General features: G+C 41.8%; 3 protein-coding genes across 9 annotated transcripts in view; 2 read left to right on the forward strand and 1 right to left on the reverse strand.

Moving 5' to 3' along the window:
• LOC134519335 (organic solute transporter subunit alpha-like) overlaps window positions 1–9,316 on the forward strand; it is an 18,561-nt gene extending 9,245 nt beyond the window's left edge. For 2 of the 3 annotated variants that reach the window (XR_010072190.1, XR_010072192.1), the window contains exons 7-10: window positions 1–30; window positions 549–3,570; window positions 8,480–8,598; window positions 9,156–9,316. The exon at window positions 1–30 is cut by the window's left edge. Coding sequence is in view for 1 of the 3 variants with exons in the window: in XM_063343367.1 (XP_063199437.1) it covers window positions 1–30; window positions 549–736 (218 nt within the window). In the remaining 2 variants the exon portion in view is untranslated. Of the gene's footprint in view, window positions 31–548; window positions 5,092–8,479; window positions 8,599–9,155 lie in introns of those variants that run through there. The other variant, XM_063343367.1, reaches the window with a different exon arrangement.
• Window positions 9,317–30,279: 20,963 nt separating this feature from the next.
• PDK3 (pyruvate dehydrogenase kinase 3) lies at window positions 30,280–93,974 on the forward strand. Its single transcript, XM_063343434.1, has 11 exons — window positions 30,280–30,613; window positions 53,243–53,384; window positions 63,744–63,815; window positions 69,917–70,101; window positions 72,227–72,316; window positions 75,961–76,038; window positions 78,646–78,722; window positions 79,921–80,022; window positions 80,647–80,757; window positions 87,326–87,439; window positions 88,509–93,974. Exons 1-11 carry the CDS (start codon window positions 30,508–30,510, stop codon window positions 88,650–88,652), a joined length of 1,221 nt encoding a protein of 406 aa, XP_063199504.1. The 5' UTR covers window positions 30,280–30,507; the 3' UTR covers window positions 88,653–93,974.
• Window positions 93,975–102,381: 8,407 nt separating this feature from the next.
• PCYT1B (phosphate cytidylyltransferase 1B, choline) overlaps window positions 102,382–144,179 on the reverse strand; it is a 47,568-nt gene continuing 5,770 nt past the window's right edge. The window contains exons 1-8 of one of the 5 annotated variants that reach the window (XM_063343394.1): window positions 137,231–137,474; window positions 124,802–124,901; window positions 123,228–123,344; window positions 119,785–119,936; window positions 118,765–118,843; window positions 115,523–115,731; window positions 112,847–113,035; window positions 102,383–107,419 (exon numbers count right to left, since the gene is read on the reverse strand). In XM_063343394.1, coding sequence (XP_063199464.1) covers window positions 107,213–107,419; window positions 112,847–113,035; window positions 115,523–115,731; window positions 118,765–118,843; window positions 119,785–119,936; window positions 123,228–123,344; window positions 124,802–124,901; window positions 137,231–137,347 — 1,170 coding nt within the window. In that variant the 5' untranslated portion in view covers window positions 137,348–137,474 and the 3' untranslated portion in view covers window positions 102,383–107,212. Of the gene's footprint in view, window positions 107,420–107,738; window positions 108,364–112,846; window positions 113,036–115,522; window positions 115,732–118,764; window positions 118,844–119,784; window positions 119,937–123,227; window positions 123,345–124,801; window positions 124,902–137,230; window positions 137,478–144,179 lie in introns of those variants that run through there. The other 4 variants (XM_063343412.1, XM_063343423.1, XM_063343385.1 and 1 more) reach the window with 4 other exon arrangements.

Here is a 144,179-nt window from a genome sequence, read left to right on the forward strand (position 1 = left end):
CACCACTCTCCTCTTCAGCAAGAGGAGCATGTAAGTTCTTCTGGGAAGGATATCGTTCATTTACTTATAAAGGTGACAGTTTGGCGTTGATAACTGCAGTATCTGATGTTTTCCCAAAACAGTAATTTCCTGGGACCAAGTAGCTTTTGGAGAATCTTAGCTTTTACTTAAAAAAAAAAAAAAAAAACAAAAACAAAAAAAAACCCCACAAACAAATAACAAAAGTTTTATAGCTGTCATAATCTCAGAGAAAAACTTGATAATGAGAAGAGCTGGAATCAGAAATGAGAGGACAAGAAATCAACATGCATAATTATTGTTAAATCTCTTGCATTTTGGATGCATAACTTATTGCATGCTTATTGATGGGCAATACTGTAATTCTGTAACTGATTTTATTGCTGAGTGTGAGACACTCTGTTATGGGGATAGGGTGGTAAAGTTTGTTCCTTTTTGCTCAGATGAAAATTAAGACAGGCATTTTGTGTGTCGTAGTCATTTCCCCCTTTTGGGGGCTTTTCTTTGCCTCCCTTTTATTTTTTTGGCAGATATGATCAATCAGCTTCTCATCATGGAAATGTTTCTGATAACCCTAATCTCAAGGGTGGTTTATCGGAGAAGATACGATGACCTAGAGCCTCCAGAGTGTACAGCTGAAGAAGATGGGGACAACAAGCAGAATCCTAAGATTATCCTGAACGGCACAGTTAGTGAAGGTGGACTGCCGAGGGTTTAGAAGCCCTGGGTCTAGAGAAGCTCTGCAGGAGCTGGAAGCTCAGCTTCGGGAGCTTGTATATTCTTGCACCACAAATAGCCCCTGTCCATGTCGGGACAACTTCTGACATAAATGCCTGTGAGCTGTAGTACTGAAAGGACTGCTAGTGGCAAGATAACCCCATTTATTCTCCAGTGATATACACATGGTGTGAGTGTTTTCATACCATGTAATTTAGTAAGATTTCCTACCGTGTACTTTTATCCTGTTATTGAGCACTTGATGGTAGCCAAACTGTCTCACAACGTGATTTTATTTTATTTTTATTTTTTAGCTATTAGAATGGCTATGATTTAGAGTTAATCCAGGGTCATTCTTGTTCATCTCTTTTTACTTTTTTAAATCTTATTTCACCCTGGATTGCTATCATATGTCCAACACAGCATTTTCCCATCTTTCCTCCATAAAAATTTATCAGCTCTCACTCTATACCACAAACTCACCATAGCTAATTCTGATCAGTAAATACATTTGCATATGTTTGTTCTGAAATCCCCAAACCTGTCTGGGCTCTCCACCTACATAAATGATGATCTCTTTAGGGCAAGACTTTTTACATTCCTTGGCAATCTACCTCCTAACTCGGTAACTACATAGTTGCTGTTTCTAAGTGTCACTGACAGATGTTCTTCCTAGGGATGGCAGATTCTCTGTTAGCGGCCTGGAAAAAGAAAGTTAGGAGTTGGAGTCTGAGATGTCATCTGCCGTTGCTCTGTGATGTTATTTGGTGCTTTGGTTCTCTGCTTGGAAAATGGGAATGATGATACTCGGGATCCTTGTGCTGCAGGTGTCTGTGGGGATAAGAGCTCTTGAAAGGAATCTCTTTCAAAAAATTCTTCCCTCCCCAGCTTCTTCACCCCAAATAAGACCTGCCCAGGTGTCCAGTAGGACTTCAAGTATTGCAGGATCTTTTCAATTCACACCTGCTGCTCTGTTTTGCATAAACCATTTTTTACTTTTTGCAAATGATCATGATGTTCTTGGATGAACCTAATTGCTTTGGTTTAGCTCACTGCAATTTATAAAAAGATACTGTGTTTAGTAAGCGTTTGGATATTCTCTTTGCTGGGACAGGAGGTGCAGAGCCATGTACTAGCACTTGCCTAGCCTCGTCTCGACTGATCCCTAGAAGGAAACACCCAATCCATGCAGCAAGAATGCTTATTCCATATGTAAGCAAGGAAAATGTTTCATGATGGAAAAGATGTCATTAACATCTTTTACCTATATTGTATCAAATAGAACTTATCATCAGAGCAAAGCTAGGCAGATAGTGGGGTTTTATTTTTAGTTTACAAGGAATTAAAATACTTTCAGTTGGGGAGTTTGTGGAAAATGAAATATTCTGAAAACAGCTAGTGAACCATCTGGAAGTAGAAAAGGGGGTTTTAAACAATGTTTTCTTCTCTCTGATTGAGGTCAGAAATAATATTTTCTTTAACAATTGAAAGATTCCATTATAGTAGAAAAACTGAATTATTTTTGTTCTGAAGCAGTTGAAACAATTTTTGTATTTCATTTTTTTTCTAAGCAGGCAGTCTGGGAAATCAGTACAGGTTCTTGAACTCATTAATGTGAGAGAATCTGCACTTTTCCCTTGAAAAATAATTTAGGCGAAAATTTTCACTCTGCATTAGAGTGTGTCAGTAGAATTAACTGTGATCAGATAACATATTCTTAACATGGAAAATCATCTTTTCACATTATGGCTGTTAGCATATTCCTAATGTTGCTTTATATCAGTGTAGTGTAGGCCACAATTACACTTGTAGAGTTGCCGAGCAGTACTTAATTTCATAATGGCACTGGCTGTGAGTTCAAGCAGCTTCAAAACTGGAAAATAAAATATTTTGAGTTGGTAGGGCATCTTTGCAAATTGCTGTGGAGAAGACTTGAAATACTAGAGCAAATGAGACAAATGAGCATTACTGGAAAATGATTTCTGTAGCAATTCTGTGAGGGGCGTGCCTTGGTGGGTGGGATCTGTGGCATGGAAGAGCGGATCCATGCGCCATAGCCTGGACAGTGCAGTTGAAAACAGATGGAGTGTGTGAACAAGTGATGGTCTCTGTAGGTCCAGCGAAGGAGCTGCTGGGGTGCAGCATTGTCTTCACCCATCACTGTTGGTCGGGTATCTGGCATGTCTCTGAAGTGCCTCTTAAACTGATCTTGTAATGATCTTGCATGGGTCTGATTCAGCCATAGGTATCACAAGCTGTGATGCTTTTGGGTAGGTATTTAATTTTTGTTGTGATCTTCATCTGACATATTTCAGTAATAAAATGTACCACGGTGATGTTCAAGTGGACTTCAGATTTGGCAGCAAAGGCGTTTCTTTTTACTATGTACAGTCATGGAGGTCTTATTCCAAAAAGCACTTGCTTACACAGAACACTTTTCAGAGCATAATTGTACATACTTTATCTTAAATATGTGCCTAGGAGCTTTCCTGAGTTACATCTTATGTGAATGCAGAGGAATGTAGGGGTCTTATTGTTACAAATTTCTTTTTTTCTTTTGTTTTGGGACTTCTTAAATTAACAATTTATTCCCCAGTTCTGGCTTAGACCAATAGCTGTAGCCTGCCTAATCTAGGTGTGGCGTTGAGGGTAGGCGCCTGGGAGCTAGCAGCCGGGGGCAGCAGGTGGCCCTCATTGCAGTGCATTCATTCAGGTGCTCTTGAAATTACAACACTGCCAATCACAACCGCAAGGTTGGACCTTAGGCAATCTGAGAAAGGAAATAACAAAGCCGGAAATTCCTCCAGTCTCAGTTCTGATAAGGATTCCTTTCAGGTCAGTGGAAAAAAATTTACTTTCAATTATGTGTTTGTGATTAAAGCATTTGAAAACAGTTATCTAAAGCTAGCAGATAATTTTCACAACATATTTTATACAGCTGCTGTAAAGTAATGAGGGTTAAGGTGAGCACATAGCCTTTATGTTATGTTTGCATGGGGTTATCCTGTGAGGAAGGGTAAAGGTAATTTTATCGGTGTCTTTTGTGACGATAAAAGGCACCAACACCATTAAATAGAATGATAAGAATACAGAGATGTGTGGTTGAAGGTTAGGAGAGTTTAGGCATTTGGAAGCAATTAATGAGAACACCGAGGAGAAGATGAGTTACGTGTTTTGGGCGGCCGTGTGCTGAAGATGCAGGTATGAAGGTGAACACTGACCGTGAAGCCCCCAGGAGCGTCACACAGGGATGCGGCGTGAACATCACATGCACAAGGAGGGAGAACGGACCCTGTAGGGAACCTTATAATGTTGCAGGAGTGGGTTGGCAAACAAAAGTGCTCTTCTTTTCCATCTGTCATTCAAGCTATTATTTTTAAAACAACACTAATGGAATCTCTCCTGTTCCAGAAGACCGTGGTGTGGACTGCTGTTGCCTGCAGCGCAGGCAGCACTGGGGTCTTGAGGAGGTCCCCCCGACAACGGCAAGCTGTCATTCCCTAGGCAGGGCTAGCTATGGGGCCAGTGAAGACTGTATTTAAGTGCATGCCTGCGTGGTTCATGTGTGTCAGCAGCAAAGGGCCTTGTGACTTGATACCCAAAGGATCTGTTTCAGGTGTTAAGAGGGTGCTCAGCTGATTATAGACCTTTCTATCCCTACCTCCCCCCTCCAATTGTCCTGTCCGTTCCTGCACCCTCACACTTGCTCCTGCCTCATTCTCCCTGCTCAAGAGAAAAACAAATGCGGAGTGCTCCTCGGGGAGGAGGTGCAAGGGTGTTGGTTCCTGCCTGCAGGCCCAGGGCAGCCAGATGACGGAGCCCTCCTTTCTATGCTGAGTTGTGATCCCATGGGTCCCAGAGCTGGAGTAGGGGAAGAAATTAGGTAACACAGTAAGGACACAAACGATGGTAAATTGAACAAGTTAGGGAATAGGTAGAATTAGTGTATGTAGTAGAGAAGCACAGAAGAATTCTGACTCCTGGATAACTGAGAGAAGAAGATAGCAGCCATTTGCTATGCAGCTAATGGAAATGCTAGAGTAGGTCTGTTGCAACACCACCGATTCAGTACATTACCACTTGGCTTCCTTACCCTTTTAAAGAAGGTCTGACCCCTGCTGACAGTTTAAAAGCTAAAATTAAAGCTAATGCTTTACTGACAGGTATTCACGTAGGGTGTTCCTTCAGGACAGTTCATGAATCTGCTTGCACCTCCCTTGCTCCCAGGTGAAATGGATCACAATTTTTAAGACACAAGTTGTGGGGGAAGAGGGCTAGATAACATACGTCCCTTTTTACTGCTTTAGATGCCTTTGAAAGTGTTAACTAGGTAATTCTAACAGTTGTCTGAACTCAGTGGGCATGATCTTTGTTTTAACAAGGGGGAACTGAGGCAGAGAAATCTAGTGAACTTGCCCAAAGCTACACAGGGGAATTTTCTATCAGCTAGGACCAGGCTGCAGAAGTTACCCAGCCTCACCTCGCTGCTCTGAAAAATACTGCCTCTTAAATGGGGCAAGATCACAAATTAAGCTAAGAGTGTCTGAGTTAAGTAATGGTTAGGTGACTTAGATCGTGCTTAGATAAGGTGTCCACCAGAACGGTAAAATGAGTTGCTCCCAGCTCTTGTAACCTCATTCGAGTTAAGAGCTACAGGTCAGAGCATCTCTTTGTCAGTTGTGGAACGGGTGTGAAGAACAGACCTTTGTATCGCTGACTTGTGAGAGAAAGTAGGCAGAGTATCTTAGGCTATTTTTCTCTTCTAAGTCACACCTTAGTGTAAGTCCCCACAGATCATTGCGCAGCCTTATTAGTAGATATTCACAAACCCTTCATTCTTTATTTCTGAAAATCCCAGTTCCTATTAAAATGTCCTACATAAAGACAAAGAAAGCAGCGCATTTAAACTCAGAACTCTTATTTTTGCAGAATATTATATTTTGCCATTTCTCAATCCATTACCCTTTCTTCACATTCAAAAAAAGCTCGTTACGCCTATACTGATGCCACTTACTGCCAAATAATGAAGCAGTTGGTGTGCCAGCGTAGCACTCAAAGGCACAGGTGCTTCGCGACATACTTAAGGCAGCTTGAAGTCTCAGAATATTCTTAGTTGTTTTTCAAACAAGGGAAAAGAAATCCCTACCACAGAAAGCACATTGAAGCAAAGGAAGAACACTTTATTGAATAATTTTTACATTTCTGTGGGAGAAATCAGACTGGCAATATTTTGGATGGTTTTGGTTGGCTCTAGGGAGAGAAAAATTGTCCGAAGGCAATTTCCCTTTCATTTGTGGACGCCTCTTCCCTTCACAACTACAAATAGGCCACCTTCTTTAAGACCTGAGTGCCCAGCATCCATTACGCAGACAGGGTCACTGCGTATGTAGAAAACTAGCGGTAGGATAAAATTACTTTTGTTTCCTTTAATGCATTTTAGCAGCTAAAAAGTGCCCGTTTCCCCTCTAGAGATTTAGGCATCGTATCAGATGCCTTCTGGGATCTAAGGCATAGTTTTGAGAGAGGCTGAAATCAGTTCAGATGCCCTCAAGAACTGCTAAGCCGGGAGAAAGCGCTGCAAGACAATTCTGCGGAGCAGAGCCATGAGAAGAAAGGCAAGGTTGCTGGCAAGGGGTAAGAGTGTTGCCACAGGGATTAGCAGCTCAAGGGTTCTTGAAGAGAAAAACCAACATGAAAAACATACAAAATCCTACAGAAACAAAACCAAGTAGCCTAAGGATGGCAGTTCAGCAGTGTCAACGATCAGCCTGTTCCAAGCAGCAGCAGAAGCCAGCCCTTCCCCTGTGACTCCTTGGGTGCCTTATCAGGGTGGTGAGCACATTAGCTTGTTAGCTCTACCTACACATTGTGTATATTGGCCAATAAATCATATTTTTTCCTTTCTTAAGCTGTGAAATCCTTTTTGCAGATGTTTGGTATGTAGCAAGAGGCACCCAGATCAACTGACCCAGAGGGGGACAGTTGCAAAACAAGGGAGAACCATTCAGTATGGGCAGCACGTCCTCCTGTGTCACCCTTGGAGAATCACTGCCCTGCAAACCGAAGGGGGAGTTAGAAATAGCATGAAAATGACTTCTGAATTTATATTCATCTTTTATTGCAAACTACTGGAAAAGGTGAGTTTCTGTGTCTCCTTGTAGCCTTGCCATACCCAGCCAGCAAAGGGTGTGAGCTAATTGTTAAATTCAGTTCAACAAGTTCCTCATTAGGGGGAAATTACCTGAGTTTGAAATCTGCTAATTTTCCAATCAGGGTGAGTGTTTGCACTTGTGATTTGGAAATAATTAACACATGGTATAACATCAAAACCTATGTAAAGGCTAATGGTAGAAGACTAATTTCCTTGGCATGAAAATGGTGTGTTTGGTTTCCCCAGAGCTCTGTTAGTATCCTTCCAGTGTCGGTATTTGCTGTGTAGGGTGTTCTAGTATTTATTTAGATTGATTCTCTGTTGATTCTCTGTAACTTTTTTCATGTGAATTTTGAAAAATTGGACCATTATTTTCCAGGGTTATGAATATTATTTTTTTTTATTTTGAAAGGTGCTGTATGTATTTCTTCTTCATCCTGTCAATACAGACTTTCTCAGAATTACTCACTTCCATTATCTCTAAAAGGAGATCATAAACTGTCACTTTAGACTAGGGTTTTAGTTCTGCAAACTTTAAAATCCATGTTGCTAGGAGAGTCATGTTCTGATCCTTAAGGGCATTCCTAGGAATGTGAATGCCCTGTAGTATTTAGAAAGAAAGGATGTCCAGGTAGGACAATCGATTAAGAAAGCAGATGTGTACATGGGAGAAACAAATGTAGCTGGAAAACACAAACTAATTTTCTACCTTAAAGTTTCAGTTACTGGTATAACCCTGATCATCACCATTTTCATGTATTATCAGATAATACTAGCTGGTGTAAACCAGATATTTTTTCTGGTAAATGATGCTACCCTCATAGCTTAGTACAACTCCGTGCGTTAGTGAGCTCTCGCCGCGAAGCTTTCAAGGGAGAGGAGTGATTTAATCTCTGGCAGCCGAGTCAACTCCACCCATGAGTGTTGTTTGTCCCACTGGTGTGTGTATGCTGCAGTTTATTGACGAGAAGGGTGTAACTTCACAGCTACAGACAAGAAGAGCCCGTTCCACGTGAGCAGGCAGCGTGCAGCAGAGCACAGGTATATTACACGGTTTAATATTTAGTCTAGAAGCAGTCCCATTTTGGCCACAGGCACAGTGACGCAGAGCGTGGTACATGAGCTCTCCTTGCCACGATTAGCGTCTGGGGCTCTTCATTGCCTTTTGTCACCTCATTGCTTTTAAACCCCTAAGCCCTCCAAGCAGGGCCTCCCACAGAAAAGCAAGCCAGCAAGGGCAGGGTAGCTTTAAATGGCATCTGATCTACCAAGGCTTCAGCAGCAGCATCCTTTAAGCGGACGGGCTGCCCCACAAATCCCTGGGAGGGAAACGTGGCTCTTTCCCCACAGCCCTGTATTCTCATGTGTCTACGGATATCTATGGCAACTGTTTGCACTGAGATAGGAGTTGTGTTTCAGGTACATGTGAGTCAGCACGGGGGAATTCTCTTACTGGATTAATATAGATAATATAGATAGATAATAAAGACTTAGGTAACCTGGTTTGAACGCTTCCAGTATCTTAATTGTTTTTTTCCTTATCAATGCATTTTTGGATGAATGTAAATAGAGTTTGCATTTCTTTCTTCACAGAAGCAGCATTTGTGATTTGTGTGCATGCCCATCAAGTCACATTTACGCCACCAGAAATGCTACGCACAGGTGGTAGGGATCTGCATTGTCGTGCAAGCTGACAACAACCCCCTTTCTCGGTCAGTTTTGCTTTTTATAGCTCGTTGCCTATGATTACTGTTGCCTCTGGAATTCTGGACTGTGGTTCTCATATCCATATTTCTGTTGCTCTATTTCTGTTCACCTGCCTACTTTTGTTCATGACATCAGCTGCTGCTACTTCTGTGCATCAGGAAAAATTGTTCACATCTGAATTGGTTGCTTTGGTTATAGGCAATATTTCCTATGTCAAATCCCCAGAGATGTGAGAGCATCTTCTTTTCTCTCTCTTATATGGAGTATCCCCCCCTTGCTGCTCATATGTAACGTGAAAAAGAGAGTGTGAGCAAGTGAGCCTGAGGGGCTAATACGTTAAAATTCATGGTTTTGATTGGAGATGATTGTTTATTTTTCTGAAGCTATTTATTTTCCCTGTGTGCCTTATCTTTTACTTCCATAAAGGATCAGATTTCAAGCTCTGGTCAAGTAACTCTTATTTCACAAGAAATACATTGGCCATTTCACTCTGGTTCTTACTGAGCAGCTATTGTGTTACAAAAGATACATCTGTCAACTTGGGGCTATTTTTTTTCTGCAGTGCCAGCTGCCTTGGGAGTTGCTGAGGAACCTACACCGCAAAAGCAAGGAAGATCGAAGTCGTTAGGTTCATCTGCCAGACCGAGTCCTCCCTGTTGTCTTCCTGTAGATAAGGTTAAAGAGATAAAGCTCGACCAACTGTTTCTTTCTTCCTTTCTTATCCTTTTGGTGACGTCATGCTTTCTACTAAGAAACCTCTTCTTTCATGCTCTCTCCTCCTTTTGAAATTCTCTTCTTGGAGGCCTAAAGATTTGCAGCCTCCCACCCGCAGACCGCCTGGGAGGCTGGGTAGAACGACCTCTACCACCAAAATGGGAGATGTCTGACCAAGTCCCCTGGTGAGGCACTACCTTGCTTGGCTGCCTGCTGAGGACCCGAGGCAGTTCTGAGCCCTCAGGTAAGTGGCTGTGAGATTGCGATGGTCTCTGCTATCAGTATAATTATGTGTCATAACATCAGCCGGCTCCTGGAAGCTAGTATTAGTCTCTTAACAATAGCAATGAGTTACATGTTAGTTAGTCTCTTACCAGCAAATTGTGGATGTCAAATGTAAATTACTTTGTTACCCAGCAGTACTGGGGAAAAAAAAAAACCCAACATGAAAGAATTATTAACTCTTGGTGATTCTCCCAATCTGTGTGCACGCACACACAAATCCCTACTGTAATTTATTTTTAACCACTTGCACAGATTTAACTGAGTGACATGCAAAACTGGTATCAAAGCCATATGAAGTAACACGTGTACACTAGGCTGAGCGTGTCAAATGCAGTTTCTGGGGAGTTATCTATGTCCAACCCAACATAAAAACTATTTGACTATAATTTTTACACTGATATTTCCAAATCACCATCGGGGCTATTGGGCCATCCTGTTTTTCAAGCAAATTGACCTGTTGTTAAGCGTTTGCCCAGCAGACAGCATCCCTTCGAAGGCAATAGGCCAGGCATGTGCTTTGTTCAGTTCCTCCAACACCTGAGCACCCAACACAGCTCATCACGTTACAAGGCAGCAGCCAGCAGCAGCCGGGTGGCATAAAAAACCGTCTCTCAGGCTGGCCTTGCTTCTGCCATGTGGTGCCCTCGGCTACAGCTTCTTCAGTAAAAATTAAATTAAATTTTTTCTTGTAATGATTGTAATGGGATTTTGAATTGCTTTTGTAACATTAAAGAAGAGACAATGCTAGTATCGTGCCAACACCCCCGTCATCATTGTTAGCCTGTCTCTCCCTCAAGGAAAAGAATGCTGATAAATGGAGAGAGATTAAAAGGATTTAATTTGGATTTATTAGTCTTAATTTTCTAGACTTAAGCCCACCCTTTGAGGTGGCTCTTTTTGAGGAAGCGATCTGAATCCTTTGTTAGTTTAATAGGATTTGGCTTATATTACTGACCGTATCCCATCCTCAAGCTGGATTTCCACCGGTAGTCTAAACAAATTTGCCTGACACTAAGGCAAATCCTCTCTGTAAGCAGTTGTAGCTGTCTGAGACAAGACTTGCTACCGCTGCTTTCCCTCCATGCGAGTAAGCAACCTCTGTTGAAACCCTCTCCTAAGGAGAGGTGAGACAAGTGTGACTAAGTGCCAGCTGGCTGTTTGGTTTTGCTTTAAAATCATGTGATTAATTACTTCCAAATTTTCTTGTCTTCTGTCTGTATCATTCTGCCCCCCCGAAGCTGGGTGAAGAACCCCCGTAATTGTGTCGCACTAAAACATTTGCGGTGAGAGATGATTAGTAAAGTTTGACTGACCGTCTTCCCCCTTCTGAACTCCTGTATTCCTGGAAAGCTACGGGCTGACTGGCGGGCAATGTGCAACAGCTCTCCCCACCCCTGAGCCTCCTGAGGCTTTTTCTCTCTTTTCCAATTATTGATAATCATTGAAAATGGCAAGCATGTGCAATGTAGTGTTCCCCCTGCCTCTTGCATCTCTTTCTGTTTGTCCTGCGCTGCAGGTAGAAGAACAGCTGTGTTTGTAGTCTATACTGTCCCGTCTTCCAAATATTTTTTTTTAGCAGAGAACTGATACCCGATTTGCTTTTCTATGACATATCAAAGGACTTATTGTGACAGATGTGAATTTTTTCAATTGTGAAAATAATTATCAGAAAAGTAAAATATTTCTCATGGAAAAAAATGTTAAGCATCCCCCAATAAGCAAAATGCCTCATTTTTTTTTTCCTGATGTGTAACATCTGCACTGTTCTCACTGTGTGTGTCCTCTGGGCAAAGCCTGTTTGGTCTAGACTTTGCTGGTTCTATACATCAGTAAGAGCTAAATCAAGTTAACTTGATATTTATTTTTTTTTTTGCAGCTGTTTAGCTTTTTAAATTTGCATGTGCGTAAGTGGCTAACAGAGCAAGGGAAGGGGAGCTACCAGAGCAGCATCAATGAAGTGGGGGCAGTCGCCAAGGATAATGGCAGTAATTCCCCAGCAGCCTCAGTCTCTGAGGTTCCAGCGCACCGTCACTGGGACAGCAAAAGAGGCTGGAGGTCTTATTTGTGCCACGATGGGAAATATAGTTCACCCCCATTTCATTTATTTTTATTCTACAGTCTTTCCAGGGGCTTTAGTGAAGGAATTCCATTTGAGAAGGAATGTCATCTGCTCATGAAGTCAAAATTCCTGTATTTGAGATAATCCCCTAACTCTGGCTAGAAAGGAAGGGAAAAAAAAAAAGAATATGATAAAATAATTGCGTGGCACTCCCCGGTTTCCACATTTCTTCACAGCTGAGGAATTGAATTTGGCACCCACAGGGTAAGGCAGTTTATTTCACAGGGTACAGAGCGGCGGTAACAGCCAAATGCTCAGTGACTCCACCTAAGAATCGGTAGCCTCTAAAGGCTGAACCCACTCCCTCTTACCTTCTCCAGTAACCAGATCACCAGCAGCTGGCGATACCAGCAGCCTTGAAGCATCCAGCGTAACACCTGGGACGTACAGATGTTCTGAAAAACAGAAACGCGAGGAATTCCTACGTGTAGGCTTTGCAAGTCGTGACTTACCCCTAGGCAGTACTCAGTCGAGGAGTGGCAGTCACTAGATGGCACCCTTAAACAACTCACTGCGCTTCCTTACCCTGCCCTACAGGTGCTGGGGTGTAGAGGAGTGCTTTTCCCACCGGAGACAAGGGATTCTTGGATGCCCGGTCTCGTTCTGTGCAGATTGTATTTTTATTTTAGTTTCCTGCCTCCATTGGTGAGCTTAGGATTTATTATTAGCAGGCAAAGCTCAATTTCCTTGCCTTCAGTTACAGTTAAACTAGTCTTTCATTTTGGAGGATGGCTCGTTTCGGCTGCTTTGAGGGATGTCTGTGTAAGGTGATGTGAACCTGGCTTGTCACTCCAGCAGTGGTCACGCAGCTGCAAGGTTAGGGGGATCTGGGATTTATTTTAGGAGAAATAATGCATGGTGCAGCCCCTCCTGGATACTGTTTTGAATGAACAATATATCCCTTCCATCATTTTACTTACACTCCCCAAAATATTTAGTAGGCGTCACTGCTGTTATCACTGCTACCAGTAACTTAAGCAGTAAGAAGTGAAACCGGTTTACCCTCTAACCATCCCTGTAGAGGCAAAATGTAAATCAAACCGGGTGATGGGTGGCAGTTTCAGTTGTTCTTGCTCAGATCCTACTGTATCAGTGCTGCCAGGTGGGCACTCCTTTACCGCACAGTACCCCTTTCTGTTGCAAAAGTCACAAATGCAATGAAGTTACTCCTCTCGCACCTTTAGCTCTGACTTTCAGCCTTGCCAGCACAAGACCTTTTATGCTCCGTGAAGCCATACACGCATACAGCTCTTGAACCCGGCCCTCCAACTGGAGGCACTGGTGTGGGGACCTTGGTTCTCCAGCTTGTGTTGAAGTCCACCCCCTGCCTGGCACAAAGCAAACAACTCCTCGGGGGATGCATCTTTACTGCTCGTCAGGCCGGATGTGTCTACGCTAATGTTTCAAATTGGATTAGCATTTGTGAAACAAATCTCCTAATCGTGTTTCTAATGATGCCTTGGGCTGCCCAGGGGGCTGATCCCTGAGCACTCCCCGGGGATGCCTTTTCGGTGAAGCTCAAGGGAGAGATGTGCTCCAGGAGTGCTCTGAGCTGCTCTTTCAGCCCACAGGACCAGCCTAGATCTAGGCCAAAATGTGAATAATGGAGATACCAAGTCCTCAAAACAAACTATTGCACTGTACGGATTTACCCCTATGGTGCTGCACTACCTGCCAAATGTACATGGAGACAATGTTCCTGACATTTAATGTGCAGTTTCCCCCACTCTTCATTTGGGAGCAGTCCTTTAATTTGTCGTTCTTGCTGTATGTTGTTTCCTTCAAATTAAAGCTTTTAGAGAATTTTGCCATCAATTAGTGAGAACGTGCCTACTGTGCAATATTTTTCTTTCCTCCTTTCTCCTTGCCCCCGTATGAAGTACCAGTCATGACTGTCCCAGGGATTTGTTCTTCTGCCATGTTGATGGACGTGGTACCGGACACCGGAAAAATTCTGTTTCCTACAGAGAAGTGCCATAACCCACTGCCCTACCCCATAGTGAGTTGTGCCTAGGGGTTGAGGCATTTTAAAGGTATGCTGCAATTTACCATCTAGGAGGATTCAGTCATACGGGATAGCTGTTTTCAACCTTGCTGTTTTTCACTTTATCATTCTGGTTTGGAATAGGATGTTTAAAATCCAAGCTCAATGTGCCCTCTAGTGAGAGACTATTCCTTCCTCCTTCCGGTTAAAGAGGCACTGTCAGAATGTAATGTCCTGGTCTATTCTCCCTTTAAATATGTCTAGAGAGAGCCTGCTGAGGCCGCTTACTAGTGGAAAAAAATTCTTCACCCCTTCACGGCCACCCCTTCTGTTAGACAGCAATACCATCTAGCGTTGTGTGTTATCCATTTCCATTTTAGTTGGCGGCACGTGGTATCTTCAGGCCTTGAAGTCTTACTGCGTGGCAAGAAGAAATGAAGCAGAGGCAGAGGGAGAGGAGGAAGAGAGCCAGCCCTAGAGCTCACACCTGCAACTTTTTCTCAATGTGGTATTTTTCCTTGGGCACCTTCTACTATGCCAGAAGACTGCAAGGTTTAAAACCATGTGCAACTATTTGTATCAGCTACTGCATACGGTACATAGGTACAACTAATAGTTGTACCTAACTCGGCTAAGTATTGCTTGAGTATTAACTATTACATACGTACTTAAGTACAGGCTACTCAGTGAAGTATTACAAGTATTACCGGGCAGGCAGGAAGCTGTTGGTCAGGAGGGGAAGCTTCTGTTTCCATTTCCACGGCTCTTTGGAGACAATCATGATCTCTCATCTGGCCAAGTTGCTGTCTGCTGAGTCTCTGCCTTCTTTCTTAGGGTGTTGCATCTCCATCCTCTGCCCCCCCCCCAAGTGTTTTCCAGCTAACTATTACTGATGCTACAATTTCAGTTCTGCCTGCGTACTTACTGTCATGTGGCTTTAGCTTACACTCTTCCTTCGAGCTGGACACCAACTATCTAAGCAAAGAATGGGGCTCCCAACATGAGAAGGACGTGGACCTATTGGAGCAAGTCCAGAGGAGGGCCACAAAAAGGATCAGAGGGCTGGAGTACCTCTCCTGTGAGGACAGGCTGAGAGAGCTGGGGTTGTTCAGCCTGGAGAAGAGAAGGCTCCAGGGAGACCTTATAGCGGCCTTCCAGTACCTGAAGGGGGCCTACAGGAAAGATGGGGAAGGACTCCTTACCAGGGAGTGTAGTGGTGGGACAAGGGGTAACAGTTTTAAACTGAAAGAGGGTAGATTTAGATTAGATATCAGGAAGAAATTCTTTCCTGTGAGGGTGGTGAGGCACTGGCACAGGTTGCCCAGGGAAGTTGTGGATGCCCCATCCCTGGAAGTGTTCAAGGCCAGGCTGGATGGGGCTTTGAGCAGCCTGGTCTAGTGGGAGGTGTCCCTGCCCATGGCAGCGGGGTTGGGACTAGATGGTCTTTAAGGTCCCTTCGAACTTGAACCATTCTAGGATTCTAAAACTGAGCCAAGGCCTCACAGCTGTGCCACTGCAAAAGCAAGCCTTGATTGACAGGCAGCTGAGCATCTGGGTTGCTGTTTAACATTTGAAAGTTAGCTGCACAGTCCCATCAGAACAAAGGTAAAGGCATAATATTGCTCTCTGTTGTGACAACTAGACTTGTGTCATACTGATTGTTAACATTGGGATTTTTTAACTATGATTAGGGCAGGTTAGACTATTAGCTCTTCGGATATTTTGGCACCGTCATGAAGATGTTCAGGCTACGCAGCTCATAATAACACCAGTAACAGAGTCCTTGAACTAGCCATTGATTATAGGACAGAAACTCTTTCAGATAAACACACTAGTTTTGATTTCTGCAAAAATCTTTTAGTGACAGAAAACGTCCCACAGGCTCAGATAGATTGTCCCGGTGGGTGCTTTAACACCTTAAGAAGAACCAAGCGCACCAGAACGCTTTCAGCAAGACATGCTGGTTTTGAAATAGGCTGTAAAAGATGCGAACGACAAATTTTGTGGTGGAGTCTTTTGTAGAGAACAAAGGGAATATTAGAATCCACCTTTTGAAAGTTCAGACATACAGGAGGAAGACCAAGCTTTTTGGAGAGCAGAGCAGAAAAGCCCCCGGGTATCTGATAATGAAAAGAAGCACTTACTTATCAGAAGCCACACATACGGAGAATGAAGAATGTGATCTTGGTGGGGCAGCTGGAAAAAAACCTCTTTGATTTGCCAGTTAATCAGAATGTACTGCAGAGAAATCAATATAAGGATAATCTCATTTGCTATTTATTTCTGGCTCATATTTTCACAGGCTTTGAAATGTGCATTTCATCAGTCATCTACTCTGGAGAGGAACGGCATGAATTTCAACAGTTCTGCTATTTTTGCCTGCAAAATATTCAAAATTGTTTCTGCAGAAGCTATGGGCAGCAGTGGGGGACATTTATTTAAAGAAATTTGGAACAATGGATCGCTAGTGATTAAAATAAAAATGGAAATTACATCTGGATGCAGGAGGCAAATGAGTATTGCATTTACAATACTTTGGCATTTTGCATGTATGAACTGTTCTGAGTAGTTGCATTTTGGAAATTTTGAAGCCTGGTTGCCTTTTGAAGCCTATGAAAAATGCAGATTCAAGCTCCTCATTTTATGCTAATGTAGAGAGGTGAAGGAGAATACCAGTTTGTTGAAACAAGGGAATTAGCATGTGAATGGGGAGTATTGGACTTCTCCCTCTTGAAAAGGCAGCTTTCAAAGTAGAAACTAGGACTTAAATCTCACGCTGTGATTTTTCTCTTTTTATATCCCAAAATCATGTTACTTGTAGTGCATTAACAGCCTTTGAGCCTGTACCCCATCGGGCTACAGGTGCTGTCATTTTACCTAATAGCCGTAATCTACAAATCTAACCAACTTGTTTGTTCTCCCCGCCTCCTAATTGTTCTTTGGGATCTCAGTTTGCAGGACTGACGGTTATACAAATACTTCCAAAGTAAGAATGTGACTGGGAGACCAGCCTGGACTCCCTCTGTGCTCCTCAAACCCTTTTTTTCAGAGGACTGCATTGTCAGCCTTGCCAGAGTGGTTTGCCTTCCGTGCTGATGTATTCCTTGCGAACAAAACAAGCTTGCAGCAGTATGTTGCTGAGTAAGCCAGATTGCAGTGACACAGGAGAATTAGTGCCTACTGAAGGGAAAAGACTGGTGGAAATACTTTCAGGAATGTTTCCAGCACAAGCGGCCATCCACATGTCTAAAACCACGCAGCTCAAACAACCTAGTCATGTTCTGTAACGTGTCTAGCCACCTTCAGCAGAGACTACGACGTTCTTCGTTCACATGAGGTAAAAACTCAGGAATCTCTGCTGTGAATGCACCTCCCCAGTGAAAGCAAATTTTTGCCTTCCGAGCTCCTCTCTCTTTCCCGCCTCCATTCTCCCGAATTAACCATGGTAACCTGCCCTGTGTTTCAAACATCTGCTTGCATTTGTGCGATGGCGTGCATGTTTGCTCTCCTTCATTGCATTTTATTTGCCTTTGATTAATGATTAAAGCAAACCAAAACCATTGTAGCTGGGTTTAAGTGCCACCTTTAGCAGAGAACGGAGCTTGCAGTAAGTCTGCTCTGGTGGCATGACTACTCCTGCCTCTGCCAGCACCAGGGCTGGGCCACTGGGAGGTACAGAGCACAGCACCACTCTCCAGCCCCATCCTGCAAATATGGCTTGAGATGATGCTCTCCGCCCCACCCAGCCTGCTTTTATCTGCAAATACGTTCCCGCGATTTGGAAAGCAACGTTTTATTTGACTGTAACATGGAGATTTTTCAGTTTTAGTCTGCATATTTGTTTGGGGTGATCACGGTAGTCTTCTTGTGAAGGAACACTAGTCGGAGCTTCGTAGCAGCTGGATGTTTCCACTGCAATACCCGAGAGGGGTGGCTAAAATCCACTTCTGCTGCACTGCCAGTGGGAAAGGTGACAGGAAGTGAAGTTATATTATGCAGCTTTAAAGGTTATAAAGCTCTTCTTTCCCCTGGCAATGACAACATTTGCCTTCCTGACGAAATTACTAATTTTTTTTTTATGCAATAGCCGCTTTGCTCTATAGGGGGAAATGTAAGTCACTCAATAAAACAAGTGTTTACAGTAGTGAGATTACAAAGGTTGTTTGGTTTTGTTTGTTTGTAAAATGGATGTGTACTTGTCTTGATTGCCCTACTGGGCAATAAAAGTTTTCTAATCAGTTCAGTGAAAATCTTGATTGGTATAGGACCGGTGTTGTTGCTGACTTGGAATGAGATGTAGTGTCTCCCAAAAGGATTTATCATAAGACACTTGTGACCTTCTCAAGAGAAGGCAGTTTAGGTGGCAGCTGGTGGGAGAACACACGCCACTTTTCAGTTCAAGTTGCCCGAGCATCCTTTGAAACCAGTAACTGGTGTCACGTTCCTAAATCTACTTTGCATTGTGCCAATTTAAATTGAGTCCCCCCTGGTGTCTGAATCAGAAAGCTACTGCTGTAGTTACAGTCAGGACGTGCTTAAAGACGAGATAATTCAATATGGCTAAACAAATCTCATGCTGAAAGGAGCGGCTTTATTATTACTCTGGTTCCTTCACAGCTCTGGAGAGGATCTGTAACCTCTTTGCCGTTTTGGTGGGGAGCGGGGAAGAAGGAGCACTTCTCTGCTGCTGCAGATTTACCTTCTAAGATGGCAGAGCCTAACATTGGGTTTGTGTCCTCAGCAGGGCAGAGGGTTATCGCCCGGAAAGGGAGGAGGGGCAGTAGGACAGCCACTCGCTGGGGCTGAGATGCTCGTGGCCACGTGTGAGGCTGGAACAGCCATAGGTGCCAGCTCTGCTTTTCACTTGTCAGACCAAAAGGCTCAAAGTTAGGTCGAATTGCAAAGTCCAGCCGTTTGCAGAGAGCGCTCCATGACAACCCAGAACTGGCTTATCTAGAGCCATTAACTGCTGGGCGCCCTTTGATTCTTAAGCCTGAGCATTGGCAAGGCAGCTGAGTGACTTTCAGCTGGGGCCAGGATGCAGATTCTTCCTCAGAGCTGTCTCACCTTCATACCTTCATTGAAATTGTTGAACCTACATCACCAAAAGAAGCTTCTGTGGTATTAGTATATATGTCCAGGAGACTTTTTGGCAAAACATTTTAATAAAAAGTGTTTGTCAAAAATTGAGATGCTGAAAGAAATAAATTAATTTTAAGCAAATTCCTTGGTGGGGGGAACAGGCTGAGACAATAAATCAGTATAGGAACATTTACAAAAAAGTTTCTCAATGTTAACGCTGAGTAACAATACATATGAAAATCAACTTCATAATTCCTCTTCTATAATCACAGGATCGCAGACTGGTTGAGGTTGGAAGGGACCTCTGGAGGTCATCTGATTCAACTCCCTTGCTCAGGTGGGGCCACATAGAGCTGGTTGCCCGAGACTATGTCCAGGCATCTTTGAATATCTCCAAGGAGGGAGGCTCCACAACCTCTCTGGGCAACCCGTGCCAGGGCTCCATCACCCTCACAGTGAATAACTGTTTCCTGATGTTCAGAGGGAACCTCCTGTGTTTCCGTTTGTGCCCACTGCCTCTGGTCCTGTCACTGGGCACTGCTGAAAGGAGCCTGGCTCCGTCCCCTTTGCACCCTCCCTTCAGGTGTTTATGTACATTGATGAGATCCCCCTGAGCCTTCTCCTCTCCAGGGTGAACAGTCCCAGCTCTCTCAGCCTTTCCTCATAGGAGAGATGCTCCAGTTCCTTTATCATCTTTGTGGCCCTTTGTTGGAGCCCCTCCAGTATGTCCATGCCTCTCTTGTACGGGGGAGCCCAGAACAGGACACAATACTTCAGGTGTGGCCTCGCCAATGCTGAGTAGAGGGGAAGGATCACCTCCCTCGACTTGCTGGCAATGCTGGCAGTAATCATAACAATTTAAAAATTAAATTTCTTTTCACAAATAAGATTGTTTAGAAGGATGATGCTAAATGGTTTTGTGGAAGAAAAACATTTTACATTTAGGTTTTCTGATAACTTAGTGAACTCAAACCTCTAATATCGGAATTGCAACTATGATACTCACGAATGCGTGAGGTGATTTGGAAGGGAGATGTAGTTTGGATGAAAAGGGCAGGAAAATAGCTTAGAAATGGTGTGCATTGCCTAATGCTTCTACAGTCAGAATCTCTATCACTGCAGCACATCTAAAACATTTCACACTCGTAGTCACATAGTCACTTTCGTCACTTAAAATGTGTCTGTGAGAAGGAAAGGGGCTCAGTTTCACTTGTACAGTTATTTGGGAGGAACAATATTTAATATTCTTATGGCATTGATTTTTCAGCTGTTACTGAATAGCAATGAAAACATTTTTCATGTAAAAAATACAAACTACAATAATATAATCAAAGTCTGATGTTAACGGGTGAAAAATTATACAATAGGTTTAAGTGTGACAAAGAACCTGGTAAATACCATACCATTATAACCAGCGAGTCAGGAGACAAAAGAAAAAACACCTGAAAAATGCAGCCTTCCCCCTAGTATTGTTATCCTTCCCTTCACTGTGCCTGGCTCAGAAAGATTATTTTTCATGTTAGCTGAACTGGACTCCAGCTTTCACTTAGATACATTAAAAAAGGATAGTGAGGAGTGACACTAGTCCCCTTATGCCCCCCTCAGAGTGATGTGAAAGTATCAAGCAAAGGACAATTTCTTAGAGCAGCTCCCTCCAGCGCTGCTTTATCTCAGGTGATTGCTCGTCCCCAGGCTGCCTGGATGCTTTCTGTAGAGAAGTCCAGCTCGTATTTGACACTGGTATCTCATCTGGAAACGTGAGATTCAACAGTTGTGCTCCTCACAGGGTAACAGCTGCAGCACAAACAAGACACAGTCCCTTGGAGCTACAGGTTACAGATATCTAGACCTACTTATGCTGTAGCTTCAGTCATAAGTGCACCTGATGAACCTGTTTTTTCCCTTTCCCCTGACTTAGAAAAGTCGTCTTATATTTGTATCTTATTCATTACGCGTGTGTAACATCAAATTGCCAGAAGTCAATATTGGTCAAGCGGTTAAGGGTTGGTGAATGTCTGCTGAACACAACTGAAAACGGCTCCTAAAGGCAAGCATTCAGCACCCTTAATAATAAAAATGGCCTGTGCTCTCCATTCTGCTTTTTGCTGTGTCCATCACACATCACTCCTGGCTTCAGCGGAGAAGAAAAGCATTAAAACTACACGGATGTGGAAATGTGACTAATCACCTGAGAGTGACACTCTCATGTTTAGTATTCACTTGGTTAATGAAGTGTATAGATGACCTTGGACCATGAGTAATTCCATTCTTATCCACGTCCACATCCATATCCATATCTAATCTTTCAAAGCTAATCCATGCTACAACAAAGGTGTAGACCTGAGAGATGATGCAACATAGAGAAAGTTAAGACTTCTGGGTAGTCAGGTCTTTGCACAGTAATGATTTTTCACCCGAAAAACAGCCTTTTATTACTCCTGTTATCTCAAAGCACACATCTAGTAGCAAATACTGAAGCAAAAATTTTCTCCTCATCCATGAAGCTCTCAAGCTGTGCTTTCCCACTGATCATCGGAATAATTTGCAAAATAGGCTGCATGTTATGCTCAGTAGGTAGAACGGTTAAAAAAAATATTGTTTCTCTTGTTAAGTTATGGCACTTTTCAGTCATCTTTGAGGAAGCTCTGTACAGAGACCCAGGCTATTTTGCCAAATGGTACTCCTGGAAAAGCCACCAGCTGTTGACTGCAAGTATTCAAGCCTGAAGTGATGCCTACGACATTTACCAAGAGCAGATGCATGGATGTGCCAAATGAACGTGATTCATTTACTTGTCCCTTCGCCTATGTATATAAAGACAAATTAAAATGTTTTGGATTCTTATTTGGCATTGGTCTTGAGCCCCACTATTGGCACAGATCTAAGCAACCACACTTGGATCCTGATGTGACTCTCCACTGTCAAGAGGAACTGGAAACCAGGATCCTGATGCAAGAACAGCTGTACAATATGTACCAGAAAAGCTTATCTCTAACTAAAAACTAGTGCTATTATAACCCCGAAAGAAGTTTGTGTTTGCCTATTTTCTCATCCAGACCAGTCTATGAGCTACAGTTTGCAAACTATTACAGAAAATCAAACTAATTACATCTTACTGTTTACTTTACAGTGAAGAGGAACTCTAGAATCTGGCCAAAAGCAGTATCAGAAAAAGGTGCAAAAGTATATTTGAAGTCCAGGATGTCACAAAAAGGTTAAAGATGATGTTTAACTTGTGCTGTGTAAACCACTTCAGTTTCTTTACTGAGCACTTCCAAATCAATAATAAATAAACTGCATAAATACAGGGAAATGGGAACATAAAAGTTTATTGGTTGAATAAATGCAAAAAAGTGTTTTAACAGAGATATTGGAGAAACTGCAATCACTAGTTTAAACTTTCTGTGGGCTCAAGTTAAGACTAAAAAACCCACCAACTCATGTGTAAATCTGTAGAGAGAAAAAGCCCAATGAACAGTAAAAACCGCAGGTTAATAAAACATATCAGGTCAGGTGAACCTGATACCCAAACCCACTGTAATTGCATGTGTGTTATATAAAGGCATTCTAGTGCATGTAATGCTTATTGATTTCAGAAAAGCACTTGCTATGATACTGAGTTATAAAACTTTTAGCATCTGGTGCCTGAGATACAGCGGAATATCATAATGGGTTGAAAAGGAGACTGATCGATGCAGAGGAACAAAGTGATGTATTGCTGCATCCCCTTTGGGCAGAACTGCTATTGGAACGGAGGCTCTTCTCCTCAATAGAAAGTGGGATGACACTTTCTGTCGCCAAGATCTGGGAGAGGAGGCAATCAGAAAGTGCATTTGTATTTCCCTAAAATGTCTTCTTTCTGTTTTTGAGAGGAAAATGGCTGATAATTCATTTCAAAGGGTGTATTTGGACTCAGATTTTTTTACTAATTTGTTTGTCTCTTGGCACACAGATACCTCTGGAAAGTGCAGCTCAGCAGCAAGAATTATTCTCTGAAAGATTTTTAACATTCAGAAAGCTCCACAATGACAAGCATGACAGCTCTTCTTCCCAGTCATCTCTGGAGCTGAACGGCTATACTATTTTGTTTAAAGAATCCCACGAAATGGGTGGATTATCAAAGAACAATGTTTTGATGTTTCTATAAAAACTAGGATGTTTCCCAGAATCTTTAGTTCCCACCTCGTGGGCTGCAGTGAAACCAAAAAGCCCCAGATGCAGGACAGTCCATAAGGCAGAATTGTGGAAGCTGGGGCATGAAAGCCTTGGGAAATGTGCTTCTCCAGTCCTCCAGTCTGCTCGATAGGGTGTCAAGTACCAGTATAGATGGGAACAACTTCCCATGAGATTATGGTGATTTTCAGACAAAACTGGCAGTTTCTTCTTGAAGATTTGAGTGGATGGAAAGCAAACGTTCTATGCAAAATAAACAAAAAGTGCATTTCTCTCCAGCTGAGAATTTTCAGAGCCAAGGTGACTCAAATCTACTTGCCTAAATAGCAGATTTTATTCCATTTATCTGAGGATACAAGAACTTCTCCTGCAGCATGGTAAATTCCATGGAGCAAGATCTAACTAATTTTCAGGTGTTTCCTCGCAATGCCCCTGTAGACTTCAATTTCTGGAAACAAAAAGGTCCTGAGATGATTTTCCCCAAAGATAAAGGTATGCCAGGTTTTGGTTACAGCAACTCAAACTGAAAAAAAAAGTTTTGCATTTTCCCCTAGGATACTCCCTAGCAAGTAGGGAGTATCCTAGGGGATGGAAGAAGAAAAGAAAAGAAAAGAAAAGAAAAGAAAAGAAAAGAAAAGAAAAGAAAAGAAAAGAAAAGAAAAGAAAAGAAAAGAAAAGAAAAGAAAAGAAAAGAAAAGAAAAGAAAAGAAAAGAAAAGAAAAGAAAAGAAAAGAAAAGAAAAGAAAAGAAAAGAAAAGAAAAGAAAAGAAAAGAAAAGAAAAGAAAAGAAAAGAAAAGAAAGAAAAGGAAATCAAGAGGTGGAATTTCTTTCAGAGACCTTCCCTTCCTACTAATGCCAAACTAGTGCTGTCCTCCTCCTTGAAGTATGTTGACAATCCCATTTGAAAGGATCTAGTACAAAACCCAAATATGTATTTCTTATCTATATCTAGTGACTCTTCCTCAGCTGGTGTTCTTGCAAGCTGTTTCTGGAACAGAAGATTAAATGTAAATCCTGGGCATGAGTGTACTGACTGCTGGTTAGATTCAGTTTTGCCCGTTTTAGATGCGAGTTGGGACCTGGCTGTGGTTTATTTGTATATTTGAACAGTAAAAGGAGCACCAAAACATAGTCTTATGGGGAAGGGGTTGTTCTGATAATGGTTTTGTGACTCCCAATCATAGCTCTAACTCACACTTACGGCACAGGTAGGACAAAATACCATGGCAATAAGGATACTCCTCCTAGACAGTTTTCTTGTTCCTTTCTGACACCTTTTACTTTGCTTTATCCTGTCTGCTAGGTTAAAATGGGACTTTCCACCTCACTGACATTTTTACCTGCCTGCTGGAAGAAGAGCCTCCTGCCACTGGAGTGCTGAGAACTCTGCTCATGCCTTTGGGGAGCTGGCAGGGCACTTGGACAACCACAAAGACTGGCTCCTGCCCAGAGCCCACAAAGATTTGTCCTCCTTTCCCTAAAACGCCTTTGAGAAAGGGGCAGAGGTGAAACTCTGTTGGGGAAAGAAAGAGAGGAAAACCCATGAAACAAAAGGGAAAAGCACGGCTAATGGTGTATTGTTAAATAAGAGTGGGTAAACTCTTAAACTCATAAAGTGAGCTTTCCTCACTGATGAGAGGAGTGGGTAAACTCTTTCTCTGCATTTACTCTCAGTTATCTCAGTGGCAAGGATTTTCTCTCCTGCATGCCTTAGCAATTTCAAAAGAAAATCACCTATTCTTTTTTTCTTAGAGATGAAATTTTTATGGGCTGTTAAAGAATAATGCATCTCTGTCCATTAATATTGGACACACAGATGGTGTCACCTGAAAGAAAGCCAACATCACCACCACGGTGGCACCAGCTCTACTTACTCTATGGCAAATTACTGAGGATAGCTGCATAATGGAAGGAGTTGTGGAGTGCGTACTCTAAAAAACCCTAACACATCTGAGCCAGCTAATTATAAACACTTTGGCAAGCCATGGTATTTCAATTTACAAAGAGAGTCAATAATTTATTTAACTTTCTACCTCTTAGATTTGCTGAACATATTTTTTGATGGTCCCTGATAGTTCCTTTAAAAAGACTGCTGAACTTTGCAGGTCTACTAACTAGGATGAGGAACACTAAATACAAAGACTACCAGTTTTTCTGGCAAACGAACTTTGATTTCTTGGGTAATAGACAAGAATGGCTGAAAATGCAAACTATGATAGTAACAGAGTCTAATACTACATGTGCATTCCCAAATGTAATGACCATATTTACTTTAAACTCATGCCTTTGAGTGCTATCAGTCTTCTGACCATTATGGGTAACAGTCCATCCAAACATACCCATCTGAGTGCATAAATACTAGGAAGAGATAAAGTATTAAAAATAAAAACAGACCTTTTTTAAAGTTTAGGAAAGCTTAATTAAGAAATCTTATCTCTTTCTAACTCCATGTGTTCCCAATGTGGCTTTGCACGATCCACTACTTGAATCTACCCTTGAAAGCATATAACGGCAGGTGGGAAAATACAGCGTGTTGTTGAGAAAAATTAGTACTAGGAACAGAAGGAATTTGTAGGAAACATCGCACTACCCTATACTAGTTTTTCCTGTTCTGTGCTGTTTTTTTCTGTCATCTTGTAAAATGTATTTCCGGACTATAATTCTCTGTGTGAATTTCCCACAAATAACTGTTATTGGTTACTGTTATTGTTAGTGTTTCAATTGTATTATACCCATTCTCAACGACTGCTTCTGAACTTTAAGATGTAGGGGTTACAATAACTTCAATATAGAGGGTTTTTTTGGTTAAAAAAATTACTATGAATTCCACAAAGTCAATGTGTCTAGAAAACACTAATAACCGTGTTTTCTTGGTTTAGAGTTGAACATTCCTTTCACCCTCCTCTGACATACATACAAAGAAGTTCATTATGCTGAATCCCCTGCAGCTAGTTTATAGACCTACTGAGTATTCTGCAGTGAAGGAAAACAAGCTTTGCTAAGGAGATTATGCCTCTGGTGTTTTAACGATCTGAAATGTTTGCTGCGCATAAATCTTAATTGGACGAAACATTAAATGCACAAGCTTTGTTCCCTGAAAACAGAAGTGCATGTAATACAAAGGCTCTGAAAGAACAAGGTCTGAAAACGTAACAAAAATGTGACTGCCAAATTGTCCAGATGAAGTGTTGCTACAGATTTCTATAGGAGTCGGAGTGAATCTCTAATTGTAATGAAGCACTAAGAAAACTCAAACTTAGGGAGACCTTTCTTTTCCAGTAACTTAATTTTCTGACTACTAGTCATACAAATGTCTCTTATCCATCCCTGCGGCTCCACTGAATTAATGTATAAAGACTATTTACATGCATAGAGATTAAGCAGCAAAGGCTCTGCCATTAGGGGACACCCCCTCCCCATCATATCCAAAGCACAAAACTAGGGGAGGCTGGTTTTTAAAAACGGGCACTGAAGTCAGTGGGAAGCAGTCAGCGCTTAAAACTTCTGAAGGCAGGAAACACCAAAAAGCTTTCAGTTACGTTAATATCACTCTGCAGCAAAACCTGATATTGCCTCTCAAAGTTTCTGTGTTTGTGAGTCAGAAGCATAGATTTTACACCAAATCCAATGCAGGCAACCAACAAAAATAATTAAGGCAGGATTGGCTACTCAAATTCAGTTACCCATCTCCTTTGTCACAGTGATGACCCAACAAAACCTGATCCGATGTGTCAGGGTACCACGAAGGCTGCGGCTCCCTGGGGAAGTTGGGCAGGGGCAGTGGGGCTGGGTGGTGTCCTCGGGGCCAGGACACCCTGGCCATCTCATCCTCAATGTAGGCTTCTGGCAAGTGTCCATACCAAGATCCTAATTCACTTACAGGTGCAGAGGTTTCCCATTGCCTGCATACCCAGCATTTTTTAACTGAACAGGGACCAAGCTGTTCTGGCTACTAAAGGGCCATGTAAAACTGGGGCATCTTTGACCCCTAGCCTACTTCTAGATTTTCCGGCTTTCAATTTAACTGGAAAATATGAAAATCCTACCCTTGATAAAAGGGAGATACTAAGCACCCAAGAAATTCAGCAGTGTTAACTGTGTTATCAGTGTTAAAATTAACTTTTCCTAAGAGGTGAATCCTTTCTTCCCTGCATATCTGTAGAGGCTTTTTATCATATCAACCAAAATTCAGGGAGACACTTGGAGAATGAGCTGCAGGAAGCATTTCTGCACCAGATGTGTGCTGAAATACTTAAAGGAGGTAGGTATGAGGTACAAGAAATCCAAACGGTCCGAAAAACCTGCTCTTAGCAAAACTAAGCTTATACTTTAAGTCTATTGATCCCGGTGACATTTTCTATTTAGCGCTGTTTACACTGCTGACTTCTCTTTATTTAGGCAGATTAAGAACTATGTTTACATGTATGCTTGTTGCTGTCTTGCATTGGTAAAACAACCATAGACTTACCTACCGGCATATGACCTTCTCTCAAGCAAGTCTTGCAGTCTTCTTATGCACGCGGTTAGGCAGAGTTGTTGGATGAGTCTGGGTTTCACTTCTGTCCGAAGCATGTGCATTAACAGTTTTCAGAGAATTTGATCTATTGGTTACGTCATCAGTTCCTCCAGTGTCGAGAGAAGCTATCAGGAGTCCATTTGATGAGAAGAGCACACCTCTGTTTTACAGTGACTTTGCCCACGTCTTCCTTATGGTTTTAGTCCATATCAGTGTAGACAAAAACAATTTCAATTTTCACATGGGTTGGTTAATACAGGTTTAAAAAACGCCCAACAAAGCGATGCTATGATGTTGTTTATATTGCAAAAGAAGGGTTTGTGTTTAGTAAGACAACTCAGTAGTTAACTGTTGTCTTGCCATTTTTTGAGGCTGAAGTGAAATCACACTAGGATTACTTAAAAAGTAATATATGCCTTAAAAGGTATATAAAATCAAGTGGCTTAAATTTTGACAATGTATCATCCTTTGAAGTTGCTAATTTCATCTTAATTTGGGGAAACATTGTTCTGTCTTTCACACAAAATGATATTATTTTCTGCCAGGTAATTCTGCAACTCATTTCAGAGTTATGCTATAGATAAATCAAAATCAAATCCTGAAGAGTATGTAACAAAAGTTTTAAAACACTTTTCCTCATCTGCCAAAAAAGCTTCAGAATTACAGGAGATGTTTCATTTTGTCAGCCTTGATTACATGACATGCCTCTTCAAGGCGGTCATTTCTGTAACCTGCAATTGAAGTGATTTTAAAACGTTTTCCAGCTATTAGAAGTTATTTTCTGCATTAGGTCAGGATTTCTCAATCTCAAATTCTACAAGGACAATCACGATAGGAAGGATGGAGAGAGACTTTCAGTAACTGAAGAGTACCTGTTTCTTTTCTAAGTCAGTTATAAAATTAGAGTAATATTATCTTGTACATGCTGGGGTTTATATTGAATTCATTGGGAAAAAAAAAAAGGAATTTGTGACCATTTATTTGTCGTCAGATGCATTGGTTATCAATGTACCTAAACCACATCACAGCAAAGCAGGAAAAAACAGACAGTGATTTCATTCAGCGGTATATTTTAGCTCTCAAATACCTGGCTTCACTTTTGATTTTAGCAATCAAAATTAATTCTAATTGTATTCAGGTGCTTTCTCAGATAAAAATGGACTTTTTCAGGAAACTTTAAGTATTATCAAGAGTTGAAACTTGACGGAGGCTGGCGATGGACTGTCTTCATAGGGAGCACAGGGCTCTAAGAGACTCAGCAGGGCCCTGCCTACAGCCATGGTAGGTCTTCCGTTACGATATGGTGGAGTCTTCCGCCTCTAAACCTCGTTCTCTCCGTCACTTAAAACTTGCTTTGTTACTGAAAATGAAGGCGGCCTTTCTTCTGCCAGTCTCACACAACTTTTGAATACCGATACCATTAAGGCTGAATTGAAGCCAAACAAGCATACGGCATTCTGTGGTCTGGCTGAGACAGATTTAAGCAATTTAAGGAAGGTAATATGGCCGTTTCTAATGAAAGACAGAGGTGTGCATGCACATCAGTTCACCGTATTCAGAATGGTAAAGGAAAGGAATGCAAGTTTACAGATCTACCTCACCAAAAGCATTTGGGGAGCGTTTCAGGGAGCTGGACTTGATGATCCTTAGGTGTCCCTTCCAGCTTGAGATATGAGAGTGACCTTGACAGGCTTGAGAGGTGGGCCCATGATAACCTCATGAAGTTCAACCAGGCCAAGTTGAATCAGGCCAAGTGCAAGGTCCTGCGCCTGGGTCGGGGCAATCCCAGGCACAAATACAGGCTGGGCAGAGAATGGATTGAGAACAGCCCTTAGGAGAAGGACTTGGGGGTGCTGGTGGACGAGAAGCTCAACATGAGCCAGCAATGTGCACTCGCAGCCCAGAAAGCCAACCACATCCTGGGCCGCATCCGAAGAAGTGTGGCCAGCAGGTCAAGGGAGGTGATTCTCCCCTTCTGCTCTGCTCTGGTGAGACCCCACCTGGAGTACCGCGTCCAGCTCTGCAACCTGTGGCATAAGAAAGACATGGACCTGTTGGAATGGGCCCAGAGGATGGCCATGATGATGATGCGAGGGCTCGAGCACCTATGCTATGAGGACAAGCTGAGAGAGTTGGGGTTGTTCAGCCTGGAGAAGAGAAGGCTCCAGGGAGACCATATTGTGGCCCTCCAGTACCTGAAGGGGGCCTACAGGAAAGATGGGGAGGGACTTTTTACAAGGATAGGGCTATGGGTAATGGCTTCAAACTGGAAGAGAGGAGATTTAGATTGGATATGAGGACGAAATTCTTTACTCTGAGAGTAATGAGACACAGGAACAGGGTGCCCAGGGAAGCTGTGGATGCCCCATCCCTGGAAGTGTTCAAGGCCAGGCTGGATGGGGCTTTGAGCAGCCTGGTCTGGTGGGAGGTGTCCCTGCCCATGGCAGGGGGGGTGGGACTAGAAGATCTTTAAGGTCCCTTCCAACCCGAACCATTCTGCGATCCCATGGGCGTCGCAGGCCGGACGCGGGCTGTGCCGAGCAGACGCGGGGCCCGCTCCGCCGTGCGGGGACAAGGCTCCGTCCGTCCCCTTCAGCCCCGCTTCCCCCTCAGCCGCCCGCCGCCCTCCTCCCGCCGAGCCCGCCGCCCTCCCCACGCCCCACCTCGCGCCGATACGCCTGCGCGTGGGGGCGCCGCGGACTTTGGGAAAAGAGAACGGACGGCCGGCACGCGCCAGTCACGGGCGTCCGCCCCGCCCCTCCCTTCCGCGGGCAGGAGCGCGCGCACGCGCCGGGCCGGGCGGGAGCGCGCGGGCGGGGCGGCTCTCTCCGCTCGCCCCTCCTTCCCCCCCTCCCTCCCGCTGGGCCGGGCCGGGCCGGGCCGGGCCGCAGAGGCCGAGGGGCGCCGCCGCCGGGCTGGGCGCTCCCCTGTCAGGAGCGCGGGTGGCTGTGCCGCCGCCCCAGCGCCCTAGTGCCGCCGCCGGGGAGCGGAGAGGAGAGGAGGAAGCGGCGAAGAGGAGCTTGTCGGGCCGCGCCGCGCCATGCGGCTGTGCGGGGCGCTGCTGAAGAGCCCCATCCCCAAGCAGATCGAGTACTACTCCCGCTTCTCCCCCTCGCCCCTCTCCATCAAGCAGTTCCTCGACTTCGGTGAGTGGCGGAGCTGTCCGCCGTTTCCCTCCACCCCGGGGTGAGGGCCCCCCACCCCCCGGCTCTCCCGGGGCGGGGGGAGCGGCGGCAGAGGCCAGCGCCTAGGCCTCGTCTCCTCGCCCGACAGCATTTGGGCCTGCGGCCTGGGCAGGGCCGGGGGGCGGCTGGGCGGGGGGCCCGGGCTGGCCTGGCCTGGCGGCGGCTGCCCCCGGCCCGGAAGGCACCGCAGGCCGGTGGGGGCCGGGGTGCGTGTGAGAGGCGGGCGGCTGCGGTGACAGCCAGCCGTGTGTGGCCCTCGGCAGCCGGTGGTGAGCATCGCCCCTGCTCCACCCGGCCACCTCGGCCTGCGGAGGTGAGCAGGCTGGAGGGGCGGGCTCGCCTCTTCTCTTGCCTTGCGTGGTTCCCAGGCAGCAGGGGTCAAAATAAGGGTTTCTGACCTGAGATCTTGTGAGCTTAGCGACTGGAGGAGGGAGTAAGTTACTCATCACGAATGTCAGATTTCTCATCTGCTATGCAGAGATTGGCTTAATTAAGCCTCAGGTGTGAACTTTGGTGGTACTTGGTGTAGGAGACGTGTTCGAGGAAAATTCACGCGCTTTAGGAAGTGTTGCTGATGAATAAGTAGCATTTTCTTCAGAAGCACAGGACTGAAGCACAGGAATGACTTGTGTTGCTGTTAGTAAACTGACATTTTGATCTAGATAACAACAAACTTCTCATATCTGTATCGGAGGTTATTTGATTCCTGCTGTCTGACACAAGAGTTGTTTAGATTTTGTTATCCTGTGAATGTTGCTGGTAGAGTAAATATAAAGGCCGTGCGTAACACCCTGGAGCTTAATAGAGCATTTCTTCATTCCAGTATTACACTAAAGGTACAAGAAGACAAAAATTAGCCAGTGGTGTTAAGCCAGAAAGCGATTAAAAGTGGAAACAACTGCACATTTATGGCAATGGTATTAGTGAAAGAATGCTGCAAGTATAAAGAGCCAGTGCTGGGCTTGCTACCACGTCCCAGTGAGACAGGGTTTTCTGCCATTTTAAAAAAACAACATCACACCTTGTCCTGTGATACGTTAAAAGGCAAACCTGACTAGAACTCATGCTTTCCTTCTCTTGTCTCTGCTCATGTGAGTCTGTCCTCACTTCCTCACCCCTTTCTCTGCCGCTGTGCTTCCCCTACTCTGGCATTTGTGCTCCTTGTGTCATGCCTTTCTGTAAGGGCAAGAGCAATGGCCTAAAACTTAGAATATCTTTATTTTAGCCCTGGCACTAAACAATCATTTCACCATTGTCTATTTGAAAGTTGGGTTTGTAAGTTGTTGCTGGGGAAGTATTAACGTTCATGAAGCTTTTCAGTTGGGACTAGAGAGGTGTTAAAGATTTCAGTCTTTGCTTTAATGACTTGGGTGTTCTGGCAAGACTTTGCTTTTTGGTAAAGATTTCTGCCATTCTGAGTTGATACTGCTTGCTTTTGGACATCTCTTGCGTGGCAGCCTTTTAGTAATGTTGCTTTTTTTTTTTTTAACCTTGTCTGTATTACTTTATGGTTTGAAAAATGTTGCATGATTCTCCAGGAAAAATTAGTCTCATTTTATGATTTTAAGCTTGGTTTATATTAGTGGAAATGAACAGGGTAAGAATGGTATGTTACAGCCTGGCCAGCCCTGTTCTTTGGATGTGCTCCAGTCTGTTGTCACTGGATGTGTCTGTGGAATCTTGTGTGTGCCTAGGCTATGTATTTAAGTGTGTTTGTGTCTGAAGACTAACAAGAAACTATATAGGCTTTGACATTTAACACATCTGAAGAAAAAAAATGCCTACAGCTTTGGCTTCTAAGGTCACCATGAGGTTCTAAGATTAGTAGTCTTATGTCGCATCAGCCTTGCTAAAACTATCAGCTTGATCTTAATAAGCCTTATGGGCCATTTAACATCTCCACTTACTTTCTCTTTAGGGCCTGTGTTTACTTAGGAAACCTCGGGTAGGAACATGACAGCAGTTCAATCAATTAGGTTAAAAAGAATGTAGTTACTTAAATTGTGTGATCCTAGGCATTGATGGCTTTGGGTAATTTCAAGTTCTGTTGGAGACTTCAGAGGCCTAGAGGAGAAATTGGCAACAAAGCGTAAGATGTTGGTGCAAGAATTTTACCACTGGAGGCATGGAAGGCCTGGACAATATGCACTGTGTTGGGGAGCTATGTTACTTCTACCTAAATTACCTAAAAAAGAATTTGCTGGTGGCATCGGATACAAGTATTCAAGAGAACAAATATACCAAGAATAAGGAGCGTGATATTGAAGGTGGAGTTCTGTTGTGTTTGCCTAGCCTGACTGTTTGATGGGAAGGAGGCACACTCTGTTTTGTAGTCAGCTTATAGAGGCTACCTAATGTCTCACTTAAAAAGGAATGGCATTTTTGTTGAGCTACATAAATGCAGTGCTTGTGTTACAAAAAGATGACTAATTTTTCAACAAATATTAAAGAAGAATAAGCCCAAAGGAAATGTATGAATAACCCTCTCATGGCGGTCTGTGAGTACGTGTGTTTCTTGTATTAAAAAAGGAGGAATTTGCACTTACTGCAATTAGATTTTTATTTTTTTTTAGAAGGATTTTTTACTTCATTGCTGACAATAATGAAACTACAATATGGTCTTTTGGTCATCCTTTTTTTTCTATTGGTTCTTGGTTTAGACTAAACTGGCTTCTAAACTTGTCTCTGCAAAATCCTGGTGAGTAGGGGGAGCCAAACTATATTTCTTATGGCCTGAAGAGTCTCTTCAAACACAGTTGGTGGCAATGTATACTGACATACAGCTTAGACCTCTTTTTACTACTGATTAACAGTGTGGGTTGTATGGAATACAGTTGTGTGCATTGTGGGGCTGTAGAGTCTCTATTCCTTTTCAATGATAGAAATTAATGATGATAAACATGAAACTTTCACATGTAGCTTAATTCAGTTAATTAAGCTATTATAAAGGACAGTTTTTGTGTTTAAGGTAACTCACTAGTACCAAAAACCTGTGAAACAAACCAGAAAGCAGTGATTCTCTGTTGGGTTTTATATCTCACTCCTGTTTGTTTCTGCATACCATGTTCTGCCATATGTGATTTACTTTCTGTTGAGCTTGCAGCTATCTTTGTAGCTGCTGCCAACTATGTAAGAGGTTACTGTGTCATGGGCTTGGGACCTCTTATGTCGCAAAATATGAGTCCTCAGATTCTGTGCTTCTTTTTTTTTTTCCTGTGTGTGTTCATTTTCTGCTTGCGCACTCTTCTTGAATACCGTTCATTCAGTTTCTTTCTTACAAAGTGCATTTCACAAGATTGTTGTGCAATCTCATGCCTTTGCAAAAGAGTGACCTTCCATAAATGTGTTTTAATATAAACAAGTTTTGACCTTGTTTAATTTTAGCAAGTCATTCTAGGTTTATCCAGGCCTCCATAATTATTCTGGTCTGGAAAAAACAAAACTAAAACCAAACCCACTGGATTCAGCTCTGGAAGTTATTTTAGTAGATTTCCAAGTGTAGGCATTCCTGAATGACCCAGTCTGCTATAATTACTAAAATATCTTTTCTGAAATTAACTTGTAAGTAGAGATGTAGTTTAACATTCATGTACGTGCATCGTTGTACACTTTTGGGGCTAGACTGTTTGAGGAAAAAAATGCCCGTACTGGAGTTCCATATTTTGTGTCAGCTTTGATACAGCATCCCAATTTAGATTTGCTTCAGCTGGGTAAGGTGGGCCTTAGATGATGACAGGTCAATCCAAAATACCCAATAATCTTCATCAGCAACTACATACACGGGTAACCAATCAGTCATGTATGCCTAGGGAAAGTAAATAGCCCATCAGACAGGTCTACTTGAGGAAAGTAGAATTTCTATGTCTCGGAGTGTCTTGGCACTTAAAAAAAAGACACAAAAAGATTTGACCTCATTCTGCGCACGCTACAGCCTGGCTTGATAAAGGGCTAGGCGTGAGCTAAAACCCTTACAGCCGTACTAATGCTGAACCGTGCCCGCGGTAACAAGCTTCATGCAACTGCGTGGTTTGGGTCATGTTGGGGTACCTAAGTTGACAGTAAAGATGTTAACGAACGTTTAATGAAATGAATGGTTGTACCGAAAAGGCTGCATATAAAATAATTAAGCACAAATAAAGACAGGGGTGAAGTATAAAGTGTGTAATGCTGTGATCGTGCATGAAGGAGTTATTTGAAGTTGTGGTAGTGCTATATTGTGAATGTATGCCAGTACACTATAGTCATGTAATACTCATTGCTACTACTCAGTTAATGAATGCTTGAGACTTTTGTGAGTCTGAGGTTTATTTCGTCAAAAACATGTAAATAAGCTCCAAAAGCACATGGTGCTACTGAAGTTATCTTGGCCAATTGCACTTAGCTATTGCACTTAGCTATATTCTAGCCTCTTCTAAGTCTCAAGCCAGATGTTTTGGATGAATTTTGTACCTATGAGGTTAAACACAGCTTTTGATTAGCTCTTTGTACGTGTAGGTAAAACTTAACAAAATGGCAGTTACCCCTCCTTATTTGTCATATTTTTAGTGTTCGTGTACCACATAGTTACTAATGAGTTTGAACAAAAAAGTCATGTGTGTACTTAAGATAGAATATAGTGAACCAGTGAATTCTTGTTGTGGAACGTGGCTTAGGAGATCCTGATTTCGTAGGTTATAATCAAAATATCTGTGGCAACTGCTACAGCTACTGGCATTGAAAAATATCACAAAGGTTGTAATTTAGCAATTTTACTGTGCTGTGAACAGCTGAGCATGCAGCAGATAATCACAGTGAGTGCATGCAGTTTGGCAACTGCTGTGCCTTGGTGCATATCTGGAGGAAAAGACATGCAATGGATCCTCCCCATTTTTAAATATAATTTTTGGTCTGAAATCGTTTAGTTTATGTGGTACCTATTAAACTTAGCTGTCTTGAGGACTCTTGTTAGGCCTCTTCCAAAAGCGATATAAAGAGCAAGCCAGGTACTGGCACTGCTGTTGATTGCTGTCAGTTGTACGTGCAGTATTAGATCAGGTTTCTCCAAGAGTGTGTACACCGTGTGTTGTGTTGTTGGCAGCAGTCGTATGTCAGCACAGGAACTGAAAATGTGCCATTGGAAAGGCAGCTAGCAGATACAATTTGAACAACAAGGTGTGGGGGTAGGAAAGTAGAGGTTGACAGCAGTCTTAAGTCTCCAAACATAATTATTAATCTTCTGATGGAAGATGACTATTAGAAGATATTTTTTTTTTACACGAAAATATATTAGAAGTTTCATGGTTTTTTTAACACAACTTTAATGGAGAGATTGTGCATCAAACACACCAAGTTTAGGGCTCAAAGGTATTATTAAATAATTACCTGCTATTTATTGCATGCAGCTGTGTTTTTTCTACTGCTGTCTGTGCATTGACCTTAAAACTGTACAGCTGATTTACGTGCATCTTCAAAAAAAAATTCCCCTTAACATGAATGCTAACCAGTGAATCGGATCAGAAAGATGAATACTAGTCAGACATTGCTGTGTTTTATTTTCATCTGACTGGTTTCAGCTTCCAACCAGCAATTTTGCTACAGCTTTCCTTGGTAGGTTTGGTATCCCTTGATGCCTTGTATTTTTTCACTATGAGGTATTTTACATTGTGATGGAATATTTTGTCTTGATTTTGTAAAGCTAAATACATTCTTTAAATGAGTTATTTCAAGCCTTATGAAAATACTATGGAATTAACCTTTTTGGCTTCTCCAGGTTTTTCAATATCATTCTTCAAATGTGTCTGTTAGAGCTGTAAACAGAATCCCGACAGGAGTTTTGCCTAACATTGGAATAGAATCATTTTACTGCTATTTCATTTTTACCTTGAAAGGCTAGCCTTTTATGACAGCGAAAGATGGCTTGTCTGTCTGCTCTTGTTCTTGAATTATTTTGGGGTTATTGCTTTTCTGTATTCAGTCCTTCATTCTCCACATCTGAGCATGGATAAAATTTGCGTTTAATAATATAAAAAAGGCTTTTATTTGAATAGGCTGTAGCACAGCAAGTTATCTGGAAACCTTTGTTTGATGCAACTGTTGTTATTTATAACCTGTTACTATTTACAACTCTGCCAGTCTCTGGCAGACAATGACATTCCAATACTGTATATAATATTGAAGGTTTTTATAAGGCCTAATATTGATTGTTGTGAAGGTCTGGAAGAGTCATTGTGGTTAGATAACTTTGTTCAGCAGTCACTATTGAACTGTGATGTGGTAGAGATATTTTTGCATGTGTGTGGGAGTATTATGTAGTATTACATCGTGGGGCGTTTCATTTACAGAATTATCTGTGTCAGTCACTTTCGGAGGCTGTTTCAGGGATTAAGTGTGCTTGCTTGAGAGCCACTTTTCTTTTTCAGGAAAGGTTTGTTTTCGAATTTTGTGCTGCTAGCTACATCTTCATTAGTGCAATTCTGCAAAGTTCTCATGAAAAAATTTAGCTTTGATTTAAATTTTTAACTATTCTGATTATGCAATAAAGGAACACTTCATTTCTATAAGTAATTGAGTCTTCATATATTCTGAACTCGGTATTTTTGTATAGTTATAGTGCAAATTCTGTAAGTTGCTGTGAGTGATTGAATTGGATCACCAAGGCAATAGATTTTTTTTTTTTTCTTTGGGTGTTACAAAGGGTAAGCATGGGAAATTCTGCTTTCCATAGGTGATTTGACTGGCCACTTGTTGCCTGCAAGCATAGGCTAGTAGTCTACAAGTGAGCATTCTCCAGCTGATGGGGTTGATTGTGTTTTGTTTGCCTAAGCGGCAGAAAATTTCTTAGTCTGTGTTCTGTTTGCCTTTGGGCTTTCCAAAGCTGCTGCTGCAGCCCTCTGCCTTCAGATGCTCAGGAAAGGAGATGATGTTAGGCTGCCTATGTACATGTGTGCATTCTCATGTATTTTTTTGCTGAAGCTGATGTGGTGTTGAAGCACACAGTGGAATGTCTTTCAGTGAAAGAAAGAAGACAAGAACTCCTAATCTGCACGAAGCAGTAAATGTTTTGTTTTTTTGTTTTTGTGGTTTTTGTTTGTTTGGTTTTGGTTTTGTTTTGTTTTGGTTTGGTGTTTTTTTTTTTAGCAAGTAACGGAAGTGATAGAGAATACAACTTAGCAGAAATTGGGAACTTGACAAAACTACTTGCTAGAAGGACAAAAAGATAGGATTTGCAGTTCTTGAAGACCTAAGAATGTTTGGGACACCTTTTTCTTCCAGAGACTGGTGGAAATTGTTGAAGTGCCTGCTTTAGACTAGATTTGGACTAATATGTAGGTCCTTCAAAATCTGAAACTTTATTAAATTTTGATGAAAGTGATCATGAATTGATAGCATTCCTTCCCCTTGGGAATGGAAGAAATGACAGCCAGTGATTTTTTTTAAGTAGTGTAACCTTCACAAGCTAAGGAAATAGGTAGATAGGGTCTCTCCTAAGAAATAAGGACTGTAAGATCACAGAATGGTTCGGGTTGGAAGGCACCTTCAAGATCATCTAGTCCCAACCCCCCTGCCATGGGCAGGGACACCTCCCACTAGACCAGGCTGCTCAAAGCCCCATCCAGCCTGGCCTTGAACACCTTCAGGGATGGGGCATCCACAGCTTCCCTGGGCAACCTGTTCCAGTGCCTCACCACTCTCACAGTAAAGAATTTCTTCCTGATATCTAATCTAAATCTACCCTCTTTCAGTTTAAAACTGTTACCCCGTGTCTTATCACTACACTCCCTGATAAAGAGTCCCTCCCCATCCTTCCTGAAGGCCCTGTTCAAGTACTGGAAGGCTGTCATAAAGTCTCCTCGGAGCCTTCTCTTCTCCAGGCTGAACAACCCCAGCTGTCTCAGCCTGTCCTCACAGGAGAGGTGCTCCAGCCCTCTGATTGTCTTCCTGGCCCTCCTCTGGACCTGTTTCAAGAGGTCCTTGTCTTTCCTGTGCTGAGGGCTCCAGAGCTGGACACAGTACTCCAGGTGGGGTCTCACGAGAGCAGAGTAGAGAGGGAGAATCACCTCTCAACCTGCTGGCCGCACTTCTTTGGATGCAGCCCAGGATGTGGTTGTCTTTCTGGGCTGCCAGTGCGCATTGCTGGCTCATGTTGAGCTTCTCATCCACCAGCACCCCCAAGTCCGTCTCCTTAGGGCTGCTCTCAAGCCATTCTCCACCCAACCTGTATTTGTGCCTGGGATTGCCATGACCCAGGTGCAGGACCTTGCACTTGGCCTGGTTGAACTTCATGAGGTTTGCACAGGCCCACCTCTCAAGCCTGTCCAGGTCCCTCAGGCTGGCATCCCTTCCCTCCAATGTGTCAACTGTGCCACACAGCTTGGTGTCGTCAGCACCAAGCCAAGATGATCCGTTAATTTCTGAAAGAGAAATTCCAATGCAGGCAGAAGATAAGAGAACAGTAGAGCAGTGCTAGGAATTCCAGAAATACTGTTCATTAAAAAAAAAATTGTATGGAAACTGGAAGCAAGGATGTGTATCTCGGGTTGCACTACAAATAACAGCTAAGGTGAAAAGTCAGGGGATATAAAAGCAGAGAAAAAGATGCTGAGATAATATATAGTAATTGGGGAGAACACTGAAGTATAGCATTTATGTGATTAAAACAAGTACATAATGATAAAGACTACTGAATTTATCTTAGCTTTGATCTTCAGAAAAAGACAAATTGTACTTAAAGGAAATCACAACTTCCTCCGGGTCCCTGATACAAATTTTGGATAAGTTGAAGTATGTTGAGATCCTCTTGGCTTAGTGGGTGCCAGCAGAAGTAAACCAATGCTGTGTTTTGTGGGTAGCTGACCACTTTCTTCTGCAAATAGGAGCGCCTGGGGCAGCACAGCTGTTGCTTACAGGCTTCGTGGAAATAACCGAGGGTGATGGCCCGAGGGTTGTGGAAGTGGGAAAGTACACTACTTGTCTTTAAAGAAAAGGAAGGAGAGGACATTAGAATAAGTCTGGTTGACTAAAGTAGCTGAAAAAAAGATAGAGCTAATAATGAAGTAGTACGTAGATAAGCACCAAGAGATAATAAGGTGGTAAAGAGACGATAAATTGTGTTGAGGCAGTCTGATTTCCAGGTTAATTTGATGTTTACTAAGGTACAGTAGATGCTGTACCTGACTTTTTATAAAGTTTTGGCAGAGTCCCATGTGAAATTCTTAATTAAAAAAAAAAACCAACAAAACCACAACACAAAAAAAACCTATGGAATAACTTTAAGATTAGATTACTGTATAGTAGATGTGCAGTGTTCTGGTGGGCTGACCCCATCCAACAGCTGAGCGCGGATGGAGGTGCGTGTTCCCTTCCTCACACCTCCCATTGGTGCAGGGGAGAGAATAGGAAGAGCAAAAGTGAGAAAGCTTGTGGGCTGAGATAAAGACAGTTTAATAAGGAAGGAAAGAGGAAGAGAAACAAGTGATGCAAAGTCAGTCACTTGTCACCTCCCACAAGCAGGCTGACGCCCAGCCAATCTCGATGTAATGGCTGTCTTGGGAAATAGAGCCACCTTGTTTTTTACTGCTGGGCATGACATCATGTCATATGGAACATCTCTTTGTGAGTTTATGTCAGCTGTCCCGTTTCTGTCCCCTTCCAGCCTCTTACCCACCCCCAAATCTACTTGCTGGGGTGGGGGCCAAGTGCAGGAGAAAGGGGGAAGGCCTTCACGCTGTGCAAGCACTGTTCAGCAATAGCCAAAGCACAGGTGCATCATCAACACTTTTAGTCACAAATCTGAAGCCCAGCACGTTATGGGTTGCTGTGAGGAAAGATGACTCCATCCCAGCCAGGCTTGGTACATGTTTATGAAGAACACTCCATATATACTGTATGTTTCACTAGCAGTCATTTATCTTCACAGTACTGTTCTGTGGAAAGTGAGTAGTATTTCTCCAGTTCACCATGGCTGGAAACGATATAATCCATAAAGGAATTAGGCATATATTTAGGAATTGTTTTATCTAATTCCATAGTTACTATCTTAAAGCAGTTTTTCTTGATGCCAGTTATCCTTAATATATTAGTGTTTTTTAATGGCTACCTTTTTCCCCAAATTACTAAAGTATTTTACAGGCTGCCACTTATCCTTTTTAAAATATGCTTATGATTTTTTGTGTGTTCCTGGAGTCAGTTAAATGTAATTTTTCTTCTTGGAATAGTAGGCTGAAAGGACAGATTAGAGCACTGAACTGTGTATCTGAGATACACTTTTTTTTCCTCCTTCTGATGCTTCGTGTGTTGTAAGAGACTATTATATTGACCCTTTTTTCATCTGAACCTTTCTATGTAAATGTGACAGTCTCTTACATGTTTCTTTGCCCCCGTTTGTTTAAATTATTTTATTTGCCCAGGAAGAAGCTACTCTTAATCTCTGTGTATGTGTGTACATATATATATATATATATATAAACTCACACATTAGTTTGTAGTCAATGTAAAATAACTAACACAGTATTATAAATACTTTCACTGACTTAATTCCTTAAAATAATACACTTGTGCAAATTTTAGTAGATATTTTTCACAATTAGGTTGAGGATCATAAATAAAGAAGCAAAGTTAAAAAGTTAAATTACTTTTTCTGAAATAAAATTTACATTTTACCTGTTACTTCTTTGTTTTAGTCCTTGTTTATGCTTTTCTTAGAGATTTAATAGACTGGATAAGTATGTTCAAACTCTGGTAACTAGCAGTGGCATAGAGGAATCCTCTAATCTTCTCTTTTGCAATGTGGTTTGTTAATTATCAAAAGCATTTTGTAACGAGATGGTAAACAGTCTAATACATTTAACCTCACTGAGACTGAAGGGAAACTGGACCATATGATATTGGCAGTATTTTTTTGTAATTGGTATTAACTTGTGTGAGTCTTTGCTCATAAATGTTAATTTTATTTATATTGGAGATTTGGAGTACCTTTCCCTTAGGCTTGTTGACAGGGGCTAAAGGATAAAGCAGAGGTTTGTATTTTTCTGGAACAGTTATTAGGAATTGTGGATGTTTTCCATAAAGGTTGGGGAGGAAGTTGTCGAAGCTGTGAGAGCTTAGGGAGAGTGTTAAAAATTTTGAGTATCTACTTGTAACCTTCAAAGTGAAATAGGTATTCACCTTGTATGGGAGGAAAAGGTTATTATAAGCTCAAAGGAGCAAAACTGAATCTTTTCTGGTTAGTTTATTGTAACAGAATCTGATCAGAGAGCAACAGGGAATAAAGTTTCTTTGGCATGGTCTTTTAAGTCTCATCTACATTTAAAAAAAAAGTTTTAAATTTGTTTTAAAATTTTGAGTCTCACCAGAACAAAACACTAAATGTGTTTTGTCCAGAACCTCCTGTATGAAAGCCACAGAGCCCCTTTGCAGTGTAGGCCGGCATCGATGTCCAGTACAGCGTGCACACCTGTCTTCTGCTCTCAGACTATTCCCTGCTTACGTCTTATGAGTGTTAGTGGTGGAGGAGCTGATGTAGACTGAAGAGCCTCTTTTTTTTTTTTTTTTTTTTTTTTTTAGGGACTTCTTGCGCTTGGTTAGGGAGGGAGTCTTTGGGTTGTGTGGATAGGTTGATCAGGAACCCGATCTGGGCCATGGCTTCTCCAAAGAACATTTTGGCTCTTTCCCTGTCATGTACTGTGGGGAGTACCTGTGATAAGGGTAAGACAAAGCCTAGCTGCTAAAACAGTTCATCTGACTTCCAGCCTACTCCTAAATATCCCTAAGGAAAGACAACTTTAGATCTATGTGTCTAAAAGAACAATACAGCCTGTGGGTAATTGCTTTAGTGCTTCTGTAGTAAACTGTATAGACCCTTTTGATTGCTGTGCTTTCTCTTGGCAAATACTTTAAAATACTCAAAAAGTTACTTCATTAGAACTGAGTGGTACATAGTTAAATTATTTTTAGGTCAGGGAAGCTTATTTTAAAAAATCATGCTTTTATTTTAATTTGGATTGTTCTATATAATAGCACATGTGTTGCGGGCGGATTGAATAACTTCACTTGTAAGACAGTAGTGAAATGTTTATTAACATAGAACAGTGATTTAACAAAGTTAGTAGTGAATGCGACAGTGTTTTATGAGATTCGATGCCAGGGTGCACTTGATTATTTACTGCATAGAGGCCAGGGTCAGACAAGCTCTCAGGGAGACCCTCCCATTGAGTCACGAGGTTCAGAAAGGACGCCCTTGCTTTCTAAACTCCTTCTCAGAGGGGAGTCTAGGTGCGGCTGGATCCAGTCCTAGTCCCAGACTTGGTCAATGGTTTATGTCTAAAGGATTATCTATGCGCAATCAATCCTTATATCACTTAGCTAAGATTTCAAAGTTTAGCATGCTATTAGTCACTTACCAAGAATCTGTTGCGGCAAGGAATCTCTCAGCCTCGAGGAGAAGAACATTAAGCGAGTGTCCCCACTCAAGGGGACGTCCTGTCGTGCAGCCCGCTGCCATGCAGGAGAGCTCAAAGGGCTCTTGGGCTGTCCGCTATTTATGGAGTAAGATAATTGACCTATAGTCATATTCTCATGGGAACAAGATACCTAGGTTCCCACTCCAGACAGTGTTTTGGTTATGTTGCCAGCCATCTCCCACAGTTCAAGTGCAACTCATAACAACTCCTGCTGATGGCCATGGCTTGAGCAGGAGCCAGGGGGGGAAAAAGAGGAGAGCACACCGTCACAACATGGTACTGGTTTACAGCTTTTAGAAGTGGTGCCTATTAATCCATTCCTCTTGAGAGAGGGACATACATCTTCCCTTTAGTTTTTTTGGTGAAAGGAAGCCTGTGGATTTAAGAGTTAAAATTAATGATTGCAGTTTCACTAAGAACTTGTTAGATCTACAGTGTATTGTGCATCTGTTAATTCCTTCTGTTTATCTGTTCCAGTGCAGTAGTAAGTTAAGCTGCTTTCCAGCACAATCAGTTTAATCCAGAGGACCATTTACTTGAAATAGGCTTACTGGAGTTCACAAGTTATATATCATAACTTACATTATTATTATTACCACATTATTTATTATTTCGTTAGTGTGTAGCTAATCTAATAATAAATGTAGTGATTTCATCCATGTTGAGCTGTCCAGTTGTGCTAATGACAGCTGTCTGACATTTTGTCCTTAACCTGCGTTTACATGAAAATGTGAACTGACTTTCTCTTGGCACCAGTGATATTAATCTGTAATTAATACACGTAAGATATAAACAAGCTGACTCTTTCAGAGATTTTGGAAATAAGTGGAGATAAGTGTATTTTTTTATGTGTACAAATTGAAGAGTAGTTATACTTATTTAATTTTGAACTTTTTAAGTGGAAGTCTAGACCTTTGGCTTCGCAATGGGATTTGGACTGGTTGTTTAGGCAGCAGAATATAGGCTAATGCATTCTCATTAGTGAATGGTGTCCTGAAGCTTTCCTTTGGAATAAAAAGTAAATGCTGCAGTTGGCCTGGCAGTCAAAGAGTGCTTGAATCTGTTGTTAGTTGAATTGCATAAATCAGAAATGGTTTGTTAAGCTCGACTGTTTCTGTACTTCAGCTCCGGTAATTTATCCGAATGATGTGTCATGTGACTGTTGGAAAGTTTAACTGGAAAGCTAACTAGCATGTGAGCTGGCTGGTTTGGCTGCATTGAACACACTCAGCACTGAAATGCCACAGAGTGGAAATCAATGGTTGTACCATGTTAACAACTAAATTCTCATGTATGAACAGAAAAAAATTTAGATTGAGAAGACTCAGTGTACCCATGTCAGAGCAGGCTTTCCCTTAAACTGCAAAGGTGTGACTAATAATGGGAATTGGACTGAAGAACAGAAACAAGCTCTGTGGGAAAGCTTACTTGCAGACTTTAATTCCTCTGTCTTTAACTGGTTTTCTGTCAGTAGTTAACAAAACTTAATTGTTCAGACTTTATAAAACTGAAACTTTTATTATAGTTCGATAAGTTCCAAAAATATTTTTATATTCTTAATTCTTCAAGTTTCATTTTTTAAAACTTCAGAGGTTCTCCCATTTCCTCACTAACATAGAATCAGTCTCTTAATATGCAGATCATAAGTGTCAGTGAAAGTATGTCCTTAAAACAGGGCACTTGAATGAAAAAAATGTGGGGTTTGGTGGAAGTAGCCTTAGAGGGCAGTGATGAAACTTAGGCTGAAGCTTAGGTCTAGGATGTCTAAAAAGAGGCTGAATACCTAAGGTTAGTGTGGGCCATATCCTTAAATTCGGCCATCTTCTGGCTGCCTGTGTTGGAACAGCTGTGTAGGTTGTGGTTGCTATCCTGTAGCACAACATGGTAGGCTGGAAAAGGTAATCCACTTTCAACATACAGCTTCATTAGAGGCAGCCTGTGGTAGAGGGTAAGGATCAGCAAGAGTCAGCATCTCCAGTTACGTTGTGTGTGTTCTTTTTCCCTTTGCTTCATCATCTTCATTGGGTTTTACAAAACCCTGTCTTTTACCAGACAAACAAACCCTGTATGCTTTTTGTGGGATTGGCATTTGTAGTGGTTGGTGAGATAAATACCTGGAGAGTATGCTGAAAATGTCATTATTTCTATTGGGGAATAGGAATGTTTTTGGAGTTGGGGTTGTTTTGGTTTTATGGATTTTTTTGGTTTGTGTGTTGTTTGTGGGTTGTTGTAGCCACATTCATTGAGGCTGTGCAAGCATAGCTTGTTTGCCTTTTAATATATAGCCCATACTCCTGAAATGGTGCATAATCAGTAGAATTCATTGGTCCTTTCTTTAGTCCTGCTTTCCTAGCTTCAGCAGCAGATTATTAGTTTTAGCCTTTGCTTAGTCTGCTCTGATGCCTTGATCTTTTTGCATATTCTTTTGAAGATTTCTCCATCCCTTTGCTTCACTTTTTAGTGTGGGGTGGGTTTTTTTTGTTTGTTTGTTTTTTGGGGATTTTTTGCCTGTGTAGGAGCCAAAAAGTACTCTGGAAGCTCAAGAGAAGAGGGTAGATATGGTCGATCACTCCTGCCTTCCTGTCTTTCTTCCTTTATTTTGCCCTAGATAAAAGCAATAGTAGTAGTTTCACGGGTATAGGAGGTGAAAGGCTTTTGATCTTGTTTTTATGGATTCTGAATGGAGTCCCTCCTCTCAGACATACAACAGGTGGGACTTGGCTGCTTTTGAGTCTTAAAGTAGTGTGGTATCGAATGTCTTGTCTGGGTGTTAGATGCATGGTCCACGGAGAGAACTAGACCTCTGTGTGCAGTGAAAAGACTAAAAAGAGCACTTAGTTTCTTCTTGTCTTATCGGAGATAAGCGTTAATACTCAGAAACTACAGATGCTTTTATGATGTGACCCTGGCAGTCCAGTACCTGCTAGGGATGTGATAGCCATATTAGGTTTTTGAAGCAGGTGACTTTGATCATCATCTATGAAGGACTACTACTGTAGTCTGTTCTCAAATGAATATTTCATGAATGCGGGAATCTGGCAGCTGAACTGAGGGCATTTGATAATGTTCTAGAAGAACCAGAGTTCATGGTCTCATGCTGAGTTTCTCCCTCTTCTGCAGCAAAATCAAGGTTTGTGTACAGCCTTCTGTATGGAACTAATCCTTTTGTAATCTGAATCTTGGGCAGCATAGTATAGCTCTAGCAATTTGTAAAATTTTTGCCAGAATTGAATCAGGGTCTGCTGCATGTGTGTGAATAGTCTCTACATTGTTTGTGCCTCATGTTGCAGAACGCAGAACAAAAGTTTTTTCTAGGTCCGGCTTTGCAACAGTTATCTAATTCTATCAGTGCGATGGAAGGAACTGAAAAAATAGCTGTTCAGAGACGGCACTGTGATGAATGTTCGTTCCTTCCAATTGAAAAATACCTCTTCCCCTATGTGCTAAAGGCATATGATCCCTAGAGCCTGAGTGGGCCTTGTTATCAATGTTACATTTCTTTTACGTTTCTTAGTGCTATGGGGTAAAAGGTGAAAGAGAAAAACAGAAAAGAGATGAGCATATGTTCAGAGAAGAGTTGAATCCCAGAGAGAGGAAAATATATTAGTAGAGAAAACTGTCTGGAAGTAGAACTCTGCTCCTGAATTTCCTTTGGATTGAAGGTCCACCAGTGACAATACTGATGTATAACCCCAAAGCATTCCACTTTAATCTTTTCCCATCTGATGGTATTGCATTTAGAAGACTTAATGCATTCAGCTTTTGTGACCTGTGTTACCTCGAAGGGTCTGGATCATGTTTTATTTATGCATTTTCTTATCCATTTTTTTTCCCCTCTGATACTTGTGTAGTGGAATAAATGGCATGGTTTATTCTTGGTGTAAATGTCTAGCACCTTTTTACATCTAAGAAAATTGATTTTAATATTAAGTGCTACCTTCTGGGTGAACTTTTTATGAAATCTTAATGCCTTAGTGTTTTATTTAAATAAGTTTACTTATATTCTCTACTTAAACTTGAGCAAGGACAGTCAAATCAGTTCTTCAGGCATGTCATACTTCACTGCATAAGCAAATCCACCATCATTTAGAGACACACTCTCTCTCATGAATGGTGACCATTCCAAATGCAGCAATTTTTGTGGAAGTACCATTCCCACTGTATTGTTACAAACCCTGGCTTGTTTCTGTCATGTAAAGCTGTTTATATGGAAGGTTGTCCATAGAATATTCTTCACTGACCTTAGTTTGATGTAAAACCCAGGAGTCGCTCCTTAGATCCTTTTTGACTAGTGGTGTCGTCTCATTTTCACTGTGTCTATTGTCAGTCTGTTACATTGACTTGTACTTAAACAAAAGAATCTCAAGGTTGGCATCACAGTCTGTCTTCACCACTGGGTTTGAAGTGCAGATTTGAAGGTGGCAGAGGGGAGGCCCTGAATGTGCTTTTCTATGTAACTTTTGTATAGCAAAAGTTACTGTTACTGGCTAGCCCAGACAGGTGAGATTGTTCAGAATATTGAAGAAGGTAGAGCATTTGTTGAACCTCTTTTTTTTTTTTTTTTTTAAAAAACCTTTTTAAAGACCTGCTGTGGTGACACTTGACATTTCTTTTAGGTTTTGCGCTAGGTATGCATGTAGTAGTAATCATTTGAAATAATTTCAAGATTACTTCCTTCACAGCTATCTTGCTTCTTATCACTGTTTTCTGTCAAAGTCACTTCTATTGTGTAACTTAATTTACACCATCTGTGCTGTGCTTTTACTAACTCTGACTTGCTTCAGAGTTCTCTCTTTTTGCTTGTTTCTCTCCCTGTGCGAAACTGTACTGCTTTCTTTTTAGAAGCTGTGGTGACTACCTTCTTCCTTTTGGCTCACGAGAGAATTAAGGCCACAAAGAATGTCAGGCAGTGTTCAGTCTAGTCTCCAGTTCACAGGCTGAATCAACTAGCTTAATGTAATTTCGGGTAGATGTCTTAACTTCACTAAGTAAAAGAGATGGCAAAAAAGCAGCATGTTGCTGTCTTACAGTGTTTACTGTCTGTGAAATTATGACTTGAATTTTCTGCAGTTTGAGCCTAATACTTGTTTGATCCTTGATGGACTGGGTTACTGCTGTCTCTGCTGTAGTGAACTGTAAGGCTTTAAAGAGTGTTGCTGTATTCTTTATTTATTTCTCCTCAGGTAAATCTACTCAGATTCGTTCATTCTTTTGTCACAGACTGTTTTACTGTTCTGGTCACCCGAATTTCTCCTTGGTCCATATAGCCTTTCTGAAGATGCTCAGACATTGATGTAATACTCCAGTTGAGTCTTACCAGTGTTGAGTAGAGCGGGTTATTTTCCATGTGCTTTTCCTTCATTCTCTTTGGCCAAATTCTGTGTTAAGCTGTAAGCATCATAGGTGTGATCTGGGAGTTTCTTAAACAGCTTGAAAATATAACTTTCATTAAGAAAAGTGAAAATCTAAAGCTAATCTAGCCTCTTGACCCTGAATTAAAATCTAGGCCCTTAGAAACCAGAATTACTTTACAGGGTTATTTTATACCATAAAGAGCAGTGCGCGGCTGCTTTGTCCTCTTCAGCAGAGTAGACCTATAGCAAAGAGGTAGTATGCTGTATGGTTTGTTCTTTATGTTGCTTTAATGTGATACTCCTCATTGAAGGAAACCTTTTTCAGCGCCTGATTTAAGAGTTTGGTCTGCACAATTTTTCCATTTAAAGCAACAAAACTGAATTATTGTTCAATTGAAATCAAGTATTGCTGTATTAAAACACTGGGAAATAAATGCTGATGGTGTGTGTGAAATTGAACCCCATATATCATCTGATGTCTTTCCTTTCTTCTTGGCTCTGTGGATAAGTGTTTCACTTTGAGTAGAGGCTTCTAATGTTTTCAGATTCAGTTTTTTAAAAGCACGCTTTTAAAGAATTTCAGTTTTTTGTGTGTAATCTGCATTATCCATGAGGTAGAGATCTGTTTGCTCGGTATGTTTCTGGGTATATGAATGTGTATGTATAAAATAAACCTGATTCTGTCCAGTAGAATTTCCTTTTAAGGCTGTTCTGCCTGCATTAAACATTGATTATCAAGTTGGGCAGAAACTTACAATGAAGTATAAGTAATTCTAGAGATTACTCACATACTTAATGAAAGGGCAGAGTTTGCAATGTCTGTAATATAGCTGTTCTTCATTCTTCACAAGGGTATTAACAAAGCATAATATTGCTTAATTAGTCTGTTGAACTCTGACAGAGTTTTATCATCACAAAAGTCAGCACAGAACTTGTGAAAACCGAAGAAATTGCATTTCTGATGCACTTAGGTATCTAACAGGTTATGTATCTCCAAAGTTAAAATCTTTAACAGCTCAACAGTTTGACATGAGAACAATTATTTCTGATGGATTTGTATACCTCATTTGTTGCGCTCATTTGTTGTTACTAGTACTTGAAATCTAAATTTAAGTATTTGACAACTAAGCGGACGTACATCATATATCATTACTGAGCCTGTAAAAAGGGCTCTGCTACCTCAGTGGATCAGTCTTCATTTAAAGAACATTTATATATATTTGTATTGAAACACTCTTTAGGATGAAATGTTAACTTAGCCTTTATTCAAATAAACTCAGCATGAATAGAAAAGTTACACAGAAACCCTTAGTTATTAAAGGTGTAATATTTTTAACAGAAGCACATCCAGCATTCAGAGAAAATTGAATCTAAAACTTTAAAAAAGTATTTGGTGCTGTTTTTAATGTCAAGGTACTCATTTTACTTGGAAAAACATAGATAGAAAGAAAGCAAGACAAAAAAGAACCCTAATTAATCGCTAACAGTTAAACAAGAGTAGTGGACTATAAAAGAGAAGGCAAAAGCCTTACCGTAGGTTTAATATCAAGGTAAGAATGTTGTATGGATAATCTCATTAGAAACTTTTCTCTCTCTAGCAGTGTAGATTCTGTTTTGTCACTAGTTGAACAGTGAGGTCTTGCTTCCCCACCTTGGAACTCAGAGTCTGTTGCTGGCCATTGACAGCAGGATGGCTGTCTGAGGGGGACCCTGCATTTTTTGTTTCTCATAAGTCTTGAATGCTTTTCCTATTTATATCCTGTCTCTGGGAGAAAATATGCAGCGTTTAACCAGTAGTTGCACTGATGCCTGTAGAACTACTAAAGACAGTAAATTTACAAATAAAATATGTAGGTGAAGCTTTTTCTTTATGCCAGTGATCTTTACATTGCATCATCTGACCAGCCTCTTCCACAGTATTCCTATAGTTCGGTGATTCAGTGATTTATAGGCAAAAAAATCATGACTTCTCAGAGTTAAAAATGAATGTTAATTTCATATAATTTAACAAGATAGCATAAGGCTGTATTTGCAATGTATTGCTCAGGTTATAAAAGCAGTGGGCCTTCTGTTAGTAATTTATAACAAAAGCTGTACTGCTAGTATATTATAATGACATGTTAGTGTTATACTTCCATGTCATTACATTCTGCCTTGAAGTCTGCTGCTACCGTAGGTCTTCGGTTCACCATAGTTAAACAGCTCTCTGACACAGCACCCCTTGTTTCTGGAAATAACATTAAACACGGTCCCTGTTGCCTAGTGCAGTGTAGTTCGGACTAGGGCATAGGATTACTGTATTATTTCTTCCATTTGAATTTGAATAAAGGTAAGCAGGTCATACTTGTATTATTGAATAACTTCTTGGGGGGGCTGTGGTATAAATCAAAGAGAGATTATGCAGAAGTTTCACTTTCACTTTAACACTGAGAGAATGACTTCCCATTCCCTTGAACTGAAACTGATGGATTTAAACTGGCTTTAGACTATGGTGTTTAGGACAAAAGCCTGGTTCTGGCCATGTGTGTTGACTCAGCCGGAATGATAATGAAATCACGAAAGAATGCTGTATATTTTGAAAAAAGATGTAATAAATAAAGCTAACCAATGAAAAAAGTTATATCTGACTGTAGGTTTATGTGGATGATAGGCTTGTGTATGATAAATTTATATTAAGAAAATACCTAACTTAACTCAGATTTTATTTTTTGTACTTAGTAGGATGTCCCTCATTTTGATGAATGTGGTTGTACGGGTGTTGCTGTGAGGAACCGCAGCCAAGGAGTGTCTGTTAGAGGATGATACACTTCTTGCTTTAAAAGCTGAAGGATATCTAATTATTGCAGATCCTAGCGAGCAGTCATTTTCTCTTCCCGTGCACGTGCTGTTTGGCAAGCAGATAACTGACCTTATTCTAGAAGCTGAAGCAACTCTGTGGAGCGCATACTCTGACTGCATGCCCCAAACCAAAAAGAAGTACTGAAGTTATGGTGAAGCAAGCCTTCAAGCTAGGCAAGCTTGAAACACAACTTCCTTTCCTTTTCCTGTACTGAGCATGCAAAGGGACCCCAAAGGGCCCTGTACCTAAAACATGGCTGTACATTAGAGCAAGGCAACTGCTTAAAAAGAGACATTTTCAGAACTGCTGGGGTGAGACAGATTGAATAGAGATGTGTCCTCGCTCGTGGGAGGAGAGGAAGCGTGTCTCTTCTGCCAGTCCCGCTTTCCAGTCTAGCAGCTTTTATTGTCTGCCTTGCACAAACCTGGGGACTGTGTCTGCGAAGGGCCCCCATGCCCTTTCACAGCCTGTGGGTTCTTGTTCACCATTTCCTCATTCTCTCTCTGGGCTGTGTTTCATTCCTTTTGCTTTTTATTGCCTAGAAAATAGCTGAACTTGCTCTCAGTTACTCTTGGGAAGAAGCAGTCGTCATCCTTGTTCCTGAGGGTTTTTCCAGCCCAGAAATTGTAGGGTGAGCTAGTCAGAGAGTCTTTCCTGCGTCCAGTCACAGTTTTCCTGAAGACCTGCTGTATACAATGACCTGTGAATAAAAAAGTGTCTGTCCTCTATTGTAGATGAATTGATATCTAATTTAATTGAAGAATTGAACTGTGAAATCATTACTGTGCTTCACAGAAGATAACAATGTAATGTCTTGTTTCCTTTGTCTAATTTGGACAGGGTGTGTGTATTTGTAATTGAAGATGTGAAAATGCAAATAAGTAAAATAGGTGCAAATGTTTGCTGGAGGAACAATAATAGCATTGCTGACACTAACATAATTTAATGATCCACTGATTGATGATGCCTAAATGAGCGGGGGCGGGGGGAAGAAGGGAAATCCTAATCCTTCCTGCATATTCTCCCAAGCTTATGTTACGGTTTTGGAACTAATCCATCCATGCACGTTACCTATGCAAAGAAGGTGAAAATTCTGCTGTTCAGCTGATTATAATGGGGCTGTGTTAAGAAGTATCACCTTGATTGTGCTGGTTGCACTGTACTTGAGTCTTTCAAATTGCAAATTTCAGTGATTACTTGCCTAGTAGTGCTTTTAACACTTTCTGGTTTGCTTGAACATAATTTATAGCTCTTATATTATGCCTTCACTCCCAAATTTTGAAGGCGGTTGTACTGGTTATCGTCATAAGACATTTGCTGTCTTTCTAGACAAAAGCAGAATACTGACTGTTCATTACAAGTAAAACATGGGTTTATTTTTTTTTTTCTTTTAATTTACCTGGACTCTTTAGAAATTAGTTTATGGTGGGGAATTCCCCCGCTTGTGAAACACTGCAAAATACAAAAATCAGGTCAAATCTTCCATCAGTGTCAAATCAGGTCTGATCTTCCATCTGAACTATTTGGACAAGAGTCGTAACGTCTCATACTTTCAAATATTTGTAGTTTATAGTATTTTTAGTAGTATTTGTAGTCTGACCATTTTGGGGCCTTATTTCCAGTTAATATAAAGTCCTTGGTATTTTATGATTTTTATTTGTAGGACGAGAGATTTTTCTGTATAGGATTTTTATTTATAGGAGAGAGGATGAGATGATGTGAAATGAGGAAGAATTATGAGATAAATGGGGTTAAGCTCTAGGAAGGTAAATGTATAATATGTGTCTTGGGAGTGAAAGGGAAGTGAAGGTGGGTACTGAAAGAAATTATTCTAAAATGGCTTTTATTTCCACAAGTGTTGTGGATTTTTTTAAAATTTTAAAACTTCTGGCACTGGCTAGTCTAAAAATTGATGTGCTGCAACAGACATCTGATCTGGTTTTTTTCTTCCTTTTAACAGGTCGTGACAATGCATGTGAGAAGACTTCGTACATGTTTCTGCGGAAAGAACTTCCTGTGCGACTAGCCAACACCATGAGAGAAGTCAATTTGTTGCCTGATAACTTACTTAGCAGGCCCTCAGTTGGGCTAGTACAGAGTTGGTAAGTCTTTAAAATAAAAAAAGTGGATTAAAAAATTAGTGTAAAACTAACACTGTATGTGTCGTTTTTCTTGCAACTCAGCATGAATTGTCTTGAACTGAACTCTGGTTTCTGCCTAGAATTGTTTATAATGTGTACTTCTTGTCAAATTAAGTTTCATTTTCTTCTGTCTAATGTTAAGTAAATACTCTAATATGGATCTTAGAGATAAGAATTTGTAAGTTAGTCTTGTAAGTTAGTAACAGCATACTGTTGTCTCTCAGATAAGTAGAATCAGTCCGTAACTTCCAACAGAGAGCTTTTTTAATATTCCTTACTGTATTGCACCCATGACTGCTCGAAACACTTGTTCTTTCTCCTTACTCTTCCTTTGTCAAAAATGCTGAAAGAAAACTTAAACCTTGTCTGTTCTTCTCATTGATAAATCTTTAAAAACATAACCTGGTATTCAATGGAACTTAAGGAACAGGGCAAAAATCTGGTGTCATCCAGTAAGTAATGTTCTCCATTGTAATAACTAGCATGTATCTGAAGTGTTCAAAGTCCTGTCATTTTTTCCACAGTACTTAACTTATAGCCTACTTGCATGCTCAATGAGGTTTGGAGACTACTATCTAAAAAATTGTTTTTTATGGGGTACTCGTTGTTTCTCTACCTGCAAATACTTGATCCAAAGAATTTATATAAAAACATATTTGCACTATACAACAAATTTCCCTTTGTGAATAAGAGCTTATCTGTTAGGTGTATAAGTTGTAACTAATGTTGTAGGCTTCTGTTAATTTCAGTCATAACCCTTGAGCCAAGAAATACCACATTGACTACTGTGTTTGGTCTCATATTTGTCAAGCTTCAGGTTTAGAAAATATAATTTAGGATATGTGGTATTGTGTACTTTGGTTTAAACATATTTGTCTATGAAAGGTAATATTAGCTGTCTTGATGACCACTTCAAATGCAGTGATTAAGTGCTTCAAATAAATGTGAATGCTGTGGAGCCACACAATAGCAATCGCTTTGTTGTTAAGTGGTAGCTTGCAAGGGTTGAAGGCTTGTATCGTCTGTCTGATGTTACCATAAGCTGTTATATCAAAGGAAGGAATAGATAACATGCAGGCCTTCTAGGCTTTTCTGATCTAGGTGACTTGTGAAGCTGTCTTTAGTGAAACGTGGAAAGATAGGTGAATGAAGAAAAGGAAATAACTTCTCTGTAGTGACTCTACAGCATGATACTTCTAGTCCAATTATATGTTCTGTGGCATGTGCTTCTGCCCTGCTAACACAGAGTCAAGCAACTTTTGGATCACTTCTGGCCAAGGAACTGAATGGGTGTATAGAGTGGATGCCCCCTTCAGAATTTTTGCTTAGAGGTTGAGGACTCGTAGGATGACTTCCATGGCTACAATAGATACTACTGATTTTTTTTTTCTAATTTTTATTTTTTGAAAAAAAAAAAAAGTCAGTCTGGAGTGTATCAGAACATATAATGACTGTAAGATACTTGTCCAAATTGTGTATTTTATATGATAATGTGATTTGCACTATCACAGCTGTAGACTGATAGTTCTCTATTTAATGGTCCAAAATGTCAGACTTTAACATCATGGAGAAGTTCAAGTGGACATCCAACACAGAGATAGAAGTCTGAAATCAATGTTTGTCGTAATGTTCTTTTGATTTTGATCCTCAGTTAACTAACAGCTCTTGTGGAAAGGAATATCTTCACTGGGATTATGTAAGAATATTTTTTTGTGATCTTATGTCAGGAGTAGAGTCATAGAATCACAGAATGGTTCGGGTTGGAAGGGACCTTAAAGATCATCTTGTTCCAACCCCCCTGCCACTGGCAGGGACACCTCCCACTGGACCAGTAACAAAGTACCTGTAGCATGTTTCTTTTCCTGATTATAGGACTTCAAATAACTTATTTCTTATTTTTTTTATTTAGAATTTTTAAATTGTTTTTTAAACATTTACCTGTAGATTATGAGTCCTAGTGATACACTGATGATAAACCTTGGGAAAAATACAGCTAACTGTATCAGCTTTATTAATTTCAGTGTGAATGACCTTGAGTATTATGCAGCTATGCTGATAGCAAGTTTTGAAACATATTTATAATTTCTTAACCTAAATTTTAGACATATCTAGAGAGAGATACATTAACTTTATGCAGTAGAATAAATAAATATAAATTTAGTTGTGTTCACAAGTTTTGTGAACTTGTAAAATGAAGAAATCTCTTCTTGACAGACTTGTTTCATACTTCAAGAAAATTAATTTCGGGTATGTTTTCATGACCCTTTATTTTTACTATGCCATAGGTTGAGGAAGCTTGACAATTTATTAATATGCAAACAAAAAATCTGATGTACGTTTGCCACAAGTGAGCAAAGACATAATTTAATGCATTATTCACCTTAATCTGTTTATTTGCTAACTTTCAGTAATTTTCGTAGTCACCAGCATATTTATGATTTATTTACACTACCACTTTGCACTAGAAGCCTATGTTTTTATGTGCTTTTGGTCAGACTCCAAATCAGCTGGAGCTTTAAAATGTGAGTTCCCAGTTTATTCCTTAATGTCAGGATGCCAAAAATACAAAAAGCTCCTAATCTTTAAAGTGAGTTTTATTGAACTTCTTAATTAGAGTAAGGTGGCTCTATAAATAGATTAATTTGGTGGAGTAAGAAAACAAATTAACCCTGCCTACTGTACAGCATGGATCCTTTTCTGTCAGTCCCCTGTCCAGCCAGGCAGTGGCATTTTGGATTGCATTGAATTTAATAGTCCCTTACAAGTCCTTCGGGAAGCAACCTCATCTTGTCATTCTGGAGAATATGCTCCCTGCTGCAGGCAAACCCTGTTCTTTTCCCACTTCTCTAATCCATCTTCATGGTCAGGCTGTAGGCACTTTGCTTCCTGTACCAGGCTCTTTGACTGCACTGCGCTGCCTAGCAGATTTTTCAACGGATTGCTTGTTTGCTCTCAGGAAAAGGAGCTTTTTTTTCACCTTCCTTTCTGGGTTCCTTAGCCTGATGTGCGCAGCAAAGAAGACAGGCAAAACAACTGTCCTTCCTTTGTGCTACTCACCTGCGCTTTTCTGAATAAAGCTGGCAGTACACAGAGAGTGAACTATGAACAAAAAAAAATAGTTTTGCATTTCATTTGTGTACCTGTTCAAAGGTAAAACATTAGCTCTGTCCCAGTTTGAGTTTATGACTTTGTTTATGCGTATGTTTTGCATGGAGTAGCAAGGGAAGGAATAAAGTGAATCAAAAATACTAACACAGTTAATATGTTCTGGCTGTCAACTGCGGTGATTCCAAATAACAGACGGATGGACAACCAGAGTGCTAGGGATCAGCAGCTTATTTTCAGTTCTTCAGAATTAGCGGGCAACTTCCTAGTTCCAAAGAAGTGGACCTTTTTTAGGCCAGCTTTCAGAGGGCACTCTAGCTAAAGTGCACCACAGGTAGAACATTGAACATGTGGCAGAATTGCATAATACAGGATATGATCACTGATGTGATGAGAGAAAATAGTTACAATAAAACCTTATAATGGATAATGTCAGAGCTTGTAAAATATCTAAAGTAACTGTGAAGGTTGCACAACATGCTGCTTAGTCATGTCTAAAATTCATATTTTAATTAACCCTGGCCAAATTTCTCTACTTCTCTTTAGTACCTTTCCCTGGAGAAGGCTATAAATTTCCATTTATCACCTTGGGAAGACCCATGTCATATTTAACCCCAGCTGTGAGAAAAACTCATGGGTTGAGATAAAGACAGTTTAATAGGTAAAGCAAAAGCCGTGCGCGCAAGCAAAGCAAAACAAGGAATTCATTCACTGCTTCCCATGGGCAGGCAGGTGTTCAGACATCTCCAGGGCTCCGTCATGTGTAACGGTTACTTGGAAAGACAAACACCTTCACTCCAAATGTCCTCCCCTTTCTTCTTCCCCCAGCTTCATATGCTGAGCATCGCGTCGTATGGTACACGGTGCCGTGTTGACACAACAAGCTGTGTCCCCTCACAGCTTCTTCTGCACCCCCAGCTTACTCACTGGTGGGGCAGTGTGAGGAACAGAAGAGGCTTTCATGCTGTGTAAGCCCTGCTTAGCAGTAACTGAAACATCCCTGTATTATCAACACTGTTTTCAGCACAAATCCAAACCATAGCCCCGTACCAGCTACTGTGAAGAGAACCCTATCCCAGCCAAACCCAGCACAACCCATTAGAGAAATCAGTACAGTTTGGGGATTGATAATTGTTTTTCCTCTATTTCTTGCATTCAGACTGTGCTAACAAGATTGTGTTACCATGGAGATCAGTTTTATATTTTCCGTGCTTTGGTGTTAGAGAGATTCTAAAGGAAAATCTTAGTGAAATACCCATAGGGAAAAAGCAAAGGTACCTTGCATGAGTTTAAAAAAACAAACAAACAACAAAAAACCCAGTTGCATGAGTTTAAAAAAAAAAAAAAAACAAACAACAAAACCCCCAGGAAAATCTGGAGTTGACATTATGGGCATTTACAGTGATTTCATGTATGAAATGTGCCATTCTAGGATTAGTACACTTGGCAGACTAACAAGAATTCAATCTACCTGGCAGTAATGAACAAAAGAACAAGGCTAAAGGGTGCTTGAAACCAGAGAGCTTGCCCAATGAATTGTAGTGTATTGTGATTAAAAAAATTAAATACCAGAAAGACAACAGATTTTTGAAGGTCATAGGCTCTGATTTCTGCTTTTGATGACTCACTGAAAATAGCAAAATATAACTGATGTTCTCTTTTTTTTTTTTTTTTTTTTGTCTGTGCTGGGTGGCTTTTTCATAGTTTTGTGTTCTGTATAGTTGTATTTGTTTACTAATAACATAGCAAATCATCCATTATTCTGGTACTTTTCTCCTTTATTCTAGCTGGCTGGTAATTTTGTGTGAGTGAAGTGTGTTTAAAACATCACAAAGTCTGGCTTTTCAGTGCCTGATAAATCCTGTAGTTACCACCTTCATTTATCTATATCTACACCCACAATTCAAATTAGGAGAAGATTCAAGGAAATAAATAATTATATGAAAGGGGAATGATCTTTTTTTACGCACACTAGCTGTTACAGGAATGAACTGCATTGCTGACGGCTCACCTTGAGGCAGATTGAACTGTCGGTGGTAGTTAAGACAGTGCTTTGAAATACTTATTACCGCTATCAGAGTTATAAATTTCCTTTTAAGCAAGCATTGCTTAATTTCCTTAATTTTGAGCTGTTTGGGAGGGAGCGGGAGGATAAATGTTGTGTCAAAACTGTAAATCACAACCAGATAAAAGAAAAAGATGTACAGTGTTTGCAGCTCCAAGTTGTTATGTGGAGACTGATACACAGGGTATTATAACATCCTGGTTTTGGTGACATATACTGGTAGGCGTTGGACAGTAGATTAGATTCGATTGACATAAGGGTAACTTTTTTCTAGCTTTATTTAGTTGAGGGATTGGAAGAAATAGTAAAAGTGATGGAAGAAATTTGAATAACTTCGATTTGAAGTTAAGCTTTTCTCTGAGCTGGTCCTTCTGACTTGCTGGATACAGTGCTCGTGCTGATGAACTTCTAACGTAATTTCAATTTACTTTAGAGTCAGAAATAGACATCTAAATATTGTAGCTAATTCTATCTGAAGGAAAAACATTCCATAGTTTCTCCATCACCACAGAGATTAAAGAGAAATTACTTAAGCACGCTTATAAATTTCCTTAGTTTAGAGCATTTAGTTTGTGTAACTTTCCTTTGTTTCAGAAACTCTCAGTTCCTCATTGGTGCTATGTTGAGCCTGCAATGACCTCAGAAGCTGTTCTGGTTGTGCTGAAGACTGGTGACCATGTTTGGCATCTTTTTTCTAGTTGAGACCTGCTTTAGTCTTTTTCTGACCGAGACAGTTTTCTGCACAATTGCTTCCTGCATAGATGAGAGAAACACTTGGCTTGCCCCTGCCTGTTACTCTGGTAAAAGTGCTGATCCTTCAACAAAGGACAAGTGATACTGGATTATTCCAGCGGCAGCAGTGTTAGGAGCAATGTCCCAGTAAGCTAACAGAGTAGAAATCTCAATAGAGCATACCAGTAATGGTGGGCAACCAATCAAATGCACACAGCACAAAAATCAGGTATCGGCTACCTTCAGTACCAGAAATACTCATCACTGTTTTATTCTTAGGTTCAGCACAGGACTGCTGATGCTTGAGATTTCTGGTAGGAGATCTGTAGTAAAGAGCACCTGCTGTGTTGCTGCTTCTTAAGTGTGGTTGTTGTCCCGAGTCTTCAGAAACAGGACTTTCATAATATACAATGACAGATGGGGGTGAGCAGCTTCCTAATAACCTCCTCTTACTTTGCCACGAGAGAAGCTGTCACTTTTTCATGACACAGATTTACTGAAGCATCTTTCATATGGGAAGAAGCTGAGAGCTGAGTATTTCCTTCAAGATATTCAGCAAGCTGTCTGGACTGTTGGACCTGAAGAAGGGAACGTTTGGGTGGGCAGGGGAACAGGATATTATCGGTGTGTATAAATACCTAATGGGAGAGAATGAAGATGAGGGAGCCAGACTCTTTTCAGTAGTGCTCAGTGACAGGACAGGAGGCAGTGAACAGAAATTAAAGCGCGTGAAATTCCATCTGAACGCAATAAAAAACTTTTTTACAGTGAGGGTGATCAAACACCCCAAGAAGGTTCCCCAGCGGGGCTGTGGTGTCCCTTTTGGTGGGGAGATTCAAACCCCAACTGGATGTGGTCCTGGACAACCTGCTCTAGCTGACCCTGTTTGAGCAAGGCGGTTGGACTAGATGATTTCAGGAGATCTCTTCCAACCTAAATGATTCTGTGATTCTGAATTTTCTTGAAAAGTTGGCTTGCAGCCTTGGATGTTCTGGGAGGCAGAAAGGGCTATTGTTGCCTTTATGAAAACAGGGTGTAGAAGAGTGGACTGGGGAAGTAGGGAGAAACAGAGAGTGTGAGGAAAAGAAATGAAGTCCCCCACAAAACAGGGAGGATGACAACAGAAATTAAAGTAGGAAGAGAAAGGATTTCAAACCAGGAGGAATGTTTGAAAGGATGGGGGAGGGGAGCATGAAGAGTAGAGGGGTGGTTGTTGGCAAACTTGCTGACACCTACAGCACTTGGCCCTTTATGTAATATGAGAAACACTTTACAGTGTGGAGGGTGCTTGTGACAGTTCATACCTCCTGGCATGTATTGTGCTATGCCTGTGCTGGAGAAATCACAGCGTTTTGGCCCACTCATTGATTCAGGTCATGATGACTACCTTGGGTTTCATAGATTTGATGCACATCTGCAGCAGGTTCCAGTTTAAGTTTCTTCCGAGAAGAACCTGGTCTTCTGAGAAGTGCCAGAAGCACTGCAAATATAAGCAACGTAGATTAAGTGAGGGTTATTGGGGGGTTAATTTCAAAACCATATAGCAGGTTTAGATTTGTTTAAAAAAAAAAAAAAGCTAATGTAGACTTAGTCATTGAGTGGCAAGAGATCAACCTGTATTTAAGGAATAAAATAAGACTCCTTCACAGGAATCCTGCAGGTGTATTCTGGGTAGGCCGTTTTTCTCTGTAGAATCAAAGAAATATTTTGCCTATTTTCCTTTTACCACACAAACGTATTTAAGATAGCAAATATTTAATTGCAATGGAAGATTTAAGCTTTCTTGTTATACTACAACCCACAGCATGAAGGAACCAGTCTGATCTGACAGTGCTGGTCATCTTAAGTCTTTAATTACTGAATGTATTTGCAAGAAAAAGATGCCACATGAATGATACCTGTTTCTCTATTCACAGAAAAAGCCCACAAAGTCCATTTCCTCTTTGAGACAATTATGGATTGAATGTGATATGTTCTTATCACTTATCAAGGAAATGGCGAAGGAGGTAGCAAAGACTGGTGGTGGAGGTGGCAGAGCAAAATTGTACACGGGAATGGGTCTTAAGCATTGCTTCTGCATGACGTTGCCTGGTTTAGCAAGAAGTCAAAACCTCATCTTATTGCCTTCATAGAGCCAAACTGATGATGCCCTGAATTGCCTCAGTGCCCTGTCTACCACTTTCCCATCTTTCATTTTGGAGTTCCTTTGCTGATGCTTTATTAATGTGTTTTGCACACTGTAATTATGGTACCTTTTTTCCTATCCCATGATTAACTTGATTTACCTTGATTCATATGAGGCAGATGATGTTGAAGAACACACAACTCTTAAACAAAAGGAGTGAGCATGATCATAATTTGTTACATGTTAAGTCTTGCAGGTAAAGCAGCTGAGTTCAGAGAGTAAAGCAGCTTTTTCCAGTGAGAATTAATAAAAGGGCAGTGCGTGCAAGGACACATTCCCAAAGGAGATTAGTTCTCATTCAGTCTTTCAGAAACTCAGTCCCTCCTCCAGCTGGTGGTCCTGGTGATTCTTCCCCTGCCTCTCTATCCACCACATCACCTATACTGTCCCAGCATAGTTAGCACTGCTTCACTTGCACTTTTCAGGAACTCATCTTCAGTGTATAGTGGGCTACGGCTCCTTAAATTACTGCCTGTTCCTTGAAGTGACCCCAGGCAATTTCTTGAATTCCTGGGAGTGTGGTGAGACAGTTTTTCCAAACTGGTACTATCTCTTAGCAGTGTAAAAGAACATGTTTTAAAATAAGCAGTACTGGAGACATCAGCTACTTCCCAGACTTGTAACTGACAAACGTTTGGGGGATTTCTGTACTCATTTGTGAGGGCTGCAGGAGGGCAAGAACGCAAAGAGGGACAGGAGCTAGTGTTACTGTGCTGACCATGTTGAAAATGTTGGTCTCCCTGGAGAAATGTCACAGTGACCTGTGGTGGCTGCAACTGAAATGGGGGGTGGAGTAGCAATATGTGGTTCTGGAGGGAGTCATTTAGACAGCAGTGCTGTCTTAAGCTTTGCTGTAGCTTGAAGATGTAGGGTGAAGTTTCATAGCCTGCTTAAGCTGGTCTTAACATAGAACTGCTACCAAAAGAGGTTTTATTGTAATGTGAAGTTGTCCAAGCTTCAGCGGCTGGGTCAATCTCATAGGCACTGAGTTTATGCGGAGATCATTCTGCTGAGCTGGGTTGCTGCTACTGAAAGGGGAAAGGCTTGCTCATTTGTTTTGCTTTTTCCTCATGTAGGCTTTATGCTTATCTTTTATCTCTTTTGCTAGCTTCAGCTGGTTAAACCCTTCTTTGAGTTGTTTTCACTTATGAGAATGATTAAAAAGACCAAACAAACTTATCTGGGTGGCTGTTTTGCCGTTGCAGGGAGTTCAGCTGTTGACACACACATGTGATTAGCATTGTTATCATGGTGTGAATGGCAGTGCTTAACCTGGGTGAAGGGAGGGCAAAGGGAGAGAAAATGATAGCTCCTTCTGGTAACATTGAAACCCTATCTTTTATGAGTATGATTGATACCTTCTGTGATTTACTTCAAGAAATAGGTCCCACTTCTGTAATCTTTAAAGCTACATCTGTACTGCTGAGTGCACCTGCTTCAGGGGGCGATACCTGGTTCTCAGGCCCAGCGGTGTGACGTGGTGGCATTTCTACTGGTGTTGGGCTAGCTTCCAACAGAGCAGGCCATCTGCATTCGTGTTGAGTGGTACTTTGCCTTCAGTCTTCTTTGGGTCGTGTGTGTTATCTTGCTGGCTCTAAGTCTCAGTTAATATCCCATGTGTGCTGAATGTCTGAACTAGGCAAAGCTGTGTTGTGTAAGAGTTGTGTTTTTACAAAACTGAGGGTTGTGTCACATGGCCTGAGGTACAATGTGAGGACATGTGGGAGCGTGTGAAGGGGCATGCTCTTCTGGAGTACTCCGGTAGGACCAGCTTGGTGCAGACGTGTTAGGATGGCTTTTGGGGAGGGTTCCCTGGAGCTTTATTTTGGAAGGAAGGTTGGATTGTTTTCTGAGGAACGTGGGAGCAAACTAACATCTCTACAAAGTAGATGACCAAGAAATCAAGATCTGGGGATGAACTAAGTTACCTGAAATTACAGACCTACTTGAAGAGAGGGTTTGCTCCTGTTAACTTCAGCTTGATTTATGTATCAGTTTTCCTGAATTGTGGACTGTAGGATCATAAACAACACTTTTTAACTCAATATAATATATTGTAGTTGCTTTCTTTCCCTTTGTTGCAGCATCCCATTTCATTTTATCCTCTGCAGAGAACTGTGTACTGTGCTTCTGTTGTTTCAGATGAGGTTATAGTCTTAAGATCAACAAAAATTCAAAAGTAATTTAGGTTTAAGTGTTTTAACTAATACTTTATAATTTTTGCTTATTTCAGGTACATGCAGAGTTTCCTTGAGCTTTTAGAATATGAAAATAAAAGTCCTGAGGATCCGCATGTTCTGGATGAGTGAGTAATTCGTTTTCTTGTGACAGTTCATTTTAAAATAATCTCTCTCAAAAAAAAAAAAAAGAAGTGGGTTTGTACTGTAGGATAACAGTGATCTTATTTGTAAGGTAGAATTTGTGCGGCAAAGGCCAAAATTGTAATCTGATGCAGAATATAGGAATCTAAGTGCTTTTGAACAATATATTTTACATTTATACAGTCTGATAATTTAAGAAATGGCATGGAATGCTTCCTCCAAGGCTGCATTGAGAAGACAGCATGCATGTGAGACTATACTTGCATATCAAATACTTACGAATAAAATGTTGTTTTAGTATACATTGAGCTTAGTACTCTGTTGTATGTAATGTATATTAACACATTAATACTTTCAGTTTTTTTAGTTTGAAAACATTCAATGTGTCAATCTTGTTTTTATCTAAAAACTTTTTAAATGGACTTCAATTATTGGTGTTCACCTATCTCATTCAATAATATTACTTATGTTTGGAGAAGAAAGGAAAGCTTAGCCAATTTTCTTTATCAATAAAATCACATTAAAATTGTGATTAGAATGTTTCCTGGAAATATGTATGCATAAAAAAGGAAAAAAAAAAACAAAAAACAAAAAACAAAAAAAAACCCCACCCCTGTGTTAAGTGAGAACCAGGGGTGCAACATATGCATCAGAGACTTAAAAAACACACACACCCCCTTCCCCCCCAGCACTAAGGTCTATGGTTACTTTGTACCATACAGCAGTCAACTTTGTTTCAGGAGATTACTTCTTGCAGGTTTTTTGCTCTGCTGATTAGGTTTCTTAGGGTGGCTTGCCTTTTAAACTTGAAATTTTTTTTAAGCTCTGAAATCTTGGCTGATCAAACAGTGCTATATAGGAAGTGTTTCATAAAACATCTTGCCATTCAACAAATGCTCTTTTTGTGCAAGATACTTCCTGTGCTGTGCAAAAACGGTGTTTTATCTTCAGTTAGTTTCAGATACATTAACTGCTGTGTTATGTTAGGTTAAGTAGGGGATTTATTAGGTAATGCGTTTTAGATGTTGCACTCTGACTGTGGGCATGTTATCTGAGATCCTTACACTTTATTTTTTAAAGTATCAAGCAATACATGCAGGGGAGACTTAAGTGCATGAGTACAAAATTCCCTCCATGGCAGAACTGTAGAAGGAGCCATAAGGATTATATGACTGAGTGAATTGTAGTGCTGTTGAACAAGGGGGACGTAACTTTTCTCAGTGCGAGCCCTAAGCTGGAATACTGTCTTCAGTTCTGGGTACTACCTATTAAGAAATTAAAACACACATAGACAATATTGATGTGAAAGGAACAAGAATTAGAGACTTGGAGAGTTCCACCTCTGAATAATGTTGAAGGCATTTGTTTAGACTGGCAAAAAAAAAAATACTGAAGTGTGAGACACTGAAAGTCTGAGTGTGCCAAATATAATCTCACTTTAATAAAGGATGAGTGGTTCCTTGAAGTGGAGAATTAAAAAATGGCTGATTATTATTAAAGTTGAGATTGTATACAGGGCAAAAAGTACAAATTCTAATATAGTGAGGACAGACTGAAAAAGACCATTTCAGAAGGCTATAGAGCATCGCATTTTAAAAGCTTTTAAGAATAGATTTAGATAGCTTTCAGTGATGTTCTAGGCATGCTTATTCTGTAATGGATAAATAAGATGAACTTTTCGACTACCTCTAGCTATTACATTTTGTGATTCTATATTTACAGCCTGTTTGCTAATAGGACAAGAATTTCTGTTTGTCACTAGTTTAGCAGTAAGTTTTCCTACTATTTTATACTAAGTTTGGCCTGTGAAAAGGGACAAAAACTGCATTATCTGATTAAAGATCAAATTTATTCTTCTTGGATAGGCTACCTAAGATTAGAAAGTCAGATTTACTTTCCTTCTGTCTGTATGTCATCTGTTCCTAACTTTCTGAAGGTTATGCCAATTAACTGGATACTGAGCTGTAATTAGCTACTATTTTAATAGTAAAGACAAACATCGTCCTTCAAAAATACTCTTAAGTATGTCCATATTTATCTTGTAATAACCCAGCAGATAAATCTACCTTTTTATGAACACTGGGCAAAATCCTTTAAAGGGATTTTTTTGTCTTAGCATTTCTGTGATGAAGCGGTTCAGGGGTGCTTCAGTTTCTTTACTGCGTTCTATTGGTTAGCAGACCTTACCAAGACTTACTGCAACTTTGCCAGATTACTGTCGCTGCCAGTAGTATGGGCCTATGCCAAAAGGTCAGGTTACTTTTGCATTTTTGATAACACAAATATCTTTCCTCAAGCTGCAGACCGGTCCCGTGGAAGTCTTTCCACAGCTCCATCAAACAGTGTGATTGCAGGGTGCTAAGATAAGGTGTCCACACTTTGTAGAGGGTGTAAGCTGGCAGAAGTGTTGGAAATTTCATGTGGTGTCAGTATGCATCTGGATAAACACACAGAGGCAGAAGTTGTTTTTCAAAAATTGAAGGGTTTGTAAAATGTGCTGTTCGTGTGTACTTTCAAAGAGCACTTACTCCACCACCTATACCCGTGAGTTTCTTTGCTGATTTTTCTTTTTGGGGCACACTTGTGAGAGGGCATGTGTGGGAGTGTCCTGGAACTGAGAGCAACTGAAGTAGTAAGCTAGCAGTACATGTAGAGATAACACACACACACAAGAAACTTAGTAAACAAGAACTTTCCTTTCTGCAGTACTAAGATTAAAATACTGATTCTGGTAGCAATTTGAAATAAGTAAGGCAATTTGAAAGGCTGAGGATTTGGGTCTTTTTAGTCTGGAAAAAAGATGACTGAGGGGGGATCTTATCAATGCTTATAAATACTTGTAGGGTGGGTGTCAGGAGGATGGGGCCAGGCTCTTTTCAGTGGTGCCCGGGGACAGGACAAGAGGTAATGGGCACAAACTTGAGCATAGGAAGTTCCACCTAAACATGAGGAGGAACTTCTTTACCCTGAGGGTGGCAGAGCACTGGAACAGGCTGCCCAGAGAGGTGGTGGAGTCTCCGTCTCTGGAGACATTCAAAATCCAGGTGGACGCGTTCCTGTGCAACCTGCTGTGGGTGACCCTGCTCTGGCAGGGGGGTTGGGCTAGATGATCTCCAGAGATCCCTTCCAACCCTACTATTCTGTGATTCTGTGTAAGTACTGGAGTAGATTTGATTAAGAGGGTGCCATTTTGTTACTTTGAAGTAATGTGAAGTGCTACTTAGTTTTGCACTTTGAAAGTAGCTATGCTTTCTAGTAGAGAAATCTTTTAGTGTGGGCTTGTTACCTGTCTCTCTGGTTATTCCTAGCTACCAGCTAGTGCCTCTTTTAAAAAGAGCAGCCAATCGGAAAAAAAACCCATTGCGTGTTCCATTTAAAAGGATTTTTTTTTCAGTATACTCATCACTTTCTTGTCTTTAATCTTTCAGATAATACTATCCATAAAATAGACATAGCAAAAATTCCATTTGTCTTTATGTTGACTTCTTTTCTTGCACTGTGATGATAGATCAAAACAGAATAATATATATAGTCATTAGGGAGTTAAATAATAACTTGTGTTGTGACGTTCATTAATTGTCTTTGCAGAAGTCTATAGGCTTAATTTATTTAATAGCAATGGTAACGCCTTAAATATTCTTTTGTTAATACAGAAGCCACTGAAGCTTGCTTGACTAAAATAGCTTCATATTAATAATTTCTCATCTGTCAAACCAACTGCATTATTTATTCATTGTGGTTTTGAAAATGTGATACACTGAATTTTGGAAAAAAAACCAATGATTGCTAAATAAAATTTTCAGAGCTATTCTGGAGTATTTCTGCCCCCAACTAGTCCCATGAGCATTTTAAAAATTCTTTGATGAGGTCTTCCACAGTTTGAGTACAGCAAAAGTTTTGAGTCTTTCATTGGGGGGGGGAGGGGGCGGGTAGGGAGGGGTTTGTAAGGATTAAGTGGTAAGAGTAAGCAAATGTGTTTTGATTTCTGCCCTGCTGCTTTGAAACATGCCTACGTACTTCATGTATTTGGTCCTTTAAAGGCATCTGCCTGATGGAAACACTTCAGTGAACATCTTTGAAGACGGAACAGGAGGCTTGTCATATCTCTATAATAATGAAGAATTCCTTTATCGTGTGTATTTGCACACTCAGCTTCAACTGTGATTTGCTGGTCTGTGGCAGATAAACCTCCTAGTGCTTTGTTTGCCCTTCAGCATGCCCTGTGTGTTTGAGCACTTTGGTAGCAGGATGTCAGTGAACAGTTTGCCCTGGTGGAGCACATGGGCATCATGTTGTATATATTGTGGATAGTGGAGGTATTGAAAAACAAATAGCAAAGCTGTCAGCAAATAGCAGTTGTTAGAGAGTGTTGACAGTTGTCTTTCAGATGTCATTGTAAGTGTTGCTTCTCAGCTTTGTTTTTAGCTAGCGTCTTGTTGCTCTGAAACAGAGAAGCAGCATGAATACAACTGGGCACTAGTCTTTCTCGAAAACTAACATCAGACCTCAGTGGTTACAGATCACACAGAATCAAGACCTAATAAACATAAAAAGAGCCTACAAACATTTTAAGCATTAAAATATTTTAAGCTGTCCCGTCATCAAGATTGGTAAGTAAGAAAACAGTCATTCTGTACTGTGATATATTTAGACTGGGGAATTAGGCAGTTAGATTCCCCTTTTCTAGGCAACAAAATAGTGTTGAAAAACTACTGAACTGTTTGTTAATACACAGGCAAAAACTGGTGGTTAGACTGCGGGTGGTGAAAAAACTATTAAAAGTGAATCCTACATTCCTTTGGAGCTGGCAGTATAGGGTGGGAGAAATAATTTTAAAAGCATATCACTTGTTAAGAATGGTACGGTATACTGTCAAATGATTGTCTTGGCTAAGTGGTTCTGAAAAGGAAGGAAGCATCTGCTTTAGAAGTGATGATTATTGGTAGTCATTTTTACTTTTCTTAGTCTTAATGTTCTTTCCTTTCTTAGTTGGTGTATATTCTACTTTTGATACAAAGAATTAGTACATTTCTTTTTTGTGTTCATTATAAACCTACTGAGAATGTTTTGCTGTTGGGGTTGGTTTTTTTTTAAGGATCTGTAGATTTGCAGATACAGGCATAGCTGAATGAGTCTCCAAGCTGTGCTTTCTTTTAAAAGCTGTATTTCACTGTGTGTGCTTCTCTTTTTAAACAAGGCCATATAATCATTGCAGTGTCAATTTAATATTAGAGAATGTAGCAGGCTCGAGTAGTAGTGATTTGCCATGTCTTGGCTTTAGAAAATTATTAAAAATTAACATTTCGAGTATGTATGAGTTTGCACGCGTGGAAGAAAAAGGATGAGCCCTTTGAATATCATAGGTGTTGAGCTGCCTTGGCAGGAGAAACAAAAATCCTCCAAGCTGTTTCAAAGTTAGTGCCTGTTAACAGGTGCTTGGTTAAAAGCGATGGAAGTGTTATCCCGAGGCTTGCCGAGCTACCACGGGAAAGAGCCCGTCCGAGCACGGTTGTATGCGCTCTGCCATCCAGCGGCGGGAGAGGAAACTGAACAGAAGTCACACTGATAATAATTACATGTCCTGATACGCAAACTTACCAGAATAGATGCTGGGCAAAGGAAATGCATTCAAAAGTTACGCTGCGCAAGTTGAGGTGTTGGGAAAGAAAGTATGAAGTGTAAAATTTCTCAGGTTGTTTTTCCTGAGTTTCCTATCTTCCAGCTGCCGTTGGTTGCAGAGAATGAGTGTTACCATGGTGCATTCGTTTGCAATAAAAGGAAAACTTTTGCTCTCTGTTAATGGAAAAAACAGATTTAATTTAAAGGAATGATTTGCAGAGGAATAACTTAATTTGAGGCCCTAAATATTTCACAGATTTTGTGAAGAAGTTGACCAAGTAATTTTGTTTAAATAGGTTTGTTTAGGTACTGCTATATTTTTATATTCGCCCTCTGATAATGTTTTGTTGGCTGGGAGGGATAATAAACAGGTAAAAGAGTTTTGCTGGGAGGAGTTGAAAACAGAAGTGAGAGATTGAGTTTAATTATACTTTTAATAATCTGTTTCTAATTTTGTTTCCTCTAGCTTTTTAGATGTTTTAATTAAAGTCAGGAACAGACACAATGATGTGGTTCCAACCATGGCGCAAGGGGTGATTGAATACAAGGAAAAATATGGCTTTGATCCATTCGTTAGCAGTAACATCCAGTATTTTCTAGATAGATTCTACACCAATCGCATCTCTTTCCGTATGCTTATTAACCAACACAGTAAGTAATTGCTTTTTTCATCTTTGAGAACTCATTAGTTACTGCTTGTAAACCTGAAGCCATAGCGTTGCTTTGTTTTTGGTTTTTTTTTTTCCATACTCAAGACTAATTCTTAATATTCTGTGCTAATTATGGTAAAAGATATGCTGGCAACTGGTGAATTTGGTACTTTGCAGTTATCAGAAATGAATCCGAAACACCAGTACGCTTTCTTCTGTAATTGTCAGTCTTTGTCAGCGTGGCTATCGCTTTTTAATCTTGTTGGCAGAGACAGCTTGCGTAGTGATACATGAAGTATTTTTAGATAGTAGTAGAGTAGCTGTATCTTTCTGCTCACAAATCTCTCAATATAGTTTGTACAGCTCACATTTATTTCCTAATGAAATGCAAGGATGCCATAAGTTTTGAATATATTATGCACAGTATGTCTTCTTAATGTTGATTTTTCAGCAAGCTATCTAAACTTTCTTGCCTTCTGAATAGGTTGAGTATTTCTAACTTCAGTTATAAATTATGTCCCTCGTCACTCTCTACTTCCTATTCCCTATTTATGAATAAATGCTAGAATTAGTCATCCTTTGTTATTAGCTTCTGTGTCGTTTTTTGTTACTAATAAATTTACTTTTTTATATTCATATTACAGAGTGAAAGGAGTTATTTGCACAGCTCCTATTAACCACTATGTGCAACCGTGCAGAAAGTGATCTGTATAAAGTTAAGGACAATTTTGTGATCTCTTTTAGTGTATCTTGTACCTTTTTAGCTCTAAGCTTCATTCTATGCCCGGTATTTTGCTTTTATGAGCTCTTAGAAATTGTAGTACACCACAGACAACACAGGTGCTAGAGTACTGTAGCGTAAGGTATTTTATTACAAGTTATGTGTCTTTCCAGTAAGTTTTTGTGTGACTAGCAAATACCTTGCTGTGTGTCTACAAATAACTTTCATGTGTCAAACCATACAAAATGAGATAAATGTGCAGCTTCTTCTTTACTTGAACTTGGGCAGGCAAATGACAGACATAAAATCAAGTTAAGTTAAAAGGTTATCATTGAAGAGTTCTAGCAATAAGTAAAAACGTTGTTCTAATAGAATTCTTGGGCCGAGTGTTAGCAAAATTTGCAGTAGTTCTAAAATATTAAACTAACTGTATTGAACTGAAGTGGAAGTGTCTTGTAGATGCTGTTATTTAACTGATTGAAACTTAAAACTGCTTGTAGATGCTTAAACTTGTACAATTTCTCTATGCTAAGCAATGTTAGTGATCCGTCCATGACGGTAAATATTAAGCTTGAAGCACTGATGAAAAAGACCATTGGAAAGCAGAATGCAGAAACAGGCTTTTGTTTAGTTTGCATTTCTGTTTCATACACTGTTGACAGACTGTTTCTTACAGTGCAAGCTGCAGTGTGCCAGTGTATTAGCTCACCATGACCAGAATAGGAAAAACTTTCAGAGCTTGTCTTTTGCTCACCCTCATACTATATCTGTTTCATATCAGAGATGACTAACTTGCTAAAATAGCAGAAAATCACTTCTGCAAAAAAGTGTAAAACCTTTCTACCTTGAGAGCTAAACTCTTGGGGAAGGATCTGGTGAGCGCCAGACCCTTGTGCAAAGGAGGGAGTGGGGAGCACACTGCTGACAGTCAGGGAGAAAGTCGAGTGAGACCTCTGTGCCAGCTGTGAAATTGCAGCTCAGGTGAGTGTAAAAGGCTTTTAATGCTGTCTTGCAGCTCCTCAGTCCTTTTTACTATAATGTTGCATTGTTGTGAGTGCTGCTGTTCTGAAATAATAGTATGAATGAAGCATTTGATGCTTTAGTTTTATCTAATTTTTAATAGTCCACTTTGAAATGTAGGTTTTCATCTTAACCCGCCCACACCACTATTTCTGTATTAACTAGTCTTAGCTATTAAAAAAAATGAAAAAGAGAGGGGCTTATAAAGAAAAAGGAGGAGGAGGGAGGCAGTTAGTCTTCCTAAATGAGAATTCTGGCAATTCGCTAGAGAATCTTTTTACAAAATGATGTGTTATCCACTAAACTTCAGATACTGTCAGATTTAAACTTTCTGGGCTGCCTCAAGTGTAATAGACAACTTACTGCCATTTATTTTTCCTTTTAGCACTTCTTTTTGGTGGAGATATTAATCCTGCTCATCCCAAACATATTGGAAGTATTGATCCTAATTGTAATGTGGCAGAGGTGGTTAAAGGTAAGATGAAGCTAATATTTTTGTTGATTAAAAAAAACCCCACAACTTAGAATATACGTAAATGTGTTTTTGAGATACAGAAGACTGAAGGTCATTTAAATTCATTTAATAAAATAAAAAGAAGAAATGGAAGTTCTGCAGTTGCTTACAATAAAGCCGTGGACTTATTGAGGCTTTTTAATGTCTTCATTATTGGGAATGGAGAAATTTTTGGTATGTTAACAGAACTAAGAAAACAATTGAATTTTTTAATAACTTTAATCTGACCTTTTCAATATCAGATTAAGTATATAAATGTTTTGATAAACTTTAGATGTTTTTTTTCCCTGGAACGCTTAGAAGCAGGTTCTCGTGTATTCCTCTTCTATATGATGCTAGTACTAAAGAAAATTGAGAGTAAGTGAAACTTTCCAATTCGTTTAGTTAGGCTTTTTCAGTAAAATGTCCTCAGGTATACCAATATTGCAATAAAACTCCCCATTACTATGTGCATCTGATCATATCACAGCCCATTCTCTCTTATACAGAAGACGTGCGTGATGGTTGTACCTGAATAATCCGGCATGGCTGCATTGGAACTCCTGTTTGCTTAATGCTGTGAATGCTCATATGCTTTCAGAATGTTAGCAAGTAGGCATGAGGCAATGCTGTCTGCTTCAAGAACTTGTGTGTTGAAGGTTCATACTCTGGGTGTATCTATTTACAAATACAGGTCTTGCTGTAGGAGTGAATTCCGCCTTCTGTCCTTCACTGCTGTTTGTGCAGCTGCAAGAGGGGAAGAATGTGGTTTTTTCCCCTTCACTTTCAGCCTTTGGTGAAGTTAGGAGGGAAACCTTTGTTATGTTAGATTTTGACCTGCGTGACGGCTTGCTTTGTAGTGTAGATCCTTTTTACTGTTTATGAAGGCTTCTTGCTTTCTAGCTCTTTTTGTCTCTAAGGCGGCCTTTTTTCAGCAGGTTTCTTTTCTTTTGATCTTACTCCACTTTGACCTCAGCATTGTATATGTTACAGTTGTGTTGTTCATTTACATACTCATTCTAATAGCAATGTTTGCATCTATTTTGATCATCAAATTTGTAGCTGCTGCCTTGGACAGAGGAGTGCATATTGTCAGAAGGTGCTCAGTCCAGTTTTCAAGCCAGTAGCTAAAATAGATCTTCCATATCTGAAGAAATAATCACTAACAAAACAAGGGCATTGTAAACAGTATCCAGTGTTGTCTTCCAAAGAAATGAAATGTCCTTGAAGACAAAGCCTGTCTAGAGTCAAGGTGATTGAGGCCATTTCCTTGTAGAATTGGTGGAGAGCTTAATTTACATTCTGTATGTTGTGCTAGCTCCAAAGTGTTCTAGTTCACAGGCGGCTTTCCGAGCAGTTTGTCAAAGTTAAGATGTTGATTTTGGCACTGTGTGTGGCAGCTACAAGCTCTGTATGCCCTTCAAACATTGAACAAATAATTTAAACAGACGCTTCTTCAAGCAGCTCCACCAAGTGTTGTGTCTGTAACTGTCTGAGGTGGGTCTCTGTGTTTCACTGGCTGTCCTACAATAAGATTTTTGGGCTGACAGCAAATCCAGGCTTATTCTTGGAACTGGAATTTTAGATGTACTGATAGATCCTTCATTCTTGTTGCTACTTACCTCCAGCCACAGCGTGAAGAGTGCTTTGAACTTTGCAGTCTTGCTTACAGTCTTAGGACTCAGCCAGAGTTGGCTTTCAGAGGAAGGTAAAATGTAAGACTGCACTCAGACTCTGACACGGCTTTGCTCGGGGCTGGATATTTTACTGGATCATGAAGTGATAGTGCCTTCCTGTTCATCTCAAGGGTGTTAGGGTGGCTACTTCTTGAAAAAGGATGAAAGCTCTACCTTAAATTTAAGGAGGCTAAATGGATTTATTCAGAGCCTCTGTTCTCTCAAGATTTGCATAGTGGTTGTGTCTGCTCCGCATCCATGTATTGAGGGCATTTGGTTTATTCCCATGCAATTATTGATCTGCTTTTCAGAGGCCACGAAGTTTTTCTCCTCAATAGAAATCCAACTCCTGCCCCCTGAATCCATATCTAATTTTCATTTCTATGATGGTGAAACTCTTTGAAATGTGCTAACTTATTCCTTTCTCCATGTAGATGGCCTTATGGTCATACTAGCCACATTGCTATCTTCGGCTTTTGATGACTGAGTCAAGATTGTGGCTGTGCTTCTTATGCCCCTTTTTTTCTAGGGCATAGAAAGGATTACTCCCAAGGCCATCAGAAGTTCTGAGATGATTTTAGAATATTGTGTAAGTGTAGGTATTCCTGCATCTTTCTTTTTTTTTTTTTGAAAATTACGCACATCCCATGCTGACGTTCTCTTTACAGGTCGGATATTAAATGGAATTTTGATCTTTTTACTAGGGCATGTTTTATTGTGCTGATGATAGAACCCTTTTAGAAAGTTTTTGGAGCTGACCATCTCGTCACAAAAGATTCCTACTGGATAGCTGAATCAGTGAAACGTTCCTGGGACCTTGATCAAGAGCATTTCTAGTGTTGATTAGCTCCATTTTAATAGACCTTAAGCAGCATTTGTGTCAGCCTTGTGTGATATCAGAACAACTGATATAAACTTTTTTCAGATAACAGGGCATGTTATAGATTATTTCTGTAGACATCTTGAAGGAGAACAATTAAAGGTAACCAGCCCTTTCTGGGGACTAGTGATTTTACTTTCTTTGTGCTTTTCACATAGCTCTTGAATCTTCACAGTGACTGTTTCGTTTTGTAGTGTCACTTTGGACAGGAGGAAGAAGATACATGTAGGGGAAGGTCAAATGCCATTGTTATGGTATCTTAGCGAATTTCTCTCTGTCTGCAGAACTACCTATCTGTTTATGTGCTTACTCTTAGCCCACACTTATTATGAGGAAGTCACTTTTGTTGAGGTAGCTTAAGCAATGTAGTCAGAACATCTTTGAGTTTGTGGTTTCTCTTTAAGCTAATGCTTGCTGCTTGTCTCTAAAATATTTTTGCAAGTTGAGGTACCAGTGAATATTTAGAACCACTAAGAACTCTTTCGAACAAAAGACGACGTAAAACTTTTTTGCTGTATTTTGACGATACATAAAGCCTGATTTGGATTTTGGGGAGGATTTCTGTTGTTTTTTGTTGTAGGAAAGAGTAAAGAATCTTAAAGAATTCATCTTTCCCCAAAAAAAGACCTTGAAAATCAAGAATTGTGAACAGTATTGTGTTTGGAAAAACTGAATTTATGGTTGCAATGTCATCCTTGTTTTTTTCCATCTCAAATAAAAAAAAAACAGCCCAAAACATTAAATTGTGATCGGGGCATGAGAAAATAAGTAGATACTATGGTCAACCTAAGATTATACCCTTCTGGTTTTCAAGCCCTGAACAAAGACAAAAAAAAATAGCTTGTCTCTAGTAATCTGCTTTTGTTTGTAGAGCTTGAAATAGAATTTGCCCATTCTTGACAAATGGGTTATAAGCATACAGAGAAAAGGGGATTGGAATGGATGCCAGTTTCATGCTTGTAAACTAGTTACTAAAATGATTGTTCTGCTTGTAGTCTTTCACATACAGGATGAACCCTGCTAGTCGTCTCTAGATGATTTTGATAAATCAGTGTTCTGTTGTTTTGTAGATGCTTATGAAACAGCTAAGATGTTATGTGAACAGTACTATATGGTGGCACCTGATCTGGAAGTTGAAGAATTCAATGGTAATTGTGAAATTAAATTTAATTTAAGTGCTGTGTGTAAGGAAAAAACATTTCTAATACCTGTGATATATGGTTTTGTTAATTAATTGTAAGTTATAATTGGAATTCTGTATGCAGAATTATTTTTCTTCTTCTAATGTGTCTACATGGGCACCTGAATTATAGTTAATCATCATGACATGTTTGCTTCTTGTTGCTGAATGCAGAGTGCTGTCTGCTGAATTAGCTATCGCTTTAAGGAAAAAAAGTGGTCAAGAATCGTCATAACTGGGAAAGAAACACGCCTGCCCTCTAACTAATCTTTTAATAGAGCTGAAGTTGTTTCATTTTGAAGTATGCTTATAAATTCCATTGTCAGTCTCTGCACCGGTGGTGAGCTCTTCTGTGTAAGATGTTGAAACTAGAAGTTTTTTTTGTATAGTCTATGCTTCAAGAACCTATCATAAACTTCTCACATGAAAATCTGTTTCGAATTGATTGCAAAGATGAAAATTGGATACTACAAAAGTGATGAGACAGTTCTTGTCAGTGTATCGACTGATATTTTTTTTGTTCATAATTCCTGTTGACAAAAGATAAATTTTTTTTTAATTTAAAAAAAATAATTTGTCTTTAGTGATCCTCTCACAAATTTTGGACAGCTGTCCAAACATAAGACTAAGATGTTTCCAAACTTCAACAGAAGAATTGCAGAAAGTCTCAGAAATAGGTAACACAAAAAAAGGAGAGTGTAATATGTGGGAACAAATGTTGCTCAAACTAATATTTAATAATGTATAAGTACTTCTCTACACAACATGGTATTGTCAACACTGATGTGTTAACTACCAGCCCTCTCTCCCAAAACCAAAGGGCCCAACCTTCTCCCCTCCAAAACTGAGTGATTTTTAGAGCTAAAAGTACTGAGTGCTGCAGCAGAGGAATCGATGCAAAATTCATTTTAAGGCCTAAGTAAAAAGATTCAACAGTAAAGAAAACAAGTTGCTGGATCTCAGGAAAAAAAAAAAGGCAAAAAAGAAGTAAGGAAAGAATTACTGTTTCCTTTGAACTGGCCTATTATCAACATGAGGAAAGTGACTTTGCAAATTACCTCACAAGAGCAACGATAACAGGTTTTTGACATGTACTCTAGGCCTCAAATGAGTATGAATCAGTCTGCCTTGGTGATGAGCACCTCTCCTATGAAGACAAGCTGAGGGTTGGGGTGGTTCAGCCTGGAGAAGAGAAGGCTCCAGGGAGACCTTATAACACCCTTCTAGTATCTGAAGGGGGCCTACAGGAAGGATGGGGAGGGACTCTCTATCAGGGAGTGGAGTGATAGGATGAGGGGCAATGGTTTTAAACTGAAAGAGGGTAGATTTAGATTAGGTATCAGGAAGAAATTCTTTACTGTGAGAGTGGTGAGGCACTGGAACAGGTTGCCCAGGGAAGTTGTGGATGCCCCATCCCTGGAAGTGTTCAAGGCCAGGCTGGATGGGGCTTTGAGCAGCCTGGTCTAGTGGGAGGTGTCCCTGCCCATGGCAAGGGGGTTGGAGCTAGATGATCTTTTAAGGTCCCTTCCAACCCAAACCATTCTATGATAAGAGAATTGTATGAAAAGTATGGCCTCTGACAAAATTAACATAATAAAACAGCAAGTTGCCTTGCAGCTAATTATGCAGAGCATTGCTTTGGTCTCATTTTCCTAGGAGTTTTCATTACCACATCTCTTAAAGTAATAACTGTTATTATTATTGACCCTCAGTGCCAAAAAGGATGAAGTTGGCTCTGTTCACTTTGTGTGTGTTTGTATCTTCCTGCAATCTATGAAGCAGATATTTAGAGACTTTTCTTCAACCTGAGCTGCTGCTGAGTCTGACAAGCTGTGACTGTATAATTTAATGCTAGTAGATATTTGAATCTTCAGGGATGACTGCATCTTCATCACCAAAACTGTCTTGGAGTGTATTAAATGCAGCTGTATTATTTCCTGCCAAATCAATTAGCGCTGTAGCATTCAGAGCTGTGTCACGCCATACACCTCTGCCAAAGCACTAACAATACAATAGTGCAAAAACAATTCAGTTATGATTTGGAATAAGAAAACTGTTATATTGTTTGAAATTTATTTTGAAAATTTTTATGAATACTTTGCATTTGATATATATTAACTAAAGGAAAATGTGTAGTTGTTTTTAGATTTTTTTTAAATAGTGAATTTTTCTATTTTAAGAATGCGTTTGTGCAACAAGTATTATGCTTAAATATTGTGGGTGTTAAGAAAAAGAAAGTTTCCCACTTAAGTGGGAAAGTTCCGTTTACATACATCATCAGTACTAAACTAACCCCTACTTAGTGAAGTTTCATATCTAAACAAAGTTTGCTGACATAGATGTATTTGAAAATCATCATTGAAGTGTTTTATTTCATGTGATAGCAATAACTGGAACTTACGGTTTTACTTCATGGAGCTAGTCTTGCACTTGGAAAATTAGAATATGTTTACATACTTGTCTTTGCCTACAATTTCATGTTATTCCTGTAAATAGAAATGCTACAAAATACTGTTCTGAAAAAAAAATAATTTGTCTTTTTTGTCTTTTTTTTTGTTTGTTTGGTTTTTTTTAGCTAAAGCTCCAAACAAGCCTATTCAAGTAGTCTATGTACCTTCTCATTTGTTTCATATGTTATTTGAATTATTCAAGGTACGTTGCACTTGTTAATATTTGGAAGGGGGTTGTGAACTTGTGGAAATTGAGATTCTTTTCAGTTACACCTCTTAAACATTATTTCGGTTTTCCTTTCTTAAGCTTATTAAACAAGTGAAGAGTGTTTGAAACTGTTAAAAGCTAGACTTACTGCCCTCTCTTATGCCCTTGTGTACTTAAAAATAATTCTGTGTTTTCCCACTTCTCCTTTTATGCTTTTGCATCTGATTAACTTAAAACGCTCATGATAGTCTGGTTTTGCAATGATGGTATATCCATGACCTTGCAATTGGCATAAGCTTGCTTCTTTATTGTGTGTTTGAGGACTGGTTAGGATCAGTGTCTTTTGTTTATTGTGATAACAGCCCGTATGTCTTTGAATAGTGTAAATCACGTGCTTTGTTTTGGTTTTATTTGTGTTTTCTGAATAATTGGAACAACTGTGAAAATGGAATGTGTGAGAGCTATTGCATACTTTTGAATAAGATAGGTGGTCTCTAGGTGGTGCAGTTGATCACTAGAAATTCAGGGGAAAAATGCATTTGGTCAGAGAGAAACTTTTCATAAATAATGGTATTTTGGGGTTGATTTCTGACATTTGTAAAGTATGTTCACTTAAATCTTCCCCTATTTTGCCACTTGTAATGTTAGTTCTAGGACAGAACAGGTGAGAACTTGTATGTTACTTGTAAGTATGTTTTAGTACAAGTCATGAAACAGTATGAAGTAACGTTAGTCTGTGAAGGACTGGCAGTGGAAGCTCTGTTAATAGATATGATAAAGTCAGACTGATAGATGATAACTTAACAATTATGTGACCCAGGCTGGAAAAAATAAAGCTTATTCTCTGTGATGAACATCACTGTTGGTGTTCTGCAAGGTGGAGGAGATGTTGTCATCCCTTATATATAATTACTTTACTTCACACAGGAAAAAAACCTTCTTGCTCTGTTCTCTGACTCTGTATCAAATAGATACAAGTATGTATAATGGAGTTCTGATGTAAAAGTTTAACTGGACAACGCATTGATTTGAAAGCACTTCTTGAATTTCTTTTAAATATGGCCTTTTTGTCCTGTGTACAAATGTAGGACAAAGTATCTAGATTCAACAAAATAAATGCAAGTTCTAAGTTGTCACAAAAAGCATATATGGTAAAGTTAGAATCAAAGACACTTTTTCCTTTTATCTTCAGAATTCAATGAGAGCTACAGTAGAATTGCACGAAGGTAAGAGAGAAGGCTATCCGTCGATCAAAACCTTAGTCACTTTGGGGAAAGAAGATCTGTCTATTAAGGTAAATGCCTAAAAATAACATGCAGCTTACAAACCTGCTAGATTTACAGTAGTATGGCTTGTAATTTGAAAAGGCAAACTAATTACTATATCACTTGTGACATGTGCTTCATATTCATTAGAATAGAATATTTTTCACTTGGAAGCGACTTACAAGGATCACCTAGTCCAACTGCCTGACCACTTCAGTTCTGACCAAAAGTTAAAGCATGTTATTAAGGGCATTGTCCAAATGCCTCTTAAACGCTGACAGGCTTGAGGCACCGACCACCTCTCTAGGAAGCCTGTTGCAGTGTTTGAACACCCGCTCTGTAAAGAAATGCATCCTAATGTCCAGTATAAACCTCCCCTGACTGATGCAGCTTGGAACCATTCCCATGTGCCCTGTCACTTGATACCAGGGAGAAGAGATCAGCACCTCCTTCTCCACTTCCCCTCCTGTAGAGAGAAATGAGGCTGTCCCTCGGCCTTCTTTTCTCCAAAGTAGACAAACCCAAAGTCTTCAGCCTCTCCTTTATTATTTCTAAAGTCACTTAGATAATGTTGTTTGAGTTTTGCAGGGTTTGGTGTTTTTTTTTTTTTTTCAGAACAGAAATGTTTATAACTCTAACTTTTCATTCCTTAGATAAGTGATCAAGGTGGAGGTGTACCTTTAAGAAAAATAGACAGATTGTTTAACTACATGTACTCAACAGCACCTAGGCCTAGTTTGGAGCCCTCGAGAGCTGTGCCTTTGGTAAGCAATTGCAATGTGTCTTTAAACGTCCCTTTGCACTACACTAGTTGTACATTTCCCTTCACTTCGATCAGGCTTTCCATTGAAGAAATTGTTTATCATTAGCAATTCTATGCAGGTAAAACATAGCAGGAGAAAATGGGGTCTGTTATCATCACTTAGTCTTTGGAATAGAAAATTGCCTTTCTTTGTCTTGACATTATATTCTTGGAAACAAGCATATCTGCATAAGCACAATGTTTTCACAGGTTAACGGACAGGATTTTTAGTGCTGTATTACTCAGAAGGTGGATAACCTAATGAGCTCCTCTTTGATGTGTAAATTACTGTTTACCTAAGTTTCCTGTAATAAATGTGTCAGAAAGGTGAGCCACACTGTCAGAAATATAGCACTAGAGAAACACCTCCTGGTAAAGCACAAGCTTATATTGAACTTTGGAAATTATTTTTGTATCTTATGGACTGTAAAAACACATTAAAAAAATATTCACGAACCTGTATGTGATATGAACGCTTTTGGTATATTCCTGTTCAGTTGGAGATATCTCACGTGATATTCCCTTCTGAGATGTATCAGGGTCAGATTTCAAACAAACAAAACTTTACTATACTTTCTCCTAAGCAGGGAATTATTTCAGTGTTGAATGCATAGATTCTTTTAGCAAGCATGATTTTTTAAATTATTATAACTAAATTATTTTATTAAATTACTTATTGGGTCATTGTGATAAAAATAATATAGCTACTGTTCCATTTGATTGGCTTTCAATAAGTGGGTTAATACTGATAGTGTATGCTTGCCTCTTCTCATCTCTGTTCTGTGTTGCTTCTGATGCAAGCCTTTCTCTTCAAGCATGTTAAGAAAAAGTCGATTCTTTGAGAAATTTATTTTCCCTATTTAGGAACACTCTCATCTAGCATGTTCTTAAGTGATTTTTTTTTTTTCCTGCTGATACTTCTATGCTTAAGTCCCTTTAGGCAGCTAATAAAATGTGATACAGAGAGAATGTGACTATATAACATAACTAACAGTGAACTGAGGGTGGAAATAGTTCAGAGTGGTTCAGAGATAATAAATTTCCTTTTAGATTTTTAGCAGAAAGTCTTCATGGTAGTCAACAGTTCATAGCATTATGGCATGTTAGTGTATTGCATTGTTTTCACCAGTGTTTGATGACAGCGTGGTAGGTGTGGAACCCCGTTCTGTATCTGCATTGACTCGATATTAATCCTTCACAGCTCCTAAATCTGCAACACATCTTAGTTATATATTTCAAACAATAATGTGGCTTTTTGATAGAAGATCTTCTTGAATGGGATGAGTGATAGGGAACAGGCCTTAATTCAAACATAAGCTTTTTTCTTTATGGCAAGAATGGTAGACTTTCTTGATTCATAATCTGCCTTTGTTCCATCTCACTTTTGATCAGCAATTTACTATATCAGCCTACAAAGATTTCCCGAAACTTGTTCTCACTATAAACTTACGCCTTGATTATCAGTTGTATTCACTATTAAAATGTCTCTTCCTTTGTGGCGCTCTGATTGTAAAACGTGTTCGGTTTAGGATTGACCTTATTCTCTCTCCCCCCTCCCCCCATGCGTCTTTAGCAATGCATTCCTGTGTTTATTTCCTCATCTTGAAGACCGCTTGCTTTGATTCTGTGGCTTTTATACTTAGTTTTCTTCTACTGTACTCCATTTTAAGGCTTTGTTTTACTCTTCAGTCTATATGTCACTATAGTCAGACCTGCAAAGTATCCCTCTCTTGTGAACCTGGCAACTTTTGCCCCGTGAGCCTGTACATGACTGAACGTTGAAGAGAGTTGTTAAGCTCTGTTATGTATATGTACATGCAGAAAGAAAAAAAAGTCAAGAACTGAGAGTCTGTGGCATGTTTTTCCACTAAAAGGATAAAGGACTTTAGCAGGGAAGCTTGACACCCATTATGTACTATGGGCCAGATATAGTTATAAAAACAATTATGCTGTAGACTTTGTGTCAGTCTAGAAATAAAAATCCCTCAGCAAAAAGGTTCCACATAAATCCTCTTCGAAGGCCATACAGAAGGAGAGTTTCTTTATTGTTTAGTGCCAAAGACTTAAGAATTACAGTGCTACAAAAGGTAGGTAGGTCTGTGCTTGTGTCATTCTTAACTTAAAAAATATTCGTAAACTAAATTGCAGTGCAGTATAAATAGACATATTTTTCTGTTCTAACTCTCCGTCCCATTGTTATACGATCCCCTGTCTAGTTTATGAAACATTCATGGAGTCGGGGAGTGGAAGAGTGGGATCTTCTTGTTGATTGGTGAAAATTCTTTATGTGTCATTGCAAATGTTCTTTAAAAACTCCTGAGAAACCTTGTTACCATGGCAGCATTCAGATTCTAGCAGGTCTTGCACTCATCTGTATTGCTTATACACACAGTGGAAGCATAAGAAACACGTGGTAATTTTTGATAATTAGGTTTTCTTAGAGAATTTAATGATTCTCTCCCTGGCAGCATTTGTTTATAGTGGGAGAAACATGGCTTAAATTAGATTTAATTAAACCTGTAGATACTAGTAACACAGAAACTTAATAATTTCGTATGTACATAATGCCTACTGTAATATTTAATGAAAAATTTGCTCTACAGAGCTTTCTTTTCTCAAGGCAAACGTGCCATCGTTGACTATACTGTGTCCTCGGAATAGTCCTCAAGCACAGACCTATGTAGTAATCACTTCTTGTTAATTTTCTTCTGCAAAATACACCTCTTGCAAGGTCTTGCCTTAGCAAGGTCCTCATCTGGGATCTGTTGTCTTCGTATTTCTTAAGTTGTCTATTTTCAGAAAACAACGTAGAGAAGAGACTGACAGGAATTTTTTGGAAGAGGGAAGTACGAAATAATTATGTGGTCTAGTGCAGAGCATAAAAAAAATTTGGGCAGGCATTTTAAGGAGGCATAATTCAGGAGAGAGGAAAGTATAATATGTTTCCAGGATTGCTCGGTGATTAACAGCAAGGATTAACAGGATTGCTTGATTAACAGCAAAAATTTCTATAGGTACATTAATGGTAAGGAGACGACTAGGGAGGGTGTGGGCCCCCTCAGATAAGAAACAGGAGAGCTGGTGACAAATGATATGAAGGCCGAGGTTCTCAACGACTTCTTTTCCTCAGTCTTCTCTGGCAAGGGTTCCAGCCACACTCCCGGAGTCACAGAAGACAATGGCAGGGGTTGGACAGAACTGCCCATCATAAGTGAAGATCAGGTTCGTGACCATCTGATGAACCTGAAAGTGAACAAGTCCATGGGACCCGATGGGATACACCCACGGATACTGAAGGAACTGGCGGATGAGGTTGCTAAATCGCTCTCTATTATATGCCAAAAGTCATGGCAGTCTGGTGAAGTCCCCACTGACTGGAAAAGGGGAAACATAATGCCCATTTTCAAAAGGGGAAAGAAGGAGGAACCAGGGAACTATAGGCCAGTCAGTCTCACCTCCGTGCCTGGTAAGATTATGGAGCAGATCCTCCTGGAGGCACTGCTGAGGCAGAAGAATAACGAAGAGGTGATTGGGTACAATCAAGACGGCTTCACCAAGGGCAAATTGTGCCTGACAAACCTGGTGGCCTTCTATGAGAAGGTCACAACATCAATCAACAAGGGGAGAGCAACTGACGTCATTTACCAGGACCTGAGCAAAGCCTTTGACACTGTCCCGCATGACATCCTGGTCTCCAAGCTGATAAAATATGGGTTTGATGGATGGACAATTCACTGGATAAAGAACTGGCTTGATAGCCGCACCCAAAGAGTGGCTGTCAATGGGTCCATGTCCAAGTGGAGGCCAGTGACGAGTGGAGTCCCTCAAGGATCAGGACTGGGACCGGTCTTGCTTAATGTCTTCATCAGCAACATGGACACTGGCATAGAGTGCACCCTCAGCAAGTTTGCTGACGACACCAAGCTGTGTGGGGCAGCTGACATGTTGGAGGGAAGGGATGCCATCCAGAGGGACCTTGACAGACTGGAGAGGTGGGCCCATGCCAGCCTCGTGAAGTTCAACAAGACCAAGTGCAAGGTCCTCCATGTGGGTCGGGGCAATCCCAAGCACCGATATAGGCTGGGCAGTGACTGGCTTGAGAGCAGCCCTGAAGAAAAGGGCTTGGGGGTGCTGGTGGACGAGAGGCTCAACATGAGCTGTCAGTGTGCACTAGCAGCCCAGAAAGCCAACCGTATCCTGGGCTGTGTCAGGAGAGGTGTGGCCAGCAGGTCAAGGGAGGTGATTCTCCCCCTCTACTCCACTCTGGTGAGACCCCACCTGGAGTACTGCATCCAGCTCTGGAGTCCCTACTACGAGAGAGATATGGACATGCCAGAACGTGTCCAGAGAAGGGCCACGAGGATGATCAGAGGGCTGGAGCCCCATTCCTATGAGGACAGACTGAGAGAGTTGGGGTTGTTCATCCTGGAGAAAAGAAGGCTCCGAGGAGACCTTACAGTGGCCTACCAGTATCTTAAGGGGGCCTAGAAGAAAGCTGGTGAGGGACTTTTTAGGGTGTCGGGTAATGGTAGGACTAGAGGGAATGGATTAAAACTAGAGATGGGTCAATTCAGATTGGACGTTAGGAAGAAGTTCTTCACCATGAGGGTGGTGAGGCACTGGAACAGGTTGCCCAGAGAGGTGGTGGAACCCTGGAAGTGTTCAAGGCCAGGCTGGATGGGGCTCTGAGCAACCTGGTCTAGCTACAGGTACTTTGTTACTGGTCTAGTGGGAGGTGTCCGTGCCCATGGCAGGGGGGTTGGAACTAGATGATCTTTAAGGTCCCTTCCAACCCAAACCATTCTATGATTCAATGGTGTTTCCCTTTACTCCAGCTGTTCCTGGTGGAACATACTATCTATGGTTTGCCTTTCACTTGCTGTACTTCTTAATTTCTGTAGTGTATTTATTGTCCGGTCTCCGGAAAAGATGCATGTCAGCTTCGGGAATTTCTTTTTAATTCTTTCAAATAACTTCCACTTTTTAGACATTAAGGAATGCATGTAGTTTCAAGGCCAGGTGTTTGAAAGTGATGCATGTGTGTCTAATGGGAGTCTTTGAGAATCATGTTTTTAAAGCATACTGTTGTTTGAAAAAGTGCAGCTAAGCAACTGTTTTAACTGTGGAAATGGACACTAATAACTGCAACAAGCAGTGTGAGTAGAAAAGGGCATCTTTGACACTTCTATTTCTCATTGTACTCAGAAGTCACCAGTGTGAGCAACTTCTACCATTTAGTCTTCTGCAAAAACAAGGCCAAGAGGTCAAAAGATACTCGAGATGGTAGATGACAGCAAGAGAATTTGTGGTGGATGCTGTTGTACAGAGTTCTTTATCTTTCACCCCTCCCTCAAGGGATTTCTTAAAAAGTCTCACCACATATTAGCTGTGTGTCATGCTCAAAAGTCCTGCTTCTCAGCCTTCTCTTTTTTTGTATCATTTTGGGGCTCTGGTTTTAAGATTCAGGGCATGATTCTCAGTATCTGTCAGGTTGCCTTTGTAGAAACATTACAGTGGAATGAGTTTATTGTTGTTCTGAAAACTTTAGGTGCCTAATTCTTCTTGTAATCCACCCTTACGGAAAAGTTTTATTACTCCATTGTCCTTAAGCTCAAATACTTGTATGCCTGGAATCCTTCCTTTATTGCTCTGAATAGCCCTGAAAAATTTGGGGGGTGGGGGTGTCAGGTGAATAATGAACAAATGTGATTCTCCACACGTACCCAGTTATCTGAAAGAGACGATGCGTAAACCAAAATCTTACTCCCTGGCTGCAGTAGGAGAGGCATGTTATTTTTTAATAAGTTTTTCTGACAAGAGTGGGTTGGAAAAGGTGCCTGGTGTTGACCTTGTTGCAGATATGGTTATGAATATTAGTGTTGTAAATTTAAAATCTAGAATTTGTACCTCTCAGGTCTATTGTGCTTTGAAAATCGTGTGGTCTGTATAGGGTCTCAGTTCTCAGTAGATCATTCAGTGCTGTAGAATCCTGATCTTTTGTTAGATGGGTAGACAACAGCAAGGATTATTTGCTTTGTATGTAGTCTTCTGTAGTAGTTTTCTGATCTCTGTTGCAGTATGGCATCAGCAGTCACTTAATAGCGTGACCTAGATGAAGCAGAGAGTTGTCTCTGGCTTTCTTGTATAGTCCCCTGAGTGTGGAGACGTTTGAGAACAATAGTCCCAGGCTTGGGGGTATTGGTTTGGTTTGATTGGAGGCAGGATGTGCGGTATGTTACACCTGCCTGTCTCTGAGAAAATGCAAAATGGATAAGGTAGTCCTAACAAAGGACTCTGATATTTTTTCCCTTTTCTATACTTAAGCTAAAAAATTATGCCTTGGAAAGAAGGATATTGCTCAAAAGGTTGAATACCAACTTACAGTGCAGGCTGAGTAATAAAGGAAAGCTTGAAGAGTAATTTGGTCCAAATCTAATATTTATGTATTTTCTGTTTTATAAATTATTGATCTGTTGCATTTTCCTCTGTTCATCTTGTTGTTTTTCTTTTTTTTTTTTTTTTTTTCATAGGCTGGGTTTGGCTATGGCTTGCCAATTTCTCGTCTGTACGCTAGGTACTTTCAAGGTGACCTTAAACTCTACTCAATGGAAGGCGTTGGTTCAGATGCTGTAATTTATTTGAAGGTATGAATTTGACCCTTTTATAAGCTAGTAATGTAGTGCAGTTTGATGGTTTATAGAGGCTGAACAAGTGAACATCCTCTCTTTTCGCTATTCAACTTGTTTTCAAATCTGTAATTGCAATCTTCATTGTATTTTATCTAAAACAGTTAAACAGAATCCTAAAAGCAGAGGTTTGAAATGTTAACCCAGCGCTAATACTAGTTACCTTGTTTGCCTTGTTTGCTTCTTTTTTTTTTTTTTAGTCGCCTATGTTGGATCTTTGCATTTTGTTAATCCATCATAAGTGCTGAATTTTCAAAGAACCATGTGATGAGAGAGAATTTTGGTTAATACTTTTGATTCTGAAAGTTTTGACCAAAATAAAACTGAGAGGACTATTGACTGACTCCTGAGTAGTACTTTTGTTGTTCTTGACTTCTGTGCAATAGACTGTATTGATCTTGTCATTTTTTGGGATGTCCCAGGCTACTCTGGGGCTTAAGGTTGAAACTAACTGCTTGAATTTCTTCAGGGAATTTAAAAGAATACAGCGTGTAGCTCACGTGTGGGTCGTTGACTTGGCGTTGTCACTGTGCCCTGCTGTATCTAGCAAGAGTGTTGTGGAATCCTGTGCAGACTTCAGTTTCTGATGGGTTTAATCCTGTGCATGTGTGTGTGAAGGAAAAAAGGAGTAAAGAGGCACGCTAATGGACGGAACTGGACCAGTCTCCACAGATGAGCGCGCTGACAGAGCCTGAGTTTGTTGGAAAAGTGAAATGTTTTAAGTACAGTAGCTGTCCGCCCAGTGTCAATGACGAATCTCTCTAAAATGTTTTTAACCAAAACTTTTTTCTTGCTATTTTAAAGTGGTGTTACTTTCTTTTAACTTTGACTATGACTAGTACTTTGGTTACGACTAGAATAATCAGTCAAAGCCAAAGTACTTTCAAAATAGTGTTGTGACAAAGTCACACTTGGATAATTGAGATGCTCGTTTGATATGGAAGTTGTAACTGTAGAACTCCCCAGAGTATCATCTCGTTCTTTGTACCTCTGATAATCTCTTACCATTGCTTTTGTTTTTCTGTAGGCCCTTTCAAGTGAATCATTTGAAAGACTTCCCGTTTTTAATAAGTCAGCCTGGCGACACTACAAGACCACACCTGAAGCAGATGACTGGAGCAATCCTAGCAGTGAACCAAGGGATGCTTCTAAATATAAAGCTAATCGATAATTTGCCACCTTTTGTCTCTGTTGGAGATGACCTCTGCGTTCAGTATAAAGTCTCTGCTTTGTTCCAAAATCCTTCAAACCACAATAGCTAATTACTTCCAAACAAAGACCTAATCAGGGCATTGAAAAATAGTAAGAACAAAGTGATGATTGGGACTTAAAGGAAGGCACTAAGCACGTTTGGTATGTGAATCCTGTCTACTTCACCTGAATATGCTTGGTTGCTTCAGTCATGCATTGACAAAAGGGATTGCACTGTGATGGCACTTAAGAATATAATGTTGTAACAAAAAAGATACTATTTGCAATGGCCAATTTTTATTTCAGTGTAAGGATTGGCAAGATGTGCAGAATCCCTTTTAATGGTGAATAGTATCTTGCACAGCAATATAGTATAAGAGAAAAATTCTAATGTAGTTAAACATATGCTTTGAAAATCCACTCTGCTGCATTTTATATTGCACAGTGTCACCTCTTACAGAAGATCCCTTTGAGCTCTTCAGATTTTATATCTAATGAGCTTATAAATGCATAGTACTATAAAAGGGTTGTGCAGCTTTAAACAGATGCTTTCCCCAAATTCCCAAATCCATTTGTCAAGTGCATACAAAAATTATGTTGTTTTAAGACATTGGGATTTCCACTTCTTGGTATGCACCTTAACGATTTTCTTGACACGCAAACACAGAAATGCATTTCTATACACTTTTCTTTGTTTTGAGGAAAGATCATAAGTAGTTAGATTATTTCTCCATACAAGAAGTTCTGTCAACATAGGGGCAAGGGGTAATTCAGTTTCATGTTTATTGCCTGTCATTTTAGGGGAAGGGGGGGGACTGGGGAGGGGAAAGAAATGCTGAAAGGCCAGACAGCCAGTCATACAAATGAATTTGCCTTAAGCGTGTTGGTTGCTTGGAACCTGATTAGTTTAAAACCTGTAAATAGTTTGCAAAGTTATTTATATATTCAATGTCTGACTATAGTCTGGTAATCTGACTTTGTAGTGTATATAAAGATGTTGTACACCAGCTTTTGGAAAGTGTCTTTGGTCTAAATACATGAAACTGGAAATACCATAGAAATGGGAGGGACAAAACATAGCTGGTACCCAACCTAAGGAAACAAAAATCAAAGATAAAAAAAGCTAAGTATTTTTCCCTTAAATTTATTGTAGGAGTTACTGCAGAGTATTAGGAAACTGTTCTTCACCAGGTTTTTGCCAAATACTGTTTCTGGTACTGTGGCGTTTCAGAAAAAATTGTGAGGTTTAGAAGTTCTGATGGTATCCTAGCCATGGGAATAAAGTAGATGAGTTGTAAGCAGCTCTGCACCCTCAGTTTCTCTTAGGTGTTTTGATATTTTTTTGAAAGATATTTTAGATTTTAGCATGGAAAAATGAAACTTGTTTACTAAAATGGGGGGGGAACTGTCTGATTTGTCCTCTCAATATTTATTTTTATAGAGAACTGATCTGTCAGATAAACAGGGAAATGCTGAGAAATTCCTAGATATTTAAAAAAAAATAAATCTGACTTAACGATAGTACTTTGCACTTACATAGCACATTTCATCAAAGGATTACAGAGTGCTTTGAGCAATAAGCTTCATATAGCCCCATTTCCAAAGAAGGGTCGTAGTCCTTACTTTGCAAACCCTTACTCTTGCCTGATGCAGTCGGTTCAAGAATTTGTATGTGAATAGCTCATGACTTTGCAGGGCTGGAGGTTCTGCGGGCTTCTCTACGCTGTACAGTTAAGTCCAGTTGGAGCACCGGCTTGTTGTGGCGTGCTCTCGTACACCTCTCTGCGGAGTGCTGCCGTGCTGTTGAGAGGCGGAGATGCCAGGACAGTGTTAGCTGGTGAGCGGTGCCCTTCTGAGCCAGCAGGTAGGAAGAGGGAGCGAGCCGATGGGGCCGTCCTCTTCTGATCCCAAACCGGACTCGTTTGACCCTGGCTAAGGGTCTTTACGTGGCACGGTGAGGGTGTGATGCCTGTGGCCTCCAGAGCAATGATTTCCCATGACTGCAGGCACTGTTGCAGAGAAGGCAGATTGCTATTCAAGCGATACAGCTGTGCCGCTGGGGTGAAATCAGAGTAACAGCTTGACTGAAACAGCAGTTGGAAGTCGCATCTACTAAAATTTAGTCACTTAACTAATGCCCTCATCCATAACTTCTTACAGTTTTTTAAATTAATTTCAAGTTGTCTATGTTTCCTAGTAATCACAGAGGAGGGCTTGCTTAAAAATAGAAATTTATGATGAAACTTCTATTTTCCCAGTTGTGTGTGGTCAGTTTTTCCTAGAACATTACGTAAAACATTCCAAAGAATAAGATGCTTTTTGTAAGAAGCTGAGTTTCAGCTTTTGTTAAAAATTGTATTTTGAAGTAAGAAATCCTGACCTGGTTGCTTCTTTTTGGCTGTCGTCTTGTACATGAAGAGGAGAGGGAACAGAAAGAAAAGAAAGGATGCGGGCACATTGAATTTGTTTCAATGAAGTGAATATAAACCATGGAAGCCACTGGTTTCATTCCATGGAAACCATGGAGTGAAAGGTAAAGACACCATGGAGGGTGTTATGGTATATTGGTCATTTCACTTATTTATTCACAAAAACAACTGGCTGACTTCCAGGACTGAAGTGCTCTAGTACTTGAAAACTCAAGTCCCCTGAAATGGCACCTATTTCCAAGAACCCTGAGCATGTGCAAACAGCTCAAAGCAGCAAGACAGAGCGCAAGGAACGTGTTTTCTTTCCATTTCCCAAGGTCTGTCTGTGGGCATTATTGTCAATATGAGTGAGAAATAACTTTTCTCCTCTCCAACCTTGTCTAGGGAGCCTGTGCTTTAGTGGAGATCCCAGGTATGCCATAAATTGTTCTTCACTAATTGTCCTCATGCTGTGTTTCTACGTAGGGTTATTAGTCTGAATATTGTTTTAGGAAACAACAGCAGCAGACCTTTGATTAGAAGAGTTTTTCAATGGGTATACTTGCAAAATGAGGGAGGAGGGGTTTTTAATATGGCCTGTTTAACTACAGATACTGAACTTTTTTCAGTTACTTCTACCTTTGATTGGAGTCTGTTATAACCATTTGTTTTAATATTAAATTATACGGCTGTTAATTCCAAACTTTCTGATGATATAAAAGTGTATTTCTTTTTTATGGATCTCAGATGTATGGCTTCCAAATGTTATTGCAACCAGCTTGTCTTGAGTTACAGGACACATAAATAGGAAAAAAAAAAAGTTTTCATTGAAAATGCTTTATCTGTTGTGTTTAGTGATTAACAGAAACAAACTGGGCAAGAGATGTTTGCTCCTTGATTCCTTCTGAGAATTTACAAGCAAGTTCTATATGTCATAGTGTAACAAATAGTTTAACTTTTTTGTCCACTGTGCATTTTTCTGGTGTATGTGTCTTGACGGTAATCTATTAATCCCCTGTCTAGTTAATATTAATAGATACTGAAGTCTTTCCGAATCATATATATATTTGTGCTCCCTGCTCTTCCAGGCTTTGTTTTGAGGCTGACAAGGGGTCTTTCCAAGTCACCACTTGATGAGAAATATTCAGAAGATACTGAAATGCCTCTTGTACAACTCAAATGCAGTCTTTGCTTCTGTACTTGACTGTGGTGACCTAGGAGAGTACCGAAGAAGGTCTTTGTCCTGCTGCAGTTTGTGCTACCTCTTGGGCAGTGTTTAAAGCAGGTCCCTTGACACATGCTTAAAGAATATGCATATTAATTGTAGGGTTCTTTGAAAACTCAAGCTACTTTTTGGCTATGTAAATTACACTTGATGCTCCAACAGGATAACATACTTTCCTCTGTCTGTCTTTCTACAGTGGCATGTAGAATTTGCTTTGAAACAGCTGTTCACTTTCCCCAAAAAGTGAGCAGGAGTAATTTTTCAGTGTAATGCAATCTCCTATTTGCCTCCACCCAAATTTAGTGTTTAGGGTGAAATCTTGACCTCATTGATGTTGAAGACACTTTCCCCCCCACCACCTTTAATAAGCACTTCTAGATCCTTATGTGTTAGGTGTGGCAAAGTGCAAAGTGGTCTTGATTGATAGAAATAATTTTGTAGAAAACAGCCTAAGTGTTTATTGCTAGTATTTATCTCTTGAGGATAACCAGGTCTGATTTGTGCCGTGTTTGGTTTCCTTGCATGTTTCCTTGGTTGCCCTGTAGATGCTGTGGTTTCTAATAGCACTTCATCTCCTCTTCCTGACATACTCACCTGCCTATGAATTAATATATATTAATGTGATTGTGCAGAACTTAAGAGAATATGATGGTAAATGACAGAATAATGTATTACTGAGTTAAAAGGTGAGTTTAATCGCAAATGAGGAATATAGTTACAAATTGTGTAGCGACTTCAGGGCTGAATCTTGCAAATACTTGCACAAGTAACAGTGTATGAGAGTAATCCCACTTCAGTGAATCACTTCTCAGGATCGGGACTTAAGCCGTTGACATTAATTTAAAGCAATGAAGATTTGTGTGACTCAAGTGGCTTTCTAATTAAAAATAAATAAGAAAATTTAAACTTCACGTGCTTTAATTGCAGTATTATGTTGCCTTAAAAGATCTTGGACATTGGCATAGAGAACTTGTTTGTTTCTTAAATCTAGAGTTTTTTTTTAATGTAGTATCAGTGGGATTGCTGTGTTTGTGACATTTCTGACACTGTCAAACTAGTATTAATTGCTTTATTAAAATTTTTCCTTTGAACTGAATGCTGCCGAGAGGTGCCAGATTGCCAGTCCTTTGAAATTCATACCCCGTGTCTGTAGATGGTGTCAGGCAGTGGCGGGGCATGTTTCCCAGCGGCGCGCTATCAGTGCTCTCAGCTCTTCAGCAAGGGCTCCCCTTACACCAGGCACCTGCTGGCTGTTTCACACTTGCCATCTCTGCTGAACTGCTAACAGTGTGCTAAAGTTGTGTTCGGGTTTATGATGGGAGTTTCTGATGTGGGTGGACATCAAGTGAATTTGTTCCCGACATCGGTTATGGGACAGAAAACTCTTACTGGTGAGCTGACCAGTGTTGTGCCTGGCATCCAAGAGGGAAAGAGGTCTTGTGTTGCCATTCCTCTGAGGTGGCATCATTTGAATCAACTGAACCTATAATGGAGGAGTGGGAAGTTAATTTTTCATGAGATTACTTGGTGATGTTTAAAATTTAATTTTGAGTCTTCTGTAACTTGTGTTGGAGTTGTTTCTAGTCCAATACCTGTGTACATAGTTTATGTATACTCTTATTTTCCTTTCTTCTTTCCCTTGCTGACAAATAAAAAAGTACAAACTACATGGTGACATTTTTAAGGGACCGATTCGGTTTCACACACTATGGAGCTTAGTTCGTGATTTGGCAGCTCAAGGTCAACTACACGCTTGCCTACAGAGGGACACTCTCAGAGCTGCAGTTGGGAGCTCAGGGTAGTTGTGGATGAGTGTTTTTGTTGCCTGTTATGTCACAAAGCAGTTTGAAATCCATGAAAACATACATTTGAGTGTTTCCATATCCGTCTCCCCCCCCAACCCCCCCAGGTTGATTCTTAATATCTCAAGCATAATTTATTTTTTGTCAAATTCGCTCTACAAGTATATATAAATGCAATTGCTTCTCTATTGTATTACTCTGAATTTTCAGGTACGTTTAATCTGATCTGGTTTGTATCAGACTTCCAGGTAGATTTTTAGACTTTCAAAATTCCAATGTCTTTCATAAATAGGTTTTATTCCTGTCAGATGTGAGTCTTTATGAAATGCTTATTTTCACAAGAAACTCTAGTTTTCGGTCTGAAGTTTGGTGATTCTTATGGCATGAGACTTGACTTTTTGCGTTAAAAAAAAAAACAAACCCAAAAGTATTTTGAGATAAAACTTAATTTTCGTTTCTGTATTCTGAGAAAATTGGGTTAACCTAGTGACTGTTGGCTTACTCTTTTTGACTGGCATTCAGTGGTCCTTTCTCAGAACATTGAGGTAAGAAAACTTTAGGCCTCTTAGTTATAAACTGCTGTTTCTGCATAACTGCCTAAAATAGAAGGTCTCTGGCAAGAACCCCAGATTCTCCTTTTTTCACTTTCGTAGAGGAATCCAGAAATGGTTATACTTTAAGACCATTAAGTCAAAACAATTATAAATTAATCTTAATTGGTGATTGAGAACTCGGCCATTTGAAAATACGAAGTAATATTTTAAAAAAATTAAGTTTTGTTTCATGTTCTTTAAACTCTTGATTTTGAGGGAACACACAGGTCTATAAGCAGAAAAGGTGTAAGCAATGGCAAAACATGTAAGAGCTGAATTCCAGAGTTTTGGTCCCATCCGTACACTACGTGTGTTTCAAACTTTGGAATTCCGGTAGACTGCTGGGGTTTCGCTAACTATTCTGTTATGTAAGTGTATGGGCTGGGGTTTTTTTCCTTTAGTTTTATAGCCCTTACTGCTGATCAAGACCTAGTAATTTATTGATTTAATAGTGTATTGGTTTACTGTATCAATGCAAGTAACGAAGGGAGCATTTAAGGCGTCGAATCATCGTTGTGACTGCGGCAGCAGCACTGCAGCCTTGCAGCGCGTCAGGCTGCTGGCTTGCAGAGGTACAGGATTTAGAGGGACCGAATTGAGTGAGATGCTGAAGGTGGGGATTGAGCTGCCTATTTGGGCGCTGCGGACCCTTCCTCTGAAGTGAACAGAGATGAAGCCTACAGTTTTAGCCACTTCCTGATATTTCTGTGGAGTATGATGTTTCCTTTGATGCCCAGTGTTACTAAGGATTGCCTCCAATTCATCCTTGCTGCTCGGAGTTTTTGATGGAAGCAGCAGAAGCTCCTACAGCAGTTTGGAACCAAAAGTGAGTTATTGGAGATTTCTGAAACTCCGGTATGTGATTGTTCTGGGTACGTCAGCACGGTTTGTCACCACACATGGATTTCTTTGAAGCCTATGAGCACCTTCTGGGTTTGGTTTTGTGTTTGTTTTTTTTTTTTTTTCCCTGCTGTATGAATCTCCCTAAAGCTGATGTTTCTTGGATTATTCTCAACATCTGAAATATCTGTTCTAAAATAACACCTAAGACTTCTACCTTGCAATTTCTTCAGCTTTCCATAAAGTTTTAAATGCATTCATAATTTATTCAAGAAAATGAAAAAAACAAGTTTCTTACTAGGCAATTCTGGAGAAGGAAAAATCCTGGAGACCCAGCTTGCTTGACTCATTAACTTTCTTAGTACGTTGTAAGTGAGACTCCAGATGGTCGGAATTTTGCTAGAACTGAGATAATTTTCTTTCAGATGAAGAATTTATTTTAAAACTTCAGACAAGAAGAAATCTGTGTGTTGTACTTTCTCGCTGCTTACCACTTGCCATGATAGGATATTCACAGGAGCTGAGTGGTTAATTAAGTAGCTCAAAACTGCAAAGTCTGTCAGCAGGTACCCCATAGTACTTGACAGTGGCTGTCTGTAGAATATGAAGCAACTAGTGGCAGCAGCAACAGTATACTTACGATGTATGGCTCTAGGACGCAGGCTTATGTGGGAGGACAATTTGCAATAAGGAATCAGTCTCTCATTGTACAATCCATGCCTTTTTTTTTTTAGACTGTTGTAGATTTATTCAGTACTTAAATTTGTTACTTTCAGTGGGAAGACAAGTCTTGCAGTAGACAGTTTTTAAATGAAATCAGGCATACAAGATATGCCAGGCATGCTTAGTAGGAAAAATTAAACTTTTTTTCAAATTAGCTTATATTCATCATCTAAGGCTGTTATTACTTTAAACTTTTGCATCTCTTCTAGCAGTAAAAGTAAAATTGAGTGTAGTAAATAATGCCTGCTGTATTTTGTCTAAGAGCATCGGACATTCAGAAAACTCATTACAGCAATCTGAAAACTCATCTCCATCTGGTCACTTGAATATTTTTTTTTGTCTTCGGCCCAAACTATCCTCCTTTGTGTCTCAGTCCAAAGGCAACAGGCATGTTGCTTTCCTTCTACGAGCGTGCAACTTGGACACTTGATTTGAAAGTTGCAAAATTATTTTCCTTCTCGATCTGCCACTGTGGATTCTTTTCTTGAAATTAATAAATAAGCAGGCCCCTGTAAAAATGCTTTCTTTTTTCAGAAGAGAGTTTCAGTTTTGCCGGTCTGCAGGGTCACATGTTGATCTGTGTTTTGGTACTCGAAACCTTCCAGAGCTTCCTTACAATTTTTTTGTGGTTGTGAAAACTGACGGCAGCTTACGCTGCTGTGGGATGTACGTCGTTAACACGTAGGCGCCATCCTCAGGGACTCCAGGCTGTTGGTGGTGTGCCTGGCACCTGCTGCGCTTTCTGGGAGCACCTTCCTCGCCTGTTTCGCTTTGCTCTTTATTCTTTGGATAATAAATCTCTTTGTAGGCGTAAGCATATTTGGTATGATCCTTGGGGCTGTGGAGGACCAACACTCACGGCATAGTTAGGTTTGCGTTCAGGTGAAGGAACCTGGGATTTGGTGTGTGCGTGTGAGTCGTGGCTGTGCCGTGGCTTCTGTGTCTCTAGACGTTGGTGGACTAAAGGTTAAAGTTTTACCACCAGGGAAACAATATTCTTTCCTTCTTTATTTTCAGATATGGGTGTCCATTGTCAGTATGATGCAGTGTGCTTGAAAACTGCCTGTTGAAAACGTTACGCGCTAAGTGAAATGGCCACGTCCTCTCCATTAGAATGTGCAAGTTCACCAGCTTTACAAAATGCTCTTGGCAAATAGCCGTTTGTGATAGGTGAAGAGGTTGCAGTTACGTTTTGTTACAGTATATTTAAATACATTCTGTCTTGCTGTTACTTTGTGAACTTAATGATGGAGAATGCCAGCTTGCTGAATGCTGGCTTGTTCTACAGCAAAAGAACTGAAATTTCTAGATTTTTAATGGCATGTAAAAGTATTTCATCAAGGATCTTGATACGCAACTGTCAGTGCTCAAATATATAATTCGTCTCTAACTTTTTGTTTCTCGACAAACAGTTGGGTAAAACATGCAAAAAGATCACCTCGGGCACTTCCCTATAGATATAATTTCATCCAATGAACAGGTGAAGTCAATTAGTCAGTTCTGGGGATGGCATGGTAGTACCACCGCTCTTCATAACGGCTGTGTTTTAATTAGCTTCTGTGTAGTACATCTCTATGATTTTAATGACAAAATGACTTGAATTCCCAGAAGCTGGAAGTCAAAAGGTGTCAGAATAGAGGTGCTTGACCTCATGGCATTTTTTTTTCTTGCATTTCTTTAAAAGATACAGACTATGAGCTTGCTGGTGTTTTCTGACGGTTCTCCGTGTTCTCTGTGTGTCTGTGATACAAGTATGTGCTGTGGGATGGTTAGAGGAAACGGTACTCATGAGCGGGGGGAAGAAAAATAGTAAATTAAAAAAAAAAATCACCCAAGATTTGCTACGCTGTTTGGATTAATGTTTAATTTGGAACCAGCTATTTTGGTTGGACTCTTGTTAGTTCTTGTGCTGGATATGCGTTATGCAGTTTTCTATTTGCACATGAACAGTATGAATATTTTAAATGTTCTTTTTCTTCTTTTCTGGAATAAATGCACTCATTTGGGAGAGGCCTTTTAGAAGACCAAAGTGCAAAAAAACCTAACCAACCAAACACCGCCAAAACCAAAAAAAAACAAACCAGAAATTTTCTCTAAGGGGTAGTTTCATATTTTGTTTTGACACGCTGGAGGGAAGGGATGCCATCCAGAGGGACCTTGCCAGGCTGGAGAGGTGGGCCCATGCCAGCCTCGTGAAGTTCAGCAAGACCAAGTGCAAGGTCCTCCATGTGGGTCGGGGCAATCCCAAGCACCGATGTAGGCTGGGCAGTGACTGGCTTGAGAGCAGCCCTGAAGAAAAGGGCTTGGGGATGCTGGTGGACGAGAGGCTCAACATGAGCTGTCAGTGTGCACCAGCAGCCCAGAAAGCCAACCACATCCTGGGCTGTGTCAGGAGAGGTGTGGCCAGCAGGTCGAGGGAGGTGATTCTCCCCCTCTACTCCACTCTGGTGAGACCCCACCTGGAGTACTGCATCCAGCTCTGGAGTCCCTACTACGAGAGAGATATGGACATGCTGGAACGTGTCCAGAGAAGGGCCATGAGGATGATGAGAGGGGCTGGAGCCCCTCTCCTATGAGGACAGACTGAGAGAGTTGGGGTTGTTCATCCTGGAGAAAAGAAGGCTCTGAGGAGACCTTATAGTGGCCTACCAGTATCTTAAGGGGGCCTAGAAGAAAGCTGGTGAGGGACTTCTTAGGGTGTCGGGTAATGATAGGACTAGAGGGAATGGATTAAAACTAGAGATGGGTCAATTCAGACTGGACGTTAGGAAGAAGTTCTTCACCATGAGGGTGGTGAGGCACTGGAACAGGTTGCCCAGAGAGGTGGTGGAACCCTGGAAGTGTTCAAGGCCAGGCTGGATGGGGCTTTGAGCAGCCTGGTCTAGTGGCGGGTGTCCCTGCCCATGGCAGGGGGGTTGGAACTAGGTGATCTTTAAGGTCCCTTCCAACCAGAACCATTCTATGATCCTATGATTTGGCACGTAATCATGTTTGCAGCAGTGCAAACTGAGGACACTATGAAAAATGAAACTAGTTAACTCTTAAACTGATGATACAAAAGATCTTAAGGATGGCCAAGTAGCAAAGTACCTGGGTTCCTACTGGTTTTATGCATTAGTTTTTAGCTTTTTCATTTCAAAGCCAGTATGGCATGTAGTACGTTAAAATAACACAACCCTGTTGGTATTCAAAGCTAGTCGCTTGTGAAGAGCAGGTTGTAATTAATCTACTTTTCCTAAGTGGATGATGGCTTTGCGGTTCCCAGTTACTTTATTTTATGGAAAAACAGGGTCGGTTTGTAGGGCAGTACGATTAGAGAATGATAGAATAGGGTTTAAAAAGTACCACAAGGTGCTGAACAAAGCTGTTTCTAGAATTGGAAATACGTGTGAGACTTGAAGTGCGCCGGCAGCCCGGTCAGTGCCGCTGTGTGGGATTTTCCCTTCGACTGTTCCTGCCTTGTGTGCTTAGGCACAGGAGTAATTGTTTTGAGATAAAGGACCATTTTCTTCTCGATTAGCCCAGTTAAATATTAGAAGAAAAAAATATATATATATTGCTAGGCTTTGTAAATGTGAAAACTGTGCCTTGCAACTGTATTTTCCCTTGTTTCCCAGAGTCGTTTAAAAACAAAATAGCCAAAAAATCTTTAGACTCCTGGATTCCCAGCCTTCCCTTGCCAGAGGTTTTGGTTGCACCCTTTCAGCAAGTAGGAGAAGTCACTCCCAGGGGTTTAGGGTCTTACTGCTCTGTTTGATCCCTTGGGACCAAGCTCGCCAGCCGGATGCCGAGGCAGCACCTGCCGACCCTGACGAGCTGCTTCGAGCCTGGGGGCTCACGGCTGCAAAGGAGGATTAAATCGGGGTCTGGGCACTGGTACGGAGCCTGAAACAGCTCATTTCACCTGCCCTCGCGGACGTGGCTCGGAGCAGGAGCTTTGCTGCACCCGCAAGTGTGTCCTCTCTAGATCAGGGCATTTCAGGCTGCTTTAAAAAGGGAGAATCCTGGTTCTTTCCCATGTACTGTTGAAGTCACAGTTAATGGCAGAGACTCGGGCAGAGTAGGGGTTTGAGGTGTGCCCCCCTCAGATGCGTGTCTGGGCTCCTCCAGGCATTTTCGGGCTGTGCTGTGGTTATTTAACATACTTTGCTGGGCAGCAAAAGGAATCCCCCCTGCCTGTGGAGATGAGACTTACCCAAAACCTAAATGTAAATAGAAAGCTGAGCTACCAAAATGATGAGAGGAAAATGTTGTAAGTAGTCAAATCCTCGTGACTCCACAGAGGTTGCTTGTTTCATGTATAGCACAGACCATGAAGTATTTCCAGAGAGATTTGGGATCAATCCCTGTGACCTTTTGATCCTTTTAGGGGACAGTTGTCTTTTTGTAGGGTAAAACTGCCTTTTGCGAAGAATTCAGGAGGGGGATCCTTCCAGAGGCGTAACTTTCTCCTTAACTATGTTTTGCCTCTTTATCTTCAGATTATATTTTGCCACGTCCCAGTACGTGGAACAGCCTCTTGGGTTTGTGTGAAAGGCAAAACTGCCTTACTTAGCTCGTGAACTTGCAGTTCACTGTTTCTCATTGAAGGAAGGATGGATGCTGTTGGAGAAAAGGGATGGAGATACCAAGCGTGAAAGAACCGTTTGAACTGAAGAAAGGCATTGGCCCAACCATAAACGGGTCATGGGTAACTACTAAGGCAGGGAAATTCAAGCGTGGGGTTTTTTTTTTTGTTTGGTTGGTTTTGGTTTTTTTTGAGGAGCTGGTTTTAACGTGGGAGCCTGCTGCACGCAGCCGGGAGATCCCGCAGGGTGACTTGTCATAGGAAGAGCCTGAGTTGTTGCTGGAGCCTTGGTCCCACGTTCCCCAATTAGCACAGCGAAGATGCATTTCCGAAGGCTTTCAGCTGTTTTTATTTTGCTCCGTATCTGTCTCCTCTCCCTCAGGCGGAGCTGTGAGGCACAGTGGCCTTGATTTCCGTTTGGGTTAGAAATGCTAATGCCGCTCTTCCTCGCGTGCACCGGGAAGGGGCTTTCCCTGCAGAAAGAGAAGGCCAGAAAATATCCGTGTGCATCTGCTGGGGAACACGCGTTGTATTTTGAGAGGAGAAAAAAAATATCTCTTCAAAATAAGATCAGAAGAGGAGCTCTTAAGAGAGATTGCTGCCTGAAAGGGTCTCCACACAAGAGGCAAAGCCCTAGGTCCATTTTCGGGTGCATTTTCATCCCTGTTTTAGGAGGAGGTCAGAGGTCACCTGCACCAGATGCAAGTGAAACTGCTACTTAATTATGTGCTGTCATAGAGGACTCTTTTCCCATTATGGTTTATTATTGCCTGGGGTTTTTAAGAGCAAATTTGATGTAGTGTCAGACCCTTCCTTCCTGCTGAGCTGAGTTGATGGGCTTCGTGTTGATTCAGGGCACCTTCTTGTTCCCGAGGGGGTTTGCCCTGCACCCAAACAAGACACGGCACTGGGGACCCACCAGGCAGCTTCCATTGGAAGAAGTCATTCTCCTGAGACTTTGGAGTGGAAAAGCAAGGATTGCAGTTGAGAAAGCAAAGCCCCAAAGATGTGCCAAGGGGGATTTAAACAGCTTCACCTTGTTTAGCGAAGGCTTTGGACTGGGGAAGGAGGTAAAGGACCTGCCACCACCAGTGTTGGATTTGAGCTGTTTTACAGTTGTCTCGTAGTTTCTCTTGCAGCGTTATGTCTGTGGCCACTTGTTGAGCAAGGTGTGAAGCCTGTCCTGCCTCCAGGCCAAAGTCACCTCTGCCTTTTCGGGGGGGGAAGGTGGAAATGAACAGCGTGATTTCCAGTGGCATGACCTACAGACCTGAAAGGGAAAGCTAGGTGGGCAAGGAGAGCAGCGGCATTCAGGAGACAGCAGAATCTAAAGGGTGGGTGTCAGGAGGATGGGGCCAGGCTCTTTTCAGTGGTGCCCGGGGACAGGACAAGAGGTAACGGGTACAAACTTGAGCATCGGAAGTTCCACCTAAACATGAGGAGGAACTTCTTTACCTGAGGATGGCAGAGCACTGGCACAGGCTGCCCAGAGAGGTGGTGGAGTCTCCGTCTCTGGAGACATTCCAAACCCACCTGGACGCGTTCCTGTGCAACCTGCTCTGGGTGACCCTGCTCTGGCAGGGGGGTTGGGCTAGGTGATCTCCAGAGGTCCCTTCCAACCCTACCATCCTGTGATTCTGTGAATGGGCTAGGGATTTATTGCAGCCATATCCTTGACAAATGGTCCTAGCTCTGAGCCAGCCCCCTTAGGAAGTCGGGATTCCTCTGCGGCTTTATTTGAAATGCTCATTTCCTATTGTTAACTTTGTCCAACTTCCAGCTGTCAGTAACTGTTTTGTGCTATTCTAAATATTTTCTTGAGAATCGTGTCCTTACAATACTTGGAAATAATTTTTAATACACACAAAAAATTATAATCGGGTTTTTTTGAATGTTTGATTTATCTTTTGTGAGCCTTTTGAGTTAAATCATCCTGGTGAGTGAGGTTACACGATGTTGTATTTTATGCCTAAATGATGGAAGAATTTAAAGCCAAGGAAGTACTGTAGATGTTTCGCAAGCGCTGGCACAAGAGCTCTGCCTTGTGCTTCAGAAAATCACCTCTGCTTCTTCAGTCACATTTCAAACATTCTCCTGCCTGTTTTATACGAGCTCGTACGAATTTACAGTGGGGACTTTCCAACCACCTCCAGTCGTGCTGTTTGCGAGTGTTTTCAGGGTTTCTATGGTGCAATGAAATACCAGTTACAAAATTAAATACTACAGGACTTAACGTTTGCTCCAAGTCTAACACGGCGCTTGTTTGCAGCGGAGGGAGGAGCTGCCACAGGGTGCCACAGCTCTTGCGTTGTGTCACCGTGCCTGGGAGGGCCCGACTTGGCGATGGCTCATGTTGTCCCTGGTGTGAACAAGGCTCCCCGTCGTCCCTTCCCCGAGCGCTGTCAGCAGCGCAGGGGTATTTGTGCGCAGAACGGGCACCTGAAAAGCGGTGAGATTGTGGGCAGGCGTCGGGTCAGTCGTGGTGCCTCTGCACCACGGGGCTGTGGAGGCAGCTCGGTGGCGAAACAGAAGCGGGGCTGCAGACAGGCGGACTGACTTTCCCGCTCCTGGGAGCGTACGAGGATGGCTCGTGATCTCCCAGGTGATGCAAGACGCTGCTCAGGACAGCCCCAAATCCATCTTAAGTGATAAAGCTTGTATTAGCAGGCAGCGTTTTGATGTGGATCCTGTGCCTTTAAATAGTTTCTCTGCCATGCCAAATCACTTGGAAATTTGTTCTTATTCTGCAGTTAAAAGTACCGTAGCTGGGAAGTGCTTAGTCCGCGCCTGCTGGCTCGGCTCTGCCCTGCCTGAGGCTGGACCGACAATAAATAAATAATGTAGAAAAATCTTTTCTACAGCCGCTGCGGTAATAATCCCTTTCTTACAGAAAGGACAACAGGGAAAGAGTGCAGCAGGAACATTCAGGCATCAGACTGACTTAGCTGGAGGAAGAGTAATGTCCAAAGGCCGGCGTCGAGAGTTGTCCCTGTGGCTAACGTTTGCTGCTGCGGTTGTGCAGGACTGCGGCACAGCTGCAAGCCACGTTGGCGCACACAGGAGCATCGCAGCCGCTGCTGCTGCTGGGGACGGTTTTCAGAAGCAGAACTAGGATGGCTGCAAAAGCACTGCCTCTTTCCTTCTGCTTTAGAAGTAAGAATTAAAATAGCGGCTCCTGATTCCACTGCGCTGGGGCAGAGGGCAAGGGAGGGCTCAGACTTGCTGGTGTCGGAGGCTGCGCCTTGCCAGCTGAGGCAGCGTCTCCCCACCTTTCCCTTGCAGCCAGAAACACGTGAGCGAGGGCAAGGAGAGAGGCGATCCCCTCAGAGCCGACCGCAGCAGTAGTGACTGGAGCAGCGGGATTTGGGGCAGGCTGCAGAGGCCGCTCTAGTGGCGTTTGTGGGGTTGTAAAGCCCTAGGGTACGAAGGATGGGGACAGCAAGCACTGTGCCATCAGTGGGGGCTACGCCAGGCCTTGTATTTATGTGTCCAAAGGTGCTGTAAATGAAGGTGAGAGGCAGCAGTATCTGTTGTACGCTGTTTATTTTTCCCGTGGAGCTTGGCTAATAAATAGGACTGAATTAAAGCAACGCTCATGAAAAATAAAACCCAACCATGACTCAGAAGTGCAAAATTGCCCTCTACGTGTCCAGAGGCAATGAGGTTCTGGTTTGCTGGAGACAGCACATGGGTATTTGTGTCTGTACCAGCGGGGCAAAGGCTTCAGCTTATCGATATCCTAAATGTGAAAGGACGTCTGGTACAGTGTATGGCTTTGTCGCTGGATAGCCACCTGTGACTCCGAGAAACACCTTCTGTTAAGAGGTCACTGGCGAGTTTTTCTCCAGTTCCTATTTACAAGTTGTGGCGCTGTCTTCCACTCAAACCACTGAACGAGGGCTGCCGAACACTAAGTGCTATGAAATTAAAACAAAAAAACCAAACAGTAAAAGCCAAGAACAAAAACCTGCCCACCTCCATTGCATTTGGACATGGCTCGTCGTATGAACAGCACCAGTAGAGAGCAGACGGTTCCCGCGGTGGAGGAGTGGTTTGTGATGGGAAGACTTAAGACTTGCAAAGGATCAGAAAAACTAACAAGTGCAACCCAGGTATGAAATTACAGTAACAGGTTGCCTAAGGCTGAGAAAGGTCTTAATTGCACCGTGCCATCGGGTGCACAGCTGGCGGCAGCTGGACTAGCTGTGGCTCTCCCCTCACACTTCCTAGTGAAAGCGGTAGTTCACCCTGTGCCCTGCTCATCTTTTTGCAGCTCTGTGAAGAAGGAACTAGCTTGACTCCAGAGGACAAAGCATGCCCCAAGGTATGATGTGCTCGGTTTTGTGGTAGTTGGAGAAGTGTCTGGCAAAGCGTTCCCAAACAAAAATCCGTTACCCCGTAGTGGGGAATGGATGACACCCGTAGGGAATGAACGGAGCGTGGAGTCTATTTGGTGCCTGGTACAAGGGTCTGTAATTTCCCTGCCTGGTGAAGCACCTGGTAGGGAAGGAGCGACGGGAGTTTGCCTACTAGGTCACCCAGTGAGGTAAGGGCGGTAGCCTGGGGGGGGACAGCTGCCAGCAGGTACTACCAGCCCGCGTGCTCAGGCACCCGGGTGTCTTGTTCCTTCAGCTCTTTCCCAAGAGGAATGCTCAGAGCCTTCCCTCTCCCAGTGTTTCCTGTGCTGCCTGTGCAGAGAACCAGCAAATGCCCGCAGCAGGCTGTGTGTCCACATGGGTTTGCAGCTCCAGGCAGCAGTGGCACAGTGGCCTGAGGCCTGTGCCTGCCCGGCTGCTGGTGGGAGAGGCAGGCAGCGGCAGCCTGTACCTTGCTGGCCTGGCACCAAACCTGGCACTGGGATGGAGAGCCACCAACGTGCCCGTGCACTGAGGCAGGCTTTGCCAGGCAAACCTTGGGACAAAAGCGCATCGTTGCTTCACAGCCCTGCCGCAGCGATGTGGGCTGGGTGTTTCCGCCGGGTTTCTGAGCTGTGGGGCAGGGCAGCCCTTGGGGGCTGGGGGTCCCCCATGCTCAGAAATCCTGCAGGTCTGCAGCCACCTCACCAGGTGCCAACTGAAGGACCGAACGGTGGAGCCGTACGGCAGCAGCTCTGGCTTTGCCAAGCTGGAAGGAGATCAGGTAGTGCATCGAGGGGAGGGGGAAGCTTCACTCCCGCTACCCTTTCTGTGGTTCTGCTTAGGGCTGCGCGGGGGTCATGGACGGAGAAAGAAAATCCCCATGCCTAATCCTGTTTAAAAGGTTTCCATTGGTTTTTTTCCAGCTTTTTGTCCACATTAGGGTACAGGAACAGCCTCAGGACCCCTGCGGGAGCAGAGTGTCTGTGAACACGTCTTGTTTAGAGTTTGGGAAATTTGTTTAACCAGCTGATGAGTAGCATGTGAGGACAGCAGCGCTCCTGTGCTCGTCCTTTGGTGATTCGTAGCTGGGAGCAGCAGGGTTTCCTAGGAGGCCACGTCCCCAGACCTTGGCATCCCACATGTGTGTTCTAGAATTCACCAGTAAAAATCACCAACGTCTTCAAACTCTCTATTTCCTACAACAACACATTCCAGCTAGGGCTGTCTTCTCATTGACTTTCTTGCCTCCAAAGTGCAAAGTCAGGGGAGCAAAACAGAAGTTATCAGGTCGCTGTTCAGGCACTGGGAACACGGAGAGCGATTTGATAAAGCAAATACAGCCTCACTCTTTACATACGCCCCGTACAGAGGCTTGGTCAACAAGCAGCATTCAATAGGTTGAGTATATTAAATGGATTTCTGCCAACTCAACTGGAGAACTCTCCATTTCGCTGGCATGGTTTGGGGTCTGGGGCAGATTTCATTCAAAAAAAAAAAAAGGTAAAATTTTATTTCCCATTTCTGAATGTATTTGCTGCAGCAATGCCATTCCTTCACGTGCCAGAAGAGCTCGAGGTTAGCAGGATCCAGTGCAACTGCATATTCTCCATCCGCAGGCCACAGCCGTCACTGTGTGCTGGGTTCCGGATCAGGAGCCGAGCGGGCCCCTCCTGCCAGCCCCACCTGGTGCAGAGCTCCCCACCAGCCTGGCCTGGCCACAGCAGCCGTAAGCAGCAACGCATGGACAGGAACTTGCACAAAGGTGTATGTTTTTCTGTCAGTCCCCGGTACCGTGTCTGGCAAGCACTGCTGGCTGGGCCTCCAGGCACCGCCAGAGGGTGGGGATGGGATAAGCTCTTCCTGAGATCTCCCTCGCTGTGCTCCAGGCCGTTTTCGAAATCTTCTCCCAGAGCACGTTCCCTGCTGTCAGAGATACCCCTGATGTTCCTCACGCTTCTCCCCATCCAGTGGTTGAGTTCGTAGCTTGTTCTTCTGTCTCATGGTTAAAAAAATAGATCTTTGTTTTACTTTTCATCCTCATCTCCCTCACTCATGCTGCTGAGGGAGGCAGAGGCAGCTTTTGGAGAAGAGGGAGGGGAGGCTTTATTGAAGACCCAGGGTGGAGATGGAGAGCGGGATGGAGAGCGGCCTCGCGTAGGACTGCTGTTTGGGCTCTGCCGGGGCGAAAAAGCCTGGAGCATTCGGCCGCTTCGTTCCTGGAACATTTGCTTCTGCAAAAGCAAAGTGAAAAGATGCTCTTTGAGTAACGCACAGCGGGGAAGGTATGTCTGTGGGCAGACAGGGGCTGCGCCGCGCCGTGCCTCTGCCCTGGGGAGAGAGCAGGGAGACAGAGGACAGACTTCTGCTCTGAAGTGTGGCCAGTCCAGCCCACGTGTAGCCTTCGCCTCTTCTACTGTGCTCACAATAACCTGTTTTTTACATGGCAAGGATTTGTCTTAGATTGGATGCCCCTAGTGTGAGAATGCTGTGTGTATTGTCCTAAGCCAGCTAGGGGGAACTCCCTTTGGATTGTTTGTATGTGTTGGTCACGCTCTTATCTCAAAAAAGTCAGTTTTCTGACCGAAATCCCAACATTCCTTGTTCCCAGGACCTTTTCCTTTCAGCATGCTGGGATGGACCACCCATCTGCTGCTGAGCTTCCTGGCCAGCACAGCCTTTTTTTTTTTTTTTGGCTCCTTCCCTTCTCAAGGGAGGCAGCCCAGTGTTTGCCGAATACTGGCGGCCACTTCCCCAGCTCCCTGGAGCATGCACCACCCAAACCCCAAAACTGGGGGTGGGAATGTCAGAACTCGGGTGTCTTTGTTGAAAAGAGAAACACGTGAAGGCTCTATGTTCTGCTTTGGGCTTTATTGTCATTTTTGCTTTGTAAAGCTGAGTGAAGGCTTGCCAGAGCTGGTGGGGTGGAAGCGACCACCTCTTCGAGTCAGGCAATCTGCTACACTAAGGCATGTGCCGCTACTTGTTAGCGCCTACGTGGTCTTGCGTTAGGCTGCCGGGCTGGGTTACAGGCGATCTGGCACGTACTGCGCAGCTGCTGCAGGCTTCACGTGGAAAATGCCAAATGTGAGTTCCTTGCTGCTCCTTCTGGGGATGGGGAACAAGAAGTCTCAACCTTGGCTGGAGTACTGAGGGTCGGATCGTCGGTGATGCTCGGCTGGAACGGAAGAACCAGCCCGGACAAAGTTAAGTTGCCGCCCAGGTCTGAGAGCAAAATACTTGTGCAGAATGTATTCTGGGTTTGCCTGCTTGGGCAGCTGCAGTCCACAGATTTTCTCAGCTTGACTTTTCACTTTGTTCCTCCTCCCCTTTCCTCTCTGCTCTGTGATGACCCTCCTCCCAGCCAAGGAGCACGTGGCTGCCCGTCTTGCTCTTCCTCCCCCTCTTTGAAACTCAGTATTCCTGGCCAGCGGAGGGGCAGATGCTAGGTTTTCCTATCAGGTTTCTGGTATCTGCTAATCCTGGGGCTTAACAATCAAGCAGAAATACCACACTTAACTGTTCCTCTGCGAGCTCCCTCACCCAATTTATAGCTCTTATCACACTGGCCTTTGTTAACTTAGTTTTAGAGGCTGGATATTGCTGCAGTGCAGAATGACAGAACGGTTCCTGTCTGGAACTGTTACACAGCGTGTAACTTACACTACTGCTAGGTCCAAAATAGTCAAGACTTCCTAAAAATCTCCACAGTTAGCAGATGGTGGCTGCTCCTGATAAATGATGCCAGGAAGCATTTGGATGGGGGAGGGTTTCTGCTGCTGAGAGCTGTGGGAATGTCACCAAGGCTGGCAAAGCACCGGAGCCTGTTGAAATTCAGTGGTAGGAGTGAAAAATTTCTCTTTACATCACAGAAATTGAGGTTCTGTTGGCTTGACTTAGTCTGTTTCATCCTCTTGCTTGACGATAACCCCCAACAAAAAAAAATGTTTGATATGAAATATCTTTTTCCTGGCCAAGCAAAACACTTTGACTCCCTCCTGCCCTCGCTGCCTTACCAGCCACTCCGAAAAGCTCAGTGACGTTGCACTGCTTCACGGTGGCGTGATACCGGCGCTGGGGGAGATCAAAGTGGCCCAGCTTGGCTGGTATCCTGTGTGGCAGGAGCTACTTGACTGTTCCTTGGGCCACATGGACCAGGGATGGAAAGGAGAACCCCACCTTCCTGCTAAGGCCCTCAGCCAGGCTGTAGGACACCTGCTTCAGCAGAGTTTGTTGCTGGAACAGGCTGGTGCACTCACACCTTCAGCGGGGTAAGTGCCCACCCAGTCCGAATTGCCTCCTGCATTAGTGCTTTAGCCACCAGGCTGCTGGCTACAACCACAACTGCTGCAGGAGGAGGAGGAGATGGTGTAATTCACCTGCCCCCAGAATGACTCTTCCCCTCCAGCTGTGCTCTAGCAGGGTCAGTAAGTCATGTCCTTCACAGGCAAGGTCTTCCTAACTCGGGGAGGGTTAATGGTTTCCTCGAAGTGCTGTAGTGTTAGACAAGGCTGGGTGGGCTCCGGACCTTTACCAGAGGCAGGAAAAGAACGTCAAAGCCTTGGTTCAAGAAAATTCAGGTACACCCAACCAGTTTCAGGAGATAACGCTTTGCTTTTAGCACACTTGCTACTGGGCAAAAACATTTGCCTATTTTGGAATTTTATTGCCTACACGTTGATACTCCTTTGCTTTACAAAACAAGTGCCAGTTGGGCGTTACGGTGGACGGCTGCTTTCTGCAGACTTTCAAGGCTGTGCTGAGGTCCAGGCTGCAGACACATGGTGTGACCTAAACGCCGGCCCTGGGTTCTAATTGCAACCTGTAAGATTTATCTGAGCCCCAGCTGATGTCTGAGGTGATGCAGCTGTTTCCGAGAGCAGCCATCCCCCACTCCATCTGTGCATCGAGTAGAGGGAAACGGGCCCTTTGGAGGGACACCTCGTCTCCTCCCAGAGGGACACTGGCAGGGAAACCCTGCCCTGTGAGTCTCGATTTCTCAAGCGCAGCTGCCTGCTTGTATGTTCAAAAGGAGGTGGAATGAGCCCTGCTGCTTTCCATATCTGTGGAGCAGCGTCTCTACCATGAGGGCTGCACAGTGGTCCTCTCTCAAGCCAGGACAAAAGTTTCATGCCACATTAATTGTGGTTTCTGACACCTCTGTGACTCTCTCACAGGAAAAAAATGCATACAGGGGATTGCACAGGTGGGCAAAATTGGCAATGAATTATAGACATCTTGACATTTGGAAACTGACACTTTGACCTTTTTCACAAATAGGCATTTTTTTTGTGGGTTACATAGCCCTTACTTCTAGAAAATTGATGCTAGCATAAAACATACTATAATAATTATTTGTGAAATAATAATAGCATATTAATGGCATGCAAATTACTGATCTAGGAATCTAGCATGCCCATAAGGATTCTTGTACTTTTAATGTCAATATTAAAAGCAACATCTAACTAACAGTGATAAGGCAAATTAATGTTAATAACAGTTTTGACACTAATAGCAAGTTATCATTATTTTAAAAGTCTTTCTTGTTGCAAGGCTCACACTGCTTTCAAAAAAGCCACACCACCTCTCAGCTCGCTGTCACTGACGCTTTCCCTGCCACACTGCAAGGAGATTTCACTCTTGTACTTAGCAAAGGTCTCCTGTGGTTGCACCAGAATTTTCTGCTCCGTGGCTGGGACACTAACTGAGTAAACAGGAGGCCACCCCCACCCCTGCCTCTCCCCACAACGACCTTTGCAGAGCAGTTTTTGTCTACTTGCATTTAGTAAAATCTTTTATCAGCACAGGGTTTTTAAAAAATGCCATCAGTGCGCAGTGTTGAGTGGGCAGAGCCACGTAATGGGATCAAGGCTTTGAAATTCGTTTCCTCTCTCCACGCAGCCAAACTCATCTCACCCCACCGTGGGTTTCACGTGCTCCGTTAGCATTAGTTTCATTTCTTCAGCAGCTGTGGCCACAGGACCATCCCACACGGGGAATACTCGCCAAGCTCCACGGAGAGTAACTTGCAGAGGAAGCATTCTTCATGCGGCTGTGGTCAATGCAGGTAAACCTGAGCTCTTCGTTAGAAGAGTTTAACCTCTTCCCCTCCCCAAGGAAGATGATACTGTCAATTAACAAACTGCTAAATAAGCTATTTGTTTGTATGGCTGGGATCGGTGTTATTCAGAGAGCACCTGCCTTTGCATGGGACAGACGTAGCTGTAAGTAAATTATAAAGATGCAGTCTCTGTTCTGAAGCCTTCACAGCCTAATTTTAGGCTTTTCTCAACTGAGTGGTCATCAATACGGCAAATCATGGCACAGAAAAGATGAGAGTTCCAATAGTTATCTGCTTCATGCTAGTCCTAAACTGTGTTTTCTGTCTTTTTGCCTCAAACTGTAATCCGTGAGCAGTTAAAGCCTTGCACAAGCCTCTCGCAAAGGCTTTGCTGTCAAGTGAGGAGGGAGCTGCCCGAGTGTCTGCACGCCACGGTCTGAAAAGGCACCTCTGAAGCATCCTGCTGTTCTGGGGGATTATTTGTCTAGCTCTTACTCTGCTCCCCTCAGTTCACCCTGCGTTACTCGCTGCTCTCCTCTGTGCTTGCTCACGTTTCCTTGAACCCAGCAAAAGCTTTGCTCAGAGCTTGCAACTAGAGCAGCACGTCTGAGATGATGCCTCTACTGGAGGGTCTGGCTGGGGCCTGGGCTTTCACCAGCACACAGCTCTGCATAGATCTTGTTGGAAAGGGACTGACTCCCAACTGGAACCGGTCTAAGGTCTGTTCGAACAAATGGTTAGCTTTTACATTCAAATTAAGCTTTGCTACCTGTTTCAGTGTAGCAAAGGGCAGTAGTACAAGAAAACAAAGCTTCTCAAGGTTTGGCAAGCTATCCAAACTGAAAGATGGGGGGCAGGACTCTTGGGGCTCGGAAGTGTCACCAACTCCCCACTAACTCAGTGCATGACTTTGGTTTGGGCAGGTAAGGCCCTGGGGCTTCTCCCCAGAAGGGTGCTGTTACAGACTCTCAACTGCCTGTCTGAGGCACCTGGGGACCTTTGGTAAATGGGCTCTGTGGAGCCAGCAGGTACTGAGGAGAGCTTCAAAAGTGCTTCAGTTCCACCTGAGCCTTCCCTGCAGTCATTTAGATGAGCCTGGACACTCAACATGTAAAATCATTTCTTGGAACTTTAAATCAGTAATTTTTAAAGTTAGGAAGCTGTCATCTTCTACTGCTGAGTACAGAGCATGAAGAGAACTACCAAAAAACTTGTCAGTGTCCCTGTTTCCCTCACCACCTTCAGTCTGTAATTCCTCCCCGATGTCCATGTGGTCTCATTTAGTGCTAATGGGGAGAATCGGCTATATTAGCCTGTTTGCTCGTGTGTTGCTGTTGTGCAGCTCTGCTGAATGCAGTATCACATTCAGCATTACACCTTCACAAAAGACAAAAATTATCCCAAAGAAGCAACAGCCAGAAGTGGGAAGTCCTCCCGCTGCAGTATTGGCATGCCTTATTAGATTCAGCAAGCAGGTTTGGCATTATCCTACTGTGCTGTCTTTCAAAACAAAGACTGCAGCAAAAGAATCTGCTCTTGATCTGCATTACAGAAGATAAATAAAAACTACTCAGATTTCCTGGGATGGTAGAATACCTACCCACGCTCCGTCGGGTCCAAACAGCTCTAAAAAGTTGCCAATAAATTCCCTGGACTTTTCTTCCCATTTCTGAATGAGGTCATGGCTCTTCTCTTCCACCTTGTAAACAAATTCTTTTGATTTTTCCTCCACATTCTTGACTTTTTCTTTCATTTTGTCCACTTGGTTTTGAAAGCGGTATTTCTTCTCCTGTTTTAAAAGTGTGGACAGAGATTAATATATAGGGACTTGGAAATAATTAGCCACTGACAGCTGAGAAGAACAAAAATTGCATTAATGTATCCTAATACATATGGCCTTGGGTAACTATTGCCACATTATTTTTATAACTGCAAATTTAACATTTGTGGAATGAAGTGCAGAAGGTCCATATTGAACAGACTGTCTTGCGTGATCACTGTGTTTAATCCACTACATGAATCTTCCCATATTTTCAAACTGAATGCCCTTTGAAAATCATATGAATCTTGTGAAGGATACAAGTGAGAAATTAACAGCTCAAACTTAAGCAAAAGGCAAATGTCCCTGGGTTTCTGAGCAAACACAGCCCACTGCTGACTTGCCAGTCGGGATGATAACTGGGACCAAAATGTCTCTTTGGTTGGATTTCTGCAGAGCAGAAGGAATATTCTCTTCACCTCCAAGCCTGGCTCATACAGGAGCTTCTGGCTGCAACAGAATGATGTGCGTAGGCCAGCGGCTTGTGGCCAGCAGACTTGATAGAAAAGAGAGCAAACTCCTAATTGGAAAGTCACACAGAATACAGAGGGACAGAGAAAACAACAAAAGGGGGCTAATGTCGGGCCAAACCTCTAAAATACTTGAGGGTTAAAGGGCTTTTGTCCTGAAATGCTCCTGTGCACCTCGGACATACAGGACACACTGCAAACTAATGCTGTGCCCCTGAAGGTGTAATGGTCTCTGTGGAAGCACAGAGCACTATTGGCTTTTAATTTCCTGTGAACTTCATTTATTGGGCACTTGAATTTACTTTTAAAACATACTTTTTAGTGCTGAGGTGGGTTTTATTCTAGCTTATGAATTGCTAGAAGAACCGTCTTTGCAGGCCACAAGGCCAAACAAAATCCTCAAGGTCCAAAGAAACTGAACTCACTTTGCACCTAATCGGTGACCAAAGAGCTTTTCCTTTAACAAGGAACCCAGTGCTTTTCTGTCTTGATGAAATCCTACGTTTTTTTACTTTGAAACACAAACAGCCTCTGGTACAAATTAGTATTTCTGCATTGAAATTACTATAAGCTAAATAACCAAATGCCAGGAGGACTTTCAGGATATATCATTGTCTTGTGACTGGGGGAAGTATACCTTATGCAACAGCTCTTAACATCAGAGTCTCTAAAGGACAAATTTGAGAACCCCTAAGGCATCCAGCAGGCCTTAATTTAAGGGACATTAGCAATAGTGATCCTTCTAGGTAGACTACTTACAAGCAGGATTTTTTTTAGAGATTTTGTAAAGACTGAAAAAAAGCACAGTGAAATAAATATTTATGCCCTGTGATCTGTGATTTATCTGCCAGACTTTAAAATAAGAAACAAGTAAACAAAACCCTCATGAAATGACACAATTCAGTCCTTCACACAGGGGTTTCCCAGTTCCAGGGAAACAGGGGTAAGTCATCCTGAGAGCCAGTCCAATCACAGGGAAGACGTCAGCAATGTGGCTTATCTTGAGGCTTTAAGTTAAGACTTGAAACAGAAAATGAAGGAAAGTAAACTTTCATTTCTGTTAAATGTTTACTCCCTACTGGAGAGTAAGGTTCTGTACATGGAAACTGAATAATTTGAGTTGCTACATTTTTCTGAGCCATCCTTTCAAATGGTGCTCTTGCCCTGCCTGTTGTGGCTCCTTCATCTCTTCAGCATCATTTGTGTATGAGCTTCCTAACACACTTCCTTGTCTTTTGAAAACCATTTTAGCCTCCTTTAGTAATCTCACTGCTCAGCTGTTTTGGTTTTTATCCTGTTGTGTTGTAGACAAAGTTTGGATATCAAAGTCTTTGCTCTCTGTGCTGCCTTCTCACAATGGGAATAGAGAAAGAAATCGTGTATTGGGTGAGTTGCTGAGAAGCCGGGGGGGGTGGCAGCTCCGTCCTAGTGTGTCATTAAGTCACAGCAGCTTTGTTACAAAGTGAAAGCATAAGATGGAAATGAAGCTGCTAATTAACTGGAGCAATTAAAACTACCCTCAGCTTACCAGTTTCTTTTAAATTAAGTTCTTCCCAGCTAATTTAAAAGCAGCAGGAGGAATGATTCTGTTCTATGATTCTATGATTATAAGAAAGATGGGGAGGGCCTGTTGCAATAGGACAAGGGGTAATGGCTTTAAACTAAAAGAAGGTAGATTTAGACTAGACGAGGCAGAAAAATTTTTACAATGAGGGTGGTGAAACCCTGGCACAGGTTGCCCAGTGAGGTGGTAGATGCCCCATCGCTGGAAACATTCCAGGTCAGGCTGGACGGGGCTCTGAGCAGCCTGATCTAGTTGAAGATGTCCCTGCTTATTGCAGGGGGGGTTGGACTAGATGACCTTTAAAGGTCCCTTCCAACCCAAACTATTCCATGTTCCATGAAGATATCCTTTCTTAACCTTTACTCGACGTTCAGGGTCCTAGGAGAGAGCGTTTCAGAAGCAAATGCAGATCAGTGTACTTACATTTATAAAACTAACATTCAGCTCTTTGGCGGTGTATCCTCGTTGGAGGTTGCGCCGGGCGTACACATCGTAGTCCCGGACAATCCTTGTGATGATATCCGATGTGGAAATACCTTCGGTTCTCTGCGTTGGTACGAACATTCCTGAGCAAAGTGGGAAAAGAGAGCCCGCTGAGAAAGCACGGCAGGACCAGGCACTGCGGCAGGTAGCTGAGGATGAACACAAAAATGCCTGACCAAAGGTAAGAGACTTGCAATCCTGCCCATTTTATTCCCAGATCTTTCCTGTTGTTCTTGTGTGAGCTTAAAGAAGGCACTAGGTTGCTATACAATTCATTTCTCCTCAAGTCTTCAGAAAGGCTAAAACTTGCCCTCTTTACAGTGTCAGCTGCGATGTGGAAGTTGTTAGGCTGGTGGGGACACCCGAGCCAGGAAGGCAAAACCTCGCAGTTGTGGCAATTCACTGAGCAGTTCTTTCTGTAAGCACAGCCCTTGTTTCATGTCGTGTAGAGGAGCGGGGGGGTTAGCTTTGTTCTGCTGCGTAAAACGGAGCAGCCTCTGTCCTTGGCCAAAGCCATGAAGCACCTTCAGGTAAAAGATGCGATACAATAACTGGAAAAAACCCTAGAGGTGCTTGTAGTGGGAAGATGAAGCGTAATGGTAGTGCGAACAAACCAGGGTATCAGCCTCCACAGCCCCTGTTTCACGTCCCCCTGGCCATGTCAGTGGGTGCATAACCACTCTTCCTGTTCTGACAGATCCATCTCTAATAAAACTGGCCATTTATTAACCTGAGTAATATATTGCTTTTTAATTGCTCCTCATCAAGACAGGATCACTCGAGCTGTTAAAGCAAGTCATAAAGTCAATAAATAGTAGCAGAGTGCTAGCACACCTTGGTTCAGTAGTTATTTAGGGCTACAAAAAATTACTACTATCACTTAGACGTAATTACAACATTGAGCTGCTGATGAGAGAGTATTGTGAGATAAGACTGGAAACAGTTTTGCAAAAAAAAAGTAGTGCTTTGTCTTAAAAGGGAGCTATAGCTACTGGCAAATTAATCCTCATGTGTTCACTTGAAGCAGGCAGGCATTACTAGTTAATTTCCCAGGGCTAGAAAAGGATCTGGAGAAGGAATCAAGCAGCTTAGCAGCCTCTTGTGACTAAATGCTATGTGATATTTTTTTCTTTCTGATCTCTAATTAATAGTCTGCTAAAAAATAGATTATTTTAATCACAAGCAGAGAGGTTTCCCTGATCATGCTTTTCAGGCTTGCAGCAGTCACTCAGGAAACTATTTTTGGAAGCAGCAAAACCCACTTTGAGCCAGAAGCCTTTATAGATAGGAGCTACAAGAATACATGAACAAAATCCAAACCCTACCCTTGCTAAGCCAAAAGCTGAAGTGTTTTCAAGTAGATGCACAAACCCATGTATGAGAATGTTACGTTTAGTCACTGATTTTGCTTTCGTATGCTTCGTGTGTTGGACTGATTCATATTTTCCAAACTAATTGTTCATAAATGTGCAGAGGTTTAGTCAGTGCACTGTCACCCAGATCACCGTTGTCCATACGCCCTCCCACCCACTGAAGGCACTGGGGAAATGGGAGCCTGTGGGAGTCTACACAAGGAGCTCCACAGTTCCCATCTGCTTCTCTGCTCCCCAACAACCTGATGTAGGAAAATGGGAGTACTGGCACTAAGGAAAGTGCACAAATGCATCCACAGCATTGGTCTATTTAAAATAAACCCCCCTAGGAAAAAGGGGAAATTCATTATCACAATAATGCTGTTCTGGACCGTTAGGACTATTACAGCACTAACTCCCAAAACTCTTCACAAATAAGGTAACATTATTCCCAGTTGATATGTAACAAAATTCAGCCATACATGACCGAAGTCGCTTTTCCAGCATCTTGCCGCGACAGGCACACAGGACAGACCACAAGTCCCTGAAGCTGTAAGTCCGTACTCTATTCTGCAAAGTGTAAATTTCTTGTCAGGACATGTGTGCCCAGCAACAGCAGAGAAGGATGTGCTGGGTTTGGGCTCTCTCCAGCTCAGTCTGGTAACAATGCGGTGACACCAAGGGCTCCTGTCATGTTGTCCTGTGCACTCAGCACTTTACGGAAGAAAAGCAAAACAGCTGCCTGTCCAGCACGTATGCTGTATGTCCCCTGGTGTCCCGCCCTTACCAGAGGTACCTTTGTTCCATTGCCTAGTGAAGTAAGCTGGTGCTGGCTCTGAAACCGTAGAACAGCAGTTCCCAAAGGAGAGTTGTGAGTCTGACACCCCAGTGAGGTTTGCAAGTGGAAAAAGATGAGGAACTGCTGCTATAAAAAGCTTATTCTTTCAGCTCAGGTCAATACCTGGTCTACTGCTGTCATTGTATAGCTTGAGAAGGTCACTTTGCATGACAAATTACCATCAGGCAGATTCGCTCTGGAATTTTTTTAAGCCTCCGATATATATGTTTATGTAGACCAGGAAGAGGATGGACTCGCCAGGGTTCAAAGCAGCACCTCCAGGGAGCAGGAAAAGAAAGGTATGATCAGTTCCTCCTCCCGCACTCTTCACTGTGTTAGGATAGCTGCTGCTGGCAAACAGTGGCTTAACATTATCTACTCAGATTTAATTCAGCTTCCTTGAACGGAAGAGATACAAACTCCTGATGACTTCAGCATGTTCGTGTTCAATGTAATATGGTAGTCAAACAAACTGCTAAACAGTCACGGCAAATGAATTACTCTGGTACTGATTTAAAACCTCTGCCAGTGTAGTGAAAGGAACACTCACTGCATATCAGCAGGGGGTCCTAATGACTCCCAAAGGCTGTCTGTGCTTGCCCGTATTCAGGACTGGGCTGGGTCAAGGAGTCATCAGTTTGCCGTTATCAACAAACCACTGAAGCTGGTTGGCCTGCTGTGGGAACTGAACTCATTTTCATCCATTTGAAGCTCTTAGTTGAGCACCCTAACATTGTTTTAAAAACCCAGATGGGACTCTTTCATGACAGGTCTGAATGGTTTCCTGGGGGTCATGTCAGGAATTCAGCCAAGGACATCCTTTGTGGTTTTAGAAAGAATCTTTCTGCTGAAGTCAGCCATACCTACCATTAGGGTGTAAGAGAACGTGATATCTCTACTGCTTCTCTCCCAGCAGTTGTGGTCAAAAGGCAGTAAAAGAATTTGAGCTGAGGCTGTAAAGGAAGGTGCTAAAAATGCAAAGTTGCCCTTACCTGCCTCCTTTATGTGTTTGTATACATCATCCGAGCCAGCGGAGGAGTACGGGATGTCATCGTGGGCTACAAAGTCAATCTGCCAGTGAACAGAAGAAGAATCACATGCCACCATCACTGAATTTTGGTTCAGTGGGGGGTCGCTGTGGAGGATCATCTCTTTTCTCGACTTCAGCTGATTTGCTTTTGACATTCTCATCCTAAAGCCATCACCTAGAATATTGCACTAGATTTAGGCCTACAACTGTTGTGTTGTATGATCAATTATGAAAGAACAGCAAGCTTGTCTCCAGAAGCACTGCCATTAACACATCGCTTTCGCTGGCTCTATGTGATAGTCTGTAGAAAACCCGAGACACTCATTCCTGCTTTTGCTGCTACTGGAAGAGCAAAGTCAAGTGGCAAAGCCTTGGCTTTCAAAACCATGGAGGCAGGATTATTGATTCTGCCTCCTTAGGGCTGTGTGTACCTAGTACTGTCATGCTGTCCTTTCATCACCCAGTGATGTGGACACTAAAATACATCCTAGTTAATTATGCCTTTGTTAAGATTTATATATATTGCAAGCCAGTCAGTAGCATGTAATAAATTGTATCCTGCCTTTTAGAGGACACATGACATTTTTACGTATTTCTGGCCAGTCATTGCACCTGTTGACATTAATAAGAGCTGTGCCTTTAATTCAGAACTTTAACAGGACTTTAGTCACTATGTGATAACTTGATGGTTCATGATCTCCTTTCCTGAAAGTCAATTTGTGAATAACTCTTCAGTGTTATTTTGCCATTCGCAAATACCACTACAACAATCATCTCAGCATATTGAGAAAAAAAGGCAAGACAAATACAACATTTTCTGACAAAGATGGAGGCAAGCAATGCCATGTACCTAATTTCAGTGACTGGAATTAACTGAATTAAATAATTGGCTCCAGCTAATAAAATTTTACAGACTTGCTGTTTATTCTCAACTGTCAGTCTACAAGGGAGAAAGGAGGAAGGGATAAGGGGAAGAATGTACCTTATGTTTTTCAAGGAACTCAGGTGTCAGTGTCCAGGGTGCATCTCTGATGACCTCATCCACGTAACGACAGTGTCTGAGGGCTTCATATCGCTCAGTTTCATTCATCACAGTGAAGCCTTTGAATTTATGTGTTAAATCATCACTGCAAACTAAAATATGGAAGTATTAACAAAATGGCTCGACAGTAGAATTAGCACAACCAGCAGTTGATTATTTCCTGATAATTCCAATAAGCACCTACTTATTAGCTTAGCTAATTTTGGGGTGCTCCAGGCCATCTAGGAGTTCTGCTCGGGGCTGGCAGGTACAACCATAGAGAGACCCTTCGCTTTCTGGAGCTGCAACCAGAGCCCCAGTGAGATATTGTAAGACATCTCAAGCGGTACCGTATCCATGTGTTGAGGTAATTCAATCCCACTGTAAGTGGGGATTTCACAGGCTGTGAAATTTCAGGGGTGATGGTCAATGCTTTAAAAACAATCAAAAAGTGCAGTGGTCGGCAATCACAGAGTGCTCGCCAACTTCATGTATCACAAACCAGTTGAGGCTCCACTGGACATCACCTAATCCAACCCCCACCTCCTCACAGCAGTTGATTATTTCCTGATAATTCCAATAAGCACCAAGTTATTAGCTTAGCTAATAGTTGCCCCCTCACAGCAGGGCCAACTACAGCAGGTTGCTCAGAGCCATGTCCAGCTGAGTTTCCAGAGATGGAGATCCCTCAGCCTGTCTGGGCCTCCTGTTCCTGCTTTTTGTTCCTATGTAAACAACACTCTGAAGGATGAATTTGGCAACAAAGCCTTAAATCATAGCAGAACAGTTTCTCCCTAAATAAATACTGATGGAAAACAGGTCATGGCAGATTTTATAGGAATCTGTCTCCAAGTTCAGCAGGTTTCATAGGAAGAGAAGTAAGGCTTGTGCCATGTTCAAATGGGAAATCACAGAAGGAAGCCCCATGGAAAGGCCTGGGAGAAACCATGGAATGAGCAGGTCCAGAAATCCTGCATTTTTAACTCTGGATGTACCAATACTTTGTCACAGTGCTTTTAAAATGAGTGGAAGCAACACCCATGATACTGAAGGACTATAAAAGTTAGGTATTATCTTTCTACCCACATAACGTCACATAAAACATAATGGCCTGTCCCCACAACTGTAACTCTGTCCAATATTACCGCTACGATAGTCATTTGCCGCCCCACATGGAATAATGTGATACTCATTTAGAGCTGGGTTGAGAGGGGTTGTCCTTCACCACAGGTCAAACCTATGCCTTTGGATCTCACTTGTCTGCGACACTGGCACAAATAATAAATATACTTGACAAATGATAAATGCAACATTATTAGTGCTGCAGGGAAGTGTGAGAGTAGCCCTACAGCTGCTGCTTTTTTCTAATTTGAAAACATCAACCTACCAAGCAAGACACTGGCAAAGATGCAGTCTTTTTTTTTGGAGATATAAAATGGATGGTCTTGCTGTGATGGTCGTTAAGGACCTTTAAAGCAGGAAAAATGTAGGAAGGCTTAGACAGCCCTGGAGTTTGTGCAAACTTTAAAGCCAGATAATAATATACATGTGAATTTCAGCTAGCAAAATGCTACTCTATCCTATTATGTGATTTTTTTGATGCCTGCTGATAAGAAATTTAATGGAGATCAAAGCATTTTCAGTAGAAAGATCCCTTCTGAGATTGTATTTATATTTATTTACAGCCTTTATGTCATCTTAAAGCTACCGTCGCCTGGAAGAAAGGGTCTACTAAAATTATTGGAAAATAGTAATTTTTGCTCAAATTCCATATAAAGGTTTGATTTCGTTTCTTGATTACTGTTTTTTCATGGACAGTGCAGACACAGTATCTCTGTGTTTCCTTTTGATTCTGTCATCCTGCTCTAATGACTGATTTGGGAAGGTATAAATATCTATTAAAAAAAAAATTGTTAGCTCCAAATACTTGTCTTCACAACGAGAAGTAAAAGGTGTCGGTTGTGGTGCCCACAAACACACATGACACCAGTGCTTTTGCAGCACAAATTGTATGTGGGCGTGGAAAGGTGCCCATTTTTTAAACATGCTAAGATGCAGAGTGCCTTGCTGGGAAGAGGTGCTGATGAGTGCTGGCTGCTTTGTCCTTCACTCCAGAAATAAGGGCAAAGTGAAGCTATGCCATGAATTTCAAAGGAGCCAGGCTTTTGCCCCAGAGCTCCTTCCCTGATCTGGAACACCCCCCACTTCTTTAAAAGGAACAACAAAACCTACATAACTTGCATTATTTTTTTTATAAAGCTCACGGTCTTGCACCTCCACTAGCTTCTTCTGCAAGCTATCATCTGGCTCAGCCAGAAAACAAGAGAGTCCTAACTAAATGTTTCCTTTATAACAAAGGGATATCTCCTTTCCCTCCCAGGAAGCTCCATGGGAATTACCACAATTCATAAACTTAAGAGTAAAACCAAAAAGTGTGTTTATAAGGAGATTTTTGCTTTTTCTCTTACTGGCTCTTTCCTCCTTCCCACCCCCTCAATTGATTTGAGACAAAGGTGCAAAAAAATGCATCTTATAAAGTGTCTGAAGGTTGTATTCACATTCGCTTTATCATCACTGCTGTAAGCATTTGAGCAGCTGAATGCTGCTGTGACGTGTTTATGTGAGGCATATCTCAGCCCCAGAGGTGCAGGGAAAGTGGAACCAAAATGCATGTTTATGAGGCCTCACGAGAGCAGGGCTTGCAGAGCCAGCCAGGCAGGACACAGCCACCCTCCGGTGACTCCTCAGGCACCTACCAACTGCTGAACAGCTGTTAGCCAGCTGCACAGAAAAGAAAAAAAAAAGAAAAAAAAAAAAAAAGAAGATGATATTCACAGCAAAATACAATGATAACAAAGTAACCTGCCCCGGGACCGTTGTGAGCTGAAAACTACCTTCAAATCGTGACCTACATTTGGGTCTCCAGTGATAACAGGCTGGAATTAGCTTCTCTGATGATGTTGAAGGCTGGGTCTGCACACGCAGTACTGACCTGGCAGCCAGGGGACGTGGGCTGTGCCTGGCTGGTGAAGGGACCGAGGAGCCAGAAATAAATGAACGGTTGATCTCATTCACTCATCTCCATCTTTGAACAATTCTGAGCGAATAACTAGAAAAGGTAAATTATTCATATGGAGCTATTCTAAGCTCAGAGTCATGCAGGCACCTGCTTCAACTAGAATGGGAATTGTGCCTATGCTGCTTAGAGCAGAATTTGACTTTTACTTTAATTGATGCAATTGTAAGACATAATTCAAGGCAAATCACCTATAGAAAGCCCCCAGAGTGAAAGTAGCATTCAAAGTCATAGTGTATAAACAGCTGGGGGTGCGAGCACAGCAATAACTCTCTGATACTGAAGCACAGAAGGAAAAATCCAGTGCAATAAATAACTCTGATCTTACCTCCTACTAGTAAGTAGCTATTTGGGAAGAGGGTTTTGGCTTGCATAAGAGCTCTAGCATGGCCAGAGTGGAAGAGGTCAAATATCCCATCTGCATACACTCTGACAGGTCTGTCAACTGTGGAGAAAGAAACACAACAGTGATTATTCAGACACAAAACAAAGTTGCGCTTAATTCTTACTGGACAGGATCTGGTTCCCTGATCAGATGATTGTGGAGATTTACCCCAGTTCTGATGTTCGAAATGCACCGTGGGTGAACTCACAGTGTTTTATCCTGCTCATTACTTGTTCTTCTCTGTATTCTGCTGTTTTCTCTCAGACTTTGCCTATTTATTATCATCCATCATCCCCATATTCTAATTTAGCAAAAATGTTATCTTCCTGCCTCATTCGGAGTTCCACCATATGTCTTGTTCTTTTCTCTCTGCCTTTCTAGTCAGTTCTGCCTTCTGGATTTTTTCCATTTTTCCCTATTTTTTCCTATCATCTCCCTTTTCTTCCCCTCTTGCCTGTGACTTTCTTTTTTCTACAGCGTACCGCTGTAAAAAAGTATTGCTTCTCTCTTCCACATAAATCTTTCACTTCCCCTTTTCCATCCTTCCCCCAAGCTCTTCTCTCTAATGAGCTGATTGTTTCTTTTTCTCACCATCCTCCTGCTCTCATCACCCTTATAACTCTTGCTTTCTGTATGACATCTTCAGCAGCAGCCTCCAGATACAAAAAGGACTTGCTTTACCAAAGGACAAGCCTGGCAGCTGTGCCACAGAGAAGTCACCTCCAACCAAAAGGACAGCAGAGATGACAGCAACAGAGCTCCAACCTCCAATGACTGTGCCTCAGTGCTACAGAGAGATATCTCTGCTGTCAGGACATCCAGGGATACACGGCAATATGGGGACAACATTGTTCTTTGCAGAGCTGAGTGGAAAGCTGGGGCTTACCTCTATGAAGTGTACATACTTTAAAAGCTTATTTTAAATACGTAAAATAAGTATATGAAGGCTTTTTTTAAAGAATCTCATGGAATTTACAGGGGGCTGAAGTATGTATTTGGGACTTCATTCCAAATCCCAAATCATCCTCTTTCCCCAGCCCAATCACAAAGGTAGGTCTGGAAAAACTGTCCAGATAAAGTGTTCCAAAATTGGGCATGGTTTCTTTTCAAAAGGCAAACGCCTTTAAGGCCACCTAAAATCTGATGTGCTCAACAAGAATATCAGTGAAAGAAGAGGTTTTACAGCATACAGAGGCAGTACAGGAACAGAATTCGGGAGGTAGCCACTGCACAACACAACTTTAAGGCCGTCTGGAGTGGGCTGGCAAGCCTTCTTTCTGCCCAACATGCAGACATCCACGAAAACACCAAACTCTAAGTTGAAACTTTTTCTCTAGCACAAGATAACGGTCCCCTTGTTGCTGGTTTCTTCCCTATTACCTCATAGCACCAGATACCGGGCTGGCCTTTCTACTTCCAAGTGGAAGGCACAAGTGACCACGGACAGCCATTTTTAAGGGAGAGCCTGTGCTTTGGGAGCACCCACGGTCCTGCTGATGTTGCTCTCTAACACATACCTGGTGTTCCCAGGCGGGCTTGTGCAATGGTTAGCTTCTCATGGGGGGCTTGGCACTGACAGCTTGTTTCGTCTGCAAATGGAGCAGGTGCCGTCAGAGTCTAGAAGGAGAAAAAAACCACAAAGAAAGTCAATTCGTTTCTTCCATCAAGTAGTTAAAAAAGAACCATTTAACTGTGGCAAGATGCTGTAACCAGGCTTAAAGCTGGTTTGCTCCCTGGGGATTTTTGCTTTTGGTCACCCCTGAGCATACACAATTCACATGAGGTAAAGAAGTGATGAGGAAAATAAAGTTTTCCAAACACATCATGCAACTTAATTCTTTGTCTCTGTTGAGAAGCGCAAGCATTTCTGAAGTTGGTGCAGGTACATAATTTTTACATTTGCCGAGGCTGAAATCTGGTTTGATGGCCCAAGCACCTTAATCCTTGCTTTGGTCCCAATAAGTCCACAGGCCTAAGATGCAAAATGTATTCTGCTATGTGTACAACGACCAGTTCCTCCCACTGACAAGACATCAGTACAGATTAGTGGAACTACAGGTTGTTTTGTTGTGTTTTAATCAGAACCTTGTATAATTTTGAGGAGCCATTCAAAATAAAGGCAAGATTGCAACCAGAAGTCCCACCTAACTAGAGCTAACTGAGCTGCAACTCCTTTCTCTGGTCTGACACGTACTGTAATAGTACTAAAATGCTCTAACTGTGATCAGAGCACCATGAGGGTACATGAAGCAATTATAACCTAAAGAACTAAGAGAGAGAGTGAGGATGTGTGAAGAATGATACGGCACTATCTGCCAGGAAACCTGATTACAGAAATTACATTTTCTATCCATGCCTATGTAGGAAGTTATCAGTGATCAGAATCTCAGATATTTATTATCTGCCATATGGTCTGATGTGAAAAAACATGCTTCTACTGCTCTTGGCTTGAAATTTTTATGAAATCATAGAAACAGCAAACTACCATAAGCTGAGTTTTGGGTTGCTTTGTTTTTGTGAGATGAGGTGGTGGTTGAGACAAGCTGAAACATCACTTACTTTGCCTCCACCGTGATTTAGGAGGGGCCTCATGGCCTTGAAGCTGTGGCTTGGTTTGTTTTTGACAGTGACCATTTGTGCGATGCACAGTTGTATCAGTTCCACCATGTATAGTTGATTGCGGCAGAATCTCTCTTCCCCTTTACACTTTTTTTTCAGCCTTTGGATGCTGAATGCTTAATCACTGAGCATTTATTCTCTTTAGCATGCCTGAGACGCTTTTAAGACATGTCATACCTAATTGCTGCTGACCTCTGGGATCACTGGCTTGTTGTGTGGAAAGCTCAGAGGACAGTAGTAAAACAGCAGCAAAGACTTAAAGTGAGCTCTAAGGTTCATATCCAACTCTTTATGCTGCTTTACTATTCATTTTGTTTACCAAAAGCACTAAATTTTTATTTAGATTGTTTTTTTTTCCTCCTTCCATTTTTCTTTCCTTTTTTTCTTAATCTCCAAAGTTGCAGGAAATCACCTGAGGTAACGTTAGTATCTCAGTGATGAAAATCACAGCTTCTCTGCACAGACAAGGTTAAAAAATGGAGAAACTATGACCAAGTCCAAGTTTCTGTCTGGGTTTTGTGGATGGGCACTGTTCATCAGGCCACCCACGCCGCACAGCGTAGAACATTACACATAATCATACTGTGCCAGCTTCTGCCTTTATTTTCTAAATACTGTCTTTTTGCTTCTGGCTTTGCTATCGCTGTGTGCTAACCTGTCTTTTTATCTCCAAGCAAGGTCAAGTTTCACGGCAGCCCATAGAGCCTGCTTCCCGCTGAGATAAAGAGGAAGGCAGAAAAGTTAAAACAATAATGGCTATGGTCTGAGGCCTGCAACTGGTAATCAGATCCTCGCTTGGCAGAGGCTGTTTCCTTGGAGATTATTTGAAGAAAATAGGCCTGGTTTGCAGCAAGAGATTTTTTTCCCCCCAGGCAAACACAGTGGTGCTTTTTATCCATGTAAGTGCCTTTGCAACACCAAGATTTTTCTTTCGGTCTCTGCTCAATGGAAAACCACCTCTATTAGCTTCCCATCGGTCCAGCTTTTGTGAACACTCATCATTAAAGCTTGCTTTATGGCTGAGGGCTTAGAACCAGACTTGTCAATATCCCCGTTACTCTGTGACCTCTCAGTCACTGGATATGAAAATACATTAAATACAATAGATTGAAATCAGCAATATTCTATCAAAAAGAAGCTACACAGAGAAATGCATAAATACCATGTGCTGACAGATCAAGTGAAATACAGCAATAGCTTCCCAACTGGTATCCAATATGATTTCATTTTATTTTTGTAGAAAAAACATTGCTGAGCTTAACAAAAACATCTTATGAGTGACATAAGATGAGACCATTTGGTTTGTATATTAGAGCGCACATAAAATATTTCAAGAGATGATTAAAAACCAGAAATAAATTATCAAACTCTTTCAGTTTGTATATAATTACTTGTATTCTTTCCAGTTTCTTGTCAGTAGTAACTAGAATTGGGAGAAGAGAGCAAGTAGTTTCTATAGCCACTTTTTCATATTGGTTAATCCATTAAAGTACTTTTAGAAGTTCACTATAGTTTTGCCAATAACCAGATACTTAGATAAAGACTTTGTGCAAATATACTTACGTCTTTCTCTGACAGATTTTTCCCTTCATCGTTATTTTCTAGGCATTTACATTTTCCAATTACTCAAGCAATTCAAATGAGCCTCGTATTTTGGACCAAGGTAAGCTTCTGAGATCTGCACCATCCTGTCGCGGGGTGCTCTATAGCCTACGCATGAGTTCGGTGATGAATTACCTCTGTTTGTTCAGCACCTGCCTCATCCTTGTATTATTTGATACTCTTGTAGTGGAAGCTTCAGTAAATTCATCCGTAGTCATCTATTCCCTGCCTCTCTCTTTTCTCCCCTCAGTCACGTTTTCCAGGCTGAAGAGCTTTACCCCGTTTATTTGTTCCTTGTATGGAGGCTGATCCACAACTTTGATTATTTTTGTTGCCCTTCCCTGTTAACTGCAAGGTGATTTATACAGTGTTCAAACTGATAACTCTTCCAATTTCTAGAGCTTTAATAGATGGTTATCTTTAATGACATAAGCACCTTATACCTGGTGTCAGCGGGGAGACTTTGCTTTCATTTAAGCAGTCCAAATGCCATATTGTTACTGTATTATTAATATTTGGTGTATAGAGAAAGCCTATTACATGCCATAAATGGATAAGTCATTATAATATTAGGACTTGTTAGTGATATTTACTTCAGAAGACATTAAAAAAACTCTTACAACGGAAGTCCTGTTCCCTGGGAATGAAAACACTGCATTCAATTATAATTAAATTCAGTTCCTAAAAATGAACGTACATGAAAACATCATATCCAATAATCTTAGCATATCAGAAGTGACTCATTCTATGACAAGTTTAAACAGTGTCTTACTTGCATTCTCACAAATCTGCAAAATAACTGAATGATGCTCAATAAATTTCAGGAAATTAAAAGATGGAAGGTAGTAGGTAAAAGGGGCTTGCAAATGCCTCACAGCTCCATTTGCACCCAGTAACATCTTTGTAACCTGCAAATATATTTAATAAGACAGAAGCCCAGACGGAAGAGTACAGTGTGGCAGGCAGCCCTGAGCTGGGTCTGTGGTCAGAATACTTTACGAAGAAACCCTACACAACAGCTAGAAGCAGCTTCTTTTTAGGTGTATCTCGATGCTGCCTTTTTATTATCACTCTTCACACTCACTCTCTTAGGCTACCGTAGCCATTTAACTTAGCTGCTAGTCAGCAAATAAACATTCATAGCTTATGTTTCCAATGGATTAAAAGGAAAGCGGTCAGTTATTTGCAGAGGAACAGGAGTCACACCACTGAAATAACAGGTCAAAAGCACGAGCACCTCCACACCCTCTCTTCTGTTTACAGCCTGTAATAGGAAATAATTCATTGTGTTATTATTTGGTTTATGGGGTTTTTTTGTTTGGTTGACTTTTTTTAAGCAACAGCAAGAATGACAGAAATATTTTTGAAAATGGGCAAATGTAGACCCATCTATGCCATCACGCATCTGCCATTATAACTCTGGCTGCAGGGGAATTGCATACAACATATGCTAATGGAAGGAGATACTCTTTTTAATTTTTATTTTTTTTTATTTGCGCAGCTACATCACCTCCCTCACTACATGACAGACAAAAACATTCTCTTGGTGGAGCAAATAGTTGTTTTGTCATCAAAGATTTTGCCATCAATAAAGGTCTAAGAAAATTTCAGGTCTTGAACCAGTACAGCTACCGAGGCAAAACTTGGTAAAGCAGGCTGGGCCTGTGCTTATAAAACAATTAAGCCGGCAGGCAAATTCTGTGGGAGGTCTGATGCTGTAATCTCCTTTTATCTCAGAGGCGGTATTTAAAACAGATAACTGATTTCACTGGAACACATCACGTGGGTGAGATCTACTCATATAAGGAAAGATTATTTTGGGAACCTGCTCCTGATGTTGACAAACAATAATTACAGAGCAGGAAACACTGACATCAGTTTTTAAGGAACACTTAGGAGAAAAACACTATCAAAACTCTTGAGAAGGAATTAAAAATACATGCTGAGTTTCTGAAGTATGAATACCCTTTGCAAGTGGAAAGATTATGTTAAGGACTACCAAGGTCTTCTCTTAGAGGTTCAGGGAGTGAACATTGTGAAAAATGAAAATTATGTTGTCTCATGTATTAGCTTTAGTAACCTTGACCCAAACAGGTAAATTAACGAGCAATTAAGTTGTAATTGAATGTTACTGGTGGGTGCCTCCAGGTAAACTTCTTCACAAACAGTTCCAATATTAATGCATGTATCAAAAGAAAATCTAGCCTGTTCTCCCACAGTTCTTCTGACTCACGGAGGTGAATTTAAGCTAAAAATAGGGCAAACTAACCTAATAAGAAAAATAACTTAAAAAAAAATTAATCTGTTTGTCTGTTTGCAAGCACTTCAAATTGCCTTATGCTCAGTTGCTTTTTCTGGGCTTTATCTTCAATCAAATATACTTTGCTTGTCATTAGTATTAAGTCAGTAACGATCAAGTGCAAGATGCAATTACAAATGGAAGATACAAGAGAAAAAAAAGCAGCTTCCACTGCCTTCTCAAGAAGCACAATGATGAACATATGTACAGATTCATAGATTATGAAACTAGAACAACTATTATATAATCTAGTCCAATACTTGCAAAAGGCCAAAGAATTTCATGACAAGATTTCTGCGTGACAGCCATGACTTCTAACTGAACGTGAGCACGTTATTTAGAAAATAAAATCCATCCTGGAGGTAGGATGGGCCCCAAGTCAAGCACAGCTCAAGTGAAAGAACTGACAAAGAAGCACCTCAATCTCCGTGAACACCATCTGGAAAAGAAACGTGACGCTTGGCAGCTCACCCGCCTGAGCCCTCTCCCCTGGCACAGCTGGAAGGACCTCTGTGTACAAGTGACCCAGGTAGGACTCATTGAAAGGACAAACTGCAGCTAAGGTGGCGCGCAGCCTGTGAGCCTGGATGTCCTCCTGTCCTGATGGCTAGAGACTTAGCCAAGCTGTCAGACGTCCCGGCATGCAGTATTTCAGGATAAAGAAGTATGTGGCTCCTTCAACAGGGCACCGGTTACCAAGCGGCAGCTTGCAGACACCATCGCAAAAGGAGGATGTTGCAAGGCCACTGCAGAACCAAACTGTCCTAAGTGCATTTGCAGTTCAAAGACGAATGGCAGGTGCTTGCTGGCCCACGATTAACGCTGAGGGTTGGCCACGGGCAACAGAGCAAAAATGTGTAACCGCTGCTCTAATGCCTCTCTGTGTTTTACTGATCAATGCAGAAACTGGAGATAACATCAGTTCATATTTTTTGGATTTCTAAGACCCATTTCTTTTGACTTGTGCATTAGTGCACACACCTGGTGGATGCCTCAAAGGACCTAACTTCAGCTGTAACACAGGCAAGGGTTAATCTACTGAAGTCAACGGAGTTACAGCTAAGATATTGGGTGAATTTGGCCCAGTATTCAATCTCCACTTGTGCTTCTACATAAAAATACTCAACGTCTATCAATTATTTCATGCCAGATGTAGGACAGCATTTTGTATAAACCATTACTCAAAATAGAGCTATGTTGAAGAAAAAAAACCCAAACCCGTTCTTCCTCCTGCACAGGAGGCACGTAGTCTCTGCAGTTCCCCAGCTGGCAGGCAGATGCATCCTGGGAAGAACTATTTTCCCATAGGGAGTACACTGGGCTTCTCTAACAGATCCCTGATTCATCCAGTGCCTTTCACAAGATCTGTTTGTTCACCTTATGCTGTCTGTTTATGTGTGTGTAGGAAAGGAAAGCAGATTACGTGGAAGCAAAGGTATAAGCACATACTAGGATAGACAGTTCTGGCTGCATTGAGCGTCTGTGCACAATCCTGGATGTGTGGTTGTACGCTACGCATACTTCTCGCCCAAGTAATTCGTATTTGGTTCCCTAATTCTCGAGGTCTTATGCTCCACATCCATGTACGTGTTGGGTTTCTTTTTATATTTTATACATATGTTACGTTATAATGTTGTATATGTTTTTGAAGAGGGGGAAGAGAGAAACTATTTACAGTGGTTTTCTACTCCTTTTTAAAGATATGATACTAACTTTCATAGTAATGACAACAGCACAGTTTAAGAAATTGGTAATATTCTCCTAATAAAAGCTGCTTCTGAAATAGCATTGCATATATGCATTTGCAAACAAGGAATACAATACATGGAATGTAATGTTTGTTCCCTGTGTTTATGTATCATTTGTGAATCCTGAAAAACGTATCTGTAGTCCTGTATATCTCACAAATAAATATTGCAACATGTTTTTGCAGAGACTGTGGCATTTCAGAACGTATACCAATTGCATATCCTTTAATGTAGTAAAGACAAATCACAGTAGATTTTTGGTGTCTAGGGGCAATTTTATTTTTTCTTTTAAGTGCAGCAAAGATTGCTACGTGTCCCCAAGCGCAAACCACATTTGGCATGTTTTTACGGGTTTGTGCTTTTATGTAGTAGCCAACATTTATGAAAATGAAAATTAACCCAGAGCAAACCCAAACTTATAAAGGACCAAAAAGATATTTAGTGAAATAAAGTCATTTTAGGTTCCTCAAATGTAAGGCTCTTTACATATATATTTATGCTTAGTCCCACTTTGAAGTAAACAGATGGCAGACCCCCTAAGTCATAACATCACATTAGAGAGAGAGAGATGTATGGGACACTTTGTAACCACAACAAAATCCCCTAAATTCATCATTAGCTCCTCTGGATAAAATTGCATATCCCTTTCAGTGATACAGGAAATATAAATATGAAGATCTCTGGAAGCTCATGGAAATAAAATATCTGAAATAATTCCTGAGGTTGCATCAGACCCTCCCAAAACACTGTTTGCAAATGCTTTTCTTGCAACTATTTCAATTTTTGTGATTAACATTTCATTGCTTAACAGCAGTAACAGGGCAAACACCTAGAGGAGTCTGCTGCCCCCTTAAACCATTATACAGCTCCAGTGAATGAAAGTACTAAAACTTTCTCCTCTACCCTTCAATAAAATAAAATAAATAAATAAAATGTTTTTCAAATTTACTTGAATTATTTGAAACAATGAAAAAATGAATTCATGTACTCTTATTTCTTCTAAAAAACTAATAAAATAATCAAAATGGCTAAAGCAGCTGATACCTAAAATGACATGACAGCTGTGATCTTCAGTTGCACCTGAGTCTCTTCTCCAAAGTATTGTAGATTTAGTGGCCCCAAGGTATTTGGTGCCTAATTCCAATTGAATTGTAAAAGACTGTAGCCTCTGAATCTTAAGGCAGCAGAAGTAAGGCCAGGAGCAGTCACTAGCATTGCCAGGGTGAACCTCAAATGGCCCTGATGCTTACAGTGCCTTGGCAGCACATGTTTTACCTGCCATATGGATAGGTCCTAAGTCTCCAGTTGGTCTCTCTGTCCTTGCAATGGTGATGCTAAGCAGAAAAAAACTAGTTGGGTAGTTCCACACAGGGCCCTGATGCTCTTTCCTGCACAAGCAAATGGGATCTGGCCACAGCTAGAGCTGCCTGAGAACAGGCATCTGACAATAGCACGGATGTCAAGTAACCATGATCTCGGCAACAGCCCAGTATTCCTGGTGTCACATATTGCCAAGGACAGAGCAGGCAGAGCAAAAAGTACCTATCTGCTTCTTTACATCACCTTGAAGATAGACTCACTTTACTTTAAATTTCCTTTAAATTAATTCCTGCCTGGTCCTGTACTCACCAATGTCCCCACAAGTACAGGCCAAACCTACCACCTACCTGTCTACTCCTTCTTCTCCCTTGTACCTCACCTTGGCAATTCAGGTGGTTTTCTGCCTATCTAGTTTCTTAAGGTTCCTTAAGTTGTGCCTAACTTTAAGTGCTGCAGAAGAGCCTGTCTTCCTGATTTGGGCTTAATCTCACATTAGACTCAAAGCACAATGAGGCAGATACTGCAATGGAACGTACGTTTCATTGCCCTGCATTCCTTTAGTTGGCCTAACCCTAAGGGCTTCAGCCAGTTTTGAAAACAAGACATTAGTACCCAGGTCCCACCAGTACTTCTCCAGATGTTCTCACCAAGGCCTGTGTTGGATGACAGAGACGTCATATACAAGGAATACAAGGAAAAGAAGCTTTCAGCGTATTCAAGGGAAAGATGAGACCAAGTGGTAGGTTTTGAAGTTTGTTTTCAAGTAAGTTTCGATGTGTATTCGGTTTTGCTTTATCTGCAGCACTGTCCTTATAAATTGCCATTGTTTTCTTTTGTGAAAGACACTATCTGGAATTGTCTCCCTGAACAAGGGGTGTTGAAATGCCTGTTTGTTTCTTTCAGGGGGAGGACTGGTAATTCTGAAGGTGCACATGGATCCTTCAAGGAGCTGCCTACACGTGGGACCACAGTCTTGTGGGATCAAAGTCAAACTTTTGATCCCAGGAGACATAAATAAATTATAAAATTAAGCTACACAAGGCTTTGTACTTACTCTTTGGTATTTCCTCCTTTGGTATCTCCACTTGCCTCACTTATGGGCCCTTGTAGCACAGGCAAAGTCTAAGGCTGGGATTCTCAGACTGACATCCACAGCCCAGAAGTGCTCTGCAGCTTGTTGAAAGTTATCCGGGGCGACTGACGTACCTTGAATGTGCATCACGATATGACCAGCAGCAATGTTTATCCCATTTAAAACAATGAAGGCCCCCGTGACCAAACCATGGGAATCCTACAGCTCAAGTAGGAGAAGCAACACTCACTTAAAAAAATGGATGGGACAGTGGTAGGTCAGAAAGTGGCCAAACCCAGCAGTTTGGTTCAGACGAGAAATGGATAAATGCGAAACTAGACAAACCAGGATTGGAGAAAGGTTATTTGTGGGTTTTTTCTTCACTACAAAACTGCTAAAATCACCAATATGGATAAAGCCTGTGACTCTAACTGGTTTGTTTCTCCACTGTGCATTGAGACTAAGGTACACATGTCACTCAGAGAGAGATTTTTCTGGCATTCAGATACGTGGAAGTTGAGAATGTAAAGAAGGCAAAGATTAAGTGAGAGATGGACCAGGGGAACTGACTGAAGCATGAATGCTCATTAATTCTCTAGTTGGTTAAGAAAACCCAAAGAGTGTCTTGGGAAAAAATTAATGGCAATTTATATCACAACAGTACTAGGCACTGGAAAACATCAGGTTTCAATACACACTGAAACTTACCTGAGAATTGCCTTCAATGTCCCCTGTTCTCCTGCTCTTTGAAGGATACAGGGGTTTTCTTTAGTCTTACTGTGACACTTCCTGCCAAGCTAGCAGACTCCATAGCCTAAAATCAGAGGACCTAGTGGCAGATATCCATTAAAAATATTCACAGTTTTAAGGCTTTAAATAAATTATTCCTTTTTTTTAATGAAAAGGATGACAACAACTGTTTCAGACAAGAACTACCCCCTTTTCTTCGTCTAAAATTTGGGCTGATTTTGAAGTTAATATTTATTTTCTTAATGAAAAAATGCTTCCTAAAAATGCGCCTTTCTTAAGAACTTGAAAGCCCAGATAATTAGAGACGTGTAATAACCAATGAACAGCATTAAAAAGTCATCTGTAAATATCACAGACTTTACTTGCCACCAATTATATCATTCCAAGGTACCAAACCCATCCTGAGGTACCATCCTAAGATCCAAGATAATAAAATGATACTAAAATGATAACTGAGACATCCTCTTTAATTTATATTAATGAAGTAAGTGACTTGATTACTGGCCCACCACTGTACGTGCTGCCTTCAAAGGAGTGGGATCAGAAAAACCACTGATGATCTTAAAAAAGATCTGATAGGAACTTGATATCCATGTTATTAGATCATCTGTCAAGGGGTCATTCACTTTAACTCTTCAGGACACCAGCTCTGAATTCTTCTCACTTAAGACATAACTTGTCTATGCTTGCTTGTATCACTCCTTATGCCCTAACCAAGTATTGTGCTATATTTCAAGAGGCAATTTTATATTTTTTTTGCCTGAAGATAATGTAGATCTGCTGGCTGACAAAATATCACTTTATAAGGACACATTTTCCATAAATCTTTATTCAAAACGTCACCATTGTCCATTATTAATTTACCGGTACTCAGGAAGATCTAAAACATCATAATGAATTCCTGTTTTATTCGTGTACTCTAGCTGTCACCTTAATTTCCACAGAAATTATGCTGGAATGCGTGATACTGTAAACACTGGCATCATATTGTCACTTCTTTCTTTAAAATCTTTTAAAATGTCAGACTACATGGAGTAATATATTCAAACGGGTTGTTATATCTGAGCTTTTGACAGAGAAATCTTAGACAGCCTGTACGAACACACTGCGGTAACAACACGTGAGCTAACTTTCCCTATTAAAAGAGCTCCAAAAGCCTTCCATGAACACATGGAAGTCTTCGTTAAAGTTGATTCTAATTATAACACTGGCAAGTAGAAAACATTAATTTAGGTCAGCTCCAATGACTGTTGCTATTTCTTGTCGTATCAGAACAATGTCTCAACTATAGCGTTGAATTTAATTACTGAAGTTTGATGTTTAAATATGTTTTAATTAAGACTGTGACTGAATTCTGGTGTTAAACGATCTAATTTCCAGTACTAAACTGTTGCATCAATCATGCACTTTCACACCTTGATACTCTCTCTGCATTTCTGTGTGTGCATACAGGTATTACTATTATTATTTTTCTGCCACTTTGCCAATGGCACGTACCATGTTAAGAAAAGGAGTGACCATTCCTGACAGAAATAATAAAAGGTTTAAATAAAATAGCAAGGAAATATTCCAGCTATTTTAAGTTAGCACATGAAAAAAAAGGCAGCTCTCAAGATTCTTAACTCCTGGGGTACAGCAGCCTTGTAAAGTTGCCTGCAGAGTCTGAAGGAGCCTTCCCTCCCCTTTAACCAAATGAAAGGAGTTTTTACCTATCACTCTCTTGGCTCTCTTTCATCCTCCTCCCCCCACATCCCCAAAACCCCGCAGCTCTCCAAGACTCTCTTCCTTACACATCCCGAATTGAACAGGCAACTCCTCAGTGGGCTGTGAAGTTGAGAAAAGCGGGGCTTCACCGCTGCTGGGTGCAGTGGCCCGGGCCGAGGGGCCGTCCCGCAGCGCTCAGCGGGACCGGGAGGGGGGTGACAGCCGGGGAGGGTGACAGCAGCCGGGGCCGGGGGGAGGCCGGTATCGGCCATCGCCCCCCGCAGCCGCCTCCTCTGAGTCTACGCTGCTCCTCCGCATTCATCATTGCAGATATGCGGCTTTTTACATATATCTCTCTATATATATCGTGATACGGCTCCTCCGAGTCACACGCTCCCCGTTACCTGAGCTGAGACCCTGGCCGTGTGCCCCGGCACCCCCACGCCCGCCTTTCGCCAAGGCGGCAGACCCTCGACACAGCATCTCTCAAACGCACCCTAATCCGGGGGGGGGAGGGATTATTATTAATTTTTTTTCCTTTTAAAGAAGGGACCAGAAGTGCTGCCCGGCTCCCCCGGTACTCCCCGAGGTCCCCACACTAGCCCGGACGGGACCCGCAGCCGGCGGCGGGGGACGGCCCACCCCCACGGCAGCCTCCGCTTTTCCCTCCCCCGCGGAGGCGCGGCGCTACACAAAGGGACGGGCCTCTCCCCCGCTTCGGTTCCCCCCGCCTCCCCGCCCCAGCTCCCCGCGCTCGCCCCCGGCCCCGCAGCGCCCGGGCGGGAAGGCCGAGGTGGGGCCGATCCCCCGCCCGGGGCCGGGCTCGACTCACCAAGCGAGGCTGGGGGCAGGTGTGCTCCAGCTCCTCCATGGCCTCCGCGGGCCGCGCCTCAGAGGGGGATTTCGGGATACCTGTTTCTGACTCAGCATCGGGCGCCAGCACTGGCATGGCCGGCGGCAGCCTCGCCCCCCTCCCGCCACCTCCGCCGCCGCCGCCCGGGCCCGCCCGGCGCGGGGCTCCGCCGTCACGCGCCTGCCCGCCCCGCGTGGGGTCTTCCCGGGAGCCGCCCGGGGGCACGGCCGCCGCGCGTCGCCATGGCAACAGGGCGGCCACCGGCCCCCCCGCGGTGGGACGCCGCGCTCATTTGCATGCGGCCTCCTGGTTGGCTGCTGCGCCGACGCGCCACCGCGGCCCCCCAGCGGCTCCGCGGTGCTGCAGCGGCACCGGTACCGGTACCGGCCCCGCCGCCGCGGCCCTCCGCCGCCGAGCAGCCCCGCCAGCCGGCCCCGAAGCCCTCCCCAGAGGTGTGCCGGAGCGGTGTGGGCGCCCGTTCAGCCCACACCTCCCGCCGGCCTCGGTAAACCCCCCTCACGGCCCGGTCTGACCCGTTCAAAACTAAGGGCGGGAGGGCGGAGGGGAAGCGGCGGTGCTGAACGGACAGCTCCCGCCCGCCGCGCCGCCGGTACCGGGCGGGTGGGGGGCCCCGGGGGCGGTGGCTGGAAGGGTCCCCCCGGGGCTGGGCAGCGGCCCCGAGGGTGAGCCAGGAGCGGCCGTCCCCTTCCCCTCCCTGGGGCGGCGGGGAGGGGAAAGGTGCCGGGGACGGCTTTTGGGAGGAGGGCTGAGATCGCCGCGCGTGACGGCGGTTGCCGGTTAGCGACGTCAAAAGAAGTCGGGGGACAGGGGGGAGTTTCTTTCAGAAATACATCCTCGCTTCGCCTCGGGGGGAGTTTCGAAGCAATGTCTTTGCAAACTTGTGTTACTACAAAAATGAAGTTGCTTTTTAGTAAACGGAATTATAAGTGTTTCAGTAAAAATGCCATTCTCTTCTGCCACGAGGCGGATAGAAGGACACAGTTTTAAGGGCAGCAGCTCCCTCTAAATGCAGCGGAACGTTTCTATCCCAGTCAAACACGTGACAAGAGCTCCAGGCCCTCAGCGAGGAACCTGGCTAATGCCATCCCCGGGGTCACAGCCACATCTTCACCACAAGCAGCTGCGTCTCCTGCATCGCTGAAATGAAAGTTCTGGCCTTCTCACTCCCGAAGAAGAGGAGAATGTGATCAAGATAATATAAAGCCAATGCTTTTTAGAACGGAGAGACGCCATTGGCTATCATTAACCTTGATAGATTCGTTAAAGTGTATTTCATTAGCTGTGGTGGGCGCTGCGAGCGTTGTTTTTAAAAATCAAGCTTCCTCAAGGGGCACAAACATTCAAGGCCACCCAAAACCATGAGGAGTTACAAGAGAATTGGGCCTCGGGGCTTGAGAGCCTTAATTCAAGTGTCTTATCTTTTGCACACCTGCAAAGCAGGCAGGGTGCAATATGAAAAAATACGTGAGCTTCGTGAAAGGGAAAGGGGTTGGTAAGTGGAGAAGAGGAGATGCAAAAAAAAAAGTAGAAAGAAAAGATAATGTGAAAAGAAAGAATGAGAGAGAAGTCAAGGAAAAAGGAGAAGACATGCCAAAAGAAGTGACTGAGCACGGAAAACAGGTAGCCAAACTAACTAGATCTCACAGCTGAATCTTTTTATCCATTATTCTTTATTTTATCTGTTTATCAGTTATTCTGTGAAGACTACGCACACTATGGAAAGCATACACCAGGGAAATGATTAAACCATGATGAATGCAGTACTCTGTCCAAAATTTGCAGCTCATTTTCTTAAGAAAAATATTTGCAGGAGGGCTACGCTGGTAGAAGATTATTTGGGCAGCACAGTTGGCCAGTGTCAGGACTCGAGCAGCCAGAGGAAGCAGGTAGCTCTTTTATAAACCCAACCACACACGCCAGCTCTGAAGAGACGAGCACTGGTGTGGTGAAGGAGTCACAGCAGGCACGGACGTACCCGAGGTGGGTGTCCAGCCCTCCCAACTTGGGGGGGTGCCTGGGAATAGAGACGAAAGGGAAATGGACCTTCCTGCAGCTGGATGATCGCCGGTAAACTTGGAAATGTAAATTCCTTTGCTTTTTCTTTATTTAAAAAGGTGAATTTCATCTTTGCTTTCATGCTGAGAGTTTGCTATTGGCTCTGGCTGCATTTTGATTCACCTTTTACAGGGATGTTTTTCCATATACATGTAGCATTAAAGAACAGTGTCTCTCTTGCACCAGTGTTATCACCTATCTAAGCTGTGCCAGAATTTCAAAGTGGAGGTGGCGTACTTTTCTTGCTGCGTATTCATTTCCAGCTTTGGGAAATACTTCATAATTTTTTTTAATACTTTGTATTTTTTTTTCCTTCTGTTTGAACAGCAAGATTAAGAAATGCTGTGTACCTCATTAATAGAGAGAGAGCTGAAATGATGGCAGAGGGAAGGTTGTGGGTTCATGTCTATCCAAATGTCCTTTGTCACAGGCCATCTCGGCTCTGATCATCTTAGTCAACATATTGGATATCTTGAATAAGGTGTCCTAAATTGCATCTTCTTCTAGCTGTGGGGGCAAAATGGGCCTTCAAAAGGCTGGACTATGCTATGTCTTCTTTACCCTCTGAAATAAATAAACAAAAATTAGGTTTGACTGGAGAAGCTGAGCATATGGTCTTCTGTAAAGCCTTGTTAGTGAGACAACTTTCAAAAGAACAGTGAAGCAAGAGTGATGGGTGGGAAGGTTCATGCATCTAATTTCTTTTATGTAACCAAATATCCTGCACCAGGCTGAGTACGGTCTCCTGGGCATCATCCTCCTGCCATTCCTTCAGAAGCAACAGGGATGTATAGCCACCGCCTTTAATGACTGAGCTCTTGGCAACAGCTGCTTGGGCTTGAATAGACATCTGATGCATAAGAATCCTGTCCCAGGGTGCATAAATTAACGTTACATGCAAACAAGCCAGGAGACCATGATCCCAATCCTCTTGACACTCATTCCAAGGTCTGAATTGAGCAGACAGCAAACAGGGAAAAAATCTCAGCTGTTAGGAAAGTTCCCTCTGATAGGCAGTGGGGCTTTTTCTATACGGAATGTCAGTTCACAAACTGGAACAATTCGTTCTCCAAGTATGGAGAAAATATATATAAAAATACATATAAGTGCTACATTTAAATCCTCTCCTTTCTCAAACTGAAAGTATTGTCTCTCTCTGAGCTGTGTGAGCAGCTGAACAAGTATCCTGTGGAGATTCTTCTATATACTTCGGCCCTAAGTTTTAAATATCCCCCCGACTTTTTTTTTATTCTTTTTTCAGTTTAGCCATTAAAATTATTAAAATATTTTAGTGGAGCACAGCTGTAACTAAATAAACTTTAATTCCATGTAGACATCAGCACCTATAAAACCTCTGTCGCGCTTTTACCACATTACACATATTAAACTGATCCTAGCAGACTAGCATGGGCAGGCCAAGGTGGCTGAAATCTGAACATGAATTAATGTGTCCGCTTTCCTTAGAGAGAGTCTTTTCTCTACAGTTTATACACAAGAAGCTTACTTCATCAAGGTTCATAGCTGTGCTGTTTAATGTACACTAATTGCATCCTTACCTTAGGCAAAATTCCGAGAAAGAGCAACCTATACTTGGAAACTGGGAATAGACCCATTAAGGACTTCAACCTGCTTGAGCATGGAAATGATATGCATTTCGCAACTAGTTAACAAGGAATGCTTTCTCCTCCTTCTAATGACAAAGCAGTGATATAGCCTGCTATCTTCAGCAGAGTATAATGACTTCTATCCAAGCCACCTGCCAACAAGGTATTTTGGCTTAGATGCTTGCAGTTGTCCAGAGATTTTCCTACTACAGAGAAGTCTGTAAATACTCAACAAAGTCTCCAGGCTGAGGACTGTGGCATTTGCTTTATTAAAGCAAAAATACTCCATTATTCTGATGTCCTTTGTAAAAGCAAGGAGCAGAATGCATTGCAGCCGCTGGAGAATATTTTCAAGTGTCTGAAGTGCCTCAGTGGATCTCAAGCACCAGTTAGCACAGCAGAAGTTGTATTTAAAATGGTCTTCGCATGAGAGAGGCTGCAAGAGTCTTCGGACTTACAAACGAATAGCAATGAAGAGAAACAGACCCTCACATATTTTCTGTTCAAAAGTCAGCAGGAAACTATGGAAAACCAGGGACTGGTATAGTTAAACAGCGTTTGACTTCAAAGCCAAACTTCTACAGAAAACATCACAGAATAAAGTCTTGAATATTTAAGAGATGAGCTGAATTTTGCTTCAGTGTATATATTTTGGATCCTGAAGGTTTTAATGGCTGTCAACTGCAAGACTTTATAAGATGGAGGAATGGCTTAGGGCTAGAGCAGATTAGTTAAAATACTGTGTTTCTGTGTGTATGTGTGTATGTATGTATGTATGTATATATGTCATACTAATTCTATACGTGCTAGAATTGGTAGTCGAAAAATAGCAGAAAAAGATACCTTGTTGCTGAGATAATCAGTTAGTTAAACCACATATGTTTAGCCAGAGATTAAAATCCCACAATGGTAGATTTTTTCCCCACCTGCATAGGTGAGAAAAAAAAGGGAGAGAATGACAGGTATGAATTTAAATACAGCCTATTATTTTTCACTGCCTCCAACACCATCACTTTGCTGCTTCCATGTAATGTTGTCCGATACTGTAGCTTTTGTTCATTTTTAAGTTGTAGTTCATCATTCCAGTGGAACACAGTGCTTACAAACTACCAGCTTTTTTTTAGAAAAAATACAAAATATTTCCTACTTATGAAAGAGTCTTATAGAATTGTATGTAGATTAAATCTGGATTTTTTTTTTTAATACGCAGTGACAGTGTGTAAATTACGAAAAAGTAAAAATATAGGATTTGGTATAACATAAGATTATACCTGGTTCTTTCCATAATTCCATAGTGGATATGTGACTTAATAAATGCTGTATTCTCAGGATACTTGTACAGAAACAAATCAGTCAGTCGTTATATAAGAATTTGTGCTGGTTTTGGCTAGGGTACAGTTAATTTTCTTCACGGTAGCTAGTATTTTGGCTTTGTGCTGGAAACAGTGTTGATAACACAGGGATGTTTTAGCTATTGCTGAGCAGGGCTTACACAGCATCATGGCCTTTTCTGCTCCTCACACCGCCCCACCAGTGAGTAGGCTGCAGGTGCACAAGAAGCTGGGAGGGGACACAGCTGGGACAGCTGACCCCAACTGGCCAAAGGGGTATTCCATACCATATGACATCATGCTCAGCAATAAAGCTGGGGGAAGGTTGGCGGGGGGCCGCTGCTCGGGGACTGGCTGGGCATCAGTCAGTTGTTGGTGAGCAATTGTTTTCATTTGCATCACTTGTCTTTCGTGGGGTTTATTTCTCTCTCTTTGTTATTTTCCTTTTCACTACAATATTATTCTTATTCTTATTCTTATTCTTTTAAACTGTTCTTATCTCAAGCCACTTTTACCCCCCCAATTCTCTTCCCCCATCCCACTGGGGACAGGGGAGTGAGCAAGCAGCTGTGTGGTGTTTAGTTAGGGTTGGGGTTAGACCATGGGAGTTTAATGTAAAATGTCATGTTAAATCCAGTACAGTTTATATATAAATCATCTGAAATCCATAAACTGTTGAAAATAGTGGCTTTTGATGATGCCATTCATCCGTGCATTATAGCACTGTTTTGAATAAGTGGGGCTATCCACTCTATGGTAGGTTCTTTGTGTTCTTGTTCCTTCATGAACAACTTTTATAAGCACTTTCGACAGAAATGGAGAGAAATTATGGTTGTTTTTTGACCAAGAGGCTATCTGTCTTCATTTTATTTTCCACAGTCAGAGCAATAGTCACTTAGTGTGGGCAACATTAGGTCTGTCTGTCCCATTATTAGGTTGTTCTGTTGTCCTTGCTGATTTTAACAATCAAGCTTTTAATTATTGGGTTGTCTGGGGAGGATGAGAGATTTCCTGCAGTGGGACTTTCCTGCTGGATGCACAGAGGTTGGGAAGCACTTCAATTAGCTAACCTCTCTTGGTCATTCCCTTCCTAGAACCCCAACTATTTAGTCAATCCACTCTTATCATAGAATCGTAGAATGTTTGGATTGGAAGGAACCTTTAAAGGTCATCTAGTCCAACCCCCCTGCAATGAGCAGGGACATCTTCAACTAGATCAGGCTGCTCAGAGCCCCGTCCAACCTGACCTTGAATGGTTACAGAGATGGGGCATCTACCACCTCGCTGGGCAACCTGTGCCAGTGTTTCACCACCCTCATTGTAAAAATTTTCTTCCTTATACCTAGTCTGAATCTACCTTCTTGTAGTTTAAAACCATTACCCCTTGTCCTATTGCAACAGGGCCTGCTAAAAAGTCTGTCTCCATCTTTCTTATAAGCCCCCTTTAAGTACTGAAAGGATGCAACAAGGTCTCCTCGGAGCCTTCTCTACTCCAGGCTGAACAACCCCAACTCTCTCAGCCTGTCTTCATAGGAGAGGTGCTCCATCCCTCTGATCATTTTTGTGACCCTTCTCTGGACCCACTCCAACTGGTCCATGTCTTTCCTGTGCTGAGGGCTCCAGAGCTAGACACAGTACTCCAGGTGGGGTCTCACCAGAGTGGAGCGAAGGGGCAGAATCACTTTCCTCAACCTGCTGGCCATGCTTCTTTGATGCAGCCCTGTGCTTTCTTTCTTATGAGAGAGTTTTTCTTAATGTCTACCCTGAACCTCCATTGCTGCAATCTATTGCCCCTCCTTTTTCTTCTACTGGACATAGAGGACAGGTTTACCCTCTTTTGCTTTTTGTATGACTCGTATGGTTAAGATTTTGAAACAATAGTTTGATGATGTGGAGTAGAGAGCTGATATTCAGCAG

This window comes from Chroicocephalus ridibundus, chromosome 1 (genome assembly GCF_963924245.1).
Source record: "Chroicocephalus ridibundus chromosome 1, bChrRid1.1, whole genome shotgun sequence".
Classification (NCBI taxonomy): domain Eukaryota; kingdom Metazoa; phylum Chordata; class Aves; order Charadriiformes; family Laridae; genus Chroicocephalus; species Chroicocephalus ridibundus.

Bases quoted from the DNA above. Each gene is read 5' to 3' on its own strand.
- PDK3 (XM_063343434.1), top strand. From the start codon at position 30,508: ATGCGGCTGTGCGGGGCGCTGCTGAAGAGCCCCATCCCCAAGCAGATC. The intron at 53,385-63,743 runs GTAAGTCTTTAA...TGCTTATTTCAG, and splicing joins GTTGGGCTAGTACAGAGTTG to GTACATGCAGAGTTTCCTTG. The intron at 80,023-80,646 runs GTAAATGCCTAA...TTCATTCCTTAG, and splicing joins AAGAAGATCTGTCTATTAAG to ATAAGTGATCAAGGTGGAGG.